A 106,833-nucleotide genomic window follows, 5' to 3' on the forward strand; every position below is an offset into this window, starting at 1 on the left:
TTGATCAAAGTAAAATGTTAATCTAGAAAATTGTTTAACACAAAAACAAAGCTAATGTCAAGTAAAAGACTATATCTATATATATTTTAGTTAACAAATTTTAATTTCGTGTCCAAATCAAGAATTTAAAAACATATTTAACTCTCTGTTAAAATGGTTAAATATTAAAATCAATATATTTGAAGTACACAACTAAAAAAATACTGAATTAATTTGATCTTAGTATTTATTTTTGTTTCAAGATGTTTTGCTGAACAAACTTATATAAAATGCGACAGTCTGATCTTCATCTAATGGTAAAGATCCTTTGGAAATAAGAATGGATGCAAAATCCCATTACAGCACACACTTTTGTGCAATCAAAAGCCATAAAGAGGAGGCAAATATTGCTTTTGATGATTCCAAAAAAAGTAAGACAACCTTTGCACCCTAGAACAGTCAAACATTGCACACACTTCAATATAGTAACTCCTCAAAACTACAAAATTAACTCTGTAATCAATATCTTATTCACTAAATTCCCTTTTGTCTAAACTGAATATCAAGTTTTTTCTCTCTCTCTCCCATGCTTAATTTGGACAGTAGTGTTTTCAGGACCATGTCATATGTTGTACCATTAACTGGTCCTGCATTACAGACATCACTTTAAGATTCTAGGTTCAAATTTCAATATTTATAAGGCATAAATAAACAAAGACAATACATAAACTCAAGTACTGTAATCAAACATTTTATAATTGACCAAAATACAAGTCTAGGTAATTTTATTTGGACAATGAAAGAAAAAAGTGTAACAAAAATTGGTCTGGGACTAGAATTGATGAATAGACACTATACCCTGAGTTCAGAAATCCATGATATTGTAACTGAAAACCATTAACATGAAGAAATAATGTCTCTAGCTTTGGTGTTTGTTTGCTGACATTTTCTCAGATCATCAAAGTGTGAGTTTGAACACGAAATCATGAAATTGCATCTACCATTGAATAGAACATATCCAATATATATACATCTACCGAATTTCTTATTCCAAATCTTGAGCACCAATCCCAATAACTTTCTGAATTATGGATACAAAGAATCCAAATTGAGAAGAGAGTTCCAGATAGAATCTCCATCTTCTGCTTCTAACTCCAATCCATTACTCTCAAATGGTTGCCACAAATCCTCCACCAACTCAGCATCTTCAATATGAACCATTGGTACCTCAGGAGTTACACACAAGCCACATTCCTCAGAGAAATCAACACTGTGTTTGAAGAAAGTGTCTTGGTGTTGAAGAGATGATGAGAAATTGTCTTCAAAATCCAAGCATTCATCTGATTTGGACATAACACCATCTTTCAGCCAAGGAAAATCAAACACTCCCATTGCCAAGTGTGAATCCCATGCCTCCAAATAATCTTCCTCTTCCATTTCCTTCTTCTTCTCCTTCGACAAGCTCATGCCATATACATTTCTCTTCTTTCCACTCATGTTACTTTCAGAACACGATTCAATCTCGATTCCATCATCTTCTCTTGCTCTCTTATTCTTCTCCCATTCCATTTATATATTTTCTGCACAAGGGTCGACAGATTCACCAAAATCATTACCAACACCCCTTTCACACATTCTTAATAATCAAACACAAAAAACTTATAAAACACACATCCAAAGGTTGTACTACTGCGATCAAGATTGCAATAAACAAAGGAAAAAGGAAAACACGTGTTAAAGAAAATGTTGCCGTAAACAGAAACAAAAAAAATCGCTTTTCATATAAAGAAATGATCATAATCATGATTTGTAGTTGAGTACCTGAGTGGTTGGAGGGTTGAGGCAAAGGAAAAAGGGTAGGGATTTTAGGTACGTGCATCCATGTTTCAATTTGGAAGATGATAAGGTAATAATACTACAGAGAAAACTGATACAGAGGTAAAAGTAGAACAGTATCTTCTTCTAACACATGGAATAGAATAGCGCATTCATAACACAATATTAATCACACACATGCACACGTGCATGTGCATTTGTTTCACCCTTCACTTGCGGTCCTATCTACGACACCAACAATGTCATGTGAGATACGAGACGGTTCCCCATTTAGCGCTTCCTAATTTTGGAAACGGAAAGATCACAGAGTCAATCAAAGCAATACAAAAATTGTGCATCTTAGTACCTTTGTTATTTCTCAACAGGACCACAACTAAACATGGGTGGTGCTAATATGTTTCAACTTCCAACCCTAACAACTACGTGTTTTCATTTTTTTTTTTTGGTGATTTCAAGCATGACAAATGATTGGTTCCATCCTTTGACCCTACATGAGTTTTTGTTCTGAGATTATTACAAAAAGTTAAGTGATGTTATCTTATACAATAATATGTATGAAAAGTTAGTGACTTTGAGTTGTTTGTAAAAATTAAATTAATTTGACTACCCCTTTTTAATAAGATATCAAAAAAATATTACTTCCAAAATATGACATTCCATCTGGGGTCATACTTATTATTTCACTAATAATTTGCTCTATCCATGATGTTTATAAAAGAGAAAAAGAAACAACAATAAAGCAATACTAGAAAATGGTATTTTAGCACCAATGAGCTTCAGCTGTTTACAGTATGTAGTTACTTTATGGCAGGTTGTGTTGTGATTTCTGTGGTTTTGTCGTTCATTCAGATGACATACGTTAACATTATAGCATTATGGTTGGATTGGTGGTGAAGAACTAAAAATCACATAAAATGCGTCAAAAATCTGAGCTGCTTTGCTTTCAATGGAAAAATTATTTGATTCAACTTCTGCGTGCCACTGTTCCAAATACAGTGAGACATTCTGTAGTTAGCATGAGCAAGGTAAGCAAATTTACACTGTGTAGCTAATTCTGGATACAGTAAGTTAAATTTAGAAGCTGAATCAAATACAAATATTTTTAGTCTAATTTGATTATGAAATTACAAGCTTAGTCCAAAACACCCCTAAAAGTTCTATAATCTTGGCCTACTGCCAGCTTGTTCCTTTATCTCCATACATTTCAAGCTGCACTTAAATTGTGAAATGTCACATTTCCAATTTTAGATTCTGAAATATAATTTTTTCATTCCACATTGTATATTTCAAACCGACTTTGGATGGTATATTCGAAACTGAAAATAAAAAGAAAGTAAAATTGAAAATTTTAAATATATGGAAATAGAGGAAGAAGCTGCCCCGATCTTCACATTGGCCGGCCAGATAACTCATTTTGCTAATTCACTACAGAATACAAAACACAATTTCCTTTTGCATTCCCATAATTTCCTTCTGCAACAACGTGAATATAAAAGTTTTTGGTTTATGAAAAAAGTCTGGATCACTTTCAAATTCCACAATCCACAAATTATTGTTGAGAACCAAAAGAACTTGCATCAGAATGCACAATATGTTAACTTCTTTTAGGTAGAAAAAACATGAAAGGTAAAAAATGTAAGACTTAAAGAAGACACGACTAAAAGATGACAAAAAAGGACTAATGATGGCAACATACAAGGAGATGAAAGAAAGCAAGGGCATTTCTATTTTTCACATACCCATTATGGTGCAAGAAGAAATCATGGATGGAGAAAGAAATATCCAATACAGAACACTGCATCACTCAATAAAGTGCTGTTCTAAATGACCAAAAATACCCCTGTTGACTAAAAATTTCATGTCTAACTTTTCTTTTCAAAATGGTCACCTGAATGAACCCAGATCAAAAATCCTAGCAAACCTATGCATGCTCTGAAGCCTCTACCTTACCCTGAAGTTGCAAAATTTTCCTTGTACATCATGGGGAAGGATATAATGTCTCCAAAAATGATAAAGACACCTGAAGGGGCGAGGGTAAAATGTAAAATAATAAGCATACAAAAATGTGAAACTATGTCACACAAATCAATTGTAACAAAACTCTAAGCACAGTGGTTCATTTCATCCCCTCCAAGCTATCTAAATATCTATACAATTACAAACCAAAGTCGATACTTAACATTTCTGCACATATAATAAAATACAACACTATCATTTACAGCTCAACAACACCGAGTTTATGACATGCATGAGAAGGCGGATTGTGCTCGCTTCAGAAGGGGAGGTAGTAGGTAAAGTCCGATGATGGCCAAGTGTGTGGGACACTTGATCTAATATTCGCCGCACGTGTGCTGCAATCCTTGGATCTGCCGGATTTATAGCAGCTGCCACATCTGTCATCCATGCCAATTTTCTGGGCGTGTCTGTACTGATATCACAGGACAACTGCTGTAGAAGAGACAGAAGTACTCCTTGGCTTAATGGCAATGGCACCATAGCCAAAATGCCAGATAAATCAACCTGGATAGGATAAGGTAGAAAATTGTTCATTAGATACATTATAGTGGACTTTGTCTGATATAATCATGCAAACTATAAAAGGTGTTTACCAGTAATGATATGCAGAGGTGTGATTTGATTTTGTTTTGGGATATTTGGAGTGATCGGAATGGGTTTATGAGATGTGAGCTCACTACTTTTAGCTTAGTGTGTGTTTGGTTTGGTGCTTTCAGAATGTGAAAAATTGAAATTATTCAAAAATAGTTTCTAGAGTGATGCCTTTTATAAAAAAAGATAGTTTCAATTTGAATGTATATCATAGACCCACATTTGACTTGAGGCTCCCAACTAATGCTGGGTGGGAAAAGTAGAAATTTAGAACAAGTCACCCTCAAGTGAGGAGCTATTTTCAAGATTTGAACCCATGAGCTTCAGGTCACAAGGCAGCAATCTTTCCATCATGGCAAGGCTCATCCTCTCTTAAGTTAGAGAGGAAGTTGGACCCAAATTATTTTAGAAACTGCAAGTCCATTTCCCATTTAAAATTTTGTTCTTATTTACTTTAGTAGGGATCCCATAAAAATCTACAATCTTTTTTACCTCAGGAAAAACTCAAAAATGTCTACAGGTTAACAATATTTCCTCAGAATCACTTAATATTTGATCCGAATATGCAGAAGCAAGTTGTCATTTCCTTGAATTTAGGGAAAAGAGAAAAGGAAAAAGCTCCCTTTCACTTTGTTTCATTTTGACTAGTTTCTAAGCACCATTTCCAACAAAAAGTAATTCTAAGTAGCAACTCAAGTCAACAGAAGAAAGATATGTCCATCATACCTGAGAACATAACCAAGAAACTAATGAAACGTCACTTCTATGAAGGGCCCCTGTAAATGCTTCCTCAAATTTTCTCTCACTTATCAACCTTGATAGTTCTTTGGTAGGATCCTCAGTCTGTCAAAGTGCAAGTCATCTCAAAGTATTAAATAGAAAGAACACTCATTAAAATAGAAAGATAAAGGGAATGACGAACCAACATACCACCTCATGCAAGCCATTGTTAATTTGTGCTACAAAGGGATCCACTGTTACTTTGGAGTTAGCTGCAATTTCTAACAGCTGACGTTGGCCATCAGCCAATTGTCCACTCAAAGTTTGAGTGATTGATGATGCTGAATTAATTGTATCCTGTGTCATCATAACACTACACACTAAGAATTCAAACATGGCAAACCAGAGGTTTAAGGCATAGAGAGAGAGGAAAGGCCACTAATATATTTTACAAGGTAGTGAAGATCGCCCACTGCATGACAGAATCTTGGTTCATAATTAATTAGCTTCTCATTCCCAATAATAAGACAAGATTCAAACATCTTGTGGACACGTTTATCTAACTTGGGAGAGAAATATGAAAAAAGTGCTTAAGAGAGATTATTTCATCTCCTAGCTAATTCATTCATTTATAGGAACCCTTGCATCAAAGATATATACAAAAAATTAATGATCAGCCTACAAATAGACCAGATAGGTAATTAAATGCATAAGCTAACCTATTAAACTAAGTTAAACAATTCTGACACTGACATAAAAAGTAACTGGATATTTTCCTTGTAATAACAACTGAGAAAATTAAAAAACACTTCCAAAAAATAATCAGAATTTTTTTAAATTACCCCTTAAGAAAGAATTTTAGCAAATAGAAATGTGATGCACACTTCTCAAAAGAACAAACAGATTATTCAACCATATATCATAAGAACTAATTAAATTGCATTTGGCTAGTGCCACACAGCTTAAAACAAAGGTGTAACAATATCTTTGCTAATGGAGATAAAAAATAGAATCCTAAGTAACAGAAAAGAAAAAAATTTATATGGCAGGAAAAATTCGAAATAACCATCATACACATACCCTCAACGTCATGGCTAGAGGAGAATAAGTAGAATCAAACTGCTGTTGAATAGCAGCTGTGTGCTTCACAAGTCCATTTTGAAAAGCAACATCAATTTGCTCAAACATAGCCTTGCAAGACATCTCAAATGCTGGAACGACTGAAGCTTCCAAACTAGTCTTAAGTCCCTCCTACAAATTACAAACAAAACCATAAGAAATGATTAACCAAACCCACCTAGAAGGACAGCAAACCCCAGACTGTTTTGAAAGCAATCATAAAAATAAACCCAAAATATGAAAAAAAAATTGAATTGTACTGCCATGTGAAATAGGATTTGCAAGGATAATGAATAGTCCACAAAAGTATTAAAAAGTGCAGGCTGTGAGAAATGGGTTTCAAATAATTAAATTGTGTAGAAGAATGATTGGATATAGCCTAGAAACAATAATATAATAAATCTAGGTTAACCCAATTAAGGATCCAGCAATCTAAAAAGATAGCAAAATGAAACCTATAGCAAATTATAGAATTATAGAATTCTAGAACCCGTAAATTGCAAGCGGTTTGAAGGAACATTGCACATCATTCAAGTTAACAGCCACAGCCACCTCACGTCATTTCCAAAATTCACTTCCATCAGGGGGTATGATGCTGTTGATCCAATTGTGAGGTCTCCATTACAACTACATCAAGTGTTGATGGAACTAGGTTGTTGGTTAGTTATGTCAGCACTCAATGTAGCAATAATGCACGCTCTAATGGCTGTTTTAGGAAGCCCTGACAAATGGTTCTACACCATTCACTGTGCCTATGATGAAAAATGCATTTCAAAAATGCGAAAAATGTATATGTTGTAGCCCTGGTTGATATAACTGTTGTGAAATTGAGATGGATGCAAAGAGATTCAAGAGAAAGCTAAGGACATGAAGTGCCCTTGAGAACAGTCAGAAATTGAAGAACCGTCCCATTTAGTCTTACCATCTCTTCAAGGAAAGCTTATTGAGGGGGTTGTGATATGAATTTGTTTCTAGAAATTGACAGAAAAGGATTTAAAAAGTGAAAAAGAACATCAAAGGAGAAACAACTATGCATTTGCCACGCTAGAATCTTGAACTAAAAATACCAGGAAGCTTCTGAAGCAGTTAAAAATGTGAAAGATAAAACTGATTCTGAAATGGTTGGAAAGTTTGATAAGGATTTATTTGAGTCCAATTTTACCTATAGAATCTTCAGACTCATATATTGTGACTATTAGTGTAATCACAGGAGTTAAATTTCATTACGCTATCTAAGACATTGTTTCTATTCCACCATCCTAGACATAAATTCTAAGAATATAAACAGTTTCCAACAACCCAGGATAGGGACTTGGATGTTATGGGTTCTAGCAAACATTGAGTGATGTGGGAGGCCCGGTGGAGTACTTAAGCATTTGGTTTTCTCTTTTTAATAGCTAGCTTCTAAGGATGGGTTGCCCAAAAGCGATTTATCAATTAGTATTACAGTTGGTTATCTGTGTCTCAAAAAGAACAACCCAGGGAAAACTCTCACTTGTGGAGATTCCAATTAAAAAGTTGAGTGAAGTGTCATTGAACAAAGTGTTTTAGAGTGAAAGCTACCAAGAAGGCAGCTCTCAACGACAGTGCTATGATAAGGACTGGGGTATTATGGGTACCTAAGTCCTAAATGAAGTAACATAGGACGCTCTGTGGAGTATTTAAGTGAGTGACTCCTCCCCCTTAACAGCTAGTTTTTAAGGGTGGGTTCCCAGAATGCTTGGAAACTTATGAAATATATACAGCAATGATATAACACAGGATCCACAGGCAGACAGAAGTTCACACTCGTCAGGAAAAAAAAAATCATGTAAAAAAAACATTAATAGATATTTTTTATGTTGACCTCAAGCTGCTTACCTGAAGAGCTTGCTTTCCAGAGGTTTGAAATTGTGTCTGTATCTGCCTAGCCACAGTAGCTTCAAGTTTTGAACCAACTGATTTTTCTAGTTGATTCAATGCCTTGTCTCCCACCCCCTTCTGCAGAATTCATGGCACAACCTTGGTCAAACATACTCAAGCAACAATGAGCATTTTAGCAGTAAAAAAAAATTGATTTGGGAATAACAGTTGAAGAACTAAAATTGGCACACAGATTTCTTTAAACATTTCACTTCACCATATGACATGGCATCCAACTTGACAAAGCACTGTCTGAAAAGTTGTAAATAGACAAGAAAAGTACTAAGCTAACATAACCAAGAATACATTTACTATTTGAGCAGTGGCACTTTCAAATGTTGAAATTCATTAACTTGAATTTGGGTTGGATCTAACTCAAATCCAAAAGGTAAATCATGAGGTGAGGATAAATAAACCATGTCTTTGTAAGCTCTACGTTTGGCATATTTATGGTTAATGTGTATCTCAAAACACACCTCACGTGTCAAGGATTGGACTTGTAGGATATGGAGATTGTAGGATTGCATTTTTTTTTTTTTCATATTGCACTAATAAAGTTGTATGACCAAGAACATTGCACTAGAAAATCCACGGGGCCAGATAGATTTATTGTATATTGCACTTCGAAAGCTGCAGTGTTAAGTGAATTTTTGGACAGTTGAAGGTGGACCAATATGATATCTAAGATAAGCTTTAAAACTATCTTGAATTCGGGTTGGGCCTAGCTCAACCTCAAAAGCTAACTCATGAGGTGAGAATTGTCCAAGACTTTAGTTCTACTTTAGCCATATCTATAGTCCAATGTGAGGTTACAACAAATACAAACCTGGAATGATTCTGTAATAGCTGAAGATATTGTTTTCTCTATAACTTGACTTAATGAACGAGTAATGGTTGTTCCAATTGAAGATATTTCCTTCTTAATGATTTTCTCCAATATAGATACCATATCTTTGTTTACATAATTGGAGATCAAATTTGTTATTTGCTGTGTCCGGTCTCGCTCTAGCTTCTCTTGCTTTGCATTTTCTTCCTGCAATCGAGCCCACAAAGCATCAGTGTGAGCCTTGACAACTTTCTCCATGTTTCGACCCAAGGATCCTTCTAATCTTTTGCCTTCCTTAGTGACTGGAACAGAAACCATTGCATTCATCTGCTTTTGCATTTCTTTATGCATGCTTAACAACTGTAAAATATGAAATGAAGGAGATTAAGAACCTGAAAAATCCTAAAAATAGCTCATTGAGTGACATGAATATATGAGAAACAAAACCATATTAAACACATACAAAGATACTTTCCTAGGAATGATATAGTTCCTATAAATGTTATTTTGGATGGGTGCAAAGGGGAGTGGCATCGTTACAAGCACTAGCAGTCCAAAATAAAAAACAACTTCGTGCTACGATTGTATTATATCATGAATTCATAAAACGGTGGAGAATATAGTGTTTGTATTGCTAATCAATCTTTCAGAATAACACGAATGGAATAAAGCCACGCAAGATACATACGAGGAAAATGACATTAGACTTCACAACAGGACATGTATATTCCACTAATCCATTCTACAGCTTCACATGTTACACATTGCCTTTATCCCCAAAAAAGATGTTTCACATTGTATCTAAACTATATGCATACAGATACTTCCACAAAGTTCAACAGACATTTAATCTAGAAAACAATTACAAATGCTCTATATGCGGCATACTGAATCCATATCACACTACTCATAACACTGTAAAAATCATGAGTAATATAAATATACAAGTACAGGAAAAAAATGCAACATGTTAAGTAGCCAGTAAAATAAAAAAATAGTTCAAATGCAAATTAATGACCTGGCCCATCATCTCCTGCATAGCAGATAACTGTGGTAAGGCAGCTTCTATGGATGATGCTCCGGAATTTCCTCCTTGATCATTCGATGAATCTGTTGAGTTAAAAGGACTAGGAGAAGCAGAAGATGGACCAGACAGATGTGAAGTTTTCCCTTTTTGTCTTTTACCTTTCACAGCAGGTGCAGGTGATTGCACAGTAGTAGCCATGGTTTCTGATTCACTTATGTTTGCAGGTACATCCTTACTTGTGTCTTGAACTTCTTCTTCAACAGAGTTACAACTTTGACCAGGTGCATCAATGGTCTTAATATGATCAGCTTGACGAGCTGCCTCCATGTCATAATAAGTCTCTCTAGCCATCTGAATGCCTAGATCAGAAGCCTGAGAATAAAATAATTTCTCTTTCTTCTCAGTAACATTGGTGTGAGAGTCTCTGTCTCTTTGAGACTCGGTACTTTCTTGATTAGAACCCATCTCCCCTATAACTTGAACAACATCTACTTCAATGTTTTCTGTATCACTACGGGCAACCACATCTGGAACATTCATACCTTGAGAAGTATGGGAATTCTCAGAAGATAAAGCAGTTTTAGAGAATATCTCAGATGGAGTTACCAAATGGGTTGGGTGTTTATATGTTGCTTGGGTATTAGAAACCACAGAAACATCATTTGAAACAACTTTATCATCCTTTCTCAAATTGTCACCTGATGCAGGCACATCTGCCATATCTTTTTCAGACTCCATTCTCCGTTCAGATGAAGAATCAAGATTTGTCTGGTCACTGCTATGGTCAGCAGTTGTAGAACTAGTCTCTAAATTATTTGATGAACTTTTGAAACCAGATAACTTGTGGGACAATCTTGGACTCTGAGGAAGTGGAGGTGGAGCACTTTGAATATGTTCAAAACCATTACGAGAAGGTACATCATTAGCCTTGGTCTCTGCTTCTGATATGGAAGATATAGAAGCTTCAGGTGGTAGAACTGAAATATCTGATGAAGGCAAATTTACTGCCAGGCTCACAACAGGAACACTTTCAGAACTGCTAGAATGAACTTGTGGCATATTTCCAGTTTCCATATTAGTCGATCCATCAATAGCATCAAAAGAACGTGACAAATTGGATTCTGTTTTCTCAAGTTCAACATTGTCCAAGGGTGGAGGCAAACATTGTGACAAATTGAGTCCATACTGTTGAATAGCTTGTGTTTGGACACAATATATCTGCACAATATGCTCTCCATCTGGTAAATTATCACTGGTTCCTGTAAGACTTAATATAGGCATTGTGACTGTGAACTCAGCAATGTAATCCATGCGGGTATCAGTTGGATTGGATCCGTACTCTATGTGCACAGCATATATTGTATTTTTCTTGGCATTTGCAAGCAGAAATAAACCAGCACGGGGCAATGCTACAACTTGATTAAAGAATGCATCCTCAGGGTTGGATTCAGACGAACTTCTAATGTCTAAAGTCTGAATACAATGCCATGACTCAGAATCACTAGGCAATAGCCAGCCTTCCTCATTATCAGAGACCCATATCTTCACTTCCTGATTTAGTGGCCCCTGTGGAAAAGGAAAAAAAAATTAAATGTATACACACACACACACACACACACAAAAAGAAGGAAATTAGTTTTGAAAGATGTGAGGGGAAACTAACGCCACTACAAGCTGACAAAGCTGATCAGGTAAGGATCCAATTAAATAAATATTTTTTGAAGTCTTTAGCACAGAGAGCATTGCATTATCTTGTTTTTCTAGACAAACTATTTGAACATAATTTTAAGAGTGCTTTCCTTATACAGTTCATTGTTATTTTGAAGACTATAAATGATTGCATTTGCAATCAAATAACTTTATTCGTTTTCTATTCAAACTGATTCAGTTACAATTGATTGGACAATTAAAATTTATTTATTAACTTTTAGTTATAGGGCAAACTTATTATGAACATTAATATATAATGCTTAACAACTTGACAAGAGATACCAATAAATATTCTCTTTTTTCCTAACACAGTTATTGATGTATCAAAATAACACTTGTTATACTTATTCTTGTTCAGAAAAGTTTAATGTAAATTCAATTACAAAGGATTTTTGCAAAGTACAAGAGATATATTTCCAATCAAGGTTAAGACTAGAACATACCGCTGTGATAAGAACAATGTGCTCGGGACGATGAGGAGCAGTCAAGAATGTTACAGAATTTACAGGTTTACCGTCATGTGGTCTTAAAACAGCAAGTGGTGTTGTCTTACGTTCTTCCCATATCTTCACCTGTTGACAAAAACAAGTTATTTAGAATTTCAAAATAGAACAATGATTGTAAATATTCCTTCAAATTCCAAACTTGAAGACGTAGAATAATGACAACTGTTCATTTGGGACTCCAACCTTTTCACTGATAAAACAACTTTAAAATGAGATGAAAAACTAAACAAAGCAACAAAATAAGGCAAGGAGAGAGACAAATGCAGACCGTGCCATCAGCTGAAGCTGAAGCTAATCGACTCTTCATCCATTGGCACATTGACAACTCAGTTACGTTGCCATCATGTTTACCAACAAGATGCACCCCATCAATCAACTTATCAATGGAACATTTGAGAGGCTCCTCTGCAGAAAAAGTTTCACCTTTTCCAGCTTTCATACTATCGATTTTGAGGATACGGTTTCCAATAGCAACCATTAAAATCTCCTGTATGTCAAATTCCAAATGATAAGATAATTTATTAAAGGAGTTAACACCAATTGGAAGATGATAAACTTAAAGACCAAAGTTATAAAAGTCACTGTTACTTGTTTGTGGGGATGCCAGCATACTCTTGGATGAACAGACTCACTCTCTCCTAATATTTGAAGTGCTAGGATAACTTTTCCAGTAATTTGAGGCTTGTCATCCTCATCAGGGCCCTCGTTGATTTTCCATACAAATATTCTCCCATCAGTGCTAGCACTGTGAACAGAAGTATATTCAAGGGTAAAATAATCAATAAACTTCAAACTGAAATAATGAAACCAGAAAATCAGACTTCAATATTCAGAAATGCTTGAAGAGAAAGCTCCCAGAAGCTTCTTTTATGATGATGCGGTAATAAAAAAAATCAATTACAAGATTCATCAATTGAAGGATGAGAGATAAATCAGATATGAACCGACTAAAAACTAAAACATGGTACAATAATGGAGGAAACCAGGTAAGTAAATCAAATCTCAACTATAACACAAGAAACAGAAAGGTATATTTACCTGGCCAACAGGTGAAGATCCTCAGCGAAGAATGCCATGTCTGTCACTCGCTACATAAAAAGGAGATATGCATAAATTGGAGACGGGTACAGATTAAAAATTGATAAAAGAAAAAAACATCTCAAATGCATGTAACAACAGTGAATTCACTATAAGTTTTAAGAGGTAGTGCATGTTTCGCATGTAGAAAGTTGCAAGTATAGAGCATTATCAACCCAATCGAGCAGTTTACAAAGAGTATGCACATCATAACGGTGGCCGAAGAAAAGGATTTGTAGGTATATAATCCAAGCCAATTAAAAACACAGTCAAAAACAAAACTCCAAAGCAATCTTTCTCAGACATGAAGAAGGCTCACGTTCATGTTTTTAAACAGCATATCGCCATTCTCACAATCAGCTATTTAAACTTGGCATTATAAACATACAGTCTTTTGCCTTTCTTAGGTACACATTCCTAACAAATGTGAAGTGAAAACATAATCTCGTTCATTAATTTTCAGGCGGCAACAGACAACAAAGGCAGTTTATACGCAATCAGTGCTCTGTGCAAAAAGAATATAACGTCATCATATAAAACCTAAGTTTATATTACCCAACTGAAAGCACTAACACACATCAAGCTTAATCAGTGTTAATGTCAAACAGGAAAAGGCCAAGCAACCGAATCACAGAGCCAATCCATCAAGTCCTCGCACCAAGAAGCCACATTTGAATAAACAAACACCAGAAGTACAACATATTAATCATTAAAGAAGCACAAAAATTAGCATCAAATTGGCAGTCCGGCCGAAAGCAACCGCAACAAAACTCACCTGAGTATGACCTCGAAGCAAGTATCTCAATGCAGTATTGATATTAAGCACCCGGATGGCCCCAAGTTTGAGTCCATAGCATATGTAAGACTTATTCACTGCGATTTGGCGTCCAAGAACAAGGCCAGGATCAGAAGCATACTTGGTGATTGGAGTGACTTCAAGCTGAGGCTGCACCTCCCCAGGCATCCTAACATCAATGTCATACACAGCATGCTCTCCAATCAAGTGGCGCCCCTTGGGCAGCTTGCTGCTGAGCATCCTGGTAGGAGTGGACTGAGGACTAGCCAGATTCACAGGAGAGCCTGAGTGCTGTGTGGATGGCAACCCTGAAGGGTTTGGTGGCACTGAAAACTCAGAAACCATGGGTGATGAAGATGTGGCAGAAGGAGATGAGTATACAACCGATGGTTCCTGATTGGAGGGAGGGTTTTGGGTGCCCAGCAAGGCCATGAGGCGAGCACCGGTGGTGGGATTGGGGGATGAAGGAAGGTGTGGTGAGGAGGGAGAAGGAGAAGGGGGTGGGAAAATAGTGGGTCTTTGAGGGGCATGCATTTGAGGGAGGTGGTGAAGGATAAGAGGGTGTTCTTGGTGCTGTTGTTGGTGGTGAAGGGCTGGATAGGGGAGAAAGTGAGGGTGATGATAAGGGTATGTGCCAGTCGGCGGAGGGTAGGAGGAAGAAGGGGTAGGGTAGGAAGAAGGAGGGGGTGTGGAAGGAGAAGGAGAAGGGAATGAAGGAGAAGAGTTCAAATTTGAAGGATTAGGGATAGTTGGTGGTGCTGCTGCTGCTGCTGATGCTGCTGCTGCTGGTGGTGTCTTGAAAAGCTTATTGAAATCAAAATGGGTTGTTTGTGGTTGTTGTTGTTGAGGTTGCTGCTGCTGCTGTTGATTTAGATTCCCAGATGAAGCCATAAACTTTGACCAAAATTCAAGGCAAAAATCCCAAACTTTTGAATGAACAAACAATCAGATGGGATCTGGGAGGAGCTGATTGTGAGATCTGAGATTGATTTATGTGCCTCCTCTTTCTTCCTCACACACTGCTACTTCGGACTTTGTTCTCTGTGTTTCCTCGTACCAGCTTAGTATTCCCAGAAAAATAAATAAATTAAAAAAAAAAAAGGAGAGAGAAACAGAAAATGGTGGTTTTCAACACAGACCTGTTTCTCTGTTTTGCTATATATTTTTCTTTCTTTTCTGGTTTTCTTGTGTTCTTCTTGTCTTGGTCTCCTCTTCTCTGGTGTGACCAGAATTGGACGAGTGCTAGAGGAAATTGGTGTGAAGAGAAGAAGGTTTAATCAACAATTTGCGTTTTTGCATCATCCAATTTAAAAAATAGCAGCCAAAGGAAGGGGATTTGGGAACAATGGCAATGGCAAGCATCACAGAGCACTACAAAGATGGTAAAAATGGTGATGATAGGAACCAAAATCTAATAATTTTTTTTTTTTTTTTGCTATCTAGAATTTAGTATATGAATTGTTTATTGCGCATAAAATCAATGAAAATAAATGCAGTTTATCATTTTTTATTTTTATCATATCTATAGGTTCTTCAAAATTAGAGTTACAAATTACATCAACCCGTCATTTTAATAATTTTTCAAATAATGAAACTTTTTTTAATATAGCTTTAAGATTTGGTAGTATAGAATTAATGGAGTAAACAATTTTTTTACGTCGATGCCCAATTAGAATTTTTATTTATATTTCAGTACTATTCTAAGAAATTATATATATAAAATGGTTTCTTAAACACTACAAAACTTGTTAATTGAAAATGAGTATAAATAAACTCTAATTTTAAATTCATTAATAATATTATCCATTATTTTATTTTATTTACTTATTTATTATATTTGGTATCAATTGTTTCGTATCGAAGATTAAGTGAGCTGAATCATAATCGAATAGTGACAGTTAAATCGTTATACTCTTTCTTATAATCGAATAGTGACAGCTAAATCGTTATACTTTTAAATAAAAAGAGTTGCACAATAACTAAAATTTTACATGTATGTATTTATATTCTACAGTTATTTTTTACCTAAAATTTTATTTTTAAATTAAAGTTGTATGAAATAGTGCATTATTAATACCAAAATAATTCTTAATTTTGGATAATATAATTTGGTGTTAAGGAATACATATTCTTCCCTTCTTGTACATTACATATATTAATTTAATAAGTTGCTGATAAGAGTCTCATTATCATATATTATAGTACAGTTTCAACCATATAAATTAAGTAGTGTACCTTAACTTTTAGCAAACTCCATGTCCCAAAAGACAAAAGACTAAATAGAAAAATTATGACTTGTTTTTTGCCTTAATTTTAAGTGCGTAGACTCCTATTGATACTATTCTTCTAATTTAAAAGAAATTAAACAAATTCTTTAGAATTACAAAAATTTTACATCTCAATAATCTAACAATACAGCAAGAATTTGAAGGATCATTAACTATATGCATTAAGTTATAATAAAAATTCATAAACAAATTAAAAATGGTGAACATATGATCAAAATTCGTTGTTTTAGGAAATTGATTACCACATATTAGGTTCAGAAGACTTATTTATGAGTTTTGTACTCAAATTAAACATAATTATAGGATGAAATGACTTCGACCATTTAATAAACAACTAATAAAGGGATTAAAGGATTAAGGTGACTAATCAAATAAAATGAAATCTTCAAACATGACACAATTATCAATTTTAAATTTATTAAGAGTAGAGTCAATTTAAGTACTATAAATATAAATTATTTTCGAAGTTTTTATCTAATTATTATGGTATTTATTATTTTATTTATGGGTTAAATATGTTTTTGGTCCCTGAAGTTTCACCAAAAATTGCAAATGGTCCCTCACCGAAACTTTCTCACCGTATGGTCCTCATAGTTTTGAAATGAGTGTTATTGGTCCTTCCGTTAGGACGGCGTTACAAAAAATGCTGAGTGGCAAACGGCGTTCCACCTCAACATGTGAGATGTTGACACGTCTTGAGATAAAATGTTGGCACGTGTCATTAATTTTTTATTTTTTAAAAATCTATGAAATATGAAATGCACCGTTTAACTTGAATAAGTGAAGTAAACGCGAAAGGCAAATGTTTCTGACCTAAGTAAAACACGAGCAGTACTTTACCTAAGTAAAAACACGAGCAGCACTTAACCAAAGTAAAACACGAACAGAAAGGGGAGAAAGAATCTTGAAAGCGACGACCACCGTGAGGGAGAAGAATCTTGAAAGCGTTGGAGAGAAATTGGTTTTAGGTTGCAGAGAAAGGGGGTTCGCGTGGTTCTTGAGTCGAAGTGGGAAAGCTTGTTGTCGAAGGGCATTTCGTGCTGTATCTCGTGGTGAAGACGAAGGTATGGGTTTATTCATTTGAGCGACGCATTTTCTTTGGTTTTATTTGATTCATGTAAGTTGTTGTATTCTGATTTAGCTATGGTTTTTGTTGGTTGCGATTTGTGTTTATTTTCGTGCATTTAGGGTTTCTATTTCTTTCATTTTTCAGAGATGGGTTTTTCTATTGCGTTTTACCACATGGGGAAATTCGAGGCCTTTAAAGGAAGGTTTCTGAGATACAAGGGAGGGGAAGAACATGTGGTCCATGGTCTGGATGCTGATAGGTGGTCATATTTCGAGGCACTGTCCATCTTAAAGGATGAATTTAAATATGACGGAATGGTGAAAATGTGGTGGAAGCCTAAAAGAGGTAGGATGGACAGAGATTTGAGGCCTTTGGTAACAGATAAAGATGCATTGGAATTGTCTGGCTATGCTGAAAACAGAAAAGAAGAGGTCCAGATTTATGTAGAACATGTTGTTAGTACCGCTGAGCCAATTGAGTTTATTGAAGCTGCTGTTGTTGATGATAATGGTGGTCAGGATGAAGCTGCTGCTGCTGTTAATGATAATGGTGGGCATGGTGGAGCTACTGTTGATGCTGACGGACAGGCTGAGTCAAATGTTGCTGCTGTGGAAGATGTAAATGTGGCTGCTGCTGCTGTGCATGATGCAAATGTGGCTGCTGCTGTGGAAGATGTAAATGTGGCTGCTGCTGCTGTGCATGAGGCAAATGTGGCTGCTGCTGTGGATGATGGAAATGTGGCTGCTGCTGTGGATGATGGAAATGTGGCTGCTGCTGCTGTGCATGAGGCAAATGTGGCTGCTGCTGTGGATGATGGAAATGTGGCTTCTGCTGTGAATGATGCAAATGTGGCTGATGTTGTGCATGAGGCAAATGTAGCTGCAGATGTGGATGTGCAAAGTGGTGATGATAGTGCAGTTGAAAATGGGTATGAAGTGTTGGATGAAAGTGAAGAAGAACTTCATAGAGACAGTGATGATGGATTTGGATGCAGTGATACACCACGCAGGAGCATAACAGATGTTCTTCAAAGGTGGTCCAATATGAGAAAGAGTAGGAGAAAAAGGAAGTGTTCAGCTAGTGCAAGTGCTGGTGGTTTTGAAACACCCCAATTTGGTGGAAATCATGACATGGATGCAACATATAGCACAGATGAATTACAAAGCGATGTGGACTGTGAAGGGGAGGAAGTGCATAAGTACCCAATGTTCAAAGCTGATGACGTGGGAAGAGATTTCAAATTCTGCCTGGGAATGGAGTTTTGTTCCCTTAAGGAGTTTAAACAAGCTTTAAAGGAGTATTCTGTGTTGAATGGGAGAGAGGTAATATTTCTTAAAAATGATGATGTTAGAGTTAGGGCTATTTGTAAGAAGAAATGTGGTTTTTTGATTTTGTGTAGTAAAGTTGGAGGCAGCCACACATTTCGGGTCAAAACATTGGTTGATTCACATAGTTGTGGGAGGGTATTTGCGAATAGAAATGCGAACAAAGATTGGGTTTCTAAAGTTGTTGCTGACAAGTACAGAAACGTGGGCAAGATGACTGCAAATGAAATTATAGATGACATAAAGAAGACTTACAGTGTTGGGATTAGTAGGTGGAGGGCTATGAAAGGAAAACAAATTGCCATGGACATTGTAGAAGGGGATGGGGAGAAGCAATATAGCTTGTTGTATGACTATGTTGCAGAGTTGAAAAGAGTGTCTGCTGGTACAACATGCAAGATTAAAATTAATCATCCCCTACCCACCCTGCAGCCACGTTTTGGGTCTTTTTATATGTGTTTAGAGGGGTGCCAGAAAGGTTTCATTAATGGTTGTAGACCATTTATAGGTGTTGATGGTTGTCACCTGAAAAATAGTTATGGAGGGCAGTTGTTAGTAGCTGTAGGGAGGGACCCAAATGACCAATATTTCCCACTTGCCTTCGCAGTGGTGGAAAATGAGTGTAAGGAGACATGGAGATGGTTTCTTAGTCTCTTGTTGGATGACATTGGAGATGTACAAACTAATCGCTGGGTGTTTATTTCAGATCAACAAAAGGTAAATTCTTAAACTACATCTGTTTATTTATGTTCTGCTGTTCTGCTGTTCTGTATCTAAATTTATGTTCTGTTGTTTTTTCCAGGGGCTAATGCAAGTGTTCGACGAAATCCTACATGGGGTGGAGCATAGATTTTGTCTAAGACACTTGTACAGCAACTACAAGAAGAAGTTTGGAGGAGGGATTGTAATTAGAAACCTCATGATGGGGGCTGCCAAAGCAACATATTACCAAGGCTGGGAAGCTAAAATGGAAGAGTTGAAGAAGGTAAACCTTGCTGCATATGAGTGGTTAGTTGCTATTCCACGACATTCTTGGTGTAAGCATGCATTTAGTGTATACCCTAGGTGTGATGTGCTTATGAACAACTTATCAGAATCTTTTAACAGCACAATACTTTTAGCTAGGGATAAACCTATTATTACCATGATGGAGTGGATTAGATCATACTTGATGACTAGATTTGCTACTTTAAGAGAAAAGTTTGCTGCATATCCTGGAGTAGTTATGCCTAAACCAAGTAAAAGGCTAGATAGGGAAGTGGAGAAGAGTGGCAATTGGATTGCTGTTTGGAGTGGTGATGCAATTTTTGAAGTTACTCAAGGATTTACTATGGAGAAGTTTGTTGTTGATCTTACAAATCATAGGTGTTCTTGTTATTTTTGGGACTTAGTAGGCATTCCATGTAGACATGCCATTGCCGCTATTAACTACAAGTTAGAACAACCTGAAGACTATGTCCATCGATTTTATAAAAGAGAGGCATATGAAGCTTGTTATGGGCCTCATATTTCACCTATTAATGGACAACAATTATGGCCAAAGACAAATGCAACTCCACTACTGCCTCCTACATACAAAGCTCCTCCAGGGAGGCCCAAGAAACTAAGAAGAAGAGAGGCTGATGAAAATGTTAGTCACTCTAAAGCAGGGAAAAAACCAGTGAAGATGAAGTGCAGTAAGTGTAACCAATACGGCCACAATATCAGAGGTTGTAGAACTACAAAAAAACAGAAGGTAATCTCTGCACCATAATTTATTTCGATTTACAGTTAAATTACAAAAATTTAACTTCATTCATGCATCTTACTTACAGGGGAAAGGACATCAAAAGAAGAGTAATGCTGGAAGTGATTGTACCCCCAGTGCATCTGGAGCGAGACGAAGCAACAGGTTCAGATCTGCCACAGGGAGCACATCAAAACCACCAACTAGAACGGGAGGGCGAAGGCCTAATAAAGGAGTGGCAGCCACTGTGGTTTTAGGCTCCCAAGCAAGTTCTAGCAACCCAAGTTGACAGCGCATGTGAGGAACATTTAGGAGACTGTGCTTTTGTTTCAATGACAGTGGATTTAATTGTAATTTTTGAAAGCTGTGTTTTGGGGCAAGTATTATTAAGTTATAGCCAGCTATGAATCAGCTTTTGTGTGCACTTTATCAGACAAATATGGTCAAGTTGTTTGGACCACTTGTTACCTTTATGACTAAATGACTTGTTTTGTAATATCTTTATCTTTATGACTACTGGTGTTGTTTCAAATTGCAAAAAAATCGAGTTAGTTAATTCTGTAAGCGTTTTCATGTATTAATCTCTATACATGAGATTTATCCCACAGCTTAAAATAACACGCAGCTTCATAACAGCGTAGGGACTAAAATAAAAGAAGGACACAGGTTCATAACAGCTTAAAAAGAAGGACTAAAATAACACACAGGTTCATAACAATGCCTGCAGACATCTTAATTTAACAGCAAATGACTAATATTTCATAACATCTTCCTACACACTACCCGTTACAGTTGATCTTCATCACAAAAAAAACACAAAACATAACAGTGACTGCCCATGATACAAGGAATGCACACATCTTCAATTGACCCATTTTTCTCTCTTCGATCAACTTCTTCTTCAACTTAGCATTCTTCTGCAACACATCTACAAGCATTCTTTCATTAACACAAACACTGTCCTCCTCGTTTTTCTGTATTGGTACTTCCTTTTCAGGTTCAACTTCATCAGCCCATTGGAAGAACCTACAATTTCTGTCATTCTGCAGTGAAAAAAAAATCAATCAAACAAAAATATTTATCCCAAATCAAAACCCTAAACACTCAAAATGACTTTGTTACTTACAGCCCAATTTTTACATCTCCAAAAAAGTCTCCCATTGTTCTTATGGGTAGTGGCTTTCAAAAGCAACAAAATTTCCCCACATCCGCAAATTCTTGGCACAAATCCAGAACTTCGATTTTGAGAAGATGAAGATGAAGTCGTCGAACACTTGGATCCATAACTCCTCCTCATATTGGGTCCTGTCGAACACTTCGAATCTCTATTCCACTTCACGGTTAATCAATTTCGATTTGGCTCCTATCGCAGGCTGGTCCTCGTCATTCTCTCTTCCGGTGCTGGTCTTCCAATTCAACCACAGAGGTAAAACAAGGGCAACCAAATGTAGGTTAAAAATTGAAGTTAAACGGTGCGGTTTGATATTTCATAGATTTTTAAAAAATAAAAAATTAATGACACGTGCCAACATTTTATCTCAAGACGTGTCAACATCTCACATACTGAGGTGGAACGCCGTTTGCCACTCAGCATTTTTTGTAACGCCGTCCTAACAGAAGGACCAATAACACTCATTTCAAAACTATGAGGACCATACGGTGAGAAAGTTTCGGTGAGGGACCATTTGCAATTTTTGGTGAAACTTCAGGGACCAAAAACATATTTAACCCTTTTATTTATTAATAACTTCATGTCATATTGACTTTACAAGTTTAAGACTTTCAAAACTCAAATCAGACGAGAATGTTATGAAAAACATATTGGTTATAAAATAAAAAATATTATGAAAAAAGGATATTTGATATCATTTGACGACTATTTAACAACTTTATACAAAGATAAAATAATTTTAACAAAAATTAACTTTTATATTTTTAAAAAAAAAAAAAAATAATTATGAAAAATAATGTTAAATGATAATAAAAAATAAAATAATATCATAATATCTGTGTTCGTAAAAAAAAAAAAAGTAAATGAACATATCGATCTTCTAAAAACAAGTCTTTTTAGAGATATATGAAAAATATATTACATCAAAAGTTTTGATATTATTTTACTTACATCGAAAAGTTGTACAGAGAAAATGATGCTCAAAACAAACAAAAAATTGAGAAACATTAAAATTAAACATTGTTATGGCACTTTCAGAAGTCCGTTGTAGCATTATCATAGGTTGTCTTTGTCATAAAGTTACATGCACAAGGATTGACGGCTAGGGCATTATCAACCATGACCCACACTTGTTCCTCACAGGTTTTCATGCATCCATCATTTCTTTGGGTGAAAAAAGAAAAAAGAAAACCAAAACACTACATTGTTTCCAACTAATTATTCGAACTTTTGATTATTTTTCTAAAGAAAATGTGATTGCATTATTAGTTTGGTGGTTATCTAATTATTTGAGATATAGAAAATAATTCTAAGGGTGTTTTTTTTTTTAAGATAGATTTGAAAGAGGATGGGTAAATGTATTTAAGTGATGTTGGTGCCGGTTTGATTATTTTTATTTTCCTCTTTAATATATAACAAGTATACATTTTTTATTTGATCTATATTTTTATTATGTAATGAGTATGTTTTTACTCTTCTCACTACTCACAATCAAAACAAATGAGGTATAAGAAAACAACAACTATAAATATAATAAAAATTGAAACAATTTCTGTGAGTTGTGCAAACTTATAAATAATTCGATGTATGTATTTTTAATATGATAATCAAATTTAAGCTTTTAAAACTTTTTAATTAAATGAAATTGATAATTCTGTTCTTTTAAATGCAATAAATTGTTCGTTTGTGTAAAGTCTAATAAAATAACTAAGAATAAAAGTGATATCCGGTTAAGTTTTAATATTTTGTTATTTAAAAGTTGAGCAAATTAATTTGGTAGTAGTTCTTAATATTTTGTCATTGACTAGTCGATTCCTATAATGTAAAATTTATTTTATAAAAATTCAAAAAGTTTAAAGAAGATTTCTTGTTGAGTGAGTTAAGTCTCTTTGAACTTTGAACGAGAATATCTTCAAGAGTGGCTTGTTGAGTGAAAGGATAATATATTGAGTATGAAATAAGTATTTGAGATTTTGAGTTAATATTTATGTTGAGTTGTGAAAAATGATAAAATTGATGAATTATTCTTGTAATGACGAATTAAATTGATTTTGGAAATAAAATTAATGGGTGTATATCGATTAGAGACATAAGTTGAGTCATTAATCTATTATCTTATATGTGTGTATGTGGCTAAGTAGAGTAATGTGTTTAATCATAATCTATTGTCTTATATCAAATATGTAACTAAGTAGAGTCAAATATTTAACCATAATCAACTGTTTTTGTGGGTGAGTGTGAGTGGGTGTGATATGTGTGTGAATAACTTGACAAATAAGTCTTTTAAATTATATAATAATAATGATTTATTAATTTAAATAACAAACAAGTATCGGGATACCAGAATGGAAACAATAATACAATACTATTTTCTAATTCAACTTTAAAAAGTTGAATGTTGCTCAATTTTACAATTGACTCAATTTTTATTTATATTTTTTATATCTGTAAACTCAAAAAATTAAGATGGTTAGTTTGTTATTTTTACAATACATTAAAAAATTAGAGTAAAAAGATATAAAAATAAAAAAGTACTTATTCATAATTCGTACTAAATAAATAGGTACTTCATTTTTATTGATTTTTTTATTTTAAAGTAAATAATTAATTTAATCATTGAATCTAATTACTCACCTTAAAATAATCCCATCAAAATGAAATTGAATTTTTTAGTAAATTTCATTTTAAATCTTTACAAGTTGAAGTGATATTTTCATGAAAAATATTCACAGAAATTGAGGCATTTAAATGAGACTATGCTTGTAGAGGTAGAGATATGTAGGAGAAGAAAAAAAGTTTTTTTCTACATCAAGATTCCAAATGGATCAAAGTTAAATATTTTATACTTTTTCAAAGAGGAAAACACACTTTTCAAAAATAATGAACTCTTGTATATTTAATCATCAATTCACCGAATTTGAATTCTATGCTAATTTTTGTGTGTTATTCTTGTATTGTATTTTCAAAATATTAAAAAAATATTTAAAATATTAAAATAGTATATTTTTAGCGTTCAACAAGAGACAACACAAAGTAGAAAATCTGAATTTCACTCCGCCACTGAAACATTTTGTACATTTGATTTGAAGCCATGACTGAATCTCGTGTATTGTATAAGATTAGTATTGTGTTTTGTTGATATTAGAGGATGGAATGGAGAAAGATGAAATCGAAGGAAAGATTAAATAACAATACAAGAGGATTACTGAAAAACAGATTGCTAAACTTTATGGAAGGATGGATTGCACATACAAAATATTACATTTGCTATTGCCTTTTGGATTCAAATATTGAAAAATTTCACATTTCATGAACTTAAATATAACAGTCATTGTCAAATAAACACTATTTAATATGAATATTTTTTAAAAATTGTTGTCAAAACTTAAACACCATCTTCAATAAACCAAGAGATGCTTAAAAAACGCACTTTATTGAAAATTAAAAATAAGTGATATCCTTAAGCTGTAAAATTATATATACATTTTTTTATATTCGAGTGGAGAGATAGGAAAAGTGTTTATTGAAATTTAGGTTGCAGATTTAGCAGCTTGATATTGGCCCCTAGTGACTCTTCACTTTTCTCAGTCACTAGGTTAAGTTCTTTATGGCCAAAAGGTAAAAAACAAAATATTCAATACAATTAGACACACTTAGTCATCGTACATGATATTAATTTAATTTTGACAAATACTATTTTTGAATTTTTATACAACTATTACACCAAAAGTTTTATAAAATTTATATTTGAATAATTTTTTATTTACTTGATAAAAAATACGTTAAATATTAAATAATGTTAGGATTTGGAATTTTAAATTTCATACATTAGTATACTCAAATGAAAAGGGGAAATTCCTATAAAACTTATATCCAACCCTCCAAGGGGTAACACTCCGTTTCAACTTCAATGTCACGTGACACCCAACATTTGAAGCAATATATACAAGATTTTGAGTCTTAGCCGTGGTAATTAATATATATAGGCCCTTTATCAAAACAGATCCAAAGAAGAATGAAACAACATATCAATTAACTATGCACACAACTATAGACAAATAATCAGTTCAAGTCAAAGAAACAAAGACAAGATTAAAAGAAAACATTATACAATTATCTGATTTTATCAATGGACAGAACATTTAATCTTTCATATCCAAACCCAAAATATAGAAAAAAAGAGAATACATAAAGGACTATATTGATGCAAATTGATTCTGATATCTTCCATTCAACTGCAGCAGCCTCCAGCAGCAGCAGAAGGGCCGTCCCTACCTCCAGAAGGTCCAGGAATTCCACCATATCCTACTTTAATTCCATAAGACTGAAACCACATAAAAAATTCAGTGTCGTAAGTATTTGTTCTATGAATCCAAGAATGTTTTTTCGTTTTATAATAGTTTCCCATAAATGCATTCGCAGATTGTAAAAACACAAGATAGACAGTAATTAAATACCGTACTGGCTCTTCATATTCCATTAGTGGTATATGAAAGTGATAAACAGCTAAGGTAAAGAATGACATAAAGCTGGAGAGAAAGAAACTAACCTCATTTGATACATCAAAAACTCCATCTTGAATCTTCTTGTATATGGTTGCAGCTGTTTTTATGAATGCCTGCAGAAGAATGGGCTATATATTAAAACTTCTATTTAGATGATTATTTTTCAAGATATTTCTAGTTTGTTTTGGATACACGTCCCCTTTTCATGTTAAATTTGAAAAAAAAAAAAAGACACAGAAGCAAACTCTCCGTAACTTCTTCAGCTGGATGGAAGTGGATCCATTATTAGTGAACGTGTTACAAAACATGCAGTTAACATATAAGCTTAGATATGTTGAAAATCAGACTTTTCTATTGGGAGTGGGGCTGGGAGGAAAGATGAAGAAAATGCAAAAATGTTGTATGATATGATTTTTTACCTCTTCAACATTCTGAGCAGTTTTTGCTGAGGCCTCCATGAATATCAACCCATGCTCCTTTGCAAATTGCTCGCCTTCCTCTGTGCTTACTGCCCGTCTATGAGCAAGATCACACTTGTTGCCAATCAGCATAATTGTCATATTTGCATTTGCATGCTGCCTTGCATCTTCCAACCAGCTAGCCAAGTGATTAAATGTCTCTCTCCTATTGGTAAATACAGATCAACATCAATTTATTTTCCCTATTTAAGATTAAAAAAACCACATAATCCTTACATACAACCACAAAGCATGGACGTACCAAATTGTCATGCATATTTTGTTACCCAATCAAATTGAATAAGCTCAAAACATGTATCTCCTAAGCAGATAACTACCCATCAAATGCTGTTTTCCATCAATAAATGGACATTTGTCCATATCTCCATATATCTATGTTTAAAATTCACTTATGTTTGATTTATAGAAATGAAAAGAAACCATTTTGATTAAAATGATTTACAAACCATCTGAGGTGACGGGATGCATAATATACAATTTCTTTATAAAGTCTACAGATTCCTAAAAGAAAGTAATTTCTTTACAAATGAAACAATTATTTCATTTTAGGATTTCAAACATATATTGAAAAAGTGCAAATTAGAGGATACCTGGTTATATCATAAACAAGCAGTGCACCAGCAGCCCCTCTATAATAAGACCTAGTAATAGATCTGAATGATTCTTGACCAGCCTGTAATATTACAAGGAAGCTCAGTGTCTTAAGCACATATTATATAACTCAAAAACTAATGCAAAATATTTTCCACCAGCAAAATCTGAATAATGAATCTCAGCTGAATATATAAAAAATGAAATCCAAATTTTAAGCTGGCAAGATGATTCTAATTTGTCACCACTAGACAAAAAGCATTCAATCTCCTAGACAAAAAAATATTATTATCTTGTGCATAAAGTAACATGGAAGACTTCTCATTATGCAAAGATATGAGAGAGGGTCATTGTACACAAGCCTTAACCACTTGCATATGCAAAGAGGTTGTTCCCAAGTTTGAACCCATGAGCAACTGATAACCAAAGTCAACTTTCCTGTTAGGCCAAGGCTCATCCTCATGAATATAGCAATTTTTTTCTTAATTAGATAAGTTCATGAAAAAAGCCTTTCCCCCTAAATTTATTAGGTTTTTCAAGTTCAGCAATAGCAATGGGTCAGTATGCAAATACACACCATTCCATACCATGCTCAGCAAAATGTTCTTTGGAACAAACAGGGGCATGGATGTGTATGATATTATCATTTTCGAACACTAATAACTCTTTTTAGTGGACACACAAACTAAGGGTGAACTGCACCCATACCTTAGTTTCTTTGTGTGAACAATTACCAGCTCCCACAAATGAAAGAATAATTGTCATTTTACTAAGTCAATTTGGCTACATGGATCATAAAACAAAAAATGTTTCACAAATTCTAAAAGTTAAACTGATTGGATAAATGGCCAAGCTATGTGGAAGTGGTGTATAACAAACCGTATCCCATATTTGCAACTTGATTGGCTTGTTATCAATTGTGATCATCCTGGCACCAAATTCAACACCGATGGTCAAGTCATGGACAGGTTGAAAGCGCTTGTCCGTGAATTGAAGTAGGAGACAGGACTTTCCAACTCCTACAGAAACCAAAATTAAATAATAAGCCACAGCCCAGTCAGTCCTCTTCACTCTTCACACAAACAACTACTACTAAAACACATATATGGTAAACAAAATACACAGATAAAACAAAGGAACACACGAACATTTAATATTTCATAGTTTCAGTTTAAAAGAAGCAAGTAACAACGAAGAAGCCTACATTAAATCACAAAAACCTCTTTCCAAATTAAAATCTTAGCTCCATCACAGAGCCCCACTGTAGTTAAAGCATGTGAAGCAGGAATAACACAACCACACATAATAAAAACAGTTTAATAATTTTTTCAACAGTTAACTAAATTGAATACAATAATAACGATATTTTGCGATAAAATAACTGCGACCACACGATATAAAAATATTAGAACCAGAATAATCGGAATCCCTTCATGAAATCCACTATCATATTACGCATCAATTCATCCATCAAAACAGTCTCACAAAACCCCAAAAAGGTAAATCCGATCCGAAATTAAGCGCAGAAGCGAGATCAGAGAGGAAAATTGAGATTACCAGTGTCCCCGATGATGATGTATTTGAAGAGGTATGCGTAAGACATTGCGAACAGTTAAGGCTGGAATCTGGAAGGAGAATTGTTGTGAAAGGAAACAGAGGAAGGAAAAGAAGAGAATAGAAGAGAAGAAGATGATGATGATGATTAAGAAGTAATCACGGAGAGAGAAAATAAGAGAGAGTCAAATTAAATAAATAAGAGTTGTGTTGTGTTATGTTCCAGCGATGCGATCCAATGCAGTGCAAGATAATACGATTGCTTCTTCTATGCTATACCTTCCTTCTCTCTTCTCACTTTCTTTCTTCTCTCTTAAGATTATACCAGAACTATACGCGTGCGATACGTATTTAGGGCCCAAGCTGTTGGGCTTGTTGGGCTTTTTAGGCCCATATGTTAACGTGAAGTAAGAAATAAAAACTAGGTAAGAAAAAGATACGATAACTGTTTTATTGTTTACTGAATAGATATATTTCATTATAGATGTGGTTGATGTTTAATCTTTATATTATTATAATAATATATATTAATCTTGTATTCAAGGTCAATTAGATAACATAAAAAATCGTATAATATAAAGGTTAAATATTACAGTTTCGATTTTTTATTTCCTTTTTGATAAATTATCTGTTAAATTTGAATCAATTTCCTACTTGAGATACTGATTATTTTAAAGTTTGAAACATAATTAAAAACTCTTTTTTTTTTACCTACATTAAACGTGTATCACTAAATCTATTCATGCGAAAAAATTTCGGAAACAATGTTCGATTACAAAAATATTAAATAATTCAAGATCATATTCTTTTTATTGTTTGTATATCTATTTTTTCACACAAATTTCATTTTTTTTTGTGGTTTTTTAAGCGTCAGTTAAGTGTCGTCTTTTTTATATAGGTTAATCTAATTCAGCAAATTTCACATTTTAGATAAGTCAAAGGATAATGTAAAATAAAAAAGTTATTATTTGACAAATATTAAATTCATTTAAAATGAAAACAAAAAGATTAATGATAAAAAAGATCATATCAAATTTCAGAACAATGAAGATAAATGAAAAAATAATAATTATATATCTATAATATTAATGAAAATGGGTTATATTTTGTTATCATTTTAACTTATAAATAATCGTTTTCATCAAGCAGAAATAATTATGTAGATAAGATACAACTTATTTATCCTTTCACAGTAACCTCATTGAAATCTAAAAGTTTATACAAATTAACTTCTAGATCAATTAATTTCCATAAAGTCTCTCATATGATGCTTATAAAATTTTATTTTTACTTAAGTTAATTTTAACTTCTAAAAATTATTTTGTTCTTTATTTACAAATTTCTATGTTAGAAGTTTTTTAGAGAACTTTTTCTAAACACGCAAGAAGTTAATGACTTCATAAAAACATTTTTAACAAAATTTGTTACAAAAACTACTAAATACCTATAAAAGGAAAACAAGAGAGAAAAAAAAAACTAAACTTTCTTCAAAATCTAAAATCAATTTCTACATTTAACTTTTAAAGAAACATTTTTTCTATTTATCTTCTCCAAAACGAATGAAGTACATTGATTTATATCAACTTTAGAGAAACTCAAATTATTTACTTCGTCAGAAGGGTTTATGATTTAGGGAAAGAAGTGTTCTTTACACAAATAACAATCTCAGATGTTCGTTCAACTGTTGCAATTCGTATTCCTCTGAAGAAAAAGGCTTCAGTAGCAGATGGTGATGTCCCATGAAGTGGTTTTAGCTGGAATTGTTACTGCAAAAAGTTTATCTTCCTCTCTAAATTTGAACTCCAAATCTTCAGAATTTACACTGCAAGACTTTGGTCTTAAGTTGGAGTAAGCTCCAAATTCACCTCCTCCTCTACCCCTTACGTGTATTTTTGATTCAGAAGAATCACTGAATTCCACTGCTTCAACAGCTCCACCAGAGTTATACATGTTTGTTAGTCCTATTGGTGCAAACTGGATTGTTTGATTATAAACCTGTGTATATATCACATAAAAAGATTCAGTTCATAAGTTTTGGTAGATTTCAAACAGAATGAATGATGTGCATGTTCTACCTTTATAGGAGATACTGTGAATACTTCACACTGCAATACTTTTAATGTGACATCAAATGATTCTTCCTTTGATAGTCGTGTCAGAGATCCTGAAATTGCAAACCGATTCATTAACTACTCCTAAGTGGTTAACATGAAACATAGTTGTCGGTGATCTCTCTACAAAATTTCAATAGGAAAACCATATCATGCTGGCATCTGGGACTGTGGAAACAGTATGATCCAAACCTGTATTGAAGCGAAAAACTGCACAATCTTGAGTCCATAGACCTCCTGAAACCTCTTCAAAATACTCAATGTCTGAGGGAGATACCTTGCCAGATAGCTCAAAAATAATGTCTTCCTCAGCCTCACTTTCAAGACCAGGCCAAGAACCTGCTCCTTGGCAATTAAAGATGCCTATGATTCCCCCACATTTGTTCAAGTTCCAAATCTTGAGAAGGCTGTGATTGGAAACCATAAAATTTGACAATAAGAAAGAACTTAAATGTTTCAAACTCTATTGCAGCATAAATTTAGTACATACCTCTTTTTATCCATAACTGGATCAACAAATAAGCAATCACGCGATGGTCTCCCAGGGTATCTGGCTCTGAGAACTGATCCATCAGGAAGTACAAGCTTTTTCAATACATTGAAATCATGTTGACCAGGTTTGTCACTGTTTGCCACAGTGTCATGTTAGTTGCTGCTAAAACACTACAGCAAATGGATAGTAGAGATAAACAAACAAGTATACTTCTGCAGTGAACTAGACCAAAATGATTAATGATTCAACTGCTGCAAGCTCATTTTTTTAACATGTTATCCAAGCCATTTGATCAGTAGTCAGTATTACAAGCCATGAATATAGCAAGATGAACAATTATGTGATCCTCACATTCTATATTTCTTGCACTTAAAGTGAAACAAAATTTCGTGTCATTATATTTTGGCTACTATATGTCATTTGAGAGATTCTATGCTTCGATGTTACATCTTTTTTACCTTACATATACTCCACATCCTCCAACTGCTCTAGCAGCTGCATGGAACTCAGCTGCATCGTGGAGACTCTGGACAATGCAGTTAAAGAATTTAATCAGATTTTGGATACAAGTTTAAAAAACTGTATAAAATAATTGAGGATGTCATAGCATACATAGAACATGTCCCAGTCCGGTACAACAATTTCACCAAGGAATATGCTGTTGAAAGCTACAGCAGCTATATGTAGAGACTGAGTTGTGGGGTTTTTTGGATAATAGTCATCAGATGCTCGCGTAATTGCACTTTGTTTTGAGCTGTCAAACTCAAGACGGAGAAACATTATTATCTAGGGGAGTAATGCATTAATGTATAAGAAATTGAGATAATACTGAAAAAGTGTGCTAGAGGATTCCCACCCTAAGTACTAAAGGTCAATTTTTTTGAACCTGTGCTACCTTTTTCTCTTTTTTAATCCGTTTCAATGATCAATATTTAAGCAATTACTCGAAGAACACTTAACATGAAAAAATGCATGCACACAAGAATGATCCACACAAGTGCTATAGATAGTTCCTGATAAAATTACAACAGAAGCAGTAGGGAGATGCAACTTTTAAGGATAAATAGATTGTGCAAATATAAATACTACCAACTCATTAGCATACAAATATGCATAATTCATTTCTTAGTATGCAAAACAGATTCTGAATGCCAAATAGTTTATATAAATTGGTAGAAGACAGCAGTGTTTAATGTAAGTACTGGTAAATGGAGTCTGTGCTATGACCCATGCAGCAGATTATGCTATTGTCCTGAAAATTGGTTGATATGGACTTTTCAAGCTCCTGTTGAAAATGTCTAGTGAGAAAAACACGTCCTCCCAGATCACTTGAAATTGTTTCCAGTATGTTCTGAACATCAACCTTAACTCCATCAATGTTTTGAGAGACAAGATAACTGTGTAGATCATCATAAAACTCTGAAATTTTAGCTGGATCAATGACACCGATACCATACTTCTCCATGGCATCAATAGATAAATCCCTTGCATTTGCTAAATTCCCTGGTGACTGCACTGGGTATCTAAGTTTTGGATCATACTTCTTAGTTCCTGATGCATTTGGATCTAACCCTCCCCAGTAACCCAGTAGGGCATGCCATACATAGACATATCTGAAATTTAACAAAAGGAAAAGGAAGGTCAATTTTAAGGATAAAATTGATTTAGTTTGATGTGGTTTTTTGCCAAATATCACCGAGTAATAACCTTTCTTAGGTTCACATTTTGCAAGTAATTGGATGTATTAAGTTTTATTATATAGATTAAGTCACTTTGATAGAAGTGTATTTAGAGTTTTTGGACTGTAAAACTCTCCAAAACACTTTAGCTTTGTATACAAAGAGGCTCATGAATGTTAAAAGAAAAAAATCTAAGCACAGGAACCTGACTTGAGACCAAAAGTGCTCTTGATTTCTGAAACAAAATCCTTTAGACTAATCGGTGCCCCATTTTCAGCAACATTTCCTATTGCTCGGAATTTATTATTTTCTTTGATGCTGATCAATCTGCCACCAAATCTACAGTTTCAAAGAAATCAGTTAGTAAGTGTTCTATTTCCTCAAGGAAAAAAGATAATGAACAGAAACTCACTGTGATCCTTCAATAAATGGCTCCCCATCTTTTTGAAACTCATTCACAGTGTCTTGCCATCCATCATCTATTATCAAGAATTTTGCTGGTGTGCCTCCTTCAGATAAACTGTGATACAGATTTACAGAAAGAACTCAAAGAAGTAATAAAACAAGATAAGGAAACTTCATCGTGTGAGCCTGTAAGAGAAATTTAGTTTATCAACTATCTTAAATTTAAGTAAGAACAAACAGATGAAAAGTAGCTGAAGTAACCTTTTGAGTCCATCCCTGATTCCCTGAGGATTAACACTGTGATAAAAAGCATCCCAAGTGCACCAACCAAAGCAATCTAACATGCCTGGCATCTGCACCCAAAAAGTGGTTTGATTTAATTTACTGTCTTCATTGCTTTACAAATTACAAGATTTAAAGTCCCAACTAACCAACCTGTTTGGTTTCCCTCTGTGAAAAGGTACCACTGTGTTCTGATAAGAACCTGCATATAGTGTTTGAAACACAGACAGAAAATATAAATTCACAGCTACAAAGATCCTTGTAGGTGTAAATTTGTTGTCTCATATATGTTTCAATTGCAGACATACTTGATAGATTCCTTCACTAGATCAAATGGATGGTCTCCATAATTTATGAAAACAGCATTTAGGGATTGGGATGTAACTACTGCTGGGTCTCCTACAAAATTCATAGAGCACTCTATTTGATAAACAAAGAATATAAATAACAATATTAATAATAATAATAATAATAATAATAAAAGAGTATTATGACTCTCAGTAATATGATGACTTCCATTGAAGAGTTTCTAAGGGAAAAATTGGATGATATATAAATATACTGAAATCTTTACCACTTTCAACGCAAAGTTCAAGTTCATTGGATGAATTTCCTTGCAAGCTGCTTCTAAATTCACCATCCAGAACTGGCAGGAAAATGATGTATGAATTCTGTTCCTTGGATGATTGTGAATCCATTCTTTCTCTTGCTTCCAAAAGCAACATCTGAGTTTCAACAGGAATGTCCCTTCCGGAGTTCCCCACACGAGGTATCATCCACCAAATTTTAAATCTGAACAGGCACAATAATCTGACATTCCTGCATCACTCAAAACAAATTATGAGATTACTTTTTTCTTCGCATTATAAGCATTTTCGTATAATGTAGATTATTGGATTCTTCATACAATGTAGCTGAACAGTTTTAAGATAAACATCGATTTTGTCAGAAACATCAAAAGAGAAAAAGGAATACTACTGGATAACTCCAAGCTTGAACACAAGGCGTGAACTTGCATGAGCGCAAGAGGCTCCAATGAAAGCAGATGAAGCAGTGAATGGTGTGACCACCACATTTTCAGGCACACCCCTTAGTGCATCCTTGCCATCTACACTGAGAATGCCATCTTTGAGAAGGGTTTTTGCGTTCACAAACATGGAATGTCTCCATCGTCTGCAGCACCCTTTTGAGAGGAGCCTCTGGTGTGGTGCAAGGAACGTGTAAAATGGTGAAGAAATGAGTTGTGGAGTTTTCGTAAGTGAAGAGAACATTCTGGTTTGGAACAGAGTGGTGTCGTTGACAGTTAAAGAAACATTCTGGTTTGGAAAAGAGTGGTGTCGTTGACAGTTAAAGAAACGTGATAACTGTTTACGGTTCCTCCACCATAGGAGACACTTTGAGATCAGGCTACTGTTCCTCCTCACCACCACATGTTCATTTTTTTTTTTCCTTTTATATTTTAATTTTTCCTCCTTATATATTTTAAAATATATGTATATATATTTCTATTTTAATTTAAAATTTACTTTGAATCTAATTTATCTTTTTAGAAATACCTTTTTAAATTTTTTTATTAATTATTTTCATTTTATCTTGTTTATAATCTCTAACTCAAAAAAAATAAAATCAGTGGATGATGATCACAAATAGCTTGATTAATTTGCAAAAGTTTGTGATAGATTATTATCTGCTATGTTTTCAATCATAAATAGCTTGATTAATTTACTTTGGTGATTTTTTTTTTTTACAAAAAAATGTTTTCATTAATTATTCCATTCCATCACAATATATGAAATATCTAAAATGATCAATCAGAAACATCAACAAATGGAATAATGTTTTGTTATGACAAATTGTTCTTCGTCAGAGACACACATTCATAAAGCTCTTCATATTAGCCATGCCTTTTTCGAATGGTTATCATCCCTTATAAAATTTTTAAATTATTTTTTATTCATAAACTTATTTTCAAATATTTTATGATATTTAGGTTCAAATAATTTTATATAATATAAACTATTATATAAGATTGTATTTTTACGTAAATATGTATATTAAATTTATTTTGTTATTAATATTTAATTATTTAATATGATACATATGATACTTTTATTGTTTTAAAAAATGTAAGAAAAATAAAATTGTAATGTTAAGAGAGGTTACTGTATAATGTGTAGTGATATGCATAATAAAGTGGAGAAAATATAATTAATAAAAAACAGTTTAAGAAGATAAAACCTAAAATATTATTAAAATTTTAAAATTGTGTTTTATGAAATATGTGGCTTGCAAAAGTAGTTTCTATAAAAACAAATGTTGGAAGATATGGTTAATCTACATTGAAGAATTTATGTAAGAATATAAATTAACCTTTTTAAAATAATATCAAATTGAGGAAAAAAAATAAAAAAATGTTTAATATGATTAATCTAAATTGAAGAATTTATGTCAGAATAAAAATTAACCTTTACAAAATAATATTAGATTGAGGAAAAAAAATAACCTTTGATTCTGATAGGCTAAAACTTAAATATTATTCCTTTGAAAATTGTCATATAATTTATATATTAAATTATGTTAATGGTATCTTAATGCAGTAGAAAGAAAAACAAGTAGTATTTGAAATATCAATTTAATATTCGTAACACAGAGAATGAGAAAATTAATAAAAAAATGAGAAAATGAACAAAAATAAAACGCTAGAAGGAGGGTTCGAACCTCCGACCTTGTGGTTAACAGCCACACGCTCTAACCAACTGAGCTATTCCAGCTTGATGATATATATCCCTAAACATACATTTTGTAATGATTGAATATGAAAATCTTAGTTAATAGTGATAAAAAAATAACATCAAAATATATTATTTAGGAAATAAATTTAATTAATGTTGTCTAAAAAAGAAGAACCTTAATTAACATAAGATATAAGTTGAACAAAACTTGTTTGACATCATGTAAAAAGTTATGAAAAAATGTTGATAAAGAAAATGTTAACTAACATGGATTAAAATTTATTTTAACCTAAGATAAGGAATAAAATAACTCTGATAATATCAATGAAAAGTTAAATATAATTGACGCTGGTATATAAAAAAACATTTGTTTTAATATTTATAAAAGGTGTTGAAATTATGTTAGTGGAATCTCAACTAAGCCAATAATGTTTCAATTTTAATTAATAAAGACCCCAATAAGATTATAGTTCAGAAGAGAATAAGAAAGAAAGTGATATCTTTTACATAAAATTTAATATATTTGACAGTAAGAAATCAAATTGCACTTCTAATTTATTTATTTTAGTTTCTCTCTAAACAATATATTTTTTATAAAATATTTCAAATTATTTGCCAAAATTAGTTATCCTTCTTGAATTTTTGTTGAAACATATTATTAAATTATAAGAATATGAAAAGATGAAAATTAAAGAAGGAGAAGATTAATAACTCCTATGAAAGCGTGTTCTGAAAATAAAATAAAAAGTTAAAAATTGAGGTCATTTCAAAGATTAGAAAAAGCGTGCATGAAAAATTGGAATCATAGACTCTGAAGACTAAAGAACCATAACTTTACTAATAAACCAATACATAGATCCATTGAAACAATTTCCCTACTATTGGAAATTTGGGCATATTTGGAAATAGCAAAATAATAAAAATATAAACAAAAACATAAACAGAAACAAAAACACTAATGTCTATACATCTATACGTCTTTATCATTTGTGTTCTTCATGTTCACTTGAAGTTTCAGAGAAATTGTTGTGGCGACTCAAAATAACTTCTAGTCCGTAGTCAATTTTCATTTTCCTATCAATTAAAATTTTTTATCCATTAATTTTATAGATAGATTATTATTCATCTACTGTTTTTTAAATTTTAATAGTGTTTTGACTCGATAATTATTAATTCAAGAATTTTTTATAACATCCATACTTTTTTTTTTTAATTTAGGTAAGTGCAAATCTGGTATTATATAGTGTAGATATGAGAATCTTGAAGGAAAATATGATATTATGACTCCCATTTTTTGACTGTCATCATTTATTCATTGACGTGATCTAGTGTGGACCATTGATCCTTTCAAAGAAAAAAGATAGTGGTACATTAATCAATAGTTCACACTAAGCCACGTTAGGAAGTGAAGGGTGAGAGTAAAAAAATGAGAGTTATAATATTATTTTTTCAGTCTTGAACATCTTATGAAAGATAGTGATGTCAATTTCCTATATAGATTGGTCTCATATCGTATTAGTATTTTCTCTCCTGAATAAATCCTTCCTCAAAATATCTTAAATATCCAAAGGATTCATCCTCAAAAGAGATATTTTAAAAATTTAAATATGAATACAAATTTCAAGTTAAACATTTGAAGAACAAAACTCATAACGTGATATCTTTTTAAACTCTTATCATTTTCACATTTCTATTACATCTTAATTGTAATACATAAAAAGTGTCTAAACCAATATCATATTTGGGTATGAAAATGAAATTCCACTTGAATTTCTTAGATGGAGTTTTGATTTAAATTAAATATTTAAAAATGATTACTGAAAAAAATAGTTAACTAAAAGTAATCAATTCTTTTATAGAAATTAATTTTTTTTAAAAGTAAATAAATCTTCTGCACCAATAATACAGTTAAAAATGTCTCTCGAACTATAGTACAAAATTGAATTAAACTTTATGTAAGTTGTACCTTTGACTCTATTATTTTTTATTAAATATTAGAAATATTAAAGGCTGAATTTGGCATATTAAGTTTTTTAACCGTCCAAAATATATATTAGATTGAGTATGTGATTTGGTTGATTTACTGAGTTAAAGTATTTTGATTGTTAATGAATTATTTTGTAAGTCATCATAAATTTCAGGTTTCGTTGATTTACTCTATTTATTCAATTAGATGCAATAATAATAAAAGAGTATTTGGGTCAAGATAATTAATGGGATAGCATTAACATGATTGTGACATTATATTTACATATTCTGTACTTTATTTTTGATGAAATTTGAATTTTCTGCAAATTTTTTTTGTATTACTTTTTATTATAATTTTATAATACACTAATTATTATTAATTTTAATATTTTAAAATATATTAACAAAATATTTAAAATATTAGTATAATATATTTTTAATATCTAACAAAAGATAACACAAAAAATAGTAAAGAATCTAAACTCTAAAAGAAGTATATTACATAAGAAATAAAGTTGGTAATGTTAAAGTAATGTTAGTGATAGGAGTAGATATAAAGGAATTTGTGTGTACCTAAAAGGTTTGTGTATGCATTTTTTTTCCGCACCTAATTATTAATTTATTTGTTTCACACAGAAGAAAGAATGATTATCTAGTACGTTCTGGACACATCGTCTTCTTCGTCAAACCGATCACACTTCCTCCTATGTTTTTTTAACATTTCGGAAACACCAATTTCACTTCAAAGAAATTAAAAACAAATAGGTTTTGAAACATTTCTCCATTATTATCCAAATTTTAATTTATTTTGTTTTATATGAAAATGTTCACTTCAATATGTTTTCAACCGATCTTATGCAGGATAAAAAGAGAAATACAAGAACATTAGCAATGCTATATTAAAAACAAGAGAGATGAAAAATAAGACCACAAATATTCGAAACTCAATGTGTTGAGATACACATTCGACATATCGTTTTTTAAGAGTTTGAAATTCTTTTAAGATCTTTAAAAAATATTGTAGAGAATCGAAGAAGAAATGTTTTCGTTCTCTTTAGAGTCTATAAATATTACAGATTTTAAAGGTGAACATGTGATTAAATTGTTTTTTTAGTCTTAATTGTTAATCTATATAAAAATATCGGGTATAGTGGAATAAATCCTTTAAATTTTCTTCGTTGAATTCTTTCATAATTTTATTTTTTAGGTAAATTGAATGAAAAACGAATATTTAAATTACTTTTTAACTTCAATTTTTAATTAATCTAAAACTATTGGATATACTAAAACTTTCTTTACTCTTAACCATTCCAGTAAAGATTTTTTTTTTTATTTTACTTCATGTGATTCAGGAGAATATCAATCAAAAATAATTTAAATATACATTTCTCTTTCGATCCTCTATAACATCTTTTAAAAACTAAGTCATAAAAAAGTTTTAAATATAATACCCAGTAATTAATTCTAAAAATAATAAATTCCAATAAAAAATAAAAAATATATGAAAAAAAAAACATAAGTTCCAATACTTTTGTCTTAACTCCTCTTTCTTAAGTTAAATAATTGGTATTAGAAGGAAGGGTAAGTTGAGAAAAAATTTCCAAACACCAACAACAAACTCCTTGAAGGTTCTACCTTGCTAGTGGGTATACACGGTTTAGACTTGTTCATGCACTCAATAATTAAATATTGAAGGAAGCCAAATAGTTATACTATTAGTACACTCCCTTCATTCTCATCTAACATTACTTGACTTTGACTTAGCTTCGCTTGCAAGCAACCCTACACATATATAATCTCAACACAACTGCATCTCCTTCCATACTTTCTTCTAAGATACAACAACCTTAACAAAATGAAGGTATATACATTCATCACTTATCAAAACGCATGTTGGGTTTTAAATTTTTTCATATGTTTTGAGCTATGGTTTCATTGTATGAGTTGAGTTGGTTATAATTATAATTATAATTATCGAGAGATTATGATTTTATATATATGACATTTGTATTATATATATAAAACATTTGACATCACTTTTATACAAAAAACTTAAGGCATTGGTATCATGGGTCTTTATTCTTATACCGTGTTTAACTTTTTCTATTCTATCCGATGTGAGACTTTTGACTCACAATTGAACTGTTCCCAACATACAATTACACGCTATACTTCTTCATTTTGCTTTCAATGGTGGACCTTTTTCTATGTTCTCTCCGACTAAACCAACTAAGAGCACTTGTTCATTTGACAGCAAAAGATTGTGATGAAGGTGCACATGAGTTGCGAAAAGTGCCGCACCAAGGCACTCAAGGTTGGAGCTGCAGCAAACGGTTGGTCCTCCTCTCTCTTTTTCGTTTTCAACAATGTTGTTTGTCGTATAATTCATATGACAATATGCGGCGTTGGTTTGGTTTGATGTTGGAAGCTTTGGGTGGAAAAATGAAAACTTTTGTGAATAGTTTCAGTTTGAATTGGGTGAATGCAGGTGTGAACTTTGTGGGGTTAGAGGGAGAATCGAAAGAGAAGTTGGTGGTGATTGGAGACGGTGTAGATGCTGTCAAGTTGACGAATTTGCTGAGGAAAAAGGTTGGACGAACCGATATCATAAGCTTGGCAGAGGTCAAAGCAAATTAGAAGGATGAAAACATGATCGAGAGAGTGAAAAACCATGTTTGTTTATTGTGTTTCTTTTCATTTTGATCTGGTTCTTGAATGTTTTTGGTTCAGCTTCTGTGTTAAGAGGAATTAGGCATTAGCATCGTGTTGCATGGCCTTCCATTGTTAAGGCAGAGAGAAACAGAGCATTTTCGGAGTTCAATAATAATAATAATAATAATAATAATGTTACAAATAGGTTGAGCGAATCCAAGAATGCATGTTATTTTGGTGTTCAACAATTTTTAACTCTCTGTTTAACCTATTTTATCTTTAAAATGGGTAAAGATTATAATAAGTAAAAGGAATATTAAATCTAATATATTAAGATAATTACGAGTAATCATTAATACAATTTTTTAATTATTATTTAAGTAAATTTTCTAGTTAGACATCAACATGTGAACTCCATTGTCAAATGAACTAAAGTAGGCAAATTTAGTTCTATAAGTCAAGATAAATCTAAGGATCATAAATTCATCCACACATATATTTCAAATGTATTTGACTTTCATGATTTTAGTGAAATCAAAAATACATTTATTAAACATAAATAATGTTTGTACTTGATAAATATAATATACGTTTAAATGTTTAAATATGTTTTTGGTCTTTTAACTCTTAGTAAAAATTGAAATTAGTCATTATTTGATCAAAGTTAGTCTCCCAACTTTAGAACTATGTGAATTTAGTCCTTTTAAGCTGATTTTGTTAAGTTTATTTAACGTTTTGAACGTGTTTCATAATAGTTTCTTAGCTAACATTTAAGCGAAAATGTTTTAGATGGTATAAACAACTCAAATGTTATCATGAAACACATTTGAAACGTTAAATAAATTTAACCAGAATTGGTTAAAAAGACTAAATCCACACAGTTCTAAAGTTGAGAGACTAAATTGCATCAAAATTTTGAAAAATGATTAATTCTAATTTTTACTAAGAGTTAAGGAATAAAAACATATTTAACGCTATAATATATAAACCAAGTAAATATATCATACAAATATTTATAAATGTTTGCATCTTATACAACCATTCTCATATAATATCATTTCATTCTTCCTACCAATGAAAAATTAACATATTTTAAATAAATTTTAATTCACACGGTAAACAAAAGATGTTATATAAAGTAGTCTATTCACTTTTACTACCAAATCTCAACCTAACAAACACTTATGCACAAATCTCAACCTGAAGGAATTATACAAAACAAACACTAGTGTACAATTACAACTACCTAATTTATATGTTCTAAATATTTTAGCTCAAATTGATCATTCAAATACCAAATATCAATTTCAAATAACATAATAAAATATCTATCTAAGCAACTAATTCTCTTCAAACATTTAAAAGAGAAATCTCGAAAAATATAATACACACCGTTCGAGAAATAAATGTATAATGAACTGAACTCGCTCAATACCCACCAATTAAATCAAAACATTTCTTGAAAAAATTTCAAACACTTCCAAAACTACTATTATGTTTCAAACCAACAACAAGCTACATAAAAAATAAAATATTTACAATATAATAATATTCCATGAATCAAAATCTATTTCAAATAATTCCTATAGTATTCTTGTTTCGGGTATATGAGACTGTTCGGTCACTTAATAAAGTTAGATTATTAATTTATACAAATTGTCCTATTTACTTTCTTAAAAAAAAATTAATTTTAATTCAATGATCTAAAAAAGCCATATGTTAGCTTTATTATCACACTTTCTTGATATAACACCATCTATTAAAAAATATAAAATAAATGTAAATTTTATGTTAAATAAAAATGAAGAAAATATAATACAAAGACTTAAATTTATTGTTTTAAGATTTTCTTCAAATGATACCTTCAATTGATCTTATATAATACAAGAAGAGTGTAGTATAGTGTGTAAGAGTGATAAATAGAGATATATTTAAGAAAAAATATTACTGAAAAGTTAAGTGTGAGTCTTAATATTAAATGAAAATGATAAAATTAAAGTGATAGATCTTCCATTCCATCGAAAGAAACCAATAATTCCAAACCCGAGTAGAAGAAGTCAAAACAAGAAACAGAAGTCGTGAATAAACGTAAAAGATTTGGATACAAAGATTAGGTTTTATTTGTCTTCTGTTCACATCTTTCTAATGATTTTTTTCATTGACTTGACTTCTCTGATCTCAGATAATCATATATGAAGGGCCAAAGGGATATCAGATAATTAAATATTATAATTACATTTAATTTAAACATATTATTTTAATCTCTAAATTTATTGGTCAAGGTCTATCACCTGACTTACGAGTTCAGATAAACTATAGAACAATAAATCTTGTAAAGTGATTAAATTTAAATATAAATGTTTACAATAATATCGAAATTTATCTTAGTATTCACAATTCAGTATACCATTTTACTTAATATTGGATCACGATTAAACTTTTGTAAATGTCATCTATTTCTATAAACTTCATGTTAAAAATGTTCAGTAGTTATCCAGGAAGGTCTGTAAGAAATTTCATACCAATTAATGATCCATTATAAAAAAAAAAATTGGAAAAAGAAAAATGTGATTTTTTTCTTAATTTGTTTCAAACTAGTTATAAAAGTTGATTGATTGCTATTATTCATTGGGCATATTCACAAATTGTGTAGTATTAGATTGTAGATTTATAAAGGGAAGAAATAGTTAGAACATATGGATAGTGCTAAATTTTTAATCGGAAGAAATATTAGAGTTAAAAAGAAAGAGATAAATGATACTGATTTGTCATATGATTGCTGAGATTTTTATATAACTTTTTTATTTATTTATGTTTAAATATAGTACTAATAAATTTTATTTTTATTTTTACTGAATCTTCATATATATATATATATATAATATTTTCTTTATATAAATAATTATAGTTATAGATAAAAATAAATAGAGTTATTGCATATCTATAGCACTTAAAGTATTATGATTTATTACCATAAATTCACATCTAAAAGACTAATTAGTGAACTTGAATAGTTCTAGAACATGTTACATTAGAAACTAATAATTGATGCTATACATGATATCTAATAACTATGATATTTAACACTCATAAGACATTTTTAATAAGCCAATTAAAATTGTGATTAAATTGATCAATCATGTCTATTAAAAAAATTATAATTAATTACAATTGAATAACATATTTTAAAATTAAAAATAACATTTAAAAAATTAGAACAAATGTATAAATGATAATATTAAACATTATATCAACATTATATAATGTTGATTTTAATACTAAACATTATATCAACAACAATTTACAAGTGAAAATAAAACAAATAAATTAGAGGGCTAGCTTAATTAACCAACTATTTATTTAAAAAACAAAGAACATTATTCCTAGACATATAAACAACGTTGACATGAAGTTGAAACTACACCTGTTTTTGTTTATCCTGGTCGTGTTCTTCTCCATTATTGAACTCTGGAGTTTTCAACAAGGAATTGGCAAAGGCACATTCTTTGTCATGTTCTTCTTCTCTTTCCTTAGCCTCTGAATGTTTCAAAAATGAATCAACAGCTTGTTGAATAAATGGATCAGACTCAATCTTCTCTCTAATATCTTCAGTATCAAACACCCCTGAAAATGGTTCAATATTGTTACCCAACTCTTGCACATCTTCAATATTGTTTCCTGCCATATTCAAACACTCACCAAGAACACAATGTGCTTTCTTCATAATCAGATATATAATTATATAAGTAGATTTTAGAAAGAATGCAAATGAATTTATTCATTACTTTAATTCAAGTGCACCTGGTTTTGTTAATTAATGAATGATCATGTTCTTCATGATTTTAATACTTATAATGTACATTTGTTATTAATAATCATAAATGTTTCAATTAAAATTTATATTCTGTTTAAATTAAGAAATCTTTAAAGATTTATTTTGATTTTATAGCATAAATGTTTACTTTGTAATTTAATATATATAAAACGTGTTTGTTTATAAAGTTTACCATATAAGTAAATGTCAATCATATGGTGACATCTTAATGCAATTTTTTAACCAGAAAAATAATAATTGTATTAATTAAGATAATTTTAATTATATTTTTCAATGATTTGAATATTTAAATTAATAGCATGTATTAATATATTCTTATTTTTTTTATTTAATTCATAATGTATTCTTATCCTAGTTTTAATTAAATTTACTTATTTTGATTATTTTTAAAGTAAGATTCAATTTTTTAAAATTATATTTATTTTTTTACATGTTTTGCTGACAAAATTTTACAGGTTTTTCACTTTTAATTATTCAATAACAAAATAATTAAAAGAGAAGATTTACATAAGAAAATGTCACATATTTTATTTAAATAAAGAAGACTAATAATTTTATATATATATATATATATATATATATATATTATAAATAATTCTAAAATTTTAAGACATAAAATTAAAATTAAGTAGCTTAATTTTATAAATAAAGAAGACTAAAATTTTGTTTGGAACTGTTAAGCCTATTTCTTTAAAATGTGATTTGATCATGAAAATGATACACTATTAATCAAAAGATTAAAAAGAAAAAATATATATATAATTTATAATTTTATAGAGATGAAATTTATAGTAAATAAGAAATTATTTTAAATTTATTTATAATATTTTCTAAAAGAACGTTTTTAAAGAAAATTTAATAATGTTTACATTATTATTATTATTATTATTATTATTATTATTATTATTATTATTATTTAATAATTTTATTCAGATGAACATAGAAGTTGGTTTAACATACACCAAACCGTCGTCCAACCCATGGTTGAATCAATTAACTTGATTCAAATTTGATTTAATTATAAAAAAAAACTCCACCCAGTATTTTATTAATTAAATTAGATCTTCGAATTATCCAACCCAAATAACATCTCTTTTTCATAATTATATTATGTTATATATATTTAATAAAATTTATTTTTTTATTAAAAAAATTATATATATTCAATTAATATCTTGAAGAAAAGAGAAGATTCCACTTTCTTTTATTAGTGTTTTGTTTAACTATGTGGTGTCATTTCCTCATCTTCTGATAAAGCATGGATGAGTTCAATACAGCATCGTGATTTTTTATCATCTTAAAAAGAGATCTAAAGGATCTCATCTTTTTCTATTCATCTTTGGATACACTTTTCAAAAGTTTGGACTGCATCACCCTAATGCAAAAGAAAAATATCTAAATATCTCAAATGGTAAATGATGCTTATTAACAGCAAAAAGTTACAAAGCAATATATTTAAGATAATATGACATCATAGAAAGAGAAAATGAGAAAATTTTCAAATAATGAAGAAACGTTAAAAAATAAAAGTGATTTGCTCAACTACGAATCAGTGATATAAAGATTCTTCTTTTACTAAAATTTGGTTATCTTCTTTTTCATCAACTGGTCCTTTCAGTTTTCCTTTTGTGTTTGAAACTCCAAATTTCAGTCTATGCAGCTTCAAGCTTATCTTATCTCCATGGCACTGAAAAACCATCAAACTCTCATGTACTAAAACTACTCTTTCTGGTCTTATGCTTCCATTCCTTGTAAATTAATTTAAGGTTAAATATATTTTTTATCAATTTTGAATCAATTCAGTATTTCATTTTTAAAAATGTGTGGATTTAATCCTTTTAATTAAATTTTGTTTTTGTTAAGTTATTTAACGTTTTAAACGTGTTTCATGATAGTATTAGACTTAATAATGAAACGAAAATGTGTCAATGAGTATAAACAACTTAAATACAATCATAAAACATCAAATAAACTTAATAAAATTTAATTAAAAAGATTAAATTCACACATTTCTAAAGATGAAAAACTAGATTGATCCAAACTTTCTCTTTTTCATTGAAAACTCATAAGCCAAACTTTGATAGTGTATATGCAAGCTCGTCAACTTTTGTTGGTTGTGTGTAATTTGATTATCAAAGTGACGGTACAATAAATGTACACATGAACTCTTAAATTATTTTAAAATTATTATTAAATATTTTGAGAATTTTTATTTTATTTTTCTAATCTTATATATTTGAACTCATTGACCTCTATTATGTGATAAACGTAATATGCACAATTGAGAGTGTATAAATATATTATTTGAATTGTTTTCACTAATTTAACATTTTTATTCGTTGTCAAGTGTTGTTAAAAACTTAACATTGACAAGAGATAAGATAATTTTATAATATATAAATAAGGTACAAAATTTACTTTATAAGTTAATTTTATAAATTAAATTAGACTTAAAGTGCATAACGAGTGTACATAGGACAATATAGCAAAATTGAAATTACAATTTTATAATTTTATATAGATGGCTTACTAGGCAATGATTCCTCTGAGAAAACTAAGGATTTGGTTGTTGTAATGATATGCAACCATCTTTCAATTGTCGAAAGAAAATACATTGACCAAAGTGGCCAGTGATTGGATTCTGGGGCCATAATTATATGTGCATGATCATTGAATGAATGAAAAATTGCAGTGTTGATGAAAAAGCAACCAGGAAGTGATAAGCATGTGCCACTATGGCTTTTTCTTTCTCTTTCTCTTTGTCTCAACTCTTTTTTGGTGGCAGACAAAACAAAACTTCTCAAAATGAAGTGTTAAATAAGTTTTGTATATTTTGCAGAATCTATACCAACCTTCTCCATTGATGCTTGGATTCCCTGAAAGTGGGAAGAAAGTTATAAAGATAAGAGGGAGGATAAGAGTCGATTCTCGGTGCTGTTTTATGTTGAGCATTAAAAGTATTCTGTGTTAGTATTTTAAATATCTTTTTAATATATTTTAAAATGTCAAAATTAGTAATAATCAGTGTATTATGAAGATAGAGTAGAGAAACAGTACCATAAAAAACTCAACAGAGAATTCAAATTCAGAGGAGATAAGATGTTTCTGAATGAGGAATCATCTGAAGGAAGAATTTCCCATCACCTTGCTTTGCTGTGCTGACTTTTATTAAAGAACTCTGAAATGCTACCAAATAGGAACACTTTTTTCTCTTTTGTGTATCCTTTTTCAGCCTTTTCTTTTTGTTGGTTGAGAATATCAGTGTCAATATTTTACCCCTGGTCTTAGAAAACGACACTATACTTTTACAATTCATGAAAAAGCTTGCAAAGGGGTGTGGAATATATAATAAAACGTACACTGAAACATCCTTTTGATCCCCACATGTAGGAAGGGCATCTCTTCATTATTCCTCAAACCTCTAACTATGGATGTAATGTACCATTTTTACACAACATTTTTCCATAAAAATTTTGTTGGGAGAAGTGAAAATGAGAGCTATCTATGACTATAGCTTGTGGACTATGCAAGAGATTGATTAATGTGAATGCAATAAGGGGATACACATAACGATGTGTAAAAGAACCTCCCCTTTTTGCATATTCTGTTAACTTTTGTTTGTCTGATTCTATATATGAGTATTAAAGATGTGATTAGATGTTAAATGTAGAAAATTTTGATGGAAGATTAAATTTTGATTTACACTATCAAATGTTTACTGTGGATATAAACTATCCACCATATCTAATTAATTAAAAAAAATATTGAGTAGAGGTTGAAAGAGGATTATCAGAAAGATTTAACACCAACGATATATGAGTTCAACCTACACATAAGGGATAGACATCACTTTTAATCAAGAACCTTGGACGATGAGTTTATAGGTCTTCATGCTTATATGGTGTTCAACTTTCTCATTTTTACTCAATGTGGAACTTAGACTCACACTTGGATTTTCAACAATTTCCCCCTCAAGTGTGAGTCCCTTCACATTAGTACTTCCCTCTCGAGCTAACTACCAATTACCCTTTTTTTCATATTGTCGTTCTTTTTAACCGGACTTGCTTACCTGACTCACTATCAGAAAAACTTTCGATACATGGCCTTGTCTAAAATGATATTTCCACTACTGTACATAAAATTACATAAAATGATATTTCTTATTTGTGTATTTTTTATCTATAGATAGATCTTTATAATTCATTATAGCTCATTGACTAAGTTCGTTGAAATTTCTATTGTGACTATCATCGACTATTGTAAAATAAACAATTCAAAAAATCGAATAAAAGAAGATATTCAACTAAAGCAAATAGAAAATTCAAATAGAAATTCAAGTATCATAATGTTTTATTTATGTACAAATCACATCAATTACTATTTGTACTGTGTGTTGTAAATAAAATAGACATGAACCTTTTTGTTTGATTTGACCAACTAATTGTTAGAATCGAGCGCTTCCTACTAGGTCAAAAGCTATAACTATTAGTTAGGGCGTAACCTTTTTATTTAAGAATATAATAGCCTAAACGTCAAGATTCGATTGTGACCCGGTCCACTTGACCCCTACCATGGGACAATTGATGCCACCTATAACAGGCCAATCCGGCCTGTTTTGCCCATCCCACGATTTGGCCCACAAAGTGCGGGTCGGGTTGACCTGCCCTGTCCCGCGGGTTGGCTCGCATTTGTGATAGAAAAATAAAATCTTTTTATGATGTTCAGAATAAAACTTTTTTATTTTCCCATAATATATTATATTTATTTCCTATCAAAATAATTCCAATTAGTTTAACTAATCAAAGACAATAAACAATAACAACGAAGATTACAGCTAAAGCACAATAGTAACATGTCACCTTACAAGATACAAATTTGTTACCCTAAAAATGCAAAGAAAAATATTCCAAGAGAACTAAAATTATTATCTTATGTATAATGATTATACATAATAATAATAATAATAATAATAATAATAATAATAAAAAGAACTTACAAAAATATCGTGATGAATGGTGTGAGAATTATAAAAAAAAGAATATTTAATTTTATTAGCGGGTCAACCCACCCACCCCGCCTTTAGCCTGCACGAGCTGCGGACTTGTGTGGGACGAACTTGTGCAAACTAGCGAATTCAACATCCTAAATTGCCACACATTTTTTTCTGTGGACGTGTGGGCCAACTTGACCCACCCTGAACTGTCATTCCTATTAAGAACCCAACATAACTTTGTGACCATGACTCCTATGATGCAAGAGTTTTGTATGGACAAAGTAATAAATATATAGTATTGTGTATTATTCTTATTAAGGACCTATGTTTAGTTAATTTAGTAGTTTAATTATGTTTTAATACAAATAATAATTTAATTATAATCTCATCAAATAATGCATTCACATTTAATACTTATAATTAATAATAATAATAATCATTAATAATAATAATTAATAATGATTATTATTATTAAATAATAATATACTTATTTTTACTATCAGGGTAAAATATAAATTTTATATTTTAATCTATTAAAAAAAAATTATCATATCAACAAATCTCTCATAAACTTTTATATATTTCATTCTTAAATTTACTCTATTATCACTTTCAAATCCCTTAAAAGAAGTAACATAAAATTTACCTTAAAATCTATCCAAATTCATCGATTTACTCTCCCTAAAACCAAAAAGATAAAAGAAAAAAATGATAATTATGATCTCTTGTTGAAACAAATCTCATTGTGTAAAAAATAAAATAATATTAGGAGTATTTATTAAATCAATAATTAAAATAAGTTTAATTAATTATTTGTTAAAGGACATGTGGTCACTTTAAAAATAACATTAATATCAATTTAATGTAAAGAACCATTTTAATTCTATTTAATAAATATTGTAATTCAATTAATTCAACAACAAATATAAACAGAGCTGTCAAAACGGATAATTCAGCTCGATCCGGCTCGACCCACTACGGAGTTGATGATTAGTGAGCCAATCCAACTCGGCTCACTTTTTAACGAGCCACAACAATTTGAATCCGGCCCGGTCCACCATAGGTTGGTGGGTTAAACGAGTTAGCTCACGGGTTCACTTAATTAAAAAAAAATACAATTCTTTTTTTTTCAGTCAAAACTAAATTGTAATTCTAATTAAAATCTAAATAAACTTTAATACAATCCAAATACAAACCAAAATAAAAAAAATACAAATTATTTGTGTGTTGGATAAAAAACAACCTAACATGATCCAAATGTAAAGCCCAACTTAACAAAATAAAAAAATAAAAAACACTTGTGTGACCCTTTTATCTGTGGGTTGGTTCACCAACCCGGCTCACCACGGATTTAACCCAGGTGAGCCGGGTTTTAGATGAGCCGGATAAAAAATCAACCCGTTTATAAAAATATTTCAACCCAACCCGAACCGTGGTGACCTGGATTAGCTCACGGATTCCAACCCATTTTTACAAATCTAAACATAAAGACTAAAAATTGAATACGTAAAGAAAAAATTAAATTATTAATTAAACCTTTAAAATGTTTATAATTCAATAAGACTTTCCTGAGATATGCAATTAAACAATACATAAAAAAAACGTTACATATATACTATCCTTGATATTCAGCTGTTACATATAATGAAAAGTTATCTTATTTAATTTTTTTCATTATGTTGATGTTTTGATGAGATAAAATTTTCTATTTTCTACTCTCTTCCTGAGGAGAAATAGAAATATGATTGAGACCAAGAAACGAGACATTATAGTGAATTAATTAGAGGAATAAGCAATGAACCTGGGCACCATCTTCATGTGATGCCAATGTCATGTACCATTACCATAACATTAATTAAAACTTTGGGGCTCTTTTTTACTATAAAATTACACTTACACCCCCGCTTTTTGCTTACAAAACACACAAACTTTTACGGGAAAACATGTTCCGGGTAAATAACAAATTGTGTCTTATTTTGGATTTTTCTTTCCCTAACAAGAATAATCAAATTTAACCTTTAACACTATTCTAGTAAGCAATAGCAATTTGTTCCATGATAATAAAAATTCTTTAATTTTAATATTTTAATTTATGTTGTTTACTTGCATTTGCGTTACTTTAGTAGTCAAATAAGATTCAAACATATTGCTTTTAATAATTTTTATATTTTACTTTTAGTCCTCGATAAATTTTTCTCTATTTTAGTTTTTTATAATTTTTTATAATTATCTTTCCGCCTACAAATGTTAGAGGGCCAAAATCTGCGGCCGACATGAAAAGAAAAAACAAAGAGAAAGTGAGGGTATTATGGTAACTCCGTCCAACGCTCCTAATAATAACACTGGAACTGTTAGCATTAGCAGCACATTACTAACTACACTCTATCTTGAGCTTTACTCAAATGACCAACATCATCAACAGTGATGCAACCTTAACTCATTGATTGCTCTTGTTTTTCTTCCTTGTTCTTCATCCTCCAACTCCAATCACTCACACCAACCTTTTTCTCTTCCCAAAGGTAAAGTGTGTGTTTCACTCTGTTTGGGATCAGCATTTTGAGTGGCATGTTGGAACCAAGACTCGGTGGTGTCCTTTTCCTGTGGCTTCTGTGTGGGACTTTGGTTCCAATGGTGGAATCAGCCATAGGGGTCAACTGGGGCACCATTTCTTCCCACAGGCTGAAGCCAACCACTGTGGTTGATCTGCTGAGGAACAACAAGATCTCAAAAGTGAAGCTTTTTGAGGCAGACTCTGATGTGTTGAGGGCTCTTATGGGGAGTGGCATTCAGGTGATGGTTGGGATCCCCAATGAGATGCTTCCCCTCTTGAGTTCTTCCCCTGCTGCTGCTGATTTGTGGGTTAGACAGAATGTTTCTGCTTATGTGGGTAGAGGGGGTGCTGATATCAGGTGCAAATCTAATCCTTTTCTGTTTCAAAATCTGAACTTTTTGTTTGTTAGTTACCTTGACAATGTCTGAGATTTACTTCCAAGTGGTGATTGTTTAAACGGGAATAACCCAATATTTTATTTTGATAAAACAAATGCTAATAAGGAATGTTTTCTGTTGACTATTATTTCTTGCAAAGAGATAGTGGCTATATCAAGTGTCTAGTAGACTAGTCCTTACTTTATAATACATGGTCATTGGCCACTATTGAATTGTTTTTAGCAAGTCTTATTCAAACAAGAATTAATTAGAATATATTGATAGAGTACGAAACTTATAGTGTTATCAAAATTGTTGGTTTTTTTTAATAATATATTGAAAGTCATTTCTATGTGGTTCTCAATTGATTCACAATTTAATTACATCAAAATTAAACTCTTGTTAAAAGATTTTTTTTTTATTGCCATTGAGGGTGACAAAAAGGCAATATTGGAGGTAGTACAGAGAGATCTTATGCTAAATAATAATTTTGAAGCTTTATTTTTTAACTGTGTAGAATAAATTGTGTAATTCAAACAGTCAACCTCACATAGTGGGATAAAACTTTGTTGTTGTCATTGTTGTTTGGACTGTACACCCCCCATTTTGGGATGTATGAGGTGGAAGGAAGACAGGGATAAAGAAATAAAGTTGAAAGAGAAAGTAACAAACCTGATTAGTGATACAATAAGAAAGGAAGATAGACAGAGAGAAAACGGGGAGAGGAGGGAAAAGAGGATGAAAGAAAAACCGAGTGTATGTTTATTACTGCACTTCTTTTTGCCACTGTTTCCATATGCCAATAAATTTGTAGTAGCTTTTCAACATTTGTAGCTTGTATTACAGGTACGTTGCTGTTGGAAATGAGCCTTTCCTTTCAAGTTATAATGGTCAATATCAGAACTTAGTCATGCCCGCAATACTCAATATACAACAGTCTTTAGTCAAGGCAAATCTTGGTGGTTATGTAAAACTGGTTGTCCCTTGCAATGCAGATGCTTATCAGTCCTCAGCACTTCCTTCCCAAGGGGCATTCCGGCCTGAACTGACCCAAATTATGACTCAACTTGTTCAGTTTCTCAACTCAAATGGTTCCCCATTTGTTGTTAATATCTACCCTTTTCTTAGTCTTTATGACAATAAAGATTTCCCACAAGAGTATGCATTTTTTGAGGGAACTACTCATGCTGTCCAAGATGGTTCCAATGTTTACACTAATGCATTTGATGGAAACCATGACACTTTAGTTGCAGCCCTCATTAAACTTGGATATGGTCAGATCCCTATAGTTATTGGAGAAATCGGTTGGCCCTCTGATGGAGCCATTGGTGCAAATACCACTGCTGCAAAGGTTTTCAATCAAGGCCTTATCAATCACATTGCAAGTAACAAAGGGACCCCCTTGAGACCAAATGCTCCACCTATGGATGTTTATCTTTTCAGTCTGTTTGATGAAGGAGCTAAGAGCACACTTCCTGGAAACTTTGAAAGACACTGGGGGATATTTTCTTTTGATGGACAGGCAAAGTATTCACTAAACCTTTTACTTGGAAACAAGGAATTGAAAAATGCAAGGAATGTTGAGTATCTTCCATCTAGATGGTGTGTGGCGAATCCCTCCAGTGATTTGACAAATGTAGTAAACCATATGAGACTAGCCTGTAGTGTTGCAGACTGCACTACCCTTAACTATGGTGGTTCATGTAATGAAATTGGTGAGAAGGGAAATGTATCATATGCTTTTAACAGTTACTATCAGCTGCAAATGCAAGATTCACGTAGCTGCGATTTTGATGGGCTTGGTATCGTTACTTTCCTAGATCCTTCAATTGGTGATTGTCGTTTTCTTGTAGGAGTTACAGATAAAGGCACGGATTCATCTTCCTCTCAAACAACATATCAATGGTGGATTCTGTTGTTAGTTCTGATTTTACAAGGGACTTTTATGCTTCCAATGTGACTTAGGTTTCATTAGTGGGTTTTTGATGGTCCCCTCTTCTGAGACTGTTAGAACTAGAATAGCTGATATACTATTTAACCTAAGAAATATTCAAAAGATTCATGGTTTGTAGCCCAGCATATGATTAAGTCATTGTATCATATCAGAGACGGTATAAACGCTATCACTTTGTATTGAATATTATACATATTTATTTTATATATCTTCTGCTGATTCCTATTAATGGATCATGATATAACTTTTCTGGCAGAAGCACTGAATTCAAATCTTTTTTAGATTTAGTATCTATCTACCATTAATTCATCAATCTAGGGATGGATAAGCTTTTACCTTTTCCCTTTACATACTTTCTAACTTTGGAGTCATATCATTTTATTTCAGTTTAAAAGAAGTAGCATACTAGTAGTGTCAATAAGTTATCCCACGAAATCATTCTACAACGCATAGGAAGGGATAGCAAACCATTAGTACCCTTTTGAAAATTACATGGGTGGATGATGAAGATATCTGTAATGATTTCTGAGTTGAATTTTCTCGTGAGTAATCATATAGAAAAGGGAAACTTTGATTACATTAACTTACAAACCAGTAAACACTATAAACATCTAGCAGAGTACATATTCAATTTTTTGCATTCCTGGATAATTATTTATTGCATTACATTATTTATGCATCTGAGTGGTAAAGAGAAGCATATATAGAAGGTCTGCTTCAACCTTGTGATGGCTAAGTTTAAGAGCAACATCCATCTCCACAACATACGTTCCCACATCTGATCATTGGCTTCCATATGAACCAGCAACACCTACAACCTTCACAGAAAAGTGTAACAGCAGTTGCTTACTTTTAGTTTGCTTGAATCTTAGGTGGTACTATACTAAATTGGTAATGAGAAAAGAGTGCTAAAGCTTAAGTTTTTGTTGATTTTACCTTGAGGATAATAAATGATATGCTTAGAAGTTGGGGGAAGACCCTTTGTGTTGTCATCAGTGGCAGAAACGACTATGAATGTAACCAGTAAGAGCCATGAAACAGCAATTATCAAAGCTTCTTTTCTCACCATCTTTTCTAGCTGATACATTCCATTCTATATGCAAACCTCATTTATAGCTAGTTCACTTTGGACGGTACTATGAGCAAAACGCGGCAGATTCTACAACTTGTCTCTTGATATTTAACTATCGATGCTTATCTCTAATTTGAATGTGGGCACTGTTTGTCTGTTACACACACTATTCCTCAACTTTTATATGCTCGCCAAGTTTGACTATCACCGTATTTAAACCAACTTGTTAGCTCAAAAACCTTCACTACTGATTGAAACTTTGTTTTTGCATGGCTTATTCAGTGTATATGCAACTCACTTGTTAAACATAAGATGGAATTTAAAAATTCTATTTTTTTGCTTACGCTGAAGATTTTGAAATAACCAGCAATAGTTTTTGAAATGAAAAGTAGACATACAGGGTCAATTTCAACAATTTTACTTAGAGTTGATTTAGCACATAACCCAAATGTTCTTTTTCTCCAACACTCTGGCTTGATCCATATATTTACAGAAGATGCAAATCCAAGATTGGCATCATGTACTAGTTTATGTAAATGGAAGTTAATCTTCCAGGTAAAAATACATTTGAAATGTTTCAGTTATTATTAGTGTTAGACGTTTGGAGCTTGAACTTGTAAGTGCTAGCTTCCCCAACCGGGAAAGATGCATCAGATAATTTTCCATCAGCTCTCTTGTTGTCATAACCATCATACTCATCCTTCAAGAATGGCTCAACTTGCAGCAAAACCAGACCTTTATTTTCTGCCTTCTTCACCAGATCCCATTTGTTGTATGGATCACCCTCTTTCTGTGTAACATGAATCTCCCCACCGTCCTTCTTTAATAGAGCCTTGGCATTTGCCAAAAAACCCTTCAGCAACTTTTTGTTCAACCTGCAGAAACCATGCATTCTCAATAAATGAAGAACATATTCTACTTAAAGCAAACCAAGATGCTTGCATGTCTCCATTAGTAAGAGATATAAAAAAGTTGTGGAGAAAGGAAACATAACTGGATCTGGCAGTGGCTATTCTCTGGGTATATAAAGCCAACATGAGGGAAGTTATACACAATGCGATCGAACTTCTGAGTCTTGAGAAAAAAATGGCTATTCATTTCCTTGGCATCAACCCCGTGAAAAACACGGCAGCCTCTTTCTTCAAGTTCCAGCACATTGCTGACTCCATTACAGTACTTCTTCCCAATGTCACCTGCAAAAACAAAAACAAGAAAAACAAAAGACTATGAAAAGGGTGTGATGGAAAAGGGTCAAAGATTGAATCTTTCCATTTCCATGGGTGAAAAGAGAGGAAAAGTGAAAAGTTTGTTTGATGGGGTTGACCGTGGGAATCGAGGGAAGTGGCAACGAGGTTGCGAGCAGAACCAAAAGCCCTGGCCAAACAAAGAGAAAAAGAAAAGTCACCCTCCCCAACAAGGAGAATCTTATGCTTTGATGAGTAATGCTTTTTCCATTTCTCTGCCTTTGCTGATTCTTCATCCTTTATCTTTGAGTCTTGATCACAATCATCAGTACAAAGATTACCATCATCATTATTTCTTGTATCCATCTACTTTCAAGAATGTTATTGCAGTGGTCCTTCGTGTACTGGACTTTCACTGGCACCCCATTCACCAATGATTCACCTTTTTTGTGATGCCTCAAATTTCTTGCACTCCTTTTATTTTTTCCTTGTCTCTATGTGTATGCATCCGACAGTAACTATTTCTCCAAAAGAATTCTAGCATATTGATTAGTGATAAACATATAAGTATAAATTTTGCATAAGTCAGACTTAAATTAATTGATTGTAATTTGAAATCTATCTTAATTTGTTATTGTTTATCGAACCTATCTTACCATTAATATTTAGTTCATAACTGTAGTAAATTCCGTAGTGATTGAGTGTAGTAACCCTTACTTTTCAAGTTTGAATTAGATAAAAAATTCACAACTTAAACAAGCATGATATGGTATTTTAAATGATAAAATATGTTTTTATTTTTGATTTAGTTTTAGTTCAGGTTAAAATGGTCTATTTTCTTCGTTTTCTAATTTTAAAAATATTATTCTATCTAAGGATACCGTATATAATAAAAAAACATAAATTTAAAAGATTTTAACATAAATTTAATTTATGTTACCAAAAATAATAAAAATTATTTTAAATATAAATATATATACATATATTAATTATTTAGTTCATATAATTAAATTAAGAATTCAAGTTATCAACGATTAATTTTTTTATAAATGGCTTAAATTATCTACTTCAAAGACCACATATTACATATGAAAAAATATCGACAACTTTTGACTACTTCTGTACTTTTGTAATATAAGTAGGGGTGGGCATGGATTGGATATTTAATGATCCAATTCACATCCATTTTAGATCCAAATAATTGGATTAGATTTTTGACCCAAATCCATTTTTTAGCAAAAGTAGTTTGGATTTTTTTAAAATCCAGATCAAATATTTGGATCAAGATTTAAATCCAATCCAAATATTTGGATCAAGTTTAAAATCCAGAATCCATTTTTAATAAAGAAATTTAAATTGAATTTCTTAAAACTTGTGTCACTAAGGCCCGAATGACTCGGATGAGATCGATGACCCAGACGGACCCGACGATCCGGAGGACCCAGACGGGCTCGATGACCCGAACGGGCTCGACAACCCGAACGGGCCGGACAACCCGAACGGGCCCGAAAACACAAACAGACTCGACGACGCGAATGAACCGGACAACCCGAATGGGCCCAACGACCTGGACGGGCCAGACGACCCAGACGGACCGGTCCAAATAGTCGGGCCCAATCGGGTAGTCGGGCACGTTCGAATCGTGGGGCCCGTCTGGGTCGTCAGGTACGTCTAGGTCATCAGGCCCATCTGAGTCGTCGGACCCATCCGGGTCATAGGGCCCGTCCGGGACGTCGAGCCCGTCTGGGTCGTAGGGCCCGTCCAGGTCGTAGGGCTCGTTCGTGTCATCGTGCCATCCAGGTCGTAAGGCCCGTGTAGGTCGTCAGGCTCGTCCGGGTCACCAGGCCCGTCAGGGTCGTCCAAGTCGTCAGGTCCGTCTGGATCGTCGGGCCCATTCGGGTCGTCCGGCCCGTTCGTGTCGTCGTGCCCATCCGGGTCGTAAGGCTTGTGTAGGTCGTCGGGCCCGTACGGGTCGTCGAGCCCGTCCGGGTCGTCAGTCCCGTCCGGGTCGTTAGGCCCGTTTGGGTCTTCGAGCCCGTTTGGCCCGTTTGGGTCTTCGGGCCCACTTGGCTCATCAGGTCATTGGGCCTGATCGACTCGTTCGGTTTTTCGGGCCCGCCTATCTCGTTCATATCTTTAGGCCCGCCCAACCTCTTATGGTTGTCGGGCCTGTCCGATCCGTATAGGTCGTCGAGCAAGGCCCATCCAAGTCTGAATTTAGCATAGTTCATCTCAACCTTTAGTCTAACCCAACTAAAAATTTAAATTGAAAATTTGGATTGGATTTTTTGGATTATCCATATTTAAAAATCTTGATTTATAAAATGGATATCCAATCCATAAGATATATAAAATGTAAATTAGATTGGAATCCATATCCATTAAATGGATTTTAAATAGATTAGATTTTTAATAAAATGGATTATAAATGGAGTGGATTAGAGCAAAAGTGGATTGGATCAAGAAAATTAAATTTTTTGCCCACCCCTAAATATAAGTAATTCTACATTGATTACTCACTCTTATTTTTGAAAAAATTAGCTTAAAGATCTACGACAATTATTGTTTAAAAGAAAAATACAGTTTCCATGATTTTTAAAATGGAACTAGTCTCAAAAAATAGTTCCCTTATTGAGTTTGATCGAGACAAAAAGTTAATCATCAAACAAGTCAAAACCTATCCAAAAATAAATAACAATTATAACTTTTTTCTTAACAAAATAAAAAGTAAACTAAATATTGGTTATTTTATTTTTAATTTTACATATAAAGTTATCATTAAAATAAATGTTGGTATCCATTGTTAAATTTCAAATTGAAGTATAATATACAATTTTATTTAAACATATATATATATATATATATATATATATATATATATATATATTACATGTTTACAATCAATGAATTATTATTTTCTTTTAATTTTTATCATTATAAAATTGAAATAGAATATATTTTAAAATTTGTGTATTTCAAATATTAAAAATAACTTTAATGTCAACTTAACCTCAATCAATCTTAATTAAATATTTTTGACAGGTTTGTGGTTCAATTTTAAATATTTACTCTTGCCAAAACAATGATAATCAAAGACAAATTAAATTAAACTTTTCATGAAAAGACCTATAACATAAAAATAAATCATTATTTTCATAGAGAAAAACATACTATCTGGTTATACCATTACAGGTTCGAACCAACAAAGTTGAAATTCTCACTCTCTGTGCCGAATCTAGTTAATGTGTATTAATTTGGTTGAAATAGTTTCAGAATTAGTTATTATCATCAATTTCCTTTCCACCTTATTTTCCTGTTTATGACTCAAAAAAAAATCCCCATATAGTAGAAACCCAATTTTAGAGAAACTAATAGAAAATAACTTCTACAAATTAATTCATGCAGCTAATTGTTTTAGTAGTTTCGGACACATGACTCCCATGTTAGTGTCTCTGTTCCTTAGAAACTTTCTTAATCAATCTATATCTTCTTTCTGTCAAACCATAGGCATATACAAGATCCATCCATGGTCTTGTTCATGCAAAATCATCAAATTGTCATACACAAGTTCCTACAGTAGACATCTGTACAGCCAAGTAGGAAATATGGCTAGAAACTGAAAACCAATATAAACATGGATTCATTGAAGTTTTACACAAGGTGTAATAAAGTTTGAAAACTGTTCCATGTGCTGCCACATATCTCCTACACACCAAAACCTGTCAAAACATAATGCATATGAGAAGTATACCACATACAAAGAAAGCTTCTGCATCAGTGCATAAAACAAAGAGTACTCACCCATAAGTTCTTTCATTATTAGGCTCTACATTGACTGTCTAAGCTTCGCAAGCTCAATCAATGAATCTTTTAGAACTTCCTTGTCAACGTTTTTCTTACCCTGAAACACATACATGCATACATACCATGAGATGGCGTTTTCATTCATACATAGTTGACATAATATTCGACATAAGAAGTACTGACAACACACTCTCTAATTCACTCTGTTGAACACTCATAATTGGTTGAAATTTAATAAAAAAGAATGTATTACTAGCAATTTTGGCTTGGTCACCAATGTAGCTTTGGATTAATAATCACAGAATTAGTCAGTCAGTGACATTCTAACAACAATGGGCTAAGAAAACAGCCAAACTCCATGCATGACTTACTACGTGTATTTAGTTAAACTATCATCAATGTACCCTATATCAAAATGACACCTACCCTATTCGAAGATTGTTGGTCTAATTTTACGACTACAGTTTCTTATCCAAGGAAGACCTCTTCTTTCTTAATAAACACTTACCCATGAATAGTGAAAAAACCTTATTGCATGACCAAGAAAAAAAACCTTAGCCTGCTTCCATTAATGATTTTAATAAAAGGAACAGGAAATGTTCCACCATACCTTCAATGTTGGGAGAAGAGCAAAAACTTCATCAGCAGTTTCTGGGCATACATTACCAATCACACATATCTGCAGTGGGTAATGAAGTCAAGAAAGCTACATAACACATAAGAACAAGAGAGATTGTAATAAGATGTTCTATATCATACCTCACAGTCATTGAGACCATTGTTTGCAAGAGGTCTGATATTTGAGTCAAGGGATGAACATCAACATTTGTGGAGAAAAAAGAGCAGATTGACACAAAGCATAACAACAAATAGTTAAATATGTCCTTGTCTATAAAGTAAGAAAACACAGCAGCAGTCATACAACAATACATGCATAGACAAACGGGAGAGTGAAAAATTAAGGATACTCAAGAACACGTCTAACAGACTGTGCATTTGTGTACTTGCTAGTGCTTCTGGCATACTGCAGTCCCTTGTCAAATGACCTAAAACAGAACAAAAAAGAGATTCAGATCACTCAAATAGATTTTCTACTCTAATGATCATGATCATGTTGTGTCTCCCTCACGTGGGCATTTTGATGGTTGAATCTCTAGATAACATGACCATCTGGTCCTGAATTCCTTGTAAAACATCCGCAGCCTCACAGTCCATAAGGCACTTGATATTTTCTGGAAGTTCTGCATGTCAACCAAGAAATAATAAGGTTGATATTAATAAGAGGAAAAGTATGATCTCATGCAATACAGAATAAGGTCATATGGCCGCTTAACCTAAATGGTTAAATCACACGGTGACTGTAATACAAGTACAAATTAATTGTATACTGATTTACAATAATTAACAGAAAGAACACAAAAAAGACATAATAAAGACAAGCACCAACTTTGATCCACTCTGTGTTCTGATGATTGTGAGTCTTTTGACTGAGAGCTCTTTCCACCATTTGCAACCTTATCTCCCTTTCCTCCTTTAATAAAATCAACATGAAAATAATGAAAAACAGCAGTTCGCTAAAAAGGAACATGATTAAGAGTGCAAAAGAATAACCAGCAATCAATTTAAAGATTATGTTAAAGATGTGGTATGCTATGTTACCAAACTGATGAATACAATAAGAACTTCAGGAATTACATCTCACCTTTTCCACTAGATTTTAGTGAAATGGGTGAACTACTACTTATTCCAGATTCATATGGACCTATAATAGAAAATCAACCAATAATTTCAGTAAGGTGATTGTACAAAGAAGCTTTAGTATTTCCATACTTCACTGAAAAGCAGTACTATGATGTATAATAATGAAGTTAACCATCTTTTGAAAACTGAACCCTCCTCCCTTTCGCTGATTTTGTCGCACTGTCATCTTTCCCTTTCATGGATCCTAGTCCTACCAGGCACAAAGCAGAAAAAGAATTGATCAGTTAAATGCTTAAATCACAAACTGGTTTAAAATATTACCACCCATCATGTGCTAATCCTGTATTTAGGGTCATTTGGTTTAAAAACACGCTTTCTGTGTTAATCCTGTATCTTACGTTTTTTAATTATAAAAATACCAACTTACTTTCATTTTGACCGCTATTGTCAAAAGTTTGTATGCCAAATAATGAAATCAACTTCTTATTTTCATGTGTCTGTTTTCACTGATTCCTAAACAACTTTTTTAATACAGAACCAATGTGGAAACAGAACACCATTTCTGTAATTAAACAAAAAATAGACACAACTTATTTTTTCCAAACCATATATGAACCTAATATATAAGGGCACAAAACAGCATATGCAAAATCAAAGGATAACTATCAAAGACATCAACAAAACCGGTGGGATCAAACCCAGATTTTGCATCTAACAATTGACATATCAGAACCCCACTCATATCTCCCAAATAAGGTAAATGTAAGTATGATTGTAAGCTCTTTGAACTCCACCCCTCCCCCTAAATTTTAAATTAAAAAAAAAAAGATTGTGGGCACAAATGCATTTCAATCAGAAAATCAGTTCCATCATATGACATCTGACAACCGAGTAAACATCATAATTTCCCGACAAGCAGCATCAGCAGCATCAACGGCGGTCCTAGGTGTCAACAGACTCAAAACCCGACCCTATATTTGTGCATGTTGACCCAATACAACAGTCAGAAAATTCAAACCACAGAGACAAAACCCAACACCCCAGAAGACAAAAAGAGAAAAAACAAATAAAAAATTGAGGGTAAAACAGAAAGCAATAGAATGTCCAATCCAACACATACCCCCTTTGCTTAATAGAGAACCGCCCTTTCCTCCTTTCTCCGACATCGCAAAAACTGGCTTCACCCTACAAAATTTCAAACAGAGAACAATGCAGGTAAAACAAACAAACTAACGATCGCAAAAGCAAGTGCTGTTGGAGGGTTCAAAGTGTAGGTGAGAATGTTATTGAATTCAGATTTTGAAAAAGAAAAGATTTCAGTAGCATGTGAAACAATTTGAGTGAGAAGGTAAACATGGGTCAGTGAGGAACAGTGTGCTATGCTTCACTTACCACAGAATGAACAAAGATGCTGGGAAGGAGAAATGGGAACAGAGGATGAAAGAAGAATAAGTAAATGGGAATTTATTTTGAGAGTGATCAATGAGAACCTCAAACAACACAATGTATTATAGAAAGATACGTAGGTTTTTACAGTACCAGGTGGCAAATATGTATTTAAATTATTAAATATTTTATAATAATTAAATAAAAATATGTATTTAAATAAAATTAATTATGAAATAAATAATTTTTATGATTTTATTAATTATAATATTTTTATCGTAAATAGTTAATTAAATTGAAAAAAGTAATTAAAGAGCTTCAAAAGTAAAATAGTAAAAATTAATATATTAAATAATAAAATAAATGTCTTAATAAAAATAAAACTGGTAACTAATTGTATATATTAAAATCATTTTATTACTAGTTTTAGATATGTTTATCTCCAACTATGTTCATTAAAATCATTATTATCCAGACTAGTTTAGAATTTTCCATTCCTTATCATTTGAAATAAAAAAATATTAAATAAATTTAATTAGCATTGACATTCTTAATTAGAGTAAAATTAGGTTAAATTAAACTGTTATAAAAAAATTTTAAAAATACTTTTATGTATAAATGATATAATATTTTTAAAAATATTATAAATGTAAAACTAGTTTTATATTAAACCATATGAATGATTTTTGTAATATATTTATTTCATAAAGTTTTTTTTTATTGGGAAGATTTAATATATATTTTTATTGTTATTTTTGTCTTATTAAAGCGTTACACTATTAGTTGGATAATTATTTGACATAATATGTTATTTGGGTAAAACAAAGTTCAGAAAGTGCTATTTTATAGAAAGATTCGAATTTTGACCCGAAAGAGAGAAGACATTGTTATTTTGTTATTTATATAAATATTTAGCATAGTTATTGGAGAATATTTTTACTCTAAATATGCTATTTTGGTCGAGAATTCTTTTGTTTTAGATGATACTTGACATTCTAAATATATAAAAAATAAGCAAGAGATATGTATTCCATAACATTTCATCTACTACATGATTTGTAAGGATCCAATAGTTAAGAATTGATTGGATTTAATTCTATAAAAATTATCATTTAAAAAAAATCTAAATTTTAATAAGACTTTAATTGGTATATTCATCTATTTAAATAAAGTGTTTTATAGAAGTCTAACCATAAAGTACTACAATTTAATTTTAACCGATCAAAATTTTATTTTGAGTAAATTCATTTATATCTTTTCTATTGAGTAAATTTTTAAACTTTTTACATGCATGTGTTCGAGAACTTTTGATGTGTTTTAAATGAGTTTAAAATAATCTTTGTTTGATTATGATTGTTAAAATATGTTTAGATAGTTAATATTAATTTTATGTGTACAAACTCGATATCTTTTGAATTATTTGTTTGATGTTTTATATAATGTGATGGTTATTGTTTAATATTGTATGATATTGTGAGTAGAATGATTGTACATGATTAACAAATTGAAAATAAATGTATTAATTTGATTACATTGACTCATTGATACATTTTAGAACTAAAATGAATATATTAGGATCGATAAAAATATCAATTGAATCCAATGGGTCAAACTAATATATCTCACAGGTTTTTTAAATTATATACTTGTCGAGTCTTTGAGAAAAAAAAAACTAAAAAGCTAAATCTAGAGAGTTCAAGTGGATCTACTCACTAAGAGAGTCAATACTCATTAAGCGAACTTTGTGAAAAAGGTTCACAGGAGTTTGGATCACTGGACAAGTAAAACCCTCACTGAATGAAAACATTTATGAAAAATCAAAGAACTCAAGGTGGTTAGGTCATTGAAAAAGTCGGGTGCCCTTGAGTGAGTTTATTTGATTTTTGTTCCTATTACTTGGTCGTTGGACAAGTAAGTTCCCTTATTGAGCGAAAATAAATTTATAAAAATCTAGAGTGTTCAGAAGAAACTAGTCTCTGAACAAGTATACCTCTAGAGATGGCAAACTGATACTGACCATTGGAAGAGCTTGTGTCCTTGTTAAGAGAAAGGACTTTTGGAAAAAAAAATCAATGGGTTTGAGATTTTAAAATGAGAACATGTATGTAAAGTCGAGTAAAATTAGAACAAGAGTCATGATTTACTATTGAGATGAGTGAGGTTGAATGGAATTAAGACGTGTGTCATGATCTATTAAAAGTTATTGACATTATATATGTGATTAAATGTAGTTATTTTTGATAAGAAAAATGTGATTTTAAAATGCATATTAAATGGAAATTCTTGACGAGATTATCCTAACTCTACTAATTATTTAACTCTAAAAAAAAAGTATTTAATTAATGAAAATCGATGAAAATTCATACACATGGAGTGCGGTGTGAGAAAAGAATCTTATCCCATAGTTATAGGAAACTAACCTATCAAATGATGAGGACATAGTTGTTGAGCGGTGACTCCTTGTGAGTAGTTTTAAGAATCGTAGTTATAAGAAACTAACCTATCTAACTCTTATTTTTATTTTTAATATTATTAATTTTTTTATCCTGATTATTATATTATTTCTGTTATTATATTGTTATTCTTATTATTTTCCTATTACTATTATTATTATTTTTTTTATTAGTATTGTTATAATTTTATTCCTTTTCTTCTTATTACTGTTGTTTTCCTATCAGTATTATAGTTATATCATCATTATTATTTTAATAATAATATATTACTAATATTTTTCTTTACTATACCTATTTAAAAACCAGAAGATAATAGAGAGTGAAATGTTGGTTTTAACCATTTAAGACACAGGAGCTAAAACCTGCAGTATTTAAAAGCAAAAATTCTTAACTGTGTACCTAATCTAGGTGATGTCTTCCCACCTCACCAGAACCATCTACAAGCCATAATGGCAAATACATTTCTATCCAAAAGTACCTGCTCCTATTCCTGTAAAAATTGTATACCCTCTATCCTCTTCTGCATTCATTCCTAATCAACAAATCAATGATACTTCATTTATTCCATATGCAACCCTTATCTACCCAGAAAGGAAGCCAAAGTTCAATTCAATCAAAACAAACAAAAAAAACAACGCATTTCCATTTCAACCATATCTCTCACAGAATTCCATCCTTCTCAAGGGAAGCAAAAGCATTTTCAATCTGACACAGATAATGTAGCTGCCTCAAACATCGTCAACTTGTGAGTGAAATACAAAACTGGGAAATGTAGTTGTAATATCTCTGCCAATAAACAATTTCAGAGATGTCAGATGCTTAAGCTTTATAACAAAATCTGAATCAAGGTTCAGCCAAACTACCAAACACTGTATGCATAATATGGACAACCAAGACAAATCAAAGATCAGTCAGGCTTGTTTGTTTACATATTATATAGTCCAGAGTCTTCATTTCTGAATCATTTCAAACCAAAGAGATTGAGTTTTCTTCTTCTTAACAAATAGAAAGATGCAGGTATATACGTGCAAACACATTAGTTGGGTCACAAATATCATGGTTTATTTTAACAAATTAACATGCAAGCGTGCAAATATAAAGTAGCAAGATTTGATTCTGTTAGTAACAAGAAGAAACTCACTTAAGATACTGAAGAGTCATATTTTTAAGAAGGGAAGGGTGCTGCAAGACAAGGTTTCGCCATTCTTCCTTGTCAATCTTCCCATCATGTTTTGTATCAGCTTCCTCAAATGTCTGATTAGTTTTAGAAATGTTAGTGACAGCTGAATGGAGAAGATTGTAACAGCAAAAGAATGACTTGGCATGTTTTATAAAGAAGAGGGTAAAAGATAATAAATTTCTTGCACAGTAACAAAAGGGCCAAGCATAAATTGAAACGAAAGAAATAACAGAAAAAGAACTTATTACTGCTTCAATATAGCTAGACGTATGAACATAAGATTAGAAATATATATTGATGTTATCAGATAAAGAAATACCTTGTCAATAATGCTTTCAATCACTTCATCTGCAAGATTCATGCCAGCTTCGGCTAGAGTAACCACCACCATTTGTTTTAACTACACAAAAAAATGAGCATATCTAATACATGACATGGTGATTCCAAAAACATGTTGGAACAAATAAACTCCAAGGAACAATGAAACAAATTACAAAACTTTGATCTTTGATTCTGAAACATAATTTTAATTTCCTCTGTAATTAAGTTCTAGGTAGACCTTTCAAGTTTGAGCTTATGCAAAAAAAAAAAAAAAATAGTAGTCCTACATGGTGAGTGACCAAAACTCTATTTAAGAATAAATTAAATTACCTCCTGTCTCTGAATAAATCCTTGCTGTTTGAGATCATACAATTGGAATAAAACTGAAAAAAGGGAAAGATAGGAATCCCCAACAAGCATATGAGTATCAATAACAGATAACTATAATTCTAAAAATACTCTTTCCTTTCTAATCATTAATAATTGTTGTTGGCTAGAAGATATCTAGACTCTTGATAAATATTAGTTGCTTACACTCAATCTTATCATTAATTGATGCATTGGGATGAAAGACAGAAAGAGCAAGTGCAAACTCTTTGAAATCAAGTATCCCATGATGCTTTGTGTCAAACAAGTCAAACACCTACAAAATTTAAACAATAAAAAATCATGAATGGGGCAAATACATTTCTAAAAAGGGATCATATCAAATGTATATGGCATTTAACTACTTCTTTAGTTTTGCATAATCTTTATTCATTTCCTTGAATACGAAAGGTTAAAAGAATTTAAAGATCACCACAAGAAATTAAATTTTTATGTACCCTATCCGCAAATAAGCTCTCTTTCTTGGTTGTCTTGAATAAGGCCAACTGAAATTCATCCTGCCATGTAAAACAGAGCACTTGTTATTTTAGGGATATGATAGAAATAATTTCATTGTTCCAACAAGAGGTTGAAAAAATAAATATACTTACAAAAACATTATGAAAGCACTGAGAATGACACAAGATTACCGACCTTAGTAATTAGTCCATCATCAAGTACTGCACTGCTGATCTTCTTGAATAGTTCATACAGTGCTTCAATCTCACTTACACTAACTGCATTGAAAATAAAACAAGTTAAGTTCTAAGTCTTAATAAAAGGATTAGTAGAGTGCTAAAGGTTATTATACAGATCCATTTCAATCAAACATCAGAGTCTTCAAAGGCATTGAAAAGGACACTGTCTTTATAACCACTTTTATTCGGTTTAAATTATACATCCTAAAATCTTACTGTATACTAGAAACTTCTAAGAACTGATTTGATGCTCAATAGTATAAGATCACCATTTAGTGTTAACGGCCAAAACTATTTAACAAATCAAATATTTTTTGTCAATGGCATCTAAAAGATCATAAAAGCCAAGAAAGAAAAATGCACAACAAGATTCAAGGAAAATAAGAGAGATAAGAGACCAAATAGATGCAGGAAATAATTGTAGCTAGTATTTTAGTTCGTGCATGGCACCTCCCAAGGAGAGAGAAAATAATTTTTTGCTACTTTTGAAAATAGTGTGTGAAATGCACTTCCATGGAGAGAGAAGAGAGTGCTAAAAAGCTTAATCGAGTGAGTGAGTCTTTCACTCTCCAATTTGAAGGTTCTAATTATAGAATAGGAATAGATTGGAGCAAATCCAACTATCCAATTTCTGCAAATCTGGAAATACTATATACGAAATTGAAGCAAGATGAATTGCTGGTTTGTTTCGTTGTGAACTAAAGTTCCAAAATATCATAAAATGGAAAAAAATTACGGTGATAATAACATACACACTGTTTGTCTTGCAAGTACTTCTGGATTTAGTAAACCTCTTGGCTGCTGCTGGGAATATTCAGCATCACAAAAGTTTATCACAGCAGTATATAACTGCTTTAATCCATCAAAGCACTGCACCATGATCTTTTCCAGATGTCAAAACATTCCATAGCTGGAAATCCCCACAAAAAAAAAATAAAAAATAAAATAACATCAGTAAGTTGTGCTTGTATCATGAAAGAAAAACTCCAACTATGGTACTTAATAAAGAAAACAATTTTTTTAACTAAAATAAAGCGAAAAACAGTACAAAAACTTATGGTGAAATTTTCATATCATCACCTACATTTTCTCAATCCAGGTTGATTCTCCATATGCTCATGGGAAGAGGGGTAAAAAGAAATAGGGGGAAATAATTGATTAATTAAAACGGGAAGTAAAATATAAAACAACGGACAACCAAATTGAACATAAATCTGGAAGTTGATTTAACAGTCCTAAGAGATTTGTCAACATACACAGAAAAATGAGGACACTCAAAGTACGCATGTTTAAATGGCATTGAATTAATAAGGTGGACACCATTAACTATTTTAATAGTATTTATACAAATTCCAAATTATGGTTGCATTTACTACCATAAACTTGATCCCAATCTTTAATAATCTAGGTGAATACTCGCTATTAAATGAAAAAGGCGCAACACAAAACTTCAAGTAGCACTTCATATTAGTCACATCATAACAAAAATATTTGTTATATTTTAATAAACATATTTTAGATACAATTTCAGGAATGAAAAGGATGGAATCTATCTGCAATACTAGGTTTCATAAAAATATTATACCAAATGGGTGAAAGGCATTGATATACACATAATCGTTGAAAAACAAACATGAAGTGCTTCTTGATGCAGATGAGACAGAAGCAGAGGAAATGATACACTTCTCCTGGCCAAGGTTTTATAGTTTCATTTTAAACACTAACATACCGAAAATTCACTATGTTTATGAGTACAAAATGTCACAGAAAACAATTACCAATAGTATATTCAAACAACATTGCAGATAAGCTAAGCATAAACATGGTGTTATACTAAATTCGACATAACACTAACCATAAAAAACGACAAGCAATAGAACTAAACTCTGTAATGAAATAGGCAAAAACAAGAGAAATGTTTTAATCAAAGACTAAACACTCACATAAAATTCCCTCCGAAAATTCCCCTTTACTCCATCACCACTCACTCACACACAAGACAAAAGGCCCGGACAAAGAGAAGGTATATAAGATAGACAACTTCAAGTGTTTCCTTCTAGTCCAAGAAGAGAAAACAATTATATTGTAAAGACAAACTACAAGTAAATGTTTGCTTAAATCCTGAAATATCAGCCAAAACCAATACAATCATAAATTATCTGATTTACATTCCGTTTCAGCAACTATTAAAGAAAGCCTTCCACCTACCTTCATCATCACATGAATTATTGAATTTAATATGCAATTTCTCATACAGTCAATCCAAGCAACAAAAAAGAAAGAAAATATGTTATACCGTATATCGATAAATTGAAGCATGTGCACACCCATGCGTAACATTTCCATGCAGTAAATAGCTAGAACAAATTTCTGGCTTCGCCATCCAGAAATTTATTAGTCAAAGCACCTAGTCATTCTCTTTCTTGAGAATTCAACAAGCCAAGAAAATATCTTTGTACCAGACCTACCAAACAGTCCCATATTCCACCCTTTAAAGACAAATATTTAACAATACTTGCTTTCATTACTTAAAATGATTGCAGACCCCATCAAACAGATTCACCCGATTCCCCTTTAAACAAATATTCTACAACCACAACCATGGAAAGCAGAAACATGATCTTGAATAAACATACACATGAACTCATTCTCTCGATAAACTGGGACAAAAACTAACTTAGAGGTGAGCACAGTTATTGACCAAAAAACTAAAAGTGACTCTGAAAACCAGATAAATGGAAAATCACAGGTTCAACAACACGGCACAAAATTCACGTTTTCTTTTACATGCATCAAGCAAGGCAAGAAAGACAAGAACATCGTGACACTACACGAGGCACTGAATTGAATCCCATTGAGATTTCAAAATGGCGTTTAAAAACAATAAGTGACGCGAATAGTGTAAAATTAAACAGATTCATTTTCTTTGATTGCTGAATAAACAACACACAAAGTTAAAGCTTTCAAAATCTCTGGATTAAATTAAATGAAAGAAATAAAAACAAAACTTTCAAATGATAAAGACGAGGCACTGCAGAACTGAGTGAAATGGAGTTGTGGGGTTTACCTTTCAGAAACCAGAGAAAAGAGAAGAAGTGGACATGTTTTTTGTCTGTGTGCTTTACTATGAAACTCAACGGGAGAAACAATTTTTTGTTTGTGTGTATTTATATTCATTTTTCAAAGAAATGTTATTTATTAATTGCGAAAATGGGTTTTTATTAATCAATATCCTTAGCAAAAAGGTGACTGATAGAAATAGTGAAAGCCATGGAACCATAAAAAATAATTTTGAAAAAAATATCTTCTTTCTTTTCTTCTGTCCTGCTAAAAGAATCAAAATTGTTTTGTAAACTAGCTTGCAAAATTGAAAAAAAAAATTTATGGAAAGAAAATATGGGGGTTATTAAAAATGGGAAATAAACCATCTTATTCTATTTAGGATACCGTTTTTGAGAGAAGGGAAAATAAAAGAAGTTGGAAGACAGAAACTTCACTGCTCTATGGCTTAGCTGCTTCATAATGAGTGACATGTGGCTCTTTGACCGTTTGACCGGTGGTTTCAGTTTTTTTTTTTCTTTTTTCTTTTCTCGTTTTCTGGTAGTTGAACCAAGTAATCATTTGATAATAGTAATGATGATTACAAATACTAAATGTTTCTGGTAACAGTAATGATGTTCTATATTTTAGATGTATTAATTTCTATAAGATGAATTTTAAGTTCATAATTTTAAGGTAAATTTACGTTAAATCAAAAAGTACGAATTTTTTAGTTTTGATATGGTAAGTTTTACTTATTAATTGATTTAATTAATGTGAATAAAGATAGTCCAACTAGAGATTGTTATATAATGATATTCTTAGAGGATGTTAGGGAAAACATAAAGAAAATGACAAATTTCACAAACTACCTATTTAGATAAAAAAAATACTTTATTGTTTCATTTTATTAAAAAATAGAAAATTTATTTATTTAATTATATTTATGGAAACTTTGTCAAATTTATCAAAAAATAAATTTTTTAAATTTATAAGTAATTATTTAGGTTTTTAGATGTTATGTTGAATTTATGAGACCATTTATGGTTTAAAATATGTTTGGAGAAGAACTTTCATAGGTTTTGTCGTAAAATAATTTTTTTTAGTTTCATGATTATTTGGATCAACAAGTAAATTTATTGGAGTCTCAATAGTAAGATAATGTTGGTGTTTGAATTTTTGTATGCATATACATTCAAAGTTTCTTATGTTTTTTGAAGAAAATTATTGTATTGATAAGTTAACTAATTTAACTATTATTCATATATAACAATATAAGTACTAATGTATCAATAGTAAGATATTATTAGTGCTTGAATTTTTTTAAGTTTTTCGCGAAGGAAATTATTCTACTAATAAGTAGTTAGTTAATTTAATTTTTATTCATATAACAATATAAGTGATTTAATATTTTATATCTTACATTTATTTAGATTTTTTATAATGGATATAATTTGATTATCATTCGTAAAGTATAATTTTTATTATGATTTGATGTAATTTTCCATGTTTTATATTTTTTTATTTTATTTTATTTTTAATAAATTTTCATAAAATAATAAATGATTAATGAATTTTAGAAGATGTCAGTTTTATTGACACGTCATAGTCGATAATAATATCTACATGATCTTATTTGAAAAGAAAAATTGTACATTATTAGTGTGAAAAATATAATCAACCAAAAATCACGTTACAAATATGATTTTTATTATAAATAAATAAATTAGTTATTTCTTTGAGATGAGGTTTTTTGGCCGACAACTAAATGTTGCGCTTCATCAACTTGCTAGAGTGATACAATTTTGTTCTAGATTATTCAAAAAGAATTCTGAGCTTATTGACTATAAAAAGTATGATTTTTATCATTGTTAAATGTGTTTCAAATTATTATTAAATAATAATAAAATCGTATTTTCAGCGAACTATTTTCTTAGAAAAGAGATTAATTAAAAATATATTAGCGACTTGTGTCTTACTTTCTTTTATATTCATATTTTTTTATTAGTTTGCTATGCAGAAAATATTAAATGAGAATAAAAACAATTAATGTCTTAAAAAAATATTGTCTTCTTTACATTTTTTAAATTTCTCAATAATAAACATTAAATTATACAAAAAATAATAAATAAATATATGACAAATGAAAATGTAAAAAATATACTTTGCCCTGAAAATGGTTTTAAAGAGCTTAATATTTTAGAATCTAGTCCAATTGGAATGATATTATAATTTTATATAAATGTATGAAATATTAATTTAATGTAACTACTTATGTACTGTGAAACAGTTATCTTTCTTTCTCTTAACTGTTTAAGATGATAAACATCAAAGAAAAACAAATGTTCACACACAAAAAAAAAAAAAAAAACTAATTATTTAAAAAAGTTATGATTAGTTGGTTACAATTTGAAGTGATTTTAATTTTCTGCTTTTGACTAAGTGTGTTTCTGATTGATAAAAAAACGTCTATATAGTATTATTAAATCGAGAAAGCAATTTAAAAATCAGATCCATCATTAAATTTGTAAGAAAATTATTCACATTTAATTAATATAACCATTGTTGAATAAGTATAATATACTTTTAATAATATATTAAATATTTAGTTTATACTAACATAAAAATATTATAATGAAATTAGTAATATTTAGATTATTTGAAAAGTTCTGATAGGTTGGTTACAGTTAGGAATTGAGTTGGTGTATCTGTCGTCATTTTATGTTCATATTGATCAAATAAGAACTTCTACATTCCTTGTAAACAATTAATAAAAATAGATCATTATTAAATAGGTAAAAATACTGATTAATAATTTCATTAATATAGCACTTGTCGATTTAGGATTTAACAATATTAATTAAATATATTTTAATATAATATAGTTAGTGATATACTAACATAATTGTAATTTAATTTTGGCCAAAATCTTTTGATAATGTTGTTGAGAAGACTATAAGTATTTTATGTGAAACTTGATTTGTGAATTGGGCAAAATAGCGATCGACAACATAACTATAATTAAATGTTATTCTTGGAAGTTGCTTTTCTTAAAAAAGACAATGAAATAAGTTCATACTATCTATCAAAAATTTGTAATTAAAAAGTCAATACAAATCAATAACATTTTGCGGGACTCAATTTTGAAAATGTTAGCTATTTACAATAATTCAGTTTGACTTTTTTCATGACTAACTAACTCGTGATTAAGTCGTTTTATTTGTATAAAAATCTTAAAAGTAAAATATTATAAAAAAAATATAATATAATGATTTGTCTATTTTACACAGTTTGTGTGGACATTAATTTTTAACGGTAAACAACTAACCAAATCCCACTAAAAAAAATATTTAGTGACCATGACATAAAATAATTTGGTCACTACAGTTATTTAGTCTCTAAATTGGTTACTAACATTATCTACCAAAATTTTAGGTACCAAAATAATTAATATCTAAATTAGTCACTAATGGACATTTTTTTTTGTAACTAAAACCTTAATAGCTAATGTTAGTGATCATTGAGAGACCATTTACTATAATAACCAATTTAGATACCAATTCACTATATAATTTAGAACCTATTCTAGTTACCAATGCACACATGAAAGTGAGAGAATGCAATTTTTTAAGATTTTTGTGATGATCCAAGAATATTCTTCTTTGTACCAACCTCTCCTAATCATTATATTTCTAGAAGATACTTTTGGATTTTGTTAGGAAGTTCCTCATCTTTGTATTATTGCTAGGAGGTTCCTCTTCTTGTTTGTTTAAGATCACTCTCCCCATTAGTAAATGGTTGTTAAAGAAGAAGTAAAATTATTATAGTTATTTTTTTGGTGTGAGTGTCTCTCTTGGAGAGTGAGATATCCCTTAGTCTTATCTTGAGCTTTGGTTCAAATGGCGGCAATCATCACTCATCTTGCTCCCCTAAGTAACGTGTCACCTTCCTCATCTCTCTTCCATCCTCTTTCTTTTTCTTCTTTGATTGATCCTTTATTTCAAGTCATTTATGTTTTGTCCATTTTATGTTTTTGTAATTCGTTGTCTTTGTTTATCTTGTATTCTTTACATTCTCTTAATTGAATTCATTCTCTCTTATTTTTAGTTGAGTCTCTTGAAGTGAGCCTTCACATCTAAATAACTTGTTATCTTAATGTCTAGTGAAAAATTTTCTTGAGACTTTCTTAAACAACATAAACACAAACACATTATCTTCTAAAATCAAAAGTAACTCTTATCACATCTAAAGGAGTACTATACAATTTTATTATCTAAATATTTGTGATGTTTTTTGTTTTTTTATGAGTTTATTCATGATCATGGGTATACATTTTTCTTAGTTTTTTTTTTCTCTTAAAAAGACCTAATAAGTGAAGCTATATGAAGATATTAAAGGTAAGAAGCCTATGAAATGGTATGTATGTAAAGGAGCTATTGTGATGTAGTAAACTATTTTGTGAATAAGTTCAAAATTCAAAAGAAGTGTTCATCTTCAATGGACGTGTTTAATACTTCTAGTCCACATTTAGTTGTAATTTATTATTTGATGTTGTAACGGAGTTATGAATTTTGATTGATAGATATATATTTATGATCGGGTATTATGAGATATATGTGGTTAGAGAATTTTATTACAAATGAAGTGTTCATCTTTAATGGACATGTTTAATACTTCTAGTCCACATTTAGTTGTAATTTATTCATATATCTGATGTTGTACGGAAGTTATGAATTTTGATTGATAGATATATATTTATGATTGGGTAATTTATGAGATATGTGGTTAGAGAATTTTATTACAAATGATGAAATGTTAAAATTCATATTATTGATTTTATATTTTTAATTCAATTACAATATTCTTTTTTTGGTGTTAAATATTGTTTTTATTTTAATACTTAGTGATTGTGTTAATAAATGATCCAACAAATATAAGACTTTTACAAAAACAAACATAAATCACTTAAACTATTTTTTTTTGTTATATTTAATTCTTATCATGTTTTGAAAAACACATTGAATATATATATATATATATATATATATATATATATATATATATATATATATATATATATATATGAGTTTATAAACCGTTGTAAATATGTTTAAATTTAATTATTTTACAGCTAGCAACCGGATAATGTACGTAATTGCTATTAAATAAGAATATTTTTTATTATGAATTTACATTACATTTGTCTTACATGTATAAAATATTTGATACCATTTTTAATTCAAAATTTTAAGACAATATAATTATGAACTTTTCATCTTATATAATATTTAATTTTGTCTTTTCTAGACTTTGATACACACTTATATGATTCCGAACCCATCCATCCAAAACTACTACAGAAAATGGATGCAAAATACCACACTGTAGATTCTGCCATATTTTATCTAATTAGTTGGAAAACAGAAGCTGCACAAACTTATCAATAGAAAGGATGTATGTTACATAGTAAATATGAAGAAAGAAAATGATAAACTAAGCGAGACAATTGATTTTACCCATCAAACAAGTTTCTATATTTTCTAGTTTTAACAACTAAAAACAGTTTTTTAAAATGGAATTCAAGCATTCCCCAGTTTTTATTTTCTGGTATAAGCATAACTATGGGCACTAATAACACCACTTTTAAGGCTAAAGTTGTTCATTTTCCTGTGCCACAAACACTATGAGTGGTTTTATTCCTTTTCATATAAGGCAATTGAAATGTAATGAAAACAGTATTAATCTGAGAGAAGTCAACTGCATTTGTTGCAATGACCTCTTTGATAAATACAACTCTTTAACAGTGACAGAAAGTAGAAAGGACAATACCTTGCTTACATTTATGACACTTGTAAAAAAAGAAATGATAAGAATAGAGGCTACTAAGTTCATATGTAGGGAAATGAGGATTGCTCTGAATGTTTCAATTTCAAAGATTGCAATTACTATTATCTCTATCTTCCCTTTTGACGGCCATGTTCTGATTTCTTGCTTCTTGCCCTTTGAATGTTATTCTTAGAATCTAAGTCCAACTTGCTGCTTGACATTCTCTCTTCTTTGGCTACCCTTAACTTTTCTGACCCTATCTCTTCGCTGTCTTCTCTTATAACCATCTTTCTTTCCAAGTCCAATGCTAACTTAGCATCTGATTGTTTAGCTTTGTGTTGACCCTTTTCTCTATCTTCAGCATGAGAGATTCTTCTTGTGACTTCTTCTTTGTTTATCAAAGACCGTTTGCCATGACTATCTCTAGTGACTGGTCTCTTTTTTGCTCCTAGAAGTAGATCATGTGGTTTTTGCAGCTTGGAACTAGTGGTTTCCATAGAATCTTTTTCTTGTTCAAAGTAGAGGAGCTGCACCACAGTTCTTAATGGCAGAGATTCATTTTTAACAGCATGTGCACGCACTTCTGGAGTCAGTCTTTGGCACTCCAGAATCCCACACAAACGCTTTTTCTCTGCCTTGCTCAGGTCAGGATGCACCTGTGTATGCATTGAACATAAGTCACATCATGCAGGCACCATAATAAGAACCAAATTACCAGAAAATAAAAGTTGATCCTTGAACTGGAATTAGCTTATGTATAAACTAAAGTAAACTTTTGGACAAATTAAATCAGATAGTTTTTATAAATTTGTTTGGTATGGCTTAGAGATTCACCTTTAGATAGATGTTGATAGCCTGGTAAAGATCATCATGGTCTAAACGGCCAATAGCTGGCACAGTTTCAGCCAGAGAGACAAACTTTGACACTGGCATGTTATCATCCCTTGCCACCACTTGAAGATAGGAATCAATGAGCTTACCAACATTTCTGATTGATTTTAATAAGTGTCTGTTATCCACAGCACCAGGGTAGAGTCTTTTCCAAAACTTCAAGAAACTTTCCAGCACTGCTAGAACTAACTCGGTGTCATAAAAATTTTGGTCCAAAGAGGATGTTGAAGGATAAAGCAGGTCACTCACTGTTGCCTCCTCAAACTGTATACTGGCTCTCTTCACCAGTTCTGTTTTTGTCACTGGGGAAACTCCAAGAGGGCCTGAAATGCTGAGGAGCCTTAACAAGAAGCCAGCTGAAACTGACCCTCTATCTGCAGGAATCATGCTCACAATTGTCTCCAGAATTTTTCGGTTAATGGCTTTGGATTCTTCTGTTATTGCTGCAGAACCAAGTGAGTTTTTAAGCTTTGTGATGCCAGGTAGCCACTTACAAGCATAGACATGCAAAGCTTCACCAATAAGCTGTGGTGGGAGCACATATGTTGATCTAATAGCCATTATTATGCATCTGAAAAGATCTATGTTAAGATCAGACACATCCTCAGTCCACCAATCCTTTGGGACTGAATGATGCTGCTTTCTGGTATAACCAGGCCTTGTGTAGGTGTAGGACCATTTGACCTGCACATAATCACCCTTGTTAAATAAAAAAATGTCTAGAGTATCAATCTGTGAAAATAATTTATGGTCTCTCAGTTCTTGACCTGCGGTGGGGGTGTAAGAATTTTCTCAATAATTGAATCAATGCATTTTCTTGTTATGCCAAGATTCTCAGACCACTCAGGTAACTTGTCAGTGGCCTGCAGTGCTGCAATAGAGTCCTTCCATCCTTCAAGAATGCATGAACTGAAGAAAGCTTCAAGTTTGCCTACAAAGTTTCCCTTCTCTATGGACTCATTCATTTGTAGGAGCTTAGCGGCGCAGAGTGCAGGTACAAAGTTATGAGCACTGATGTTGATTGAAACTCCATAGCAGAACTTAGCACAGAGTTCAAAAGCATCTGCACCTCCAGGCATGTCATGAAGCTCTAGAGGAACATTCTCAGAATCACTAGAATCTGAGCAAAGTCTTTGTAGAAGGCCACATTTTGGAAGAAGCGAAGACTGCGGCCAACAAAAATGAATTATAGATTAACAAATATTGAGTTACTACTATCTTTTTGCACACATCGCACTCTATCTAATTCTTATACCTTATGTAGCACATATGTAGTATCATTGATTTTTATCACAAGGTCAGCTTGTGCATCTGAAACCAGACTCCTGCATTTATGATATGTTAATACATGTTAGTTTGTGTAAACATAAATAGAGAGGGAAAATAGGTTGCATGCCACTCTTGGACCAAAGCTCGATAAAAATACCTGGTAGCTTGTTCAGTGTAGAAAGTATCAGGCCTTGTACCAAGTTTCATGAACTTCATATCTACTTATTGTGATCTATTCCCAATGGTCAAGAAAAACCTCTACTTGAAAAACTGAAATTCTGCATACCACAACTTCAATGATACTACAGATCTCATAAAGTGAAGGTTAAGATACCATGCAATTGAACATAAAGAAAGATAGAGACAGAGAGAGAAAGAGAGAAAAACAACACGTAATTTGTAAGAAATCCCTTTTCATGCGTGAATTATAAGGGTCATGTAGTAGTGCAAGCTTGAAAGACATGGTGAACAAACATGCTTACTCAACTTATATCATGGTTCTGGTTCATGATTATGCAACACTCAAACTAAGAGGTGGAGGAGAGAGTGAATAAATCACTATATACGAAGGTTGAAGACCAGGACACAAACTCACTTGATACCATGTCATCTCCATACTAATATGTGAGAGAAAAATCCAGAAAATAAATGACAACAGAAGATGTGCCAGAAAACCTTACCTCAACTTTCATATAACAATGCCCTCACAACCTCATTTATTTGCGTATAACTCTGCAAGAACTTCAATTTATAGATGTGGTGTTCTCATCTACAGATTAAAGGAAACAAGAAACAATCAAATCCAGTTTTTGCCTATATGCACTGAGAAAGAGTATCAGAACAGTAACTATATAGAGAAATACTTATGCTAGCCAGATGCGATGCATTGATGCTGAACAGTAATGGTAAGAGAAGTACTTATGCTAGATGACATGCATTGATGCAAGTTTGTTTCCACTCTAGAGCCTTTGGAAATTACTTCCAACTTCAAGCTAAATTAAGCAATTGAAGCAAATGAGTAAAATTAGGTGGCTGTCGACACTCTAATTGAGTTAAACCAGGTTTCAGATCTTTATGCTCACTGTGCCAGGTCCAGACATGTAACGACTTATAAGAAACTGAACAACATTAAAATTTGAGTATGCAACTCATCTTAATTGTGCTGTTCAAATTTTGAGAAAGGAAAACCAATGTCAACTAACAAGAGAAGAACAAGGAAACTGATATTGGAAAATACTAATATCAATGTCCCCTTATAATAACATGACTGCTACTTAAGCCCTTATACCGACAAAGTAGTATCCGTTTGATTTTGATTAGAAGTGAAGTTTCTTTGTCCTGTTTCTACCTTAATAGTTATAGCACATGGTTGTTCGAGAGCTTTGTCTCTAAAGTGATCAGTTGATATGTTAAAAAGCCACCCTCTATTATAAGTTATACATACCATTTGGGCAAATATTCAAATGATCTTAAAGGGGTTTGAACCAAACTCTTTAATTATGTCTGCATATATTATTTTCTGAGAAATCATATTGGATAAAGCAACAGCATGATTTAAACTTGACTTAAATTATTGCACATATCAGCAACTTTTTCCTACTCTGAATATCTCCAATGCTTATTGGAAAAAGTAAAAAGTAAAAGCTGAGTAACTACTCTAAAGTATATAATGAAGAAAACAGGATAAATTTCGAACTTTCCTGCAAACTGCACAGCCGTTTTGTATGTATAGCTTAGAAAACTAGTGTGGATAAATATCTAGAACTAATACTTGGCTGCACTGCTCAATTTGATTTTGTAGAAGAAAATTATCCTTACATCCAAAACCAACTTTAGGAGTTTCTTGTTGGACAAATCCGAAAGGTGAATCTCCTCACTGATGCATACCTACTTTTATTTTGGTGTCAGACCCTGGTATGCAACTTTGTATAGCGACCTATCCGAATCAAGCTACATGGAATCTCCCAACTGATGCATTCCCATTTCATTACCTTACTAATGTTCCTAGAGTTTTTCTTTTCTGGTATTACCTTTTACCAGTGGTTTCAATTACTCGTACTTGGTCCAATTATTTATCATATAGATAATGGTTAATGTTTACTGATGGAAAATGCACGAGCAGTTTGTTAATTATGTGATAAAAAATGGTAAGCAATAATAAAAACATAAGTAACCAAGTAAGCAAAGATATAACATTATTGCCTTTTACACTTCTCTGAACAGTACATATTGCCCCCATTCTCCAATAAATGTCACTTCAGCAAAAATTTGTTCTAAATGATCTGTTGTTTTTCACTGTCAAGAAAACATATATTTCCTTTTTTCCTCACCAAAATTTCCTTCTCCCTCCAAGAGCATAAATTAACAGCATTTGCTTTCAAGAAAGTGACAATACTTTACTGTTCTGGTTTTTTTCATAGTTTTTTAGAACAGTTGTTCGTTTTCTATCCTTGTACAGTACTATAAAGTGACACTAATTTGAGAATGGGGGAGTATAATAAACATTGGTAAAAAATTGTGCGAATCCACAATGAAAAAAAATGACAGAGAACCAATTATACAGACAGACGCACACATATAATATGCTAAGAGACTTTTCATTATTTTGTGTGTACTGATGAAAACTCATTCAACCCACCCAAAAAGTTATATATGAATAAAAAAGCAGCAGAATCGAAAAAGATGCCTTTATACAGCAAAAAACATACATGTTTTACGTTGATAGAGGGTGTCTGTGTTCTGAAGTTGAAAATTAACTGTTATGTGAGACCAAAAACAATATACTATAGCTTTAAAAGTACCTTCATGTTGGATCGTAAGGGTATATAAATCCAAAGCAAATATGGACCAATACACACAGCTATCTTTTCAGAAAAAAACTTTTGATTCCATATATACATGCATGATAATGTTAAGAAAATACTGGCATAGAAATCCGAAAGAAAGTGATGCACCAGTCACATGTGACCACTGATCAATAGCTTCTTAAGATAATACAAATGTCATCCATGCATCATTTTTGTGAGGCTACCTTGCTCAATCGCTCTCATTGTGTATCCAAAGAACTTACATATTTATAAACTAAGATAGACCTTTTTTTCTATTGAAAATTATAATTGGTCAGATTGGTCCTTATCCAAAGTTTGGTGTTCTCAATTATCCTACCCTTTATTAAGTACATAGGAACCAAGAAAGACGGACGACAACTTTTTCTTTCTTCCATTATTTCTCTTTTTCTTCCCAATTTTGTTCATACAATGGCTGAAAAGAGCACAGCATTATTAGTTTCACAAAAGCAAGTCTTTAGGCAAGCTTCATATAATATAAGGGAATTAAAGAACTTATATACAATGCTTCTCAAAGTTGAGGACATTAGTGCTATTTCTGTGAGGCCTTTTCCACCGTTCATTTGTTAAAATCTGGCATAGAATTTGGTCTGTGCTTTCACAGACAAGTGGTGGCAAAGCAAAAAGCACCGTGTTTGTAGCACAGCACCTATTGCTTTCAACAAGACACAAAAAAAGGGCTTCATGTTTTTTTCTTCCAAATAATATGGCATCAGAATCTTACAAGGCACTATTTTCTTAGAGGCAATAACTCTCACAGATCCCAATTCAATGATCACCGCCAAAATTCAGAAAGTGCATAGTTAATTTCTGCTACCTTTGCTCAACACAGAACCATTGACATCCCCTATTTGATTCGTGGGTGGCATTTAGCTAATTATGTGGCTCTTCTCATCTAGTAGTCACTCTCCTCTCACTCTTCACAAGAAGGTTTTACCACTTCCTTTTTGTCTTTTTTCTCTTGGATTTTTTTAAGCAAACAGAACCTAATACGTGCTGCTTTTTCAGAAAAACAAATTTATGTCTGACAAAAGTGCTCTTCATCTGTGTAACAGAATGGAAAAGGTTTTTAACTGGTTGTGAAGTGGTAAGTCAAACAGAAATGCTTTACTCAAAATCGCTCCCTACTCCCTAGTAGTTATCTTCCTATGCTTTCACAATTAGGCCTCTCATCACAGCACCAAGCAAATGCATTGGAAATGTCCAAAGAAATTTCAAAAGTAAAGAAAGCAGAAAAAACGTACCCGTGAACACATCATTGATGTTAGTTGAATGATAGGAAGCAGAGAAAAGCATTCACAACTGAAAAAGCTGCAGTTCCGAAGTAACTGTACAAAACGAAGAAAGTAGATGAAGCAGAAGCAGCAGAAGCAGAAATATCAGTTTTTGAAGTAAAGGCAGGCAAAGTAGAGATATGGGGTGGCCTAAAGTCAGAAAGAAGCATATATGCATGGACATTGAAGAAGAAAAGTGAATGCTTTATTTACTAGTTTCATGCAAATAATCCTCAGAGACAAAGAAATAGAGAGAGGGTTAGGGTATAGTTGAAAAGGCTCTTGTAGAATAGAAGCAACCAGGGAAGGCACCAACAGCAACACCAACACCAACATCAACACCAAGTGAAGAAAAACGAATAGCACAATGTGTCCTTACCAAGAGTGCTATAGAGTACAAGATTGAAAAGAGAGAGAAGGAGTGAGTGGTTGGTTGGAATTAGTCAACATAGTAATGCATCAAAAGCATGGCATGATATAGTCCTTTGAATAGCAAATAGAATGCAATAGAGAGAAGGGGAAAAATCGAAAAACAAGTGTTTGAGTCTTCACCTCAACAGCTTCAAAATTGGTGCTGTATGATTAAACCACAAAAAGCATGCAAAGCAAGTGGGTTATGGCATTGGAGTGCTCTCCTATACTAATTGAAAAAGAAGGTTGTAGTGGGGCCTAGTCTCAACATAGGTGAAAGATACACTGTGCATTCATCATCATGCTTCCCCCCACTAAACCTTGGGATATTCTTCTTCGATTAGGTCTATGCTTGGGCCACCCCTGTGTGCATGTTGGCCACGTGTCCATTTCTGTGCCGTTTGTTACATCACATTTTCCTCTGACTTCTCTCTTTTGCCTTCTTTTCAAGGCCAAACACAGACAAACCTTTCTCTTTCTCTTCCTCATCCCTTTTCTCTGTCACTGCATATGATTTTATTTTGGTAAAAACTTGCTTCCATTTTTCTCTCTTGTGGCTGCTATAAGATATCGATGCATTAGGAAAAACGCGTGTTCATTACTATGCTGATCTTTAACATAAATTCTTATCACACGTATTGCTAAAATAAACTTGTAATCTTAAATGAAAACTAAAAGCAGGTATAGAAAAATTTGTCCTTTTATATTTGGTTAATGATTCTCTCTGCTCCTGTTCATTCATTCGTGCATGGAGTGTTGAGCTCCCCAGTGGGGTCCCCAGATGATTTTATTTGGTGTCATAGAGAAGGACAAGGGACCCCTCACCAATCCCTTCCGCTGAAAGAAGATAGGGTAACCATTATCAAAAAGTCTTTAATTAGCACTAAGAAACAACAAGAAAATGAATGGTTTGGTTTTGGTGTCAATCTTTAACAGCTAGCTACCAGAACATTTATACCAACAAGTGGGTTTTAGCAAGAACTAAGGACTGAACTTTTAGTGAAAATAAAATTATAAAATTAATTTCTTTATAAGTTAACTGCAGAAAAAGAGTAATTTCATTGTATTTATTTTGCTGTAAACATGTTTTTAGGTGTAATCTAAACGTATGATTATTGATTGCGTCTCAAACTTATGAAAAAGATGCATGTGGAGGAAAAAAAAACAGGAAAAGCAGAAGAAAATGTATGAAGATAAGGTGAAAGCAATATATTTGGTTGATTAATTTTTGGTCAAGTCCAACCCAAATGATGTTATGACTAAGGGATGATGTCGATTGGCATGATGATGATGATGATCTGAATAACACATGATCATGATAATGGTGATGATTATCTTGAATTTGTTTAGGGTTTGTGAATAAGATGTTCAGTGTCCAAACCAATTTACGAACCGACCATGTGACTTTCCATGAAGATTGTCAGTAATTTTTGTGGGAATCCATGCCAACCTGTGTTGTTTATTGTGCATGCACCACTTTAATTGATGTGCTTTTTTTTTTCTAACCCTCCTCAAATTATTATATATACGTACCCTTTTCATTAGTATTAGTGATTTAATTTTAATTACCTCGAATAAAAAATTATATTGTAAAGTTAATTGTCTTTTATTCTTTTTAATAATTTAATTAAGTTTTTTACAAATTTAAGTATTTTTAATTTAACTTTTATTTAGTTCTATTCTTTATATTTTTTAACTGGGTGTTTGCTGTTTAATTTTTTGTTAATTAGATGACAAAATTTTTATTTTATTTGTTTTATCTCAACGTATTACAAAAATATAATATAAAAATAATATTAATGTTAATGTAAAGTTAAAAATAATTTTTGTTATTTTTTTGAAAAAGTATTGAATAAGAATGTTGTGGTAAATAATTTTCACATCATCCATAACTAATAAATTATTTCATTATTTAAAATAATAAAAATCATTTTAATTTTATATTAAATTTTCTTATATACTTTAATTAGTACGTTAATACTCAATGCAGTTCCAGCTGTCTTCCTCTCACACCTTCCATTTTCTGTGGTTGTTTTATCCTTCATATATTTTAGAAAACCCTTCTTTTATTTAAGAAAGAATGTCACTTAAATTGTTTTATACATAAAATAAATTAATCTAAACAATTATTTGAATTTGACAATTATTATTATATACTAGTCTCTTTTATATATATATATATGCACGACTTTCACTAAAAGGAAACTTATAACTTTTTTGTTACATCAATTATTGTTGTTATTATGAGATGTTACAACAAATCGATGAAATCTAATGCTTTTAGCCTTTTAGAACAGCTTCATGCTTCCATATCTTCTGGTTTAGGTATTTTTTTTTTCTTTTCATTTTTTGGATTAATTAATTACCTCATTTTAGATCTTCGTTAGACACTTCATTATTTTATTTTTTATTTTTTTGCCCACGCGGCTTCTAGCGTATATAATAACTTCCATAATCATTATTATTATTATAACTTAAAAGAGTGGCAATTGAGTATAAATACATTAATGTATATTGGTGGGGAAATAAATGGCTAAGGTTCTTACCATTTTCATACCTAAAATGATGACCCTTTTCTATAATGATGCAAATATAGCATGTTTTGACGCTTAAAAATTCTTGTAGTAACAAATAATTATTGATTATTATGTCTATATTTATGTGAAGTGGGAGATTGAAACTTCACATTTAATTAATGGGTTGCTTTGATAATTTGTGAAGATACATATGGTGAGGCATGGAGCATGAACTAATTGGTAAAGATATTATCAATAATGGTAATGATACATGTGTAAACCTTTAATTAGTAAAAATAATATGGTACACAATAATAACTATGGTCAATCTTTAGATAAAAGGAAATGATTTTTTAACAATTAAGTTTTGACAATTTTTTCTTACAATCTGATGTGGTATCTTCTAAGTGATTTTCTATTTTTTCATCTTCTCGTTTCTCTATATTTTAAAACCACTTAAAAGATGTCGCTTCAAATTATAAAAGAAAGTTGTCAAAATTTAACTGTCTAAATATTATTGTGCTTAAAAAATACATGGTAGTAGTCAAATGTTACTTCATCATAATGGATCCCACTACTTGGAATCAAAATTAGGGTTTTTTTTGCTACCCATTTGAGGAGACAATTAGTTTAGTGCACAATAGAATGTTTGACAAGGTACAAAATAATTAATTATATTCTTCTTTTATGGATAACTATTCCTTGAAACAAGGTATTCCATGACCAATAATAAATCATGTACCCCACATATTGCTTCTTTCATTGGTTTTATTTGAATTGATTGTAAGTTAGTTTTCCATGAGATGCTATTTGTAAAGAATTTCGTCATTTAGTAGTTGGTTTATGTATGAAAGTCTTTTAGAATACATATAAATTATCCAAATGCATTATCATGATTATAGAAAATCTATTAAATAAACTCTAGCATAAGTACTCAAACTTTGATGTCGAAATCTATCAAAACTTCACAATTATCGAAGTTGAACGAAAAATAAGTTAGGTGAATGAGATTTGTGTCTTTTTGATATTGATCTCAATGTCCTTTTAGATGGAGTCTATAACTAATCCATAAAGCATACAAACACATAATACAATGTGAGATGTCTCATTGCATGCTCACAATGTGAAAATGAAGATAAGTAATAACAAGATAAACATGCACTTAATATGCATGTCATTAATCCACAAGCTATACACTCTCATTTTATATATATATATATATATATATATATATATATATATATATATATATATATATAAAATAAAACTCATTAATTTAGTAAATTTAGGGCTATTTCCTATTTTTACTTGATTTTTTTTCGAAAAAAAGAGAGTTGTAAGATTTTTCGTAATTTGTTTTCATATATTCAATTGACTCAAGAAGCTTTCTACTTAGTAAAATTTTCATACCAAATTCATTATTAAGGTTCGTGCGTTTAAGATTATAGGCTTAAATATCTTTTTCGTCATCATTTTTGTAGTGTTTACTGTGGATGGTCCTCATTTTGACATAATGTTTAAGATGGTTCCGTTACTTATTTAAATGACGTCACAGACAAGGACCAAATAAAATACGAATTGCGAAAATGAGTATCATTTTAAACATTCGGTAAAAATGAGGACCATTTTAAACATTATGTCAAAATGAGAATCATCGACACCAAAACTACAAATATGAGGACGAAAAAGGTATTTAAGCCAATATTATACAATAAATTTTCTAATTTCATTGAAGTTTTTTTTATGCTAATCAATGCTCAAGGACACTTATTAATAAGAATTAATAAGGATTGAATTTTACAAAATTTCATTGTTAATTATGATGGACTTTAACCTCAATAATTATTAATTCAACTTTATTTTATATTTATAAGTGTTATACAATTGTCATTTATAATTTTTTTAATGTATAAAAAAAAGTTAAAAAATAATAAAATAATTTTAATATAATTATAATTAATTATTAAATAATTTAACTTTAGCGTTGGGAATAATTTGAAGAGAAGGAGGTTGGGAAATATATATAGCATGGTCTAAAAGCTGGGACACAGAAAAGTGGTGTGTTGAAGCATGTCACCTCACTCACCTCTCTATTAGCTTATGCTGTGTTTGTTTCAATCATTAGAAAAAAGTGCTTATCGCTTCTCTTTTTTGACTGCTGCTCAGCCTTTAAGACCAACTTTTTAACTTTAATTGTGTTTTTCACTGCCACTTTACATGTCAAATTATAGTTCGCAGAGATTAGTGGAAATAATGTTTTTAAAAGTTTTTCTTAAATGTATGATCATTTTGTTTTCCCCCATTTTAATTAGTGAGATCATGGTAAAACTTCAAATTTATTCAAACTATTGGATTTTGTTGAGTAAAATCATTTGTATGCCGTTCACTTTTTTATGTTTTTAGAATAATTCAGTTACACTTTAATAAGAGTTTCAAATTCACATTTTCGGTTTAACATTATGAACCATATTAATTATAAACTGACACAAGGATTATTATAAACCGATTTTAAAACTTAAAACCGAGTTAATTTAATTTAACTTTACAATTGAAGTCTTACGAAAAAAAAAATTAATTAAAGTATACTAAAAAATGGAGATGATTTTGAATTTAAAACTACCCTTAAAAGTTAAAAAATATTTCCCAATCTCAACATAATAATTAAATCAATTTTTTAAGTTCTAAAAAATTGAAATACAAATCAAGTTACAGTGTATGAAATTCTTAATAGGAAGATGATAAAATAAGACTCATTTAGAGTAGAATAAGAAGTGATGAGAGAAGAAAGAAAGTTATGACGACAGCTAAATGAAGTTTGACATGTGTTGTTTTCACCCAAAGATTTTCCCTAAATACAAGGTAAAGATGAATGCTTGAAGATTGACAAAAACATCAAGTTTAAGACAAAAACAACACAAGGTGTGGCTTTCTGGTCAATCCTTATAAGTGATGACATGTCAGTATAAGGATAGCAGAAAGAAAATACTGACAAACCAATACTTAATGTCTCCATACAAAGTTAACACACCATTTAGCCATGAACCTGCTGTCTTTTAGAGTAAATGGGGGAATGCAGTGCAAATAATCAATAGCTATCTATGGCTATGCATTGAAACAATTAACTCCAGAAGACAAAAGAAGCATGCAACATAATTATTTGCATGTTTTCAACTCCCTATGATGTCATACTCATACAGAGCTACTACAAAAGTATCTCAGGACCCAGTCTGCGAAAGTTCAATGATCACCCAAACAAATCATCATCATCATCTTCATCTCCATCAACAGTGTTAGGATTACTGTCTGACTTTCCACTTCCTTCACGGTCCTCCTTATCTGGAACTCGTTCACCAGTACTGAGTGCAGGTGAATATGCCCAGGAAGATCCAACTTTCGTAGATAATGATTCTCCATAAAGGTCATCATAAATGCCGGTTTTAACAGGGGTTTTGATCTTTTTTAAGACTTCTTGTAGTTTATCAGTCACACCTTTTGGGGACGAATCTGCCTCCTTGGCAGAGGTCTGCTCTTTCCCCTTTGGTATTACAGTTATCTGTACAAGAGATTCATATTTACCGACTAGACTACCTTCTTTGACCCCAACTGGACCAGGTTCTGTTTCTACATCTGCACCATCTGAAATTCCAACCACCTCAACTAACTCTCCTCCAACTTGATCCCTGAAGGCAACTCTTGTTTTCCTAACTCTCTTAGCCGGTCTTTCAGATTGATAATCTTTAGTTCTGCCACTTGCTGAACTACCAGATTCACCGGATTTGGACACTAGATCAGCCTTGTTGATACCATAACGATTCAGTAGTGTATTATAAGCTACAACAGCTTCTTCGTCAGACGGGTCAGGTGGAGGTGGGAAATTTATCTCTGCTGGTGGTGGAGGACGAGGGAAAAGAGCTGCATCATTCTTTCTTAATATGTACGTTCTTGTTGATGCAGCAAATCGCAAAGATTGTCCCACTTCAAGCTCAACTGGTGAATCCTTAGTCAACCTCTCATTTGCAACAAATGTACCATGTGCAGACCCCAAATCAATTACATATACGCTGTAATTAAAAGAAAATGTTAGTGCCAATGAATCACAATTTGCAAGGGATTTTCACTTTTCACAGGACTTAATTAAACCCAAAAAGAGAACAACTAATCTATGAACTCCAAAACGTGGCATGTGCCTGCCATTTAACAATGAAAGATAATGGTTTATTTTCCTTTCAAGCTCCCTTGAGGTTCACACAGACATCACTCCTAAATTTACCAGAATTGTAATTACCTTTATTTCTTGGAATGGCTGGTAACATAAACTAAATTATTTGAACAAGGTTTGAGACAGTTTATTCAGAATATGCAATTCACAAGAATGTCAATGATATTTATATCCCAAAGTAGTGAATCCATTCTAGTAATGTTAAATTGGCGGGAGCAAAGTTCTAACCTCCCATTCTTGTGAGGAATAACAGCAGCATGTTGGCGAGAGACAGATTGATGATCGAGCACAAAATCACAAGTCTGGATTTGCCTCCCAAAGATATTCCTCCTTCTGTCCAGATTAATCCGGTCTAGCACCTGACCATCCTTCAAAACTTCCAGGTAAAACACACCTGGCCGTGGCTCAATCGCCCAATCTGGTGGCTGCCATGTTGACTGCCCTCCCCCAATCTGAGTTGCCTGCTGATTCTGCCCCAACAAGGGAGCTGCCTCCACTCCTACAGTCTTCTGAGAAGCCTGCTGATGCTGGGATTGGTGTCCAGAAACATGAGACTGTGGAGGCCAAGCAGAGGAATGACCAACTACTTTACTAGGGGGTTGGGCACCATTTCTGGAAGATGATGAGTTGACAGAAACAGAGAACGGTTCCAAGGTCTGAGCCTTCTTAAATCTATCAAGACCAGAAGAAGCCCTTCCATACATTCTCTTCAAATGGACTTAAGCACATGAGCTCCTTCAGCTCCTTCTCAGTATGAGCTCACAAACATGTTGCATCACAATGCCACCATGACATCAAAAGGAACCAATGAAACAAGCAACGTTTAAAACATACCTTAAGAAAATGCTACAAAGCTCTCTTTGCACATATCCTAGGCTGTTGAGGAAAAAAAAACGTCAAAAACACACCTTGTGTATAAGGTGACCAAAAAATGAGAACATAGAGATTCGTCGAAAGGATAAAACATGGCACATGGTGATTATAAACCAAATGGGTAACCTGAAGCAAGATCGCTTGCTTGAATGAATCTACCCTAGGACAATAACATGGAATTAATCTGCTATAAAATTGGGGATAAATCTAACAATAATTGTAGTCATTCAAAAGCAAATTGAAGTTCTAAGTACGAAACTGTAATCGAAATCCAGAATATAAAAAATGAATAATTTTGGTGGTTTCAGGGGAGGATGGGAAGTTGGAGAATCTTACCGATTAGGGTTTTAGAACGCTGCGTCTTTTGAGGAGTGGACAGAGGGAACGAGAGAGTAAGGGAAATGCTGAATTTTCACAATCTAACTGTTTATTTTCCTACAAAATTGCTCAATTAGCATGTTTATCAATTTTAATTAGAATTTGATTAGCACTATTTTTAATAGTTTAATTTTTTTTATATATTCTATTATAATTATCTTAATTCATTATAGATTGATATATCCATGAAATCATGTGACTAATAAAAATAATTGGTGAGAACTCATCAAACTACTGCTAGTAAAAGCCAATTACAAATGGGTAGAAAATAAGCTTGAATCAAAACATTTTTATTTTTATTAAAAAATAATTTAATTTAAAATCAAATAAATACATATTAATAAAAATGATAGATAAATAAAAACATTATTATTAAAATTATGTGATTTTATAATTTATAATAATATATAACTTCTTATATCTTTCTTTTATAATGAAATTATATTAATTCATTTGTTTATATGTAAATTTCTTATTATCGCAATGAACATTGTTTCATTTATTAAAATTTAAATTTAAGTATTAATATATATTTGGTTTAGATTTTATGTTTATTTTGAACGTTCAATGGCTGACATTCTATTTTAATGTTTTAATATTATGAAATATTTTTTATCTATTATTTAATAATTAGCAGGAAAGAATAGTTTATTAATCATTTGAACCAGGAGAGAGAAAATAATTATATAATTGATGTGATAACGGAAGAACCACTAGGAGAAATAATTTAATCAATTAAGTGTCATTACAAGTAAGTAATAGTTTTTTCAGTAAATATTCTTTTTTTCATAGCAATGTAAACTATGAAAGATCAACACCGCAGTGTACTAAATGAAGCAAATGTTATATTTATGATTTCATATCAGACAAGAGTTCTTCTCTTAGTCTTATTACTTAACTGTTTTCCAACAATTTTCTGAGTCATAAGAGTCAAGTTTAGAATTTACTTTTGTGTGTTCTTATATCAGACTTTATACAGTCTTCTCAAACCAGAATAGAAGAATGCTATCTAAGAAAATCAGCAATCACCACATTCTACATGGCATAGTCAGAAATGAATAATTCTAACAAATGAATCTCTACAAGGAATAAAGGACCTGAGCTTCGTGTCATGAATGTCTTAGGCCTAAAAAATAATCGTTTACAACATTTCCCATATGACCAAAAGTCTCAGCTGTTTATATCTTGTAACAATTAATAACTGAGGTAACTAAATGGTGGTGACCTTTGTAAATATGATGTTTACAGCAACAAAAAAAATCCAAAATTTGAATTGCCAGCAACAGGGGTTGGAAATTTGGAAATCTGATCGGAGTGAGTATCTTCTGCCAGAGTCAAACTAGTCATGTACAGTGGAACAACTGGTAGCTTTTTCTGTTAGTAATTGGTTATCTGGTTCAAAGAATAGAGTTGGTAGTAAATCAGCACATGACAACAACTTTCAGCATCATTATACAAGTTCCCCCCCACATTAGAAGGTATTTTTTTTCAACTGATATTTTCAATGAATTTAGCATAGTGTTGGAAACCAACTCCAAACAGCACAATCACACGAACCTTATGATCTGATGCATCATATATTCCAGTCCAAGCCAACATTTTTGGTAACAGAATTTCAGATAGCTCCAATACTTGTTTAAGTCAAAGTCCAGGAAGATTCATTTGCTATTTTGGTGAAAGCTCCTTCTCAGCTAGACTGAAGGTCACCTTCAAACGTTCCTGCACATTTTGTAGGATGTTCTTTGTAAGTCTTTTCTGATTCTTTGAGCTTTTCAGCCATTCAATTCCAAATAATACTTGCACTCTGCATCCCTTTGCTTTTGGTGGTAAATCCTCAATTTGGTACCGAAGGTGTATCTGTGTGGCATATAGGAGACAATTCAGTGGTGGTGAAAAAGATGAAAACAAACAGAAGGACAACAAGAACAGGAAATCACGAAAAACAAAGATATAACAAACAAGCAATGAAAGTCTATAAATAAGCTACACTTGGCTAACTCACGTTGAAGTAATCACCAAGAGGAACTCCATGAAGGTTCATAAGCTCTTCTATAAGCCAACCCTTTCCATCTGGAAGGGGAGATCTTTGCTGAGTACTTGTCACTTCACCTTTATAACTTGAAATACGCTTCTCAAATTTGTAATATACAGCTCTCTCGGAGATATCATGGTTCTCTGATACCCAAGGAGTATAAGAGTAATTAAGATAACCAAGTTTTTCCATGACGCGTCGGTCCAACTCACCCCCACTAAATATCTCCATCAGGTAACTTGCCTGTATTAATGAAAGGAAAGAACTATAATCAAACAGAAGCATTTGAAAAGTTGTAAAGAAATGATGAATAAAGATCCAATAATTTGCAGTTATGGCAATAACACACAACATGCATGGACTAGTGCATGTTTGTGTGTTGAGTTGAGAGAGAGAGATTACAGGAATTGAAAGCGAGCAAGAATAGATCTCAGACATGCTAACATCATCCAGACCAAGGAATGAACCACTCTCTTCACTGATAAGACTTTTGCTGTCAGATTGTTCTTCAACAAACTCAACCTTCTGTTCAGGACTCAAAGATCTGGCCTTCCAGAGAGCCATGATGGTCCTGCATCATAGAAATATCTTCTTAGTAACATGTGATATCCTATTCTATTCTTTTTTTATCACTACACCTTAAATTTTTTTTTCTATATGCCAGCATCTATAGAAAAGAATCTCATGAGTAGATGACCAAAAATATAAGCCTCCGAAAACAAGGAACCGTTTTGTGGTGGTTAAGAAAACTTTCACACCAAAATCTATGTGCAGAATAGGACAATTGAGAAGCAACTTGATTTGGTGAAAGATAATTTGGAAGGGAAAACCTCCAACCTCCAGATATTTCCATATAACAAGCTCTCCTTTTCATTATTCATCACTGTACAAAAAAGTTACGGAACAAGACCTTTGTCACCATAAGACAAAATCATCATAATGATATGGTTCTTCATCATATTTCATTACTACTTAACATGATCTTCTATTATGGCATAGTAATACAAGATATGAAAGAGAGACTGAACACAGAATAGAGAGATTTTAACACAAGTTGCAGATATATATATATGAAATAAGTTATTAGTCAGATGTTATATAATTTTCTACCTGTGTGCAACGTTGAAAGACACAAATGACTGAAAATGGAACTTCAGCCGGCCTTGTTCATCTTGTGTTTTTGCACCATGCCTTGCATCCACACCTCTACCCTTCCGAAGAGTTATGACAATTATTGGACTCCCCATTGAAGAAAATGTAGGAGGAATTACTTGAATGTCGTCAATATCTTCCCAAAGGAAAAAGAATCTCGTCTTCTTTCCAAACAAATTTGCATGAAATCCAATAATTCTTGCTGAAAGAAATAGGCGGCCCTGCAGAGAAGTATTCACAATTTGATGAGATGATACTAACGAAGCATGTATCAGTAAAATCCAGAGTAGAAAAATAGACCATGGACTTCAACATCACATAACAGAATAACCACACCTGCAGGGGCATTTTTCTTTTCAAATGACAGGTGAAATCATTGATGAGAAATTCCTCAGCTGGAAGCCCAAAGAGTTTCTGAAATGCTGAATTTGTTTGAGGAGACCGCAAATTAATCTACAATTTTTTAAAATAAAAGAATAAGCCAGAAAGAAAGGTGTCAAAACAGTAGTACAATACAACACAGAGACAGTGTTTTACATACCTTCTTCCCCACTTCTTTCTCCATTTTACTTAAATATTCCTTTGCAACATTGCCACCTATAGTGTTATCCAAAAAAATTCTTAGATGCAACTTAGACTGACATGCCAAAGACAACTTCCCTTCAAGGGGAACCCATACATCAGCAAGATCTGTTATGTTTGTTTTCAGAAAATTAATTTCAGCATGTCCTAGGGATTCAGCGTCATCAAAAGGTCCATCAAAGTCATAAACAACCACGTCCAACACAGAAGGAGGATCATCCATTGCATCAAACTCAAATATTTCTGCAAAGATTGACAATGTTCTTATCAGAAAAAAAAATCATATAAAATACATATCCCGTATAGGGAAAATTGGAGTTACGTATTGCACTATAAGATCACTGGATTCGAAGATTTGATCTAGGTAAACACTCACCATTCCATACAGGATTAGATTTCTGGAACTTGATTGAACTAGTTCTTGTTTTCCCATTGCAAGTAAACACTACATATGGATCAGACAACCCGCTAGAATCAACAGAAGCTAAATTACTTCCTTCACATAAGGCAACAGTTAGCAACCACCCATCTCCTTGTGCTTTGATTCCATGGTCACTACCTAATATTGGAGTACCAAGAAATGAATATAATCACAGACTCATGGTAATTAAATGAAGCAAATAGGCACTAAACAGTTAAAAGACAAAAGTGATAAACTCGTGGTCTTTTTATTAAAAGCAACACTAAGTCAATGAGAAAAAGGAAAACCATATTGATGAAAGGATGGAGTATATTAACACATTACCCTTTTGTGCTCTGGCCTTTATGAAGCGTGAGATTATACCCAGCATGCGTTCACCTTGAAGAACAAAGACTGCGCAGAAAACAAATTCACCAATTGAATCTGGCAAGTCCAGCCCACCAAACTCAAGCCCTTGAATTGTGCTGGGTGCAGCCAGCCAAATGTGAACAAGAACATACAACCCCATGAAAACTGTTGTAAATACTGTGAAATTAGCAAAATACTGCACTGCAAGCCTCCAATCTGATTCAGGTTCTGCATGTAATGACGCCAAAGCTTGCTCTTTATTGGAACTAAGGTCCTTTGGATCAGCAGGTTTAACAGTTTGGGATAACAAAGTGGCATACTGATCAAAGCTTTCTTTCATGCCTTGCCGAGCCCCATTTTCTATCATTCCTTTCATCATTGTGCTCTGTAGAAAATTCATTCGCCATGACACATTCAGACATGAACACTGTTCTCCTGTAGGCAACTCCGGTCCAGGTGTGATTACATAGAGTATTTCTACCCTAAAGGTACTCCCGTACATAACTTCAGGAGTGCTGACACTGGCTAGAACAGCAAAGTTCTTGCCATCGGCTTTTAAATAGGTCTGTTCCTCGTAGGCTTTGACAGCCCTAATTAATTTACTAGGAGGCTTGACATAAGAAACTAATCTTTTGAAGATCTCCCCATCATTCTCAAACTTCCAAGGTCCTATTTCTAGTTCTGTATTACCCTGTACCTCCGCCAACGACTTGAGAAAATTTGAATCTGATGAAAATAGCAACTCATTCAAGTCTTCTGGTGCAATAACATATTGTTGATCAATAAACACTCCCGCTGGTAAATTGTTAGGAATTTCATTGCCTTGATCTTCAGACTGTATTTTTCTCATAGCTTCTTCAAATGTTACATTAGAGGACTCATCTTCGTCATTCACCTCGCTAACTTCAACTTTGTTAACTTCAGAGTGGTCCAAGTCAATGTTTCTGTGGGTTGAACACACATCAGAGCTCTTATTAAAAATTTGAGCAATTCTACCTGTTATTGTTTTCTGTGTACTAGATTTTTCATCCTTAGCAGATGTAATTTCTTCACTGGAAGGGGAAGACGAGTTTGAATGGGCTGGGGATGATCTTGAAGGTGATTCTTTTGTTCTTGGATGTGATAATAGATCATCACTACTACCGTGTGACTCCATGGATGCATTCTTTTGTGAAAAATATATGCTCAAACGAATCTCACCTGCCAGGAAAAGGTAAAAAGAAGCAGGAATTTAAGTTCAAGGTAAACAACAAAACCATGTTTCATATATTCATGTTCAGAGTTGGTGACCAAATTATTTTCCAGATGGTGTTTAAGTGGATAACCCTTGGAGAGGTATGATCCGAATTCCATAGTCTCAAAATAGACGTAATGCAATTTACACAATTTTACCAGTCCCAACTTTAAGCACAAAACCAATACAACAACAGTATAAGTAGTTTCTATGGAATGAGATTAAACCTCTCATTTCATCTTAGGAAGAGTTTGAAAAATCATTGGTTCTTGAAATATTACAACGTCAGTTTGGTCCTACGATGATACTTTTTTTCAAAACAAAGATAGTCGAAAAGTAGATGTTCACTAGCAACAAATTGATGTCACTCAATGACACAAAATTGTTTGAGTAGAAATTTAGTGTCAATATAAAATAATCAAACAATAAAACTAATAGTTGAGAGGGAGCGAGAACAAACATGGTCCCTCAAATGTTAGGTAAGGAGCAAAGTATTGGATAAGGTAGAGGAAAGTACTGTTCAGCAGCTTAACACACCAGATTCCTTGTTCTTGGACTTCTTGCTTTTGGGTTGCAAAGAATACCAAGCAGTGCCAAGGGACTTGATCTCCTCCTCAAAAACAATTGAAATTGGCACCTTAAGTTGACCCACAAAGTCATCATTGAAGAACTTATCTTCATCCATAACAGATATAACCAACTCCTCGTTAAGGTCATCCACCCTAAAGCTAAACTCTTCATTCCACTTTGGATTCAAACTCTTCTTGATCACTTTGGTCCTGAACCTGTGCTTCCCCAACTGCAGCCTCACGTACGGATCACTCAACCCATTGGGATCCGTCGGTGGCAAGTTCTTTGCTTCGATCACACGAACCACGAGCTTCATTACCACGTTCTAGAACTCAAAAGGGAACCAGAATCAGAATCTTGAGGTAAAAAAAAGTCAACTTTTTTAACCGCCCGGAAAACTACGGAGCACCCTACAAAGATCTTCCAAAAGGGTAATGCAGTTTATGACAAAGCTGTAGAAAGAATCAACTGAAAGTGGAAAATCATGAATCAAACTGTTCCACGCAACTGAAATTCTTCAGCCAGCAGAAGAAAAACAGAAGCCATGAATCAGACACAAACATATGGAAAAACAGAAATCTTGGTTGGGCCAAAAGAACTGCTGATCTATGGGGGAACGAATTCAGAACTGAATTTCTGCGACGAATTAAGCGTGAACAGCTGAAACAGTTGAGAAAGAATCAGAAGACTTTGTCAACTACCAAAGCAAGAAAGGGTATGAAAAAAGGAACAAAGATTTTGCCAGAGGGATAATCAAGGAGATATAACTGCTGGAATGAATGATCGAGACACGGGAAGAGAAATAGGATTTTATTTAATCAATAAAATAAAATTTTGGATATGAAATTGCGAAAAGAGGGAGAATAGAACCACATGAAACCAAGTTTGTATGTTGTTATACTTTTCTCATATTATTAGATTGACAAATTTTGTTGAACTTTTCTCGTATTGGACCTTACGGTAGTGTTATATACAGTGCTAATCATATCTACACTGTTATTAAATTATTTTTACTTTTACACAAAGTAACTTTTCTTCCCTTTTTCTTTTTCATCAACTTATCAAATATACTTTATTTAAAAAAAATCTTAAAACCTGGTTACAAGGCTGATTTTAAGTAATGAAAATCGAGTTTTCTGTGGTAGATTGGTATATCCATGTTAAGTTAAGTAACTTTATTTAAATATCAAGTATTTATATACCAAATTATGCTAAAACTCTTGTCTTAAAAACGTGATAATCAAGAAAATTGGATTAAAGATAGTAGATGCTTATGATACTTTTTTCCCACCTTTTGTTTCTTGCTGAAATGGTTCATGAATTTAATATTGATTGGGAGAGTTCCCACCCTTTTGTCAAATGACACCACAGCTTTGGGGTCCAATTTGGAGGGCACCCACAAGGAGTAGCCCCTCCTAAGGGCAAAGCCTTAAATTATTACTGTTTATTCTTTTAAAAGAAAAAGTCAATATAGACTCAGTATTGTGGTAGCATTTAAAAATACAGGCATATTTTCCTTGTGGGTTGGAAAAAAATTAATCCAATTTATATGCTTGAAGCTATGAACCCTAGAAAAAAAAAAAGAAAAAAAAACCCTTTCAATAAAGGTGTGTAGTGAAATTATGTCTTTGATTTCTTCTGAATTGCATGGGACCCTCTTTTTCTAATAATGATATTGATGGAAAAGGAGTGAGAATTGTGGATGTGTTTGACACGTTCTTGCTCCTCTCTGCCTCTTATCACAGGATATATCAGAAATGTTATTCGACATGTTTTTTGTTTTCTTAAATACTACTAAGTTCTTATTGGATGACATATTATGTTTTTTTTTCGATATAAAGTAATTTTGAATAGTTAATAAAACATAACTAACCAGGAAAAATAACGTTCAAAAGTAGAGTTAAAGTTTACTGATGGGTCAAAAGATTTAGTAAAAGTATATGAATCTAATTTAAATAAGAGAATGACGCTCTTTTCAATTTAAAACTTAAAATAACAGGTTTATAAGTTTTTTATTCGATTTTCTTATTTTTATTATTTAAAGTAAAATTTACATCCGTTATTATATTTCCGATCATTTTCTTTAATATCAAATTTTACTTAAAATAATATAAAGTAAAATTTTATAATTTAGATATATTTTTACAGCATTATAATGCAGAAGGTAGATTATCAAATTTTATATAAAATATATTTATCGGTGACTCTATTTAAGAATATTAAAACGGGTTAGATCTGTCAATTTGTCAGGAAAAGGATGGAATGGGTTGAAATTTTCAACCCGCCAATCTGTTGTGGCTCGATCTGGTCCGTCAATTCATTTTTTTTATATTTAAAAATTAAAAATAAATTAAATTTTTTATATTATATAAATAACATATATAAATATATAAGTTATAAATAAAATTTTTAAAAAAGTTAAAAAAATATTAAAAAAATGTGACAAGTCAACTCATCAGCTTGCCGGCTCATCTTGAGATGGAACGGGTTAAATTCTCCAACCCGTTTCTCAACAGCAGATCAACTCGAACCAACCCTTTTTGTCAGGCTGAAGACGAGATGAGCCAAAATAAGCTGGACTAACCCATTTTGTCACCCTTAACTCTATTTGGTTAACAAAACAGTAAACCATATGTAATATTCTCAAATTATAATTAAAATCAAATTTGTTATATCACATTGGTTCATAATTTTAACAAGAAGTCAAAATAATATATAAAACTATCCATGAATGAGATAAACGGATCATCATCAACGACTTCAAAACAGAAAAATGTTAAAAAAAATGAGGAATATATGCACTAATAACAATAATACGAGTATTTATTTAATCTATTCAAATTTTAATTATGAGAGTTAAATGAAAATATTATATTAAAGAATTCCAAATAGCTTGTTATTTTTTTTGAATGATATTTTAGTAGTTGTAAATTAATCTAAACTATCTTTAAAAGGTATTATAATGGGATAAAGTGAAATTAGCATTTAAAATTATAGATTTATAATTAATTGACAGCAACGTGATTTGGTTGGTCAATCGTGTATTTAATGATGACAAAGCGGGTCAGTCCAACTTGTTTTATAGGTCAGATTAACATGTTTTGCAGTTCAAAATCAGGTTTACTTTTCTAGTCTGCCTCGTCTTGCAGGTTGGTCTGCGGGCTGATCCACATTTGTGATAAGCAAAATAAAAACTTTTTTATTTTCACATAATAATTGATATTTATTTTCTATCGAAATAATTTCAATTAGTCTAACTAATTAAAGACAAAAATAAATAAAAACAACAAAAATTAAAACTAAAGTACAATAGTAACATATCACCTTTAAAACACGTACAAATTTGTTAACCTAAAAATACATAAAAAAAATTTCATATTCAAGAATTAAAATCATTATCTTATATATATATATATATAATCTATAACAATATATAAAGGGGATTCCCCTTTTTATGTCCACATTTTAAAATACCAATTTTATCCTTTAAATATAATAATTTATTAAATTTTTAAAAATTGACCATTATTTTTACAAGTTTTTGATAAAATCGACTATCTTTGTTTCTTTTCTTCTTATTTATTTATCAATGGTTATTCTTTCATCTGTTCAAATATATTTCACTTACTTATATATTAACTTAATAACATTACAAAATTATCATCTACTTATATAATATCACGCATATTTAAAAAATACATACAGCAATAACGTCTGTATTTATGCTAGTAATAATAATAATAATAATAAAAAGAACTTATAAAATAATATAATAAATAAATAATATAAAAATTGAAACAGAAAAATATTTAATTTTGTAAACAATTAAATAATAAAGTCTAGACCAACATATTCAACCTCGCATAATTATACAGGCATGCGTGATCCACCCAAAACCGTCGTTCCTGTACCATTGTGAAACGTTAAACAAATATCTTTCAAATTAGAAATTTTCCCAGACTTATAAACGTATACCCAAAGTTTTAATAAAATTAGTTTGTAAAAAAAACAAATTCCTACTTTAGTACATTGATACTTTTCACCAAATTTTCCTATTAAAATACAAGAAAGTCTATAAAGATAATTATTAAGTTTACGTCAAGTCTGTTGCCATCGTACAATTTATTTTCTCAATTATCCATACAATTTACCTTTATTTTTTATTATAAATTTGTAATTGTTCCATTATAAATATCTTCTCACACTTTGTACAAAAACAATTTTTTCATCCAATCATTCAGTTCTTCCTCCAGGTCTCTTATGCCATTCTCTAATTTCAATTTTTATTTTACAAACTACTACAAATTTCAATTCTTTATAGGATGATCTTGAAATTGTGATAGTAATAGTATTTTTTCTTAATTTCCATTAAGTTATAATAAACTTAATTTTCTAATTGATATTGCTCCACTTATTTTCCCTGACTTTATCCACATACTCTGCCACAACTAAACATGTCTATTATTACCTGCTTAATTTTCATATATTTTGTTCATTTAAATTTTTAAATAACTTAAATATGTTTTAGGTTTTATAAAACGAATTTAATATATATAATAATAAATAAATTTAAGGAAAGTCCGAATCAACTACCAATACCAAAAACATGGGTAGACTGGTAGAGATGAGAGTGAATTAATTTATGTTGCTTTCAACCCATCTTGCATACCTAACTCTTTTTATGGGTTGTGACTGTGACACAAAATAAAATTTCGGAATTCTATTAAATTCACTACTATTTACATCATTAGATTTCAAAAGTAGTTTAGAGAACATTGTGTGATATCAGAATAAAAAAATTATAAAAAGCAATTTAGTTATTTTATGATGAAATTTAAATTTATAATAAGAGATTACCTTGATGTATCAATTCTTTAATATTTTAACCATAATACAACAACTAAAAACATAAGTATGTGTCGCAATCGGAATCGCGACGGGAGGGCGAACCGAAAAAAGAAAACGGGTTTAAAAAGAATATTTGGGAGTCGCCACCATAGTTATTCTGGAAAACTATGGAAAACCATAAAGATAAGACAAGTCTGCGAAAAACTAGATTTTTGGATCCGGGAGTCGGTTACGTGTAGGGAAAGTATTACCACCCTACAACGCCCGCCCGAAGGCGGTACCTTTAATTAAATATGCAAAGTTGATGTGATTTACAAAATGTTATTTTTCCCCCAAAATAATAAGACAAAAAATGCTAAAAAGAAACAAAAATATTTTTTTTAATTTTTTTGGGCCCGACAAGGATTGACCTTGGTCCTACGTATTCTCATTTAAAGTGAGAAATCAGGGTTACGTAGTTCTTTAAAAGATATTTGTTGGAAAATGTTGATATTTTGTTATTTTGAGAATTTATATATTTTTTTTAGTATTTTTGAATTTCTTGAAGGTAGGTGTCACACGACGCGAGCGGTCGGACAGACACGAAAGGAGAAAGAAAAACTATTTTTTTGGTATTTTTGAAAATGAGTGTCACGCGGTGCGAGCGACCGGACAGACACGTTTAAGTGAAATAGAATATTTTTTCATTTTTCAGATTTTCTTTTTTTCTTTTTTTTTGTAATTTTTAATAATTGTCAAATATATTTTGTTTTTTTTTTAGGAATAAAAATAAATAAATAAATAAAAAAATAAGTAAAAAAAAATAAATAATAATAATAAGAATAAACAAATAAATGAACGAAAATAAACAATAATAATAAAGGAAACAAAATAAAAGAAAAAAAAATAAATAAATAAATAAAAAGAAATAATTCAATTAAGAAGGGTGAGAGTGGGAAACAAAATATGGGGGTGCGTGAGTGGTTAGTGAGAGGTATATGAAGTAAATGAGGTGTATTTATTAAAGGTGATGGTGTGGCTGGTAAAGTATAAAACGAATTCAAAATAGGAGTACAAAGTGTGTGAAGGGGTGCGAGATTAGTAATGGTGGAGGTGCGCAAGGAAGTAAAAAAAAACTCAACAAAAATAAGAGATAGGGGTGCGGGTAATTAAAACGGGGGTGTATGAAGATTAATGAAACAGGCCCAAAACAACAGCTAGGAGGGGTGCGAAGATTGAAAAGGGGTGTGCGGAGCAAAAAAAGTGGGCTGATCCACTTTCCATCGAATTAAACCTAATTAAAAGAAATAAAAAGAACTCCTTCTCCCCACTGTGCCGCCGTTCCTTCTTCTCTACACCACCACAAAACCAACTCCTGTCACCGTTCACCTTTTAGCCGCGCCGACGACCTCCGCACGCCGGCCAGAAGCTCGCGTCGTCAACGCCGGCCACCGCGAGCCAACCACCGCGAAGGAGTCGCCAGTGTTCGGACCACTCTTCTCCTTCATTCTTCTTTGCTTCACCGCGTCACCACCACAACTCCAATACGCCTCCGCACGCCGGCCAGAAACTCGCGTCGTCACCGTACCGGCCACCACGATCGGGACACGCGAGCGCCATGGAAGCTCGAACTCCGGCCTTCGCCACCCAGACCGTCACCACCGCGCCCCACTCATCCCAATCCTTGCCTCTCTTCTTCCGCGAGAGAGAAAGACGCCCTAGGCCCCACGATTCGCTGCCACCGTGCCGGAGCTACCATCACTCAGCTATTCGAAGCCCGACTCGCCGGCGGCAATGCCGCCGGCGATTTCTCTTTCTCCCGCGTGAAAGGTGCGAGTGTTTAGTGCGTTGTGAAAACAGTGGAGCCGTGGCTAACAATGGAGGATGGTGTAGGTAGAAGGGTGGATTGAAGGTGATACTTGTTGGTGACCGTGTGAGAGTTGTTGGTTCGTGGTAGGATGAGAATTACATGACAGCGATGAGGGTGTTGGAAAGTGTTAACGGAATCTGGTTTGTGAATGGGTTTGAGGCATGAATGTGGTGTTTCCTTGGGCCTCTGTTGTTTTGTTTGCTGTATATGCAGGATTCAATGATGGTGATGGAAAAATGAGGGGAAAAAGTTTGGTGTTGGAGGAATGGAGGGAAACCGTGGCTGTGGGGGTTCGATTAGGGCTTGAACGATGAAAGGAGTGCAGTGCCCGTATACTAACGGGGTGACTGTGGATTACGTTCTCTATCACTCAACCCAAACTACACCTCGTGCAGTATCATATCATGAACCAATAACAACAAACAAAGCATAAACACAACATGACAGCACTCATTCAAGGACTACCAGATAATATTGCATTGATTCAAACGTCCAAGAATATCGATGCATACCTCTTGCAGCCTCCTTGTGTTTGTATTGCTCGTTGTTAAATGGTTCAATTCCTCTCCTGTTCCTTGAAGCTTCTTGTTCGCCTCTTTTTCTTTGTTGCCCTGGATATCCTCTTGTGTTTCTGCTCTTTTCAATTTTTTTCTCCTCTGTGTAACCTTTTTTTCATTCCTCTCTGTTTTTTTCTTCTTATGCATGGAAAGTTCCCCTTTAGCCATAGTTGCACACTGGCATGCTCAGACTGCCCCCTCTGGTTGCTGCCACCATGACACACCAATCCCCCACCTTTCTTCCTCTGCTGTCCAAAAACCCCCCCAACCACTCTGGCCATACTTGCATGGTAGAGTCAAGTCACATTTTTTATGTCATGTATATTTTTTATATTTTTTAAGAGCAGAAAAATAAAATGGTGGGAAAATAAAAATAAAATGGAAATTTAAATTAAAAGAGATAAAATAAAATAAGATAAAGTGAAGTAAAAAATAAAATAACATAAAATAAAATAAAACAAGATAAAATAAATAAAATAGATAAATAAAAAGCAAGACAAAATTAAAATTAAAATTAAAAACAAAAACAAATAAAATAAAATAAAAATAAAAGAAAAGGAGTATATATGTACATTCAAATTAATGTTGATTTTTGTAATGTTCTTTTTTTTTTTTCTCTTTAAAAAAAACTGTTTGAGAACGAGAGGGAAAAATAAAGGAAAATAAAAATAAATAACAAAAAGAAAAA

The 106,833-nt window shown here is 32.0% G+C and overlaps 14 protein-coding genes and 1 non-coding gene across 23 annotated transcripts; 4 read left to right on the forward strand and 11 right to left on the reverse strand.

Annotated features, from left to right (window-relative positions):
- Positions 1–757: 757 nt before the first annotated feature.
- Positions 758–2,191, reverse strand: LOC114186696 (uncharacterized). The gene is made up of 2 exons (XM_028074670.2): positions 1,801–2,191; positions 758–1,559 (listed from the first exon to the last, which is right to left on the reverse strand). Exon 2 carries the CDS (start codon positions 1,546–1,548, stop codon positions 1,066–1,068), a length of 483 nt encoding a protein of 160 aa, XP_027930471.1. The 5' UTR covers positions 1,549–1,559; positions 1,801–2,191; the 3' UTR covers positions 758–1,065.
- A 1,659-nt stretch (positions 2,192–3,850) lies between these two features.
- On the reverse strand, positions 3,851–15,501 carry LOC114188274 (enhancer of mRNA-decapping protein 4-like). 3 transcript variants are annotated; one of them, XM_028076869.2, is made up of 13 exons: positions 15,245–15,501; positions 14,085–15,165; positions 13,271–13,320; positions 12,821–12,977; positions 12,501–12,719; positions 12,170–12,298; positions 10,008–11,582; positions 8,990–9,349; positions 8,122–8,241; positions 6,223–6,393; positions 5,356–5,499; positions 5,149–5,265; positions 3,851–4,335 (listed from the first exon to the last, which is right to left on the reverse strand). In XM_028076869.2, exons 2-13 carry the CDS (start codon positions 14,994–14,996, stop codon positions 4,027–4,029), a joined length of 4,263 nt encoding a protein of 1,420 aa, XP_027932670.2. In that variant the 5' UTR covers positions 14,997–15,165; positions 15,245–15,501; the 3' UTR covers positions 3,851–4,026. The 3 variants fall into 3 exon arrangements, with proteins under 3 accessions (XP_027932670.2, XP_027932669.2, XP_027932668.2); XM_028076868.2 differs by having other exon boundaries at positions 5,353–5,499; positions 14,085–15,146; positions 15,245–15,500; XM_028076867.2 differs by having other exon boundaries at positions 5,353–5,499; positions 15,245–15,500.
- A 2,107-nt stretch (positions 15,502–17,608) lies between these two features.
- LOC146885902 (uncharacterized) lies at positions 17,609–19,516 on the forward strand. The gene has a single exon (XM_085675127.1). It carries the CDS (start codon positions 17,609–17,611, stop codon positions 19,514–19,516), a length of 1,908 nt encoding a protein of 635 aa, XP_085531253.1.
- A 190-nt stretch (positions 19,517–19,706) lies between these two features.
- LOC146885903 (uncharacterized) lies at positions 19,707–20,540 on the forward strand. Its single transcript, XM_085675128.1, has one exon. It carries the CDS (start codon positions 19,707–19,709, stop codon positions 20,538–20,540), a length of 834 nt encoding a protein of 277 aa, XP_085531254.1.
- A 5,210-nt stretch (positions 20,541–25,750) lies between these two features.
- Positions 25,751–29,113, reverse strand: LOC114186635 (ras-related protein RABB1c). Its single transcript, XM_028074598.2, has 6 exons — positions 28,817–29,113; positions 28,139–28,278; positions 27,259–27,341; positions 26,609–26,813; positions 26,234–26,302; positions 25,751–26,008 (listed from the first exon to the last, which is right to left on the reverse strand). The coding sequence occupies exons 1-6, from the start codon at positions 28,860–28,862 to the stop codon at positions 25,916–25,918; spliced, it is 636 nt and encodes a 211-aa protein (XP_027930399.1). The 5' UTR covers positions 28,863–29,113; the 3' UTR covers positions 25,751–25,915.
- Positions 29,114–30,325: 1,212 nt separating this feature from the next.
- LOC114187691 (putative galactinol--sucrose galactosyltransferase 2) lies at positions 30,326–35,201 on the reverse strand. Its single transcript, XM_028076002.2, has 14 exons — positions 34,762–35,201; positions 34,358–34,602; positions 34,092–34,182; positions 33,937–33,985; positions 33,763–33,854; positions 33,509–33,616; positions 33,307–33,435; positions 32,620–33,030; positions 32,030–32,171; positions 31,876–31,943; positions 31,415–31,549; positions 31,117–31,331; positions 30,889–30,977; positions 30,326–30,808 (listed from the first exon to the last, which is right to left on the reverse strand). The coding sequence occupies exons 1-14, from the start codon at positions 35,052–35,054 to the stop codon at positions 30,530–30,532; spliced, it is 2,346 nt and encodes a 781-aa protein (XP_027931803.2). The 5' UTR covers positions 35,055–35,201; the 3' UTR covers positions 30,326–30,529.
- A 1,279-nt stretch (positions 35,202–36,480) lies between these two features.
- TRNAN-GUU (transfer RNA asparagine (anticodon GUU)) lies at positions 36,481–36,554 on the reverse strand. Its single transcript has one exon. It is a non-coding gene; the product is annotated as a tRNA-Asn (tRNA).
- Positions 36,555–40,322: 3,768 nt separating this feature from the next.
- On the forward strand, positions 40,323–41,329 carry LOC114188914 (Copper transport protein family). The gene is made up of 3 exons (XM_028077583.2): positions 40,323–40,344; positions 40,738–40,816; positions 40,972–41,329. Exons 1-3 carry the CDS (start codon positions 40,339–40,341, stop codon positions 41,118–41,120), a joined length of 234 nt encoding a protein of 77 aa, XP_027933384.2. The 5' UTR covers positions 40,323–40,338; the 3' UTR covers positions 41,121–41,329.
- Positions 41,330–52,321: 10,992 nt separating this feature from the next.
- Positions 52,322–55,074, forward strand: LOC114188817 (glucan endo-1,3-beta-glucosidase 5-like). Its single transcript, XM_028077460.2, has 2 exons — positions 52,322–52,872; positions 53,738–55,074. Exons 1-2 carry the CDS (start codon positions 52,529–52,531, stop codon positions 54,849–54,851), a joined length of 1,458 nt encoding a protein of 485 aa, XP_027933261.2. The 5' UTR covers positions 52,322–52,528; the 3' UTR covers positions 54,852–55,074.
- A 272-nt stretch (positions 55,075–55,346) lies between these two features.
- On the reverse strand, positions 55,347–57,543 carry LOC114188818 (uncharacterized protein At4g26485-like). 2 transcript variants are annotated; one of them, XM_028077463.2, is made up of 4 exons: positions 57,242–57,543; positions 56,912–57,110; positions 55,782–56,792; positions 55,347–55,656 (listed from the first exon to the last, which is right to left on the reverse strand). In XM_028077463.2, the coding sequence occupies exons 1-3, from the start codon at positions 57,465–57,467 to the stop codon at positions 56,495–56,497; spliced, it is 723 nt and encodes a 240-aa protein (XP_027933264.2). In that variant the 5' UTR covers positions 57,468–57,543; the 3' UTR covers positions 55,347–55,656; positions 55,782–56,494. The 2 variants fall into 2 exon arrangements, with proteins under 2 accessions (XP_027933264.2, XP_027933262.2); XM_028077461.2 differs by having other exon boundaries at positions 55,347–55,663.
- A 3,013-nt stretch (positions 57,544–60,556) lies between these two features.
- Positions 60,557–64,118, reverse strand: LOC114189204 (DNA-directed RNA polymerases IV and V subunit 4-like). The gene is made up of 11 exons (XM_028077916.2): positions 63,999–64,118; positions 63,727–63,791; positions 62,779–62,856; positions 62,608–62,667; positions 62,353–62,436; positions 62,035–62,146; positions 61,874–61,951; positions 61,665–61,698; positions 61,516–61,584; positions 60,903–61,002; positions 60,557–60,820 (listed from the first exon to the last, which is right to left on the reverse strand). The coding sequence occupies exons 2-10, from the start codon at positions 63,770–63,772 to the stop codon at positions 60,928–60,930; spliced, it is 636 nt and encodes a 211-aa protein (XP_027933717.2). The 5' UTR covers positions 63,773–63,791; positions 63,999–64,118; the 3' UTR covers positions 60,557–60,820; positions 60,903–60,927.
- Positions 64,119–66,758: 2,640 nt separating this feature from the next.
- Positions 66,759–72,223, reverse strand: LOC114189201 (calcineurin B-like protein 2). Of its 3 annotated transcripts, none has more exons than XM_028077915.2 (9): positions 72,078–72,223; positions 69,763–69,920; positions 68,967–69,049; positions 68,771–68,830; positions 68,481–68,589; positions 68,277–68,329; positions 67,945–68,025; positions 67,587–67,699; positions 66,759–67,231 (listed from the first exon to the last, which is right to left on the reverse strand). In XM_028077915.2, the coding sequence occupies exons 2-9, from the start codon at positions 69,887–69,889 to the stop codon at positions 67,174–67,176; spliced, it is 684 nt and encodes a 227-aa protein (XP_027933716.1). In that variant the 5' UTR covers positions 69,890–69,920; positions 72,078–72,223; the 3' UTR covers positions 66,759–67,173. The 3 variants fall into 3 exon arrangements, with proteins under 3 accessions (XP_027933716.1, XP_085530922.1, XP_085530923.1); XM_085674796.1 differs by lacking the exon at positions 72,078–72,223 and adding an exon at positions 71,307–72,021; XM_085674797.1 differs by lacking the exon at positions 72,078–72,223 and adding an exon at positions 70,954–71,284.
- A 5,510-nt stretch (positions 72,224–77,733) lies between these two features.
- Positions 77,734–84,864, reverse strand: LOC114188648 (BTB/POZ domain-containing protein At5g47800-like). 4 transcript variants are annotated; one of them, XM_028077218.2, is made up of 8 exons: positions 84,708–84,864; positions 84,126–84,209; positions 80,716–80,804; positions 80,193–80,313; positions 80,022–80,091; positions 79,534–79,932; positions 78,710–79,450; positions 77,734–78,531 (listed from the first exon to the last, which is right to left on the reverse strand). In XM_028077218.2, exons 4-8 carry the CDS (start codon positions 80,249–80,251, stop codon positions 78,004–78,006), a joined length of 1,797 nt encoding a protein of 598 aa, XP_027933019.1. In that variant the 5' UTR covers positions 80,252–80,313; positions 80,716–80,804; positions 84,126–84,209; positions 84,708–84,864; the 3' UTR covers positions 77,734–78,003. The 4 variants fall into 4 exon arrangements, with proteins under 4 accessions (XP_027933019.1, XP_027933022.1, XP_027933018.1 ...); XM_028077221.2 differs by having other exon boundaries at positions 80,193–80,326; XM_028077217.2 differs by lacking the exon at positions 84,708–84,864 and adding an exon at positions 84,535–84,701.
- Positions 84,865–90,004: 5,140 nt separating this feature from the next.
- Positions 90,005–92,648, reverse strand: LOC114188670 (SMAD/FHA domain-containing protein). Its single transcript, XM_028077257.2, has 3 exons — positions 92,511–92,648; positions 91,530–92,177; positions 90,005–91,143 (listed from the first exon to the last, which is right to left on the reverse strand). The coding sequence occupies exons 2-3, from the start codon at positions 92,003–92,005 to the stop codon at positions 90,327–90,329; spliced, it is 1,293 nt and encodes a 430-aa protein (XP_027933058.1). The 5' UTR covers positions 92,006–92,177; positions 92,511–92,648; the 3' UTR covers positions 90,005–90,326.
- Positions 92,649–93,592: 944 nt separating this feature from the next.
- LOC114187488 (C2 and GRAM domain-containing protein At1g03370-like) lies at positions 93,593–99,807 on the reverse strand. The gene is given in 11 exon segments (XM_085674820.1): positions 93,593–93,944; positions 94,110–94,228; positions 94,230–94,409; positions 94,555–94,827; positions 94,987–95,155; positions 95,695–95,957; positions 96,073–96,189; positions 96,278–96,561; positions 96,695–96,877; positions 97,064–98,287; positions 98,859–99,807. Coding segments are annotated over 10 exon segments (3,060 nt in total). The 5' UTR covers positions 99,208–99,807; the 3' UTR covers positions 93,593–93,944; positions 94,110–94,210.
- Positions 99,808–106,833: the final 7,026 nt, after the last annotated feature.

The sequence above is a fragment of the Vigna unguiculata genome, chromosome 6, assembly GCF_037176805.1.
Source record: "Vigna unguiculata cultivar grain cowpea cultivar isolate G323 ecotype 2 chromosome 6, ASM3717680v1, whole genome shotgun sequence".
In the NCBI taxonomy this organism is placed as follows: Eukaryota; Viridiplantae; Streptophyta; class Magnoliopsida; order Fabales; family Fabaceae; genus Vigna; species Vigna unguiculata.

Excerpts from the sequence above, each read along its gene's own strand:
- LOC114186696 (XM_028074670.2), bottom strand. The coding sequence starts at position 1,548 with ATGGAATGGGAGAAGAATAAGAGAGCAAGAGAAGATGATGGAATCGAG.
- LOC114188274 (XM_028076868.2), bottom strand. The coding sequence starts at position 14,996 with ATGGCTTCATCTGGGAATCTAAATCAACAGCAGCAGCAGCAACCTCAA. Across the intron at positions 12,720-12,820 it reads GCTGGCATCCCCACAAACAA|GAGATTTTAATGGTTGCTAT; the intron begins GTAACAGTGACT and ends TTTGACATACAG. Across the intron at positions 8,242-8,989 it reads CTATTACAGAATCATTCCAG|AAGGGGGTGGGAGACAAGGC; the intron begins GTTTGTATTTGT and ends TGAATTCTGCAG.
- LOC146885902 (XM_085675127.1), top strand. The coding sequence starts at position 17,609 with ATGGGTTTTTCTATTGCGTTTTACCACATGGGGAAATTCGAGGCCTTT.
- LOC146885903 (XM_085675128.1), top strand. The coding sequence starts at position 19,707 with ATGATGGGGGCTGCCAAAGCAACATATTACCAAGGCTGGGAAGCTAAA.
- LOC114186635 (XM_028074598.2), bottom strand. The coding sequence starts at position 28,862 with ATGTCTTACGCATACCTCTTCAAATACATCATCATCGGGGACACTG. Across the intron at positions 27,342-28,138 it reads AGTTGCAAATATGGGATACG|GCTGGTCAAGAATCATTCAG; the intron begins GTTTGTTATACA and ends GTAATATTACAG. Across the intron at positions 26,303-26,608 it reads CTGCTCAGAATGTTGAAGAG|GCATTCATAAAAACAGCTGC; the intron begins GTAAAAAATCAT and ends ATTCTTCTGCAG.
- LOC114187691 (XM_028076002.2), bottom strand. The coding sequence starts at position 35,054 with ATGTTCTCTTCACTTACGAAAACTCCACAACTCATTTCTTCACCATTT. Across the intron at positions 34,183-34,357 it reads TGAACTTTGCGTTGAAAGTG|GAGACCCAGCAGTAGTTACA; the intron begins GTAAAGATTTCA and ends TGAATTTTGTAG. Across the intron at positions 31,550-31,875 it reads GGATGTGGAGTATATGTAAG|TGACAAACCTGGTCAACATG; the intron begins GTAAAAAAGATG and ends TGTGGCAAACAG.
- LOC114188914 (XM_028077583.2), top strand. Across the intron at positions 40,817-40,971 it reads GGTTGGAGCTGCAGCAAACG|GTGTGAACTTTGTGGGGTTA; the intron begins GTTGGTCCTCCT and ends GGGTGAATGCAG.
- LOC114188817 (XM_028077460.2), top strand. The coding sequence starts at position 52,529 with ATGTTGGAACCAAGACTCGGTGGTGTCCTTTTCCTGTGGCTTCTGTGT. Across the intron at positions 52,873-53,737 it reads AGAGGGGGTGCTGATATCAG|GTACGTTGCTGTTGGAAATG; the intron begins GTGCAAATCTAA and ends CTTGTATTACAG.
- LOC114188818 (XM_028077463.2), bottom strand. The coding sequence starts at position 57,467 with ATGGATACAAGAAATAATGATGATGGTAATCTTTGTACTGATGATTGT. Across the intron at positions 57,111-57,241 it reads CACTTCCCTCGATTCCCACG|GTGACATTGGGAAGAAGTAC; the intron begins GTCAACCCCATC and ends TTGTTTTTGCAG. Across the intron at positions 56,793-56,911 it reads AATAGCCACTGCCAGATCCA|GTTGAACAAAAAGTTGCTGA; the intron begins GTTATGTTTCCT and ends TGGTTTCTGCAG.
- LOC114189204 (XM_028077916.2), bottom strand. The coding sequence starts at position 63,772 with ATGTCGGAGAAAGGAGGAAAGGGCGGTTCTCTATTAAGCAAAGGGG. Across the intron at positions 62,857-63,726 it reads TTCTCTATTAAGCAAAGGGG|GACTAGGATCCATGAAAGGG; the intron begins GTATGTGTTGGA and ends TGTGCCTGGTAG. Across the intron at positions 61,952-62,034 it reads TCAACCATCAAAATGCCCAC|GTCATTTGACAAGGGACTGC; the intron begins GTGAGGGAGACA and ends GTTCTGTTTTAG.
- LOC114189201 (XM_028077915.2), bottom strand. The coding sequence starts at position 69,889 with ATGGTGCAGTGCTTTGATGGATTAAAGCAGTTATATACTGCTGTGATA. Across the intron at positions 69,050-69,762 it reads ACTTGCAAGACAAACAGTGT|TTAGTGTAAGTGAGATTGAA; the intron begins GTATGTTATTAT and ends TTTTCAATGCAG. Across the intron at positions 67,232-67,586 it reads ATGACTCTTCAGTATCTTAA|AGATATTACAACTACATTTC; the intron begins GTGAGTTTCTTC and ends GTTTATTGGCAG.
- LOC114188648 (XM_028077218.2), bottom strand. The coding sequence starts at position 80,251 with ATGAAGTTCATGAAACTTGGTACAAGGCCTGATACTTTCTACACTGAA. Across the intron at positions 80,092-80,192 it reads TACACTGAACAAGCTACCAG|GAGTCTGGTTTCAGATGCAC; the intron begins GTATTTTTATCG and ends TCATAAATGCAG. Across the intron at positions 79,933-80,021 it reads CTACATATGTGCTACATAAG|TCTTCGCTTCTTCCAAAATG; the intron begins GTATAAGAATTA and ends TGTTGGCCGCAG.
- LOC114188670 (XM_028077257.2), bottom strand. The coding sequence starts at position 92,005 with ATGTATGGAAGGGCTTCTTCTGGTCTTGATAGATTTAAGAAGGCTCAG. Across the intron at positions 91,144-91,529 it reads ATTCCTCACAAGAATGGGAG|CGTATATGTAATTGATTTGG; the intron begins GTTAGAACTTTG and ends TTTTAATTACAG.